The sequence below is a fragment of the Conger conger genome, chromosome 3, assembly GCF_963514075.1.
Source record: "Conger conger chromosome 3, fConCon1.1, whole genome shotgun sequence".
Taxonomy (NCBI): Eukaryota; Metazoa; Chordata; class Actinopteri; order Anguilliformes; family Congridae; genus Conger; species Conger conger.
The window spans coordinates 31,852,228-31,996,406 of NC_083762.1; the positions used below are offsets into that span (position 1 = coordinate 31,852,228).

General features: G+C 38.6%; 1 protein-coding gene across 1 annotated transcript; it reads left to right on the top strand.

Annotated features, from left to right (window-relative positions):
- The first annotated feature begins 30,007 nt into the window (after positions 1 to 30,007).
- Positions 30,008 to 102,712, top strand: LOC133124153 (neuroligin-4, X-linked-like). Its single transcript, XM_061235102.1, has 5 exons — positions 30,008 to 30,482; positions 44,752 to 44,904; positions 84,547 to 84,732; positions 90,262 to 91,051; positions 98,611 to 102,712. Exons 1-5 carry the CDS (start codon positions 30,008 to 30,010, stop codon positions 99,461 to 99,463), a joined length of 2,457 nt encoding a protein of 818 aa, XP_061091086.1. The 3' UTR covers positions 99,464 to 102,712.
- The last annotated feature ends 41,467 nt before the right edge of the window (positions 102,713 to 144,179 follow it).

Genomic DNA, 144,179 nt, shown 5'->3' on the forward strand with positions numbered 1-144,179 from the left:
ATACCAAATTAAAATAAAATATATACTGCAGTTGTCTTGAAAGATTTGTAATGTTGAAAGTGTCATAAATATAGACAACTTTGAAAATCATCCATTGAATACTGTTGTTATTTTAAATATTATACATTTCCAAGGTTGCAGTAATCTTCTAAAAAGAACAGTATGTAATTCTGTGGATTTTATCTCTGGGGTTCTAAGGTTACTGAACCGAAGGCTGTTTTCAGTGCAAATCCAACAGAAAATAGTGTGATTTGTATTTAACAATCACTCAATGTCCAGTTTATATAAATTGGCCAGTATAAATATCCTTCTACAGTTCAGTTTGAGTTTGTTTGGATCAGTAGATTCAACCTCATGTGTAATTGTTTAAAGTTATCAGATAGTGCCTAGACTATGAGTGCAGGGGACTGATTTATTTTATTAAGGAAACTCGTATTTACCATTCTGGAGATATTATCATTTATGCAAAACTTTAAATAAGAACATAGAGTTAGCCACAGGTGAAGCATTAAAGACAGATGTGTTCAATTTAAGATTGTACAGGAGACATTTTAAAATGAAAAATAAGTGTTCAAGGCAACCCAGTTAAACACCAGGAGGATGTAGGACTGAAATGCAGACACACATAAACTTAAAATTTATGGGCATGAAAAATAATAAGTGTTCTGTGTCTCTTTAGCCTTTGGTTAGTGATACTTCCTTCCTAATGGGAATGGCCCTGCCGAGACAATGCCTTGTGCTACGAAGAAACGGTAAAGGACAACAAAACAAGCCTGCAACTGCACTGATCTTAAAAATGAAGTAACGGTTATTTTCTTACATTACTTTTTCTCTCTCTATGTTAAAACCAAACTGCAAAGTGGGAGGATTTAATGGTCCCCTAAATTGAGCTGAATGCCCTTGAGGACATCTGATTATGGAGCGTGTAGATCTAATGTGGGGTGTTAGCTACTGTGTTGAATTTAACCACCTACACATGTCCTCCCTAATGCAACCATGAATCAGCTTCCTCCATGTGGATAATACTGTCAGCATCGCCAACAAACTAGGGCGCTGTAAAACTGCAGCTTCACTGGCACCAACAATGTGATACAAGGACTGCAGTTGACATAAAACAAGTGTGACAGAAATAAAAAATTCTTATTCCTTTCTCACAAGACATGATTGAACCGGGTGTAAGAAGTATGAGTGCAGTGAGTAGGGAGGTCAAACCCGTTTTGGTGATCTTATATTTTGATAGCTTATTTTTGATGTATGATGTCATAGTTATTACAATGTAATCAAATAACAACATATAAATTCCTAGCTTTACAGAAAATAACGATTGTTTGCTTTAATCATTTTTTTTAAATCAGTCCCTTTGAGCTTCCATGTTATGTTATTGGCATTTGGCAGACGCTCTTATCCAGAGCGTTATCACGAGAAGGCATCATCATCCAGAGAGTTTTAGGATGGGGTTATCTTTTTTCTTCAATAACATATTAGTATTTAGTGGTATTTATACAGTAAAACTAATTTACTGTACATTTTTGCTCATATATATTGTTATGGGATGCAACATTTCATGAGAACTGTAGACTCCCTAACTGTTGTGTGTGCCAAATGTTGCAGTTTAAAACCTATGATAAGATACGTTTGCATATACTGTTATTAAACGCGGTTGGGCAATTTGTCCTCTACATTTGACCCATCCTAGTTACCTAGGATCAGTGGGCAGCCACTGTGCAGCACCTGGGGACCAACTCCAGTACTGAGCCCAGGGCAATGGCAGGAGTACACCTAACCTGAAACATATATATTTTTTGAGCATGGAGGAAACCCACACAAACATGGGGAGAACATGCAAACTCCATGCAGAGATGACCTGAGCGGCTTGGATTTGAACCTGTAACATCCTTCTTGCAAGGCAGCAGGGATAACCACTACACCACCATGCCACCCAAACCTCCTGGCCCGGCAGCTTCAGAATTCTAATATTGAGGCTATTGACAATACTGCCATTGACAGGGCTTGTGTCCCCTTTAATTTAAAAAAGCATGTAACAGTAATACAGCTGTGTGGAATGGCACTTAGCAAAGCAAGTAGTTATTGAGCTGTGGTGCTGCTCTTGTAGCAAGCTTCAGTGAGTTACATAAATGTTACTCAATGACAACAAACATTCCCAAATTCAATCAGGGCAAAAGGCCTCATCGGAAAATGCTTTTCAACTGATTAGATTTTTTTTGCTTTTGTGAAATAAAATTCTGTTCGTTTTTTGGCAAATGATCCAAAAACAGAGATGGAGAATGGTCAGTAATCTCTCACGTATTAGGCTAGTGTGCGCATGACATTTTTCATGAACAACAACTTGCCTTACTGTTGCCATCCCTTAAATTTATCTAACCTGGATAACCAAACTGATTTTTAATGGAAAATGTAGTCCTTTTAAATTAAGAATGTACTTTGCCCAGCCCTCCAGTATTTCTTTCCTGCCAATAAAATAATTGTATGTTTAATGTAATGAATCCTGTCTTTTGTAATAAAAAGCCCCAGGCATATGGCGTATAAGCACCTATAATAAACATGAATAGTCCTCCCACAGCGAATCTTCCAACAAGACGCAGCGAGGCAGATCCTGATGGTGTATCCAATTCCTATATAGAAATGTTACCCGAGAGCTGACCTTTAGATACTTTAGATAAAAAGCTAAATGAGAGTAGAATAGACCACATATACACATTGAAATGAAATAAACATATAGTATTCCAATAACACTGTAACCTTTTCTCAATCCCTGTCCTGTTTTGCCAAGAGGTGTAGGTAGATAAGAGGGGCTGGGCCCAGTGCTAGCTGTCCTACAGTATAGTGTTGTCCGGCATAAAGTGTAAGATCACATCTGCAAGTGAATTAATGCACATGCACTCACTGGAGACTTGAGAGCAAGAAGAATGGAATGAAAAAGGAAAAAGCAAGGCACACACACACACACACACACACACACATAAAGAACAATATATGAATGCTTTCTGTAAAGATATCTTTGTCTGGAATAACTTTGTGTTGGCACTGTGAAGGTGGATTTATTTATACAGGAGAGACATGAAGTTGCTGATAAAAAATGTCAGACCAGTATTGTTAGCTTTTCTCAAAAGTAGACATGGTATGTCAATATTCTCATGGAACCTGAGCTGAGAATCTGAAGCTGAGATGATTGAAATGATTATTTCTGGCAGAAAAATGTGACGGGGAGAACAAGAACAAATCTAGGGCGCATATTTCTGGAGTGTTATAACAGGTAAGAAATATATTTGCCCTCATGGTGTGGGAATAACATGAACCGTTAACTGTTAATGAAGTGGAAAGTTCACACATCACATGATTTTTGTCCTCCCATGCAGAGCTTTAATAAAAAGTACCCAATTGGTGTATGTTGGAGTATATTGGGGTACTTTGTGATAAAATAGATGTGTTAATTAAAAAAGCTTGGTCCTGTTTTTATTAAGAAATAGGTAGTTATATTTTGTATAGAGAAAGAACTATCCCCACCCGGCATTCCATGAGAGTTTCATTCTGGCGGGAGGCACCCTAGGTTACCAGAAAACCATACAGGTTGGTAAATGGTTGACATTTATATAGCGCCTTTATCCAAAGCGCTGTACAATTCATGCTTCTCATTCACCCATTCATACAATCATACACCAGCGGTGATTGGCTGCCATGCAAGGCACCAACAAGCTCATCAGGAGCATTTGGGGGTTAAGTGTCTTGCTCAGGGACACTTCGACACACCCAGGGCGGGATCGAACCGGTAGCCCTCCGACATGTTGCAAGGAGGCTTGAGCTTGCCTACTCCTAAATTCCGTGGACGACACAAGTTTACTCTGCAATGAGTAGTATGAAACTACCACATCATTAGCTACACTGAGTATGTTTCTAGACTTGGTTGACCAGTTCTCTTTTTTTAGATAGCCAGTTAGCCAGTTAGCTGATTATTTGTCTAATACTAAGTTACACGTCAGAGACAAGTCAAAATGAGCCCTTGACTGTATGTTCACAGTTTATGGAAAGTAACTGGCAGATGAAATATCAAAGGCAACATTAGTGGCTGTGCAAACTGACGTGGCAGCGTTAGCCAGTGTGCAATTGTGCTTAGGTAGGCTACATTACTGATATTTCAGTTATGGAGATTTCTCTTTAGTGCACCTACTATAGCAAGGCTTTGTTTCATCGTTTTGTTGCTCTAACAGAGTAGAGGCCTATATTGTAGTCATGTAGCTCCACTGGTAGAGCATGGCACAAACACTGCCAAGGTTATGGATTCTATTCCCGCTCACTGATGCCAGCCATACTGAAAATGTGTTCATGGTATTAAAAGGTGCTTTGGAAGAAACCATTAATCAAATGGCATATATTCGAATGGCATATTTTCAAATGCAGTGGTGGAGCATGAGCTATTGATAGGTATTAGGATTTTTTGTTTTTAGCTCTCCCATCCTGTTTCACCACCAGCCGTCACTGGTTATGTGTATGAATTGTTGTCATTTTGAGAGAAGACTTACAGTTTTGAATGGAGTGACAGATATTTCTCAAGTTCTCAAACCAGTTGACTTTTTTGATTAATATTTTGAGAAATTGGATATATTTTCAGGAAATGCATGTAAACACTCAAGAAGAACTGTAAAAGCTGTGTAAGTTTGAAACAGCAGAAGAGCTGTGGAGGATATGTGGAGGAAGAAGATAGACAGGGGGTTAGATAAATCTGTTATATGCAGTTTATTTTTGTGTGGCTTAAATTTACTGCTGTGTGGGGAAAGGACTGATGCAGCACAATATATATTTGAACTGTAGTTATAGTATCCATACATATGTACCTGCCAGTCCTATGGTATATTGCTAAAATATATTGTTGTTTTTTTTCATTCAACTTTGTATTGAAAACTTTCACTGACAACAACTAGTAGCATTTGGATGCCTTTCACAATCCTGGGAGGAGCTAAGCTTTTTTCTCAAAGTATGAATTGAATCTTATTTTATAAAAAATGTCCAAAAGCATATGAACTCATCCTTTTTATTAATTCTGATGCTATGATTTGTGTGTAAATTTCAATGTGAAATCAGTTACCAAGCAATTTCTGCCAAAAAATTGACATGAGAGCCTGAAGGAAGCTGCTTATTTACCACGGTCTGCCAATGATACAGTGATGAGCCAGCGCCGGCGATTCATTAGCCGACTTCAGCCACTGATGGGAGTGGCGAATGACAAACAGTGTGGCTACTGACACTCCTAGGCTGGCAATTCACTCGTCTGGACTAGCACATCAGCATCCTGGTAAATCAGTAGTCAAATTAGTCAATCGCCAACTCATGATAGGGAGCAGCCAGCCAATCACGGCTGTGAGACACTTGTGACGGGCGTCTCTGCAGATACAAGACACCCGTCGAAAGTGTCAGTTTGATGTCAAAACTGTGGAATCTGCTTAATTTTTTGTCCGTGGACTGGTCACACACACTTTGTCACCGAAGCATAAATTAGCCTTTATGAGTCGTCAGCGCCGTTTCATCAGTCACTGTATCATTGGCTTACCACGATGCTTAAGTAGCCTCCCTCGGCCTCTCATTCATGAGATTTTTGGCACAAATCAAGAGTCATACAAATCCACCTGTGGGCATGACATCACTTGTCGGCTCAAACTAAATTTCATCCTCAGATGGGAGGATATGCGCGGCTACACAGTACAAGGCTTCTTGGCTGTTGTCGATCTTGATCCCCTCTCTGGGTTTATACCAATGAATGTGATATAGGATGTGTGTGTGTGTGAGAGAGAGTATGCATGTGTGTGTGTGAGAAAGAGAGAGAGAAAGAGAAAAGATGTATTTTGGAACCATTTATTTGCTCATTGAATACTGTATTAATGGTGTCTTATGTTATTTTTAATATTTTAATTGTGAATTTCTTTGAAAACTTTGTTATATACAGTCATGCCAATAAAGCATTAGTGAACTGAATTGAGAAAGAGAGGGATGAAGGATATGTGTGTATGAGTGAGTGAGAGAGAGTTACCTCTGGATGAACTTGTACATGAAGAATCATACTGATACTGTAAATTGAAATTATAGCAGAAGGAGAACAGGGCTGCTAATCCGGTGATGAATGTAGACTGTGAGCCAACACAGGCCACTTGTCCTTCTACGGTCACCAACCACCTCGCACTGGTCAAAGATTCGGCGGAAACGATCATTCAAATGTGAGTGATAAAACGTATTCACACTTTGTACCATTTGCTTTGTTGTACAAAATCCTGCAAGTATCCATACCCAGAATAATCCTCCCAGGGTTCACAAGCAGGTTGAGCTTTTCAACATCAGCTGCTGTGCCATTTTCTTGGTGCATAAGAAATTCAAAACACACCATTAACAACACACATCCATCGAGCTGTATCGTACAGGGGGCCACTTCACCATCAGCATTCATGGAGAGGACACAGAGGAACCTTTTCATTTGTTTCATTTGTTGGCTTGCTCTTGAAATACTCAATGATAGCTCTGCCGAACTCCTCCATACTCCAAGGCAAAAAATTGGAGTGTGCATTTGTGTGTGAGAGATAGAGTGTTTTTTTTTTTCTGATTTGCTGAGTATGGGACTACTGGCTCTCATAGGCCATATCATGTACAATATTCCTTATGAAATGGTAAAGGAACATTTGAAACAATTTGGAAATGTCTGATGCTTGAATAATGATCTGTAAGTTAAGTGAATTATCTTTGTGTCTATGTGGTATCCCAAATTATTTAATGTGGTGTCCCAAAATACCAAACGTGAAGGAAAACGATTTTGGCTGAGTGATTACAAAATAGTTTGCTACACATTCAGATGTTATTATATCACAATTTCACCGATATATGAATAGCTAAGAGCATTGTAAAAATGTGGAGGGTTTTGGGAATCTTATTATAATTATTATTGAGAAGAGCTTAAAGCTTAAAGTTTAAAATAATGTATTGATGGTGTTGAGATGTGGAATTATAGACTGACAGAGGAACAACATGCATGGTTTATAAAACGTAACTGAGAGCATGAATACTGATTTACATGTAGTTATGTTATTATTGTTTAACACAGAAACAGGGTCGTTCATGCTTGTATCAGGTTTAAGTTGTCAAAAGTGCTCTCTTGACAAGCAGGACATTGCACACATCATGATTTGTGCATTTGTATTATCACTGGTAATTCTATTTATTTATTTAATATATTTTTTCATTTCACACTCACGACAGCAACAGCACAGCAGCTTCTCTCTACACAGCCCTTCTTCCTGTTGGGCACATTCCAGAAAATGGGCAATTGTGCTATCACGTGTTAGTGTTGGTGTGATTCGTCTTAACGGTTTTTTTTTTGGTTTTTTTTCAGCTATAAGATATATTTGGGATTTGATAGTTTGCATAATTAATTTTCTTAAATACTCTCCTAAATCTCTACTTTCTCGGCAACTTTTGCCCAAGTGTTTTATTCCACAACATTTGGCAGCAGTCTCTCTGCATTCCCACCAGCGGGAGTGAAGTAACTGCTGAAGTGTGCAAGTGACACACTTGAGAAGTGCAGGTGCAACTACAGAGCTCTCACTCTGAAAGAGCCTCATACAGGCACAGACACACCATATGATGTTGTCTATTTGACAGCTATAAAGTACATGGACACATACCTGGCCATTTTTACGTGCACATTCTCATATGTTGGACGAAAGGAGATTGTGAGAAATGGTCAAATTGAGTTTCTCTATGCTTCATTAGACCTGAAGATGGACCAGAGCAAGAATTCTTATCCTTTCTTTTGGTTGATTTCTGCTGGCACTGTGGGGGGAAAAAACTTTTGACAACATCGTATTCCTTAATTATGTAATTGGTTTAAGCAGTCTCTGCCAGAAATGGATGGCAACCCCCTCAGCCAACCAAAGTTTGTTTCTATTTCCTCATGGGAATGTTTTGCCACAGTTGCCTTTCAGTAACTCTTAACCCGTGTTCTCACTGTGAGCAACTTGGTTGATGGGTCAATGTAGTGTACTAGGCTTAGGGAGCTTACCATTGTTTCCTCTTAGTGGTCTCCTGCAGCTTTATTTTTAATAGAGAAAAAACAGCATAACACAGTATATCACATGCATATTATTATAGCCTATCCTGCAGTTTCTATAGTTATGTTATGACACTGAAGATTATTTTTTACTGCCATCTCACTAGCTTGCAATATTCTATCTCTCTCTTGATCGCTAGCTGCCTAGCTAGCCTACCGATTTATCTCAATTGCTAGCTTAGTTATAAGTCATGCAAATAAAGCATTTTGTTAGCAATACCCAGCTCCCCAGTGCTGTAAAAAACTCAATGTGTTTTGGTGTTAATGGGACCGTGCCATAGTCTGCTGCCTATACATTTTCAGCTGCTCCTCCATTGCAGTGAATGAAGCCAGTAGAACGATTATTCATGAAATAGGATCAGATAAAAAATACAAAATACTGATATTATTTCTTAATGAGCAAATGCCTTCTGTAATGTGTTTGCATGATGACAGGAAGGCCGAATCTCATACTGATACATCCAACAAACTTTTTCCCAGTATTGCATCCATGCTGAGCAGGAGTGTGGAGAAAGCTGCAGAACCATGGATGACTCTGGCCTCTCTCATAGCAGCGGTTATCTAACAACCCTGGACACTAATCTAGACATTAATGATCCGTACAAATGCACGGCAAGTGTGTGAATATGTGTGTGTAAGGCTTGCACACATGATTGTGTGTGTATACATGCATGTATGCGTGCGTGTATGTCCGTGTGCGTGATCTGCACAAAGAATTTGGCTAAGCAAATGTTCAGTTCTACTGAAGAAGAGACCATCAGTAATACTTTAATACTCTTATTATTACCTGGTATCCTTCCAAAGGGCCAAAATGTTGCTGATTCAGACACTTGGGACACTTGCTGAAATTGGCTCCTTAAAGTAGTGGAATTGCTTTTTTCATACTGTAGATTACTGACTCAAATTCAAAGTTAAATTAAACACACTGAAGACTTATTGTAATTATACAATTATGCATAGCCAACAAAAGCCCATTTTATTATTTTTTTCAACTTTCAATTTTCACTTTCTACTTTTCTTCTTGCAGTATTTGACGCTTTGAGTCTGTATGCAGAACATGCATATTTGACGCTTTGAGTCTGTATGCTGAACATGCATGCCACATACATAGCATCTTATATTAAGGTCAGCATGAACATATTGAATATGATCTCAGTAGCACATGATTGCTTGTGGAACACTGATGAGTCATGTGAAAAAATACGCACGTGTGTTGGCTGATTAGATAACGCATGAATAAGTAGGTGTACAGGTGTTCCTAATAAAGTGCTCAGTGAGTTTATATATACATGCAGTACATTAATTAAGTATGCAAGTATTGTATCATTGACAGAATTGTGAGGCTTGGACAGAAAGCAGAAGAAGCTGTTCCTTAGATGCACCAGTGATTTGTCTAAGTGTGAAGCTGAAATGTCCATTGTCAGTTTACAGAGGCTGCTAAACCATCAGCTTTTATCCTCCTACACTGCTAAACTCCTCAACTATTCAGTATAAAATCATCAACAACTGATAGAGCACTTTGAAGCATATGTTGTGCCAGGAAGGGTGATGGTATACTGTCCCTTCAGTACCCCAGGTATTCAAGCAACCTGGGAGATGTGCACAACCACAGACAGTGCCAGCACAACTCTCAGGCAGGGTAGCAGAGTGCATTGCCAAATTATTTGGATTTACAAACGTGCTGCCCTGGGCTGAAGAGGAGACATTTTGTAAATGTCTACAGTGGGTTTTGTTGGTGTTTATTTGTTGTGGACTGTTTTGGTCTTCGTCATTGGTGGTTCTGTTTCCTGTATCAATGGTGTTTCATTACAAGTGTTTCCATCGTTTTCCATGGCTGGGCATAGTAAAGGGTAGTAAACATTTTTAGTCTATACACCATGTGACACAGTGGCCTCCACAGCACTGTGTCACACCCGATAGATCATTATCTCCACTGGATGAGTACAAACACTGGTACGGTTTATATAACACTTGCAAGTTTTCTGTGTAGGCAGTAGGGTTGTGCAGAGACGACACTGTCATTATCTGCATCTGTTTAACTAGCAATTATCTGTATCTGCATTGAGACAGTGTGGGTGTCACTAAAAGTCAAATAAACAATAGAAAATGACAGTTTTCTCGTAAAATGTAAATGGACCTTGTAATTGTTGTGCTTTCAAAACACCAAACTTGAGATGTAACGCTAACATACACTCAGTGATCACTTTATTAGGTAGACCTATACACCAGCTTGTTAATGCAAATATTTAATCAGCCAATCATGTGGCAGCAACTAAATGCATAAAAGCATGCAGATGTGGTCAAGAGTTTCAGCTGTTTTTCAGACCAAATTTCAGAATGGGGAAGTAATGTGATCTAAGTGACATTGACTCGAATGATTGTTGGCCAGACAGGGTGGCTTGAGTATCTCAGAAACTGTTGATCTCCTGTTCTCACAGAGAACACTCTTGCAGAGAAAGGTGCAAAAGAAAAACAGCCAATGAGCAACAGTTTGGCCGGTAGAGACGGCTTTTTAATGAGAGAGTTCAGAGGAGAAGGGCCGGACTGGTCGAAGCTGACAGGAAGTTGACAGTAACGCAAATAACCACGCTTAACACAGATGTTCTGAACGAATGCCTATTGTATAAACTGTATAATGCCAGTTCAAATAGTCTCTTTCTGAGCAATATTAATGTTATTTCTAGCCACACCAGGCAATGCCGTTGCTATTGTGCAGGTTGCTCTGTCAAATCTCTACCAGTCTCGACTATTTCACAGTTCATTGCCACCAGTCAGAAAAAAAAACCCTATATGGGATGTTGCTTGTTGGGTGGTAGGTCACTACTATATGGTTTGCTAGCCATATCTCCTCACATGTGTTCTTTTCCAAATTATGTTTGTGCTGGATATTGATGGCAAGATGAGGGTCACTGAACATGGACAAAAAAAGTCTCAGTATTTTCATACACAGACACAAAATACAAAAATAAATGCAGAAATATCACCATGTAGCTACAATAAGGACACTCAGTGAATGCTCAAGAGTAAGTGTGTTCATCAAGCCATACAACATACAAGAGTGGAAAAACTGCACTACTGTGAATATATTCTACAGGAATTGTATTACAATGGGGATAAAAGGAAATCTGTGCCTGTTGTTTTTTTTCTCTATGGGATACAAATGTGTTTCCCAGATGGAAGAAGCTGAAATCCCTATAGATAGGGTGATCCACATCCATCAAGATATTTCATGTTTCTTTCTCACAGCTATTTTCTTGTTAAATGCTCTGAGACCAATCTGCCATCCCCTTGTGATTTTACAGCTTATGTTTATTATTACCCCCAAACCTGGTAGTACTCGGTGTCTTTCCAAAGAGGAAATATAAACAGTAACTTGAAACACTCTCGATAAGGCATTTATAAATATGCTGGCCACATTAAAACCAAGCAAAAACAAAACAAAGAGAAAAGAAGAATTCCTGCTGACCTTTTGAAGCAAGTATCTGGAAGTTAAATATTTACAGCTTAGAACTGATCTTTTTAAAATAATAATAAGTCATAACAGCAAACCCAAACATTGGCTGTGCGTGTGTGTGTTTGTGGGCATGGGTTTTAACTCATTCTACATCTGGCACCGTGACACAGGTTGGTAGACTAACTACTGAAAACCTTTGTACAAAATGATGTGGCACAACTTAAAGAATACAGAACAATGCATTCAGATTTTATGAATAAACTTAATTTTCCAATAACTATCTTAATTGTGTACATTTAAACTGGATGTTGCCTACATTTAACTAAGCTAGCATTATACAGCTAGGATGTGTATGATATCCGAAATAAGATGCAATATCAAATAGTCATTATTACTACAGAAATAAATGTATACAAACAGTATAATATGTAGCACATGTAGCACATTACATTAAAAGAAATCTGACATTTACACATTAGTTACAGATTGTTATGTACGGTGCAGGGAACCCAGACGCAGACCACAGGATAATCCAAAAGAGTAGTTTTAATGTCCAGTAGTCACAAGCCAAGAGGTCCAATACACAGCCAAAAACGAAAAGCAAAAGAATGGTCGAAAAAACAAGCGAGAGGTCAAAATCCAGAAAATCACAGGGCGAAGGTACAGCAGGGCAAAAGCAAAGTCGAAGTCAAGGCAAAGGGGTGTCTTTCAAGAATCTCTATAACAAGGCTTACAAACAATCAGCACTTATCAAGATCAACGTTCTGACAACGAAGCATACTGAGACTGAGGTTTAAATACAAGAGGGAAGGTGACAATCTAGGCGGGGCAGAGGAAAAGGTGGGCTAAACAAATGGACAACAGGTGGGGAAACACAATAGGGTAATAACATAATAACGGGAGGGAGACGAAAACGCGGACTGGGTGCACGAAACAAAACATGTAAAACATACGGCTCCGGATTAGGGAGTAGACATTTGCATAGTTAGAAGACGTAGTGATAGTTAGAGACAGGTGCGAACACTTCGCTGAAACTAAACGAGTAATCAGGGATAGCATAGGGAGGCGGAGTTATAGAACAGTGCAGAAATACTAAGAGATAGCGTTAGTGAGTTAGTTACGTGAATATTTCTAAACTACCCAATAAAAGTGATTGTTAGTTAGTTAGTTAGACAGACAGTAAGTGTATTAATCGGATTAGTACTGTACAAAACCTAGATTAGTAGTAGTTAGTAAGAATCGTACTTTACAATATTTAACTATCAAGAAAAAGCAGGAAGTAAGAATCGCGAGTTTAGAAAAAATGTTGAACCCCGAAAACTACCGTAACCACTCAAATAGTGGGGCACGCAGACATGGGAGTGACTAGACTGATAAACATTCAGACGTAGACATAACAGGGGAGGGCAATAGAGAACTGTAATGGGAAAACATAAACCAGGTACTATGAGAACTGAATGATAAACAAGAATAAACATGAAAACATACAGAACAAATACAGAAACATTACACAGATTACAAAAGAACAAGAAGAAACAAATACAACTTTTGTGTTTTATCATATAGGCCTACTTGAATTGTAGCCCTTTTTATACATATTGTCTTCATTTTGGGAGAGAAAATGTAATTGGACAGCTGTGTGTTGTTGCATTGTTCATTCATGCACAAGAAGGTCTATGGTCAATTCTTGGTCAATTTGCATTTGGAGATGGTTGTTGTTCCTTCCCTTGGTTGAAAAATCATGGGGTCGGAAAAGTCTAGATTAAATTGATCAGAGACATAGCCAAGATATTGGCTGTGTCAAAATCAACTGGGGTGGGTTTTCCGATAACGTTGGATCATAGGATTAATGAGTGTGCTTACGAGTTTCCAAAACACAGTTGTAACTGTAAATTGACTTTTAAGAGGAACTTAAGGGCATACTGTGCAGGATTTATTTCCTTGCTTCCCTTCTGGGTTTGCACTCAAAAAAACATTTACACCCCTATTCTTAACCCTGCCTGCACCCCAATGATATTTCTGGCTAGCAACTGTATTGCAGACTACAGCATGTTAACTATAATAGCAATGAGCTAAGAAAACCGCAGTCTAATATGATTAGTAAAACTTCTGTATTTGCCTTCCATACAAGCCATTTAGCTAACTATTTAACTGACTGACGTTTGCCAGAGGTTCGCATTGGTGAAGCAAAAAGGTCAGGTCAGGCATCTGCACAGACCAAGCATATGATGACCTCATTATCATTCAGCAACATGGGCAGATAGTGATAGTGCATCTGCGATGTGAAAAAATAGTGAGAATAGGTATCACATGAATCAGAGTCTCCTCCTGACATCAGCTGGAGTGGTTGCTGGCGGGAGATCAACAAGTTTGGCTGAGTTTGAGGGTTGGGAAAAATCTAGGTATAATATTAACTTGTTTTACATATCACTGTCCAAATATGTAAGGACTGCACAATAAGTGCAATAAGTGGTTCCATCACTTTTCATTTATTTAAAGCAATCTATGGGTCATTTTGTCAAAGCTGAACTTGGTTGGAAGGAAAGTATCAGTATGATGTACAATCTTTCTGTATAAATCTAAAACATTTAGAAAATTACGTTAAAATAAATATAATAATATTAATCATAAGAATCATTTAAAATATGTTTTATCTAAAGCTACAATCATCTGTAACAATATTCAGACCTATATGAAATTTGAGCATCAAAGGGTTTATAAAAACATATAGTCTCTTTCCAAAAACAACAATCTTGCTTGGGTTTTGCTCAAATGCATGGAACTGTTAGCGAAAGACAGTTTTATTCCTCTGGACGGTCTTCAGACAATTTGGAAAGAAACCAGTGTTATTTTGGATGTCATAAAAATGTTCCTCAAACACAAAGACAGCACAAAAAAACACAAAAATGAACATCTCTGACAATGCATTGAGTCAACCTATGACAGCCCGTTTTAACCCTATCCACTTCTGGTTGAGTTTATTATTTTATTATTATGTACGTTTATATTATTGTTGCATTCATATTCATATCATACAAAAAAGTGCAATGGAATAAAACCACAAAATGGCGAATCTAGAATGTCAAAAAGACTCCGCTAGCGAGAACAGCAGTTTAGATGCTTAACAGCCTCTTATTTGCAAAGCAAGGCCATAAAACTCCAGCCTCCCCCTCGCCACGCTCAGAGTTTACAACCCTCACCTCGCCACAGACCCAGACAATAAGGCCTAGTTTAACAATCCTTGATACCATTTCTCTCTGTGAATATAATCAGCCAATATAAGAACAAAAATAAACAATTCAGAAGTTACATGAATAAAAAAATTTTCTTTGCTCACTTTCCGTTTCAGATCAAATGTGAATCCAGATACCGCAACTGCTTTGTTTGAAAAAAGTAAGAAATTTATGATAAGAATACAAAAATTGTATTGCGTGAGGTCCATTAACCGCACTACGACCAGTTAATTTGCCTACAACTGATAAGTCCCACATATTTAAATGCATTTGTATTGTAGGTCTTCATTCAAATTAAATAAGTATGTACAGCGTTGTGCCCCCTTCCTGATTTCCTCTATTATCACATATTTGTCACACTCAATGAGTTCAGATCATTAGACAAAACTATTTGACTTATTATGAATTATTATTTTATTTGCTTTTCACCAGGCACAATGGGACCCACCTATATCATTCAAAAAGTTTTGACTCATCTGTCCATAGAACATTATCCCCTAAAGCAGGTGGAGTCACAGAGCCTTAGCAATGGTTTTGTAACCCTTTCCAGACTGTCAACAACTTTTAAATCATCGCTTCTGGAATTTCCTTCGATCATGAAATATCGAACATATAAATTTGTCTGAATTAGAGTAGTACTGCAAAGAAAAGTTAAAATTCTAATGTCAAAAACTGATATCAAATTATAGGAAGTGTTCGATTGCAGTTATTGCTGCTTAAGGTGGTGCAACAAGTTAAGGGGGCAATTGCTTTTTCACAGGGCTTATATTGGTGTTTGATAACTTCTTTCATTAAATACATTAAATCGTGATTTAAAAATGTGGTTTGTTTACTCAGGTTCTCTTTGTCTAATATGACATTCTATCTAAAGATCTGAAACCATTCAGCGTAACAAATATCTAATAATGTAGGAAATCAGGAAGACAAAAAATACGGAACTGTCGATGAAAAAATGATTCAGGGTACTTACTGGGATTCATTCTTGTGTTTTCTCAAAAGCAGCTTTGTTCGGCCGTTTGGATGGGGATGAGTGAGCGGGTGTCAAGGGAATCGGCCATAACAGCCAGCAACCATACCATCATGCAACCTGCTCCTGCTGAATGGCTGAAGTTAAGCAGGTGTGGGCTTGGTTATTACTTGGTTGGGAGACCTCCTGGGAAAATTCAGTTGCTGCTGGAAGTGGTGTTGGTGGGGCAGTAGGTGTTCCCTCTGTTCAAATAAATCCCAATGCCCCAGTGCCATCTTCCGGATGGGACATTAAAACGAGATCCTGACTTGCTGTGGTTATTAAAGATCCCATGACACTCTTGGCAAAGGGGTTCCCTGGTGTTCTGGCTAAATTCCAAACCTGGCTCTCTCAACCTGCCACCTAATCCTCCCCTCATATAAGTGGCTAAAACATTTTTCTCTCCCTCTCCACCTCAGCTGATGTGTGGTGTGCATTCCGGTACAAAATGGCTACACATTGGTGGTGGTTGCGGTGAGTTTCCCCCTCGTCACTGTGATGTGCTTTCAGCCACTGGCTGGAGAGAAAAGCATATACAGCCTGTAGTGTAGTGGTTAAGGTACATGTCTGGGACCCGCAAGATTGGTGGTTCGATCCCTGGTGTAACCACAATAAGATCCGCACAGCTTTTGGACCCTTGAGCAAGGCCCTTAACCCTGCAGAGGATTGTCTCCTGCTTAGTCTAATCAACTGTAAGTCGCTTTGGATAAAAAACCTCAAAATGACATGTAATGTAAAAAAGCGCTAAATAAATACAAGAGATTATTAATGAATTATGTGCAGAATGCATTTAACCCAAATGTAACTCTTGGTCAGGTGTAAAGTAATGTATATATTTTGTGCAATAACAAAATACATTTTACAATACAACAAAAAAAGTGAGGGTGGGTTGTGTGTCCGTAGTTCCTTAGTATCCAGTATACTACTATCTCAACAACATGCAAGGCACCCATGCTTCTGCTACCAGTTAATGTCTGGAGAGATTAAGTAGGGAATCCTAGTGCTACTAGTGTGCTATGCAGGTAGTAGTGGCATAGCAGTAACTCCTGAGGAACTCCCTACTTCAAAGGAAGAAAAACATTGGAAAGTAAAAAGAATAAATATAGAAATGGGACATTCAAGTAAAAAAGGCTATTACCTTTCAGATTTGAAATTAATAATTTTATTGAGGAAAAATATAGGCCACACCAAATTGAATTACTGAATTGCATTGGTTTCAACCTTGGCAATTTCATTTTGAGGAAGAAGGGTTGACAGTTGCTTTATTGAAAGGGGGGGGGGGGGTTGGCAGAAATACTTGCATTACACTTTCATGTCATGAGAGCATCATCATGCATTATGGAACAAAACATGGTATTACTTCAAATGTGTGTGACTATCAGGCTTGGCTTTGACAGCATTCCCCTGGCTTTAAATGTCTGGGACTTATAGATATAGTATCTGCTATATGTGCATATTTCACTTGTCCAAATACGAATAATAAATACATGCCACTCTTAGAATTAGAAAAGATATCAATGCTTTAACAATTTTCATTGTTTTATGAACCCTGCCTAGTGGTGAGTTGTGTGCAATGGGAGAGGGTCCACTTCTCTCACCCTGAAGAAAGCACCCAGCACTGGCAACCCTGCCCTGCGGCACGCTGAGGGCAGGGGCAGAAAATCTGCTGTCTCTGGTGAGCAAAGCCAAGAAAAGCAGGTGGTGGCAGGAGGAAGAGAAGGAGGGGGAGGCAGGGGTGCATGACAGGAGCAATGGCCATTGCACAGGAACCTGCAGACTAGATTTTAAATACCCTTTGCACAGCTGTTTGGCTTGATTACTGCCATGACAGTATGTGAGGAGGAAAAGGGTTTTTTTCCTGGTCATAAAGCATCACTGCACTCAGTGATACAGTTTCAGATCTAAAAATCTATGGTTCACAGGAGATGGTGATGGGGTGAGGTAATAAAAAAAAAAAAACTTCTTATTCTTATCTAAAGGTATAATGTTTTTTTTTTTTTAAATACATGTCCTAATTTGTCACAACACAGGCGACATGTTGATATTTGAAAAGGTATATGGAATTTTCAGTGTGCAATTCCACTGTAATTACCACTTACCAACGCAGATGTCACCAGAACAACCAAAAACTAGAATCTTACATCTTGCTACTTTAAATGTCTTTGATGGTGTGTGTTGCTCATCAATGCAGTTTGAAGGGTAAATGATGAGATACCGAAAACTGGATTGCTTGTAAGTTTCCTTAGATCTTAGAAAAGAGTTCACTTATTTGCTATGAAGTATAGCCTTGCTGAGCCAATCTCTAGACTTTTCAGCCCTCAGGGCTGATGTAAATCCAGATTCTGACTGAACCAATTTGAGTAGGATTTTCAAGGTAAAATAAGGTTACTGATCAGCATGTTGGCCACTACCTCATGTTATGATCAGGATTCACGTCTCTGTTAAACATTTAGGCACCATTCAATCTAACTTTAATAATATTAAATTATATTATAATAATATATTTGATAATATATTTTTTGAATTACATGTATTTATAGTGATCAATATTCAAAGTTTTAGCCACCACAATTGTGTTTAGTTCATTACTGCCACTGAGGCAGTAAAAGCTGATTTCATTGTGTTTTTACTCAATGTTTTTTTATACCAACAGTCTAAATTTGGGTTATTAAGGACTTGTTGATCTGTTGTTATAGTACTGTAATCACCTGTATCTAATTTAGGAACTACAAAGTCATTGCCGTTCATTGTAAATGATTGTGTATGTCTCTATATGCGGTGTATATAGTAATGTTTATGGGACTTGCCCATATTTACAATAGTTAAGGTGTAGAGTTGGGGGGTGGGTGTTGGGGGGTTATACACAATCCTTCTATATGTTATATATACAAAACATACATATGGGAAAAAAAGAGTCTCTCCAAAATATAAAGCTTTGTAGTAAAACGCCATTGGTTCAAAAGTTAATAAAGATGAAATTGAGATCAGTGTTTTGTATGCTGGAAGTCACTACATTGATTTTGTAAAACATTATATATTGTGGTTTCAAATTTAATGGGATATACAGTATGGGACGTCTGATTTAACATACCCTGTCGTGACTATACTCTGCTGTTGCTGCTCACATCCTACCTCACCTAAATCATCATCGCTATTCATCCTTTTGCAGCCCTCAGGCAATAAGATTCATCTGTGTTTGGAGTTTCAACACATACTGCAAATTTGGTCTTTGATTCGCTCCTCATCTGTTGTATCATAATTTCTAAATGTATCACATGCTGTAGTGATCCCAGCAGTACAAGGTTGATAATGTACATTGTCCCCCAGAATGTCACTAACAGCTCCTCAGGCAAGTTATTCTGAGCCAAGTATATACCCTTCTGAATACTGTACTGAGAATCAACCCTCCTCAGAAGAAAGCCTTACCAGCAACATGTTTATATTTTCCTTAAATATTCGGTTCATAGAAACACATTTCAGACAGTTAACTGGATCTTGACTTTAATTTCTGGCTGAATCATTACTTGAGGTGTGCTACATAGGTCTATTACACCTTGTAGGCCTGTTTGTTTGGCTTGCGCATATAAGTATTGTACAAAAATATACTAAATGTGGAGATTTGAGCATGTATCCAAAGTATGCTGAATGTCTTCATTGCAAATGGTAATCTTATCAATAGAACAGTAGAAAACCAGTGTTCATTCAGTGCTAACAGAGTAAATAGATAGATAGATAGATAGATAGATAGATAGATAGATAGATAGATAGATAGATAGATATATAGATAGATAGATAGATAGATACTAAAGTCGTCAATAATACTCACAGCAAGCTGTGAAACACAGGCCACAAACAATCCAGTACAGACAACACAACAGAGCTTCAGGTGACTGACCAGGACATGAAAAGTTAAGGATTGTGAAAGATTCATCAAATCAATGGCATGAATGGAATGAAAGGGTTCCTAAATATGATTCTTTGAGGGTCTGGGTATTCTATAGCACCCCCTGAGGGGAGTGAAGATTTTTCCTTTGTCTTTTCCTTGTTCCGGACTACATAATGTAGATATCGGACAGTTCTTCCATGTAACTGTAGTTGAAAAAATTCAGTACAGTGTCAAAGTTCAGTACACTTTCAATGTGACTTTTGTATACCAGTTGTAAAATATAAAAAAATAAATTGTTTAACTTTCTCAAAACAAACATTACATGGCCTTTTAAAAATGTATTCTGTATTAGCCAATAAGTAAGTATGTAAAACCTTATTTATATAGCACTTTTCTCCACACAAGGTTTGGTTCACAAAGACACAAATAACTAAAAACATGAAAAAGTGTTAATACTGTGTATAATCAATAATACATACAAACCCAAATACACACAAACATAAACTTGAAGGCAAACAGAATATACAAGCAGACATTTAACAATTAAGAGCTCCAAAAGATTAAAAGGCTTATCTAAAAAAGTGTGTTTTCAAGCGCTGTTTAAAATAATCAACACACACAGATGCTGATCAGACAGACAGGGGGTTGTTTTGGCACCCACACTCTGGAAAAGGAGACCATTCCAGAGTGTAGGTGCCAGAACAACAAAGGCACAGTCACCCTTTGTCTTCAGTCTGGAGCGAGGGATGGCAAGGAGACCCTATCTGAGCAACCTAGCAGGATTGTGGGGAACCAATCATTCAGCATCTTATGAATAGGGATGTGCCTGCTTTAACACTGTGGTAAAAAATATAGATGGATTATAATCACTCTAAACCCACCATTCTAAATTAAGAGACAAAATAGTGAGGTCTGACTTAAAGGTGTACTATGCAGGATTTTCACCTTGAAAATATTATACAACAAACATGCACAGTCATTTCTATGATACACTGGCAATCTGTGTCTGTATTTACCTCTGCCCAATAGCTTGCTTGTCTACTTGTATTTGTTATTCTTAAAAGGGTATGGCCCTTTATTATTTTTGTTAGCTACTAAGTACATACATGAGTGATTTCAGTTAAATAGTTAGATAAATGGCTTGTGTGGAAAGCAACAACTAAATTAAGCAGAAGGGCTACGAATCCAATTAGACCATGGTTGTCTTAGTTCAGTGCTATGGTTATCTGCAATAGCCTACAGTGTTACAAAGCTATCAAAAGAATTTTGAGGGTCATGGCTGGGTTGAGAATGGGGGTATAGATGTTTTTTGTGTGTTAACACAGGAGGAAAGCAAATAAATAAATCCTGCTCAGTATGGTTTTAAATGCAGAGGGAGAATTATGCTGCATAGCATTTATAATTTTGTTGATATGAAGATATTAAAATGTACTTATTGGCTTCATAGGGAAATTTTATCTTGGAGTCCATGTTGCTGAATTGTCTTTAAAACATATCAATTCCATAAATTCCATAGTTTCCATCATACAAACATACATTCAATTCAAAACACCTACTATAAACATAAGCATAAATTAATAGCATATTTCACATCATACACTTAATTACGTAGACCTGTACACCGGCTTGTTAATGGAAATATTTAATCAGCCAATCATGTGACAGCAACTAAATTCATAAAAACATGCAGACGTCGTTCAGCAGTTTTTCAGACCAAATGTCAGAATATGGAAGAAATGTGATCTTTGACCCTGGAATAATTGTGACAGACAGGGTGGTTTGAATATCTCAGGAATGGCTGATCTCCTGGACTTTTCACACACAACAGTCTCTAGAGTTTGCAGAGAATTGAGCAAAAAACAAAAAACATCCAGTGAGAAGCAGTTCTGCAGGCAGAAACGGGTTGTTAATGAGAAAGGCCAGAAGAGAAGGGCCAGACTGTTTGAAGCAATGCAAATAACCATGCATTACAACACAATGCATCAAACCTGTAATTGGATAGGCAGATAGCAGCAGAAGACTTAATAAGTCAAAAAACAAAATTAACAAATACCTAAAAAAGTGTGTGTATATAGTCATGAAATGTACATAAATACAAACATGGTGCCTGCATACGTATCAGTAAGAGAAAACCGTCTACTGTACAACCCCATTGCATTATAGCCTACTATAAGACTATTGCACAACCCCTATAGCCTTATACTGCATTACTTAATTGAGATACAAAATTTGTTTTTTTAAACGATTCAGTTTACTTTAAATGTATTCCGTGGCAAGGGATATGTGCTTCCTAATGTTGCCAATTGAATGCAGTCTTTCATCAAGAACAAGACATATTTTGTGAAATATATAGTGGAAAATACCAACGCAAATCCACTGATGTTGAATAAGGGAACTGCTTCAGGGGGCGACTGCGCTCCACGCATAGGCCTCCGTAAGGGAAAGCCTTTCTGATGTTTGAAGTGGCGTGCACGCGGCTGCTTAACTGTGATGGCGAGAGTGCAGCAATCCATTGGCTGTGGGCTTCGTAAATTTCATTCGGCGTAGTCCAATCGAAGTCAAGAGAGTGAGAGCGAGAGAGAGCGAGAGAGAGAGAGAGAGAGAGAGAGAGAGAGAGAGAGAGAGAGAGAGAGAGAGAGACTGGTACAGCCTTTGGTCCTTCTCTCCTTAATCTTTTTTTAGGTCCACACTCTCTTTTTCTCTCTATGAAGGCAATCAGATTCCCTATAAATTACAGTTCCTCTGCAGTGAACGAATCCCCTTAATGTATGTAGGTCATTTGCAACAACAAAGCAGTTTTTTTCCAAAACAGAACTGGGGATATAATTGCTTTGGTTTGCACTGTGATATTGCGTTTGGGATTTTTTTTAAAGGACATTACGCGGAGTTTTATATTTTTCTTGTGATGCTGATTTTTTTCATCATCCCTTGAAGTCCAGGGCACGGACAACGACACCAGATGGTGCAGATAGAGGAAAGGTAAATCGCATGGTTTGATTTTATTTGTAAATGAATCCTTTCGTCGGACAGTGTCTGCGGTCGGAATGACATTTCTGTTTTTCCCCTTTTTTGATAGTCTGGTGCCTGTCGTTCCTATAAGTATTGCTCGGCACGGCACAGACGTGTGCTGCGGACATTTTGCGGTGAAAATGTAATCTCCACAGGGATTAATTCCGTAATGCGCGGAAAGTGTACGTGCAACCTGTTCTTGCAGAAAGATGGATTGTCAGAACCGGGCTTTAAGGTATTCTCAGTTATGTAAAATAGCTCAATGACACGGACGTCGACTTAACACATTTATCGAATGAAATGCGCATCATAAAACGCTGATTGTTGTGTATACAGTTGGGAATCTTAAAATAACTTTAAGAGGCATTCGGTTAGACATTCGGTTAGTTCTGAAATAGAAAGGAACAATAATGTGCAGAGGAATATGTTTGGTCATTGATGTTGAGCTTGAATAAACACCTTGTGCATTGTGAGGACAGACCTTTAGGATTTAGTATTTTATTTTTTTACATGAACTGCCGGCCACTCATCCTTAGTATTCGTGGGACAACAGTCATACTTTGGAATGGTATCAAATGCTGACGACGTATAATAATAATAATAATAATAATAATAATAATAATAATAATAATAATAATAATCTTGGTAGTAAATAGTTTCTCGTCACCTTAAGCTGATATAGTTTAAATGAAAAAGACTGATTTGTGGTATTTTGGCCTTTCTCCTCTGTAGGCAATATCAAGGGCAACACGTGCCTTTTTAAATATGAAATATTAGTTTTTAAAGTAAGATGTTTTATGTTATTATTTCTCTTTTTTTTCAGTGCAGTTCTATTTATACCATATCATATTTATACCATATGCATGCTTTAATCGTGACTCTGTTCAAGTGACATGGAGACGCTTGTCTGAACATAATTGACTGCCCAGAGGGAAGCAACCACATCACACATAATAGCAACGGTCGAAGGAAGGAAACACAAAGTCTATATTTTAGTGTGAGCAGAGAATATGTCCCTTACTGGCGGCTTATGACCAGAACCTAATGCTAATCTGGAGGCTGTTAAATCAATATTTGAAAATATGTCCCATAAATATGTCCCATTTCTATTTGGGGTTATCTCACAAGCAAGGTATATACAAATATACAGCATTTACTATTCATTTAGCACTAGTTCAACACTGAGCCACAAGGTGGTACTGTGGACAGCTGTTATAGTTTCGGATGGCGTTAACTGGTTAAAATCTATGAGGCTCTCTAGAAAATTCACCTGTACACTGTATATACAGTAGAGAGGAGATTAAGTTCTCATAGGGTGCATTTTATTCATCAATGAATTTGCAATATTAATTGTGTAATACACATTTGAATGTATTACCCATCTATACATCCATGTCCGCATATAAGCTAAATGGTCTGCCCATATGCAGATTAAATGTTCTGTCCATATTGCTTTCTTGTATGTGATGGAAGATCTATGTGGCTCTTTCTGGCTCGTTCCCTATGATTATTCACATTCATTCAGTTCTAACACTGCTCCTGTCAAAATATAATGCAATACCTGCTAAAAATGCAGCAATCAGTGTCAACATGTCTGCATATGTAATAACATAGCAGCAGGACATTGACTTTGTCTATAATATTTTTTTAAACAATTCTGAGAATGTATTGCTTAAAAACACATTTTAACTGAACAAAATCTCATTGGATTGTGATGTGGTTCGAGGATTTATGAGCTTCTGTAACTGAAATAAAATAGTAGTCTGATGTAGTGGTGCTAGTGCCTTGTGGAAGTGGGCAGAGCACTGTGCCGTTGGAAGATGTCCCCGATGTGTCTTATGGGAATGAGTCTTTTAATGAACAGACTCAGACATGGTCGGTGAGAATCGCTGGCATTTTTACATAATTCACAGTAAATATAAGCGCAACTAAAGCAATGACACCTTGTGCACAAAGATATGCTCTACCACTCAGTATCTACCTAATTACTTTTACATGGTGGCAAAGTAGAATATCTCTGATTTATGTCTCTTGTATTTTCTTCTGGAGACAGTTGATACATGTCTATATCTATGCCACTACAGCTTATATAGTGGGCTCCAGAATTATTTTCCTACATTTTCAAATAAGGCAACCAGATTTTCTGGCAAGATTTCTTGGTACAGTACTTTGTTGAATTAATTGTGCGATTGATCTTAAATAGTGCCACTGGATCACTGGCAAGAAAACATCTCCAAAATATCAATGACCCATTGCCATAATTAAAAGTAGGTATGAGGTGCTTCTCCTTGTATGCACTCCATTTTGGGGAATTGCACAAGCATTGGGAATAACCACTTGGTGAATAAAGCAATTCTGATAGCTTGTACAAGAACTTGGAATGTCCTGAAAAAAAAAAGACTACTGGTGTACTGAGCAACAGACATCGAACAGGTTGACCAAGGAAAACAACAGCAGTGACATCACAAACAACCTCCACAGGGGAGGGATGAAAGTATCTCAATCAATTGTTTGAAAAAGACTATAGAGCAATATAGAGGCTCTAACACAAGATACAAACCACTCATCAGTAGTTGGAATCAGAAGGTGAGATTACAATTTGCAAAGAAGTACAGAGAAGAGCCACAAAAGTTCTGGAACAAAGCTTTATGGACTGATGAGACCAATAGTAACCTCTACCAAAGTGATGGAAAGGCCAAAGTGTAGAGAAAGAAGGGATCTGATCCAAAACATATGGGCTCATCTGTGAAGCATGGAGGAGGAAGTGTCATGGCTTGGGTGTGCATGGCTGCTTCTAGAGTGGGCTCACTAATCTTTATTGATAATGTAACTCATGATGATATGAATTCAGAAGTCTACTAAAATTCTGTCTGCCAACTTATGGAGAAATGCGTCCAAACTAATTGGGAGGAACTTCATCATCCAGCAAGACAATGACCCAAAACACACTGCCAACACAACAAAGGACTTCATTAGAAGTGGAAGGTTTTAGACTGGCCATGTCAATCACAAGAACTTAACCCAATTGAGCATGCATTTCACCTCCTGAAGAGGAGATTGAAGGGAAAACCCCCCAAAACAAACAACAACTGAAAGAGGCTGCAGTAAAAGCCTGGAAAAGCATCATGAAGAACAGTGCAACAGTTCATCTTTTTATCTCAACCCCAAATGTATTCAGTGTATTAAAGTTAAATTTTGTTGATTGTATTTACAATAATTGTTAGAGGTGCCCGGTTTTCAGAAAAAATAGATTACTAAAAAAGAATTTACATTAAGGGTGCCAATCATTGTGGAGCCCACTGTATACAGTACCTCTATCATATGAAGAAGAAAAAACAGTTCATTTCTGTTCTCTTCTGTTGAACTATGACAGTATCTTAGATGTCTTAACCCTTTCCACTTAACCCCCCCCCCCCCCCCCCCCCCCCCGAGGGCATTCCAATTTCCTCCTATTTTGTACTAGTCCTATAAAAGTGTCAATATCTCAAAAACTATTTACTTCACACACATGGTTGAAGACTTAAATTAAAGAAGCACCATTCAGACCAGAGCATGTACATACAGTGTACACATAAGTTACACAAAAATACAAAATAAATATTACAAAAAGCCTTGTGTTTTCACAGTTTAGTAATTAACATCTCAATTTCAAGTCAAGGACCAACCCAGGACTATGTTATACTTGATGTCAACTTGTGTACAGGATATGGTAAAGATTATAGTTTTCTACACCTAGATGTCCTCAAGTGGCCCCAAATCTATCTAAATACATAACATCTGCATATATTTTTGTCCAGACATGAATGGTCCAAAAAGCTTCTTTTTCTAGTAAAAAAGGAAATGAACCCTGTGTGTTTTATTCACATATATGAGAGCATGTTTTATAAAGCTCTCCAAAGTGTTCAAAAAGCTCTCCAAAAAGCATTACTCAACCTAACGCTTTCTAACAAATCGGCATCCTATTTAAAATTGAACTTTATTTCCAAATTAGGTTAACCAGAGCCCCGTTAGCCAGTACAATTAGAGGTTTACATACCAAAATCGAAATCCTGTAATTACAGACGTCTGAATATTAATTCTGCCATGCGAACGCAGCGATATTCCTAAACTGTCCATCACCTGAATCACACATTATACCTTGTTGTAAAGGGTATGAACAAGAAGTGTGCCATGTTTTAGATTAGTTCAATATTTAAATGATCTAGAAATGCATTTACGCAACAATAACAAATAATTCAAGACGGCATTTGCTTCGGTATAGTCCTGGCAAAAACATAGTTTTCTCGAAAATGCCTGAATAAACTTCAAGGTTTGTTAGAAAAGGTAGCTTCATAACCAGGTGGGATATTTGGTTCCATTAATGTGTCTGTATCGCATAATTTGCAAAACAAACATGTATCAAACTGGAAATATTCCGCCAAACCGGAAATATGTCGGCCAATATGTTTATTCATGCAACTTCTGAATTTTTTTTTTTGAGGAACAGAAATCGTTTTGATGATTGTTAAAATATGCCTTTTATTGTCTCAGTCTCTGACTCAGTCCATGTTGTAGAGGTAGATATGAATCTAAAGTGCTTTTTGGATGGGGTTTTAAGATTGTTTGGATGAAATATATTTTGTTGATGGAAGGGGTACTTTATTGAATGAAAGACACATTCTTAAAAATAATGTGTTCTTATGAATTTTATTTAATTCTTGCATGTTCTTGCAATACTAAAATTTACTTAAGTGCAATTACCTGTGGAATACTATCATCTTGCAGCAGTCGTGACTGTTTAACTTTCACCATCGTGCTAACATTAGTATTATTCCTAAAAAATGAACCGAAAAGCTGTATGGTCAAGCCAGATAACATATGGGTTGTGCTTAAAAACACTCATGCAAACATGTGTGCCAAGTAGTCAAGCTCCATGTGGTGTTAGGGGCCATGTGCTGTTCTGTTACCTTGTAATAAATCTAATGTTTTCCCATTAATGCCACTGGTCACATTGAGCAAGCATGACTGGTCATTTCATGCAGTCTTTCCATTTCCATACTGTTTTTAAATATAAAAATATTTAAAAAATATATATATATATATATTTTTTTATTATATTATAAGTGGATTCGAAGCATTGTGGGTACTGTGTATATGGAGAAGTGAATAGCACGTACTGCACTCAAGGGGCCAAGGAGGAAACTATTTATATATGTTTTTTTTACTTGAAATTGGACATAAAACTTGTTAGACATAATAATGTATTTTTCCAAGGTCACTGAGGGAAAACAAACACATTGTGTGGATTTGGTGTTTGGGGTTGGTTAAAGAAAGGTCTTTTCTAATCTGTAACTAATTTGCAAGTATCTTTTTCATTTTGAAACAATTAAAATCTGACCACAAATTAAAAAAAACATGAAAATAAAAAATGGGTTTTATATGAACAATTTCATGTTTGCCAAGATTTTCAGTACATTGTAATGACAGCTCCTTGGACCACATCTCTTTTAATAATTAAAATGCAAATTCAGAATCCTATCTTCATTAAAATGCATATGAATTATCACCTGTAATCAAACATCAGAGATAATGTTCTGCAGTGTTCGCTGTCTCTCTCACCCCTGTCCCTTAATGCTAGCCAGCCCTCAATAATCACTGGTCATAAATCTTGTTGGATGCATTCATGCTAAAGATAGCAAAGCACTAGACATTGAACACTCGAGCACATAAAAAAATTAAGAACCAAGCAACATTTTCCTAATATTGTTGATATGCCTTTTGTAAGTTAATGTGGAGTAGACAGACATGGAAATAGTCTAGGTAATGAGCCATTTTATATTTTAAGACAGGTTTCTGAACCTGCATCCATTTGGAAAAAGCATTCACTTTTTATTTGCAATGGACAAAACAGGATGCCATCATTCTCTTCAGGAAAAAAAGTGATATTTTAATGATGGAGCCAACAATAAATATATGAATTAAAACACTAACTGAATAATTCTGGTAATTCTAAAATTCTCGGGAGTTAGTTGGGGTTGGGAAATTCTAGGCCTTCACAGACATTTGAAGATTTTCTTACATGTGAAAGCTGACATGGCCAGTTAGTGGTGAAAATGAATACGAATTTATCAGTTTTCAGAAGTAACAAATGATCCCTGAAGTCCTACTGACACCTACTGATAATTTTTGTGATTTTATACATTATATGTAATTTAGAATAGCACCTGGACCATATGGTGATGCAGAAATGCATTACATTTGAATGAGAACACAGCAAATGTGGTGTCTGAAATAAAAAACACAGAAATTGTTGATTGTCTCCACTATTGTGCTTGTGTACAGCAAAATGCAGGCTGTCAGAAATCAAATCTTCCCCATTTGTTGTTGAAGTTGAAAGTTGAATTGTAAACTCATGAACTTCTAAGCAATGTAACAACACCGCACTGGGGTTTTAATATTTTTCTAGTTACATAATTCACACCATTATCCCTGTGAAATATAGCACAAAGGGCTGGAGTTTTATAAATCAATAGCCACAGATGAGATCCTGCTAACAGCCTCCTTCTCTAGAAGCCTTTGTGACAGCTCTGTTAATGGAAGAGAGCATTAATAAATTACTACTGAACGATTCCCTCTGATTTATAAAGGCCTCTTAAATTAGGAGCACATGTTCCATATAAGCAGATGAAGCCTTTCAGAAATTCAGTCTTTTTAGCATATGAAGAACGATAAGGTCTTGTGTCATAGCCCACTGATATCAAGGACCATGGCAACCTGCCTTACCATCAGGAGTGAAGCCCTATTGGACAAGATAATGTAATTGACTGTGGTTCTGCAGGACAGGAATACTGAGGAAATGGCCAGTTTGTGGGCTACAGGGTCTCCACAAAGGGTAAAACTGCTCCAATAAGGGGCTCTTTAAAAATAAAAAATATCAAATAAATAATACATTTTCAATTTTAAAATTTTCCAGATTTCTCTCAGTGGCCTTATTTCCTGTTCAGAAATGCATACCTAAGTAACAGTAGATTTTTCACAGCCAATGAGGATCATTAATGCAAATGTTCTCCTTTCTATGACCACCAGGCTGAATAATCAACGTCGCGAACAAGGAGGAATAATCGCACCATCCTACATATCTGAGAGCTTGGCTGTCCCCCATCCTACCGGGGGAGCGGGTACCATCAAGACGAGATCCCTGACCTGGGATGGAGAGTGCTGAGAGGTCCTGTCTGATTGGTGGACATTGTGTCTGTCAGACCAACCACACAGCCTGAAACAAGTCACCTGGGCTGTGGAAGAACCCCACCGCGTGCCGCTCATTCCACGGTGAACCATGTCGAGGCCCGGGGGAATCCAATGGCTGCTGGTCGCCTGTGGCCCCAGCTGCGTGAGGTTGAACATGAAGCTGCTCTTCGTGACGGCCTTCCTGGTCGCCAGACTCGCCATCATCAACGCTCAACAAGCACAATACTCCATCGTCACGACAAACTACGGGAAGCTGAGGGGATTAAAAATGCCGTTGCCCAATGAGATCCTTGGACCCGTGGAGCAGTACCTGGGGATTCCGTACGCCTCCCCGCCCACCGGCGAAAGGAGGTTCCAGCCCCCTGAGCCCCCCATTTCTTGGCCCGGAATTCGAAATGCCACCCAGTTTGCGTCGGTGTGCCCGCAATACCTCGAGGACAGGTTTTTGCTCAACGACATGTTGCCTGTCTGGTTTACCGCCAATTTGGATACGGTGGTAACTTATGTACAGGACCAAAAGGAAGACTGCCTGTACTTAAACATCTACGTTCCTACAGAGGACGGTAGGTCACAAGATTAAAATGCAAGCCTCTTTCTCCAAATTCCCTGTGTCTCTTTTCCTGTGCTTGTAGGTTCACTGCTGATTGGACGCAGCTAAGAAAATGCATTCTGTTCAATCTGCAAGAAAGTTTGAGAAATGGCTATGCTGATATCTTGACAGTTAACGGGTTTTGAATGTTTTAGTAGTTGTATTGAGTACGTAACTGTGTCTTTACCCCCTGCATTATTCAGTGAATTTGTCCAGCATGAGTAGGGCATGTGCAGATCTTCCAAGACCTCAGTAGCATAGGAGAAAATCAGCTGAAAAAGTGCAACAAAATAGATCCTGCGCAATTAACATAGTTTACCCTGGCATGTGATGAAGACGGCATGATCTGCAGATATTTGAAATGCTGGATTGCTTATTGATTTTCTGTACTGCAGAATCCCTGTATGATTGATTGAGCAATCTTAGGCCACAGATGAATACTGTTGATTTAGTGAGATGCAGTAAACCAGCAGAATTTGAATACAACCCCAGCATAAACTATGCAGCACAAGGAAGAAAATCTCATGAAATCCTAGATCAAAAACATGTGTGTGAACATTGTGAAATAGAATGCATAGTTTCTTCAGTAAGTAGAGTTTTTCCTGGCATGAAAAGAGTCTTTGGTGCTCTCTGTCATTGGGCCAGGGTTAATTTCGGTACCCACCCCACCCAGTCCACAATAATGTTTTTAGCAGAAAATATTAAAAATGACGTCATTCAGTGAAACATTTTTTTAGCTGGATGACATTTCAAATCAGTGGGATGACAGCTGGATGACTATTGCTGGATGATAGTCTAAAGTTTTTATTGTTATACTATATATATATATATATATATATATATATATATATATATATATATATATATATATATATATATACTACATTATCAGGTGTTTATTACACTTATTTTTTTTAACTTTTTGCTGCTGTATCCCATCTGCTTCAAGGTATCAACATCTTGTGTGTTCAGAGATGCTCTTCAGTATACCACTGTTGTAACGTGGTTATTTGAGTTACAGTCACCTTCCTGTCAGCTTGAACCAGTCTGGCCATTCTCCTCTGACCTCTGTGATTAACAAGGTGTTTGTGCTCCAGAACTGCTGCTCACTGGATGTTTTTTTTTTTTTGCACCATTCTCTATAAACCCTAGAGACTGCTGTGTGTAAAAGTCCTGAGAGAACAGCGGTTTCTGAGATACTCAAACCTCCCCATCTGGCACCAATAATAATTCCATGGTTAAGATATTTCTTCCCTTCTGATGTTTGGTCTGAACAACAACTGAACATATTCACCATGTCTGCATTATTTTATGCATTTATATATGGATGTGAAGAGGAGAATGTCAGCTTTCTTGTGGTTTCACTCATGCCAAATTTCTGCTGATCGATTCGATTCCACTTCTGATCATATTTTTTGACTCAATTTTTCAGCTTGTGACGCAATCACAAAATTTTGTGGCACAATATTTTCACATGGTATCGCATATTTAAGCTATTATTTTAACACATTGTGTAGTGGTTGAGTGGTTCTCAACCTTTTTGTCCCCACCACTGGAGGCATGATAACCTGTCTAACTGCCATCATCACGACTCCATCGGTACCTATTGCAATGCCTTTGTCATCATTTTTATTTTGACTATTTATTATTATTAATTTACAATTATTTCTGCCCTATGTATCGTAATTTCTTTGAATTTGTGTGGATTCTCTAGATTACAGATGGAACCTATAATATGGCTATTAAATATTTCCACCTCACACAGATACATTGCAATTTAATTCATTTTAAATATTTCCACATAACACAGTTAGAGACATTGCAAGTTAATTCATATGATATAAGGTAATAGACTATCAAACAAGGATTGTTGCTCAGCACTGATTGATTAATTCATTAATTCATCTCAGTCAGACAACTCACGATGAATTAAGCAATATTTATCAAGATTTACGGTAAATGCAAACTCTGCCTCTTATCACTCCCTGTGTAAGGCCTGCTGAAACAGGGAGTGGCTACAAACCCTTGTCTGCCCAAACTAGCTCCGCTGGCTTCACATCATTAATCTGTTAGGGAATTCATTTTGTTTCATATGAATTGATAGACACAGGCATCCCACCTCTCCTGGAATTTATCACCTGCTGCCTGATACCTGGTTAGACATCTCCTCCAAATCAGCAGTCTGCACCACACATGGAAGTGAAGGCATTTGCATTATTCAGTTGAAAATTGATGAACTGTAGCAAATTAAGGTAGCAAAAAGTGCGGGGGAATCCCCCAGGTCTGGTCATTCGCGGGGGGAAGGAAAGATGAAAGAGCAAATAATTTAAAAAAAAACTGTAGTGCACCAGTGACCTTAAAACAATGTACACGCACCACCAATACAAATACAACCATTTAGTTAAGTCTGGAGCTGTGTTTCCTTTTCTCCAATTATCAGTAGGCTGCATTTTAATTGTTTTCTTTTTTTCCATTTTGTGTTTGCACATTTTGCATTGGTACATGGCAAAGATTTCTCTATGCAGGAAAAACTCTGAGTAACATTTGACAATTGACATCGTGGTGCATGGTCATTGTTTGTGAAACATGGTGGACAAGCAACGATTTTTCTCTGAGCCTACAAAGAATTCTACACATGCCTTAGACTGCACAAAACATCTGGCATTCCACTAAATGGTTTTGTTATTTGTGATTTTTTTTATCAGTTAAAACAAGATAAAAAAAATAAGAAATATGTATTTGCTGCTTGGAAGAGTAAAAAAAAACTGTTTGAAACAACAGCAATTTTATCCATTTTATACCATGCTGTTTACTCCTGGTTGGTGTGGAACAGGGCTGCCCGACGATGTTCTTGGAGATCCAGAGCTAAAGATAGATTTTTGTTTTTTTGGGGGGGATTTCAAAGGTTTGGGTGATGGAATCAGGGATGAGTGGAGACAGAAGGTGGAGTAAAATACTTTTTTATTTTTTTTTATTTTATTTATGCCATTTCACTTTATGTATAAGAGTAGAAAATGTGTATTTACCTACTAATTATTTGCAAAGAAGTAGCCTGATTTCAGGACACCTATCAGCTGTCAGCTGCCAGGGAATTGTGCTGTTGATAATGCTTTAGAGAACCATGAGAGCTCTGCTGCACATATCCTTTTTTAAAATCTGCGTTAACCTCCTAAGACCTGGCGTACACATGCGTGGACTCCACATTTTGGGCTGTACAACCATAATACTTAATTCTCAAGACAGAGAGTCCACATATGTGGACATCATTTTTCTCAAAAACTACATCATGTCAAAAGATGATGCTTAGTTTTTATACTTATCAGGTCCCAATAAGCCCAAATAGCAAAGAGAAATTAAAAATGCATACCAAAAAAGAGTGCGGGTCTTCGGAGGTTAAAGCATGTGCGACTAGCATGGATGTTTTGAAACACCGACAGTGGCATGTACATCGCATATCAAGTAGCAAATTTCTTTGCCATTGAAAACGAATCACATATAGACTTAGCCATTTTGATTGAAACTTGTTTTTCTTGCTACTTGCATCATTTTCGTTCGGTTAGCTAGTTGCTTTCCGAACCTATGCTTGCCTCTGCTGGCTCCCTGTCAATGTCAAACTTAGTTTTTTTTATGGAAATCATTTGTAACATCGCAAACTTAACAAGATTACCATTTCCAGGAAATGTTTACATTTACTAGCTCCAGGTATTCCACCTGCAGGCTGTTAGAAAACAATCATTACTAGCCTATAATGCCAGCTCTAGCAATTACAGCACAACAGTCCATTGAGACTTGATATGTCAAGACCCAGAGCTATGACAACATGATTTGATTAATTGATTATGACAGAAATACTGCTCTAATTGAATAATCTGTTTTCACCTCAAAGTGCGCCGGATTGATGCATTCAGTTGTTAAATCTGTTCACTTTTTTCCCACAGGGGAGCATGCCCCCCAGACCCACTTAGAGTTCACTAACCATAGTACCGGCAATCATTTCAACTTACTTTCACCACTGGCTACGTGACACAAGCATTTCTGGACAAATGTTCCTTCCCAATAAGTATTCTTTTGAATTTTAATTTTTACCAACGCTTTGGGGGGTATTTCACAAAGGGGGTAAACACCCGGAGGGTATTTCACGAAGCAGGATAACTGAGTTAGCTGGATAACTGCATTGGAACTGTTCCGAAACTGCACTAAAACCTGGAACCCTCCCAAATCTGGAACTCAGCTAAATCAGTAATTCTGCTTTGTGAAATACCCCCCAGGTGTTCAAGGCATTGGTATAACTTAATGTTGACTAAAGAAAATGATACTTACAGGGAAGTGAAATTTGTGTTGAAATCCCCCTGGTTTTCAATAGAAGCTTGACTTACTTTCATCTGAAAATGGTCATATTGGTAATAATGTGTCTGTGTTTGACTTTAGTATGTCCCTGGATATTGGACAATTGTTGTTTTCTTCAAAATAATTTATAGGTTTTTGTAAAGCTGATCACTAACCAACCTGCCAACAATTTTTAGGCCTCATTAAAAACAGTGGATTCATCGTAGTCCCAACTATAGTAACATGTAGTTGGAATGGAATTAAAATGAAGGTCTTTGGTGATATACAGTAGTTTGCACAGATTACCATTAGAGTTACTAACGCAAACTGGTAATGATGCACTCGTCATAAAACCACTGCTATTACAAAAAGATACATTATCATCCATGATGTAGCTAGGTCAATATGCAGTGCAGTGCCAAGAGTAGATCTCTTGTTTGTGAGCCTTGGGATTAAACTCCAGATGGAGCACTAATGTTCAAACCTGAACAATTGCTCAAGCACAAATCCTGCATTATGAAAGGTTTACAGCATGTGTGTCATGTAAAATTAAAAACTATAAGCTGCTGAGCATTCATGGTGTTTTCCATTCAGGCAAGGCATGATTTTCTACAGTCAGTTAATGGGACATATCTTTATTTGTTCATTTCTATGAACTGTGAAAAATATGGTTCCATGGAAACCATATTTTATCTGTGAACGTGGGCAGTGGAGTGAGTGCTGAATTGAAGTGGCTCGTGGTGCCTGATGTTCTTATTTCAATGGAGATGTACCTGGCTCCATGTTTATGTAGGACACATATGTAACATGAATAACAGTCTTATCTCTTCCTCATATTTCCCCCACCCCCTATAACCACAAGCAATTCATTAACTACCACTGCCTGTTTGTCATAGCAGCACCAACCACATATAAAGAATAAAACGTGGTAACAAAGTGAGCTTCAGATGTTGGAATTTATGTACAGATAACTATAATACGATTGTGAAGGTACACAATGTATGCACACATACACCATTATTTCTTCCTCACACATGCAAAGAACAGGCAGTTATTCAGCTCTGCATATTTGCTTTATTATTATTATTATTATTATTATTATTATTATTATTAATATTATTATTATGAGTATAGCCAGAAACACACTGTTTGTTTATATTTTACTTATTTCTTCACAGGGAAATGGGGTGTAATAGGTCCCCAGAGGTTGACACTCTCTGAATTGTTCAGCTTACTGCAGAAATGGCAATTTCCCTTATTATAAATTAATCAGAAAAATGTGTGGCCTAGGGGGATGTTCACAGCAAGAAGAAAATAACACAGCCAGCAGTCTTCTATTTTGAACGGTAAACATAATCCATTACTTTTCTTACATCTAACAAAAAGGAATGATCGAAAACAGACACAATTAATCAAAGCGTGTTACCTCCAATTTACAGCTGATGGTAATAGTCTGGTATTTTTCAACAAACAAATTTAGCCAACATTTTAGTTTCGGTTCGGTCATATAGAGCCTTTTCAAAATTGTGAATCGACGCGGTAAACGGGGTATCATCGCACAGCTAATGAATTATCCATGTTGTTTATTTTGGCACCCTTAATAAAAATGCAAAAAGAGAAAGGGTGCATATAATAAACAACATGAATATCTATATGTTATGTTCAAACATGGGAAATATACTATATGCTCATATTTCAATACTCATGTTTCAATGTTTTTTATTTAGTGATCTCATTTTGTCTGAAAACCAAAGGGGCCAAAATATTGGCAATTATTGCACATACAATAAAATTGGCAGTACAATTTGACTTTAATTTAGTTTATATCAGTCTAAAGGAATTATAGTGTGCCATCACTTCCTGTTTCACTAGAGTACAAAAATTAAGAAACAAGCATGCAAAATACCTTCTACCATAAGCATGGGAAAATCCAAAGAACTGCCAATTCAGGAGACACAAATGGTAATTGACCATCACAAGTCAGGTAATGGGCACGAAAACATACATTACATTAATTGCATTAATGGCATTTGGCAGACGCTCTTATCCAGAGTATCCAGAATGATGTACAGCAAAAATACATAAATGGTAAAACATACCACTTTGCACTGGGCAATAGTAGGGCAATAATAAAAAAAGGCATGACACATATGGAATGGTTGCAAACTTGCCAGGAAGAGGACACAAGTGCACACTATCCCCACAGATGATAAGGAAGATAGTGAGGGAGGCCATGAGTAACCCAAGGATTACAGTTTAAGAATTGCAGAGATCGGTTGTGTCTTCGGGTCACCAAGTCAAAGAATATACATGAAATACCACCCCCAAAACTTGCACAAATTTGCTGTTCTCTTTTGGAGTGTACACTTGGAGTGTATGTGCACACATTGAAATTCAGCCCACGCTCTTGAGAACATGTTTGAGTTCTGGCTCAAACTACCCTGCTTTCTCTCTGATGTTCACTAAAAACACTACCAAAAGTCCTAAACCAATGAGAGTAGGCTGTAGGTTTGACCAATGAAATTGTTAGGCCTACTGCTCCCCAACATTCAGGTTCTGGAAGTATTATTTTTTTTTCCTGTTCAACATTTCCATTGGAAGTTTTACATCTATTTGATTCGTAATCTTACACAATTATTGTATCTAGATCATGAAGAACCATGCAGCACTGCACAATACATCTGATTACCTGTGATACAAAACCTTCCCAAAAAGATTTGTATTGACAATCACAGTCCACAAAAGCACATACATAAAAGTCATTTTCTGCCAATAGCACTTCCACTGAATCCATCCTGTGAGACAGGAGACAAACAAAGGCACGCCAGACTGTTGGTGGACATGTTAGGTCTCACATTGTGTGCAGGACACAGCGGTTTTTCCCAGCGAGCACACCCCCCGCCACACTGCTGTCAGACATTGACAGACTGTTTACATCCCATGGGATTCTCCAGTCCTCAATCTGATGTTATCACTCTGCATGTTGGTAGGATGCGCTAAGATTTTGCAGTTGCAAAAGTGTTACTTTGTAGCACCAAATCGAGAATGGTTTCACAGCTGTCAGCTGTGATGCACTGTGGAAATTCCATCACCCAATGTAGATGTGAGTTACAGCCTTAAGTTACTGCACCTACAGCACCTACCTACAGTTTTTCCTAGCATTTTTCAATAGGCTATTGTTAAAATGTGTATGCCTGTACAAATAACAATGTAGGCTACATTAAGCTTCACAGTTATTTCAGGCCCCTGCGACTACCTATCCTTACTAATCAATATATCCCAATCACATCGTGTTTATTTGGCCTGTTTAGTAATATCTGGGGCAATGTAACCAGGAGTGTAGTGATCATCAGATGATAATTTTCACGATTTTCGATTCCAAGAAGTAAAACATAAATTGGGAAAAAATAAGATTATAGGTAATTGGTCTTTAGATATAAACAACCAGTATATCTCCTCTTAAATTGTTGTGACAATGGTTCTTTATCAGCAACAATACTTTTAATTTGTCTGAGTTCACGGTTTATGGGTGGGGTTAAAAAAAATGTATGGTCTGGTCTAAAGAAGCACATGGCAAGCCAACTGAAGAACTATCTGTCACTTAGAATAATAAGAGTGCTATACTAATACTAGGCTGGTAAAAACTTGCAGGACTGTTTTAGATTTTGTATACATTGTGCTTGCATTTTTTGGCAGTGATGTGTGTGTATCTTGTTGTTTTAAATCAAAAAGGTAGTTTTTTTTAAATCACTGTCCCATTTTAACTGAATGTGTTAGGACAGTAGGACAGTGTATTCAGGTAACTGGGACTTCCATTTAAGTTTGGAAAATTACATTTGAACCTTAATTTTATAAAATTATGTGGCAATTATGATGCATACAAATTATTCTGATCTGGGATTCGGGTTTTAGCTTATTTTGGCTATATATATATAGCTTATATTGTTGCTGCTATTGCAGGGCCTGGTTCCACTAGTCCTGCAGAGAGGAACATGGGATATTTCAGATATGAAGCTTTCATATTCAAGATTGCATGTAGAAGCAGCTCGGACACACACACAGACACACACAATGTGTTGGACTGAAACACATTTTAATTAATAATACTATATACAGTATACAGTATATACAGTGGGCAGTGGCAGCCTTGATAAATTATGGTGCTTGATTCGTGCCAAAAAGACGTATGAGAGATTGAGGGTAGCTACTCAAGTATCGTGGTAAGCCAATGATACAGTGACTGATTAGCCTACCTGCCTAGACTAGCTACCCACCTCCTAGACTAGCAAACCACTCGCCTAGACTAACGACCCACCTAGCCTAGCCTCCTAGGCTGGATACTCCCTATCCTAGGCTAGCAGGCTAGCAATCTAGCCTCCTAGGCTGGCTACTCTCTATCCTAGGCTAGCAATCTAGCCTCCTAGGCTGGCTACTCTCTATCCTAGGCTAGTAATCTAGCCTCCTAGGCTGGCTACTCTCCATCCTAGGCTAGCAATCTAGCCTCCTAGGCTGGCTACTCTCTATCCTAGGCTAGCAACCTAGCCTCCTAGGCTGGCTACTTTCTAACCTAGGCTAGCAATCTAGCCTCCTAGGCTGGCTACTCTCTATCCTAGGCTAGGTGGGTCGTTAGTCTAGGCGAGTGGTTTGCTAGTCTAGGCAGGTGGGTTGCCAGCCTTGTAGTGCCAGTAGCCAGGTGCTTGCACAGTCTCTTATTGGCTACTGTCGGCTCATCAGTTGCCGATGCTGGCTAATCACTCGCCGCAGTCGCTATATCATTGGTTTACCCCTGGCCTCTGGTTTGATCTGAGCACAGCGCTCTCTTCCAGTCATAACTCCAATGACGTTTGGCAGATTGCTTGGTTGCACCATCAGTGATTTCATATAAACTCAATGACACATCTCAGGCTTAAATGTGTGGCCAGATCTTTCTCTCAAATTTTAATAGGATCTGTGATTTATAAATGCAATTAATTAAATGAATATTGTTATGTTTTTCAAAGGAGAAAAGTTGGACACTTGATCACTTGCAAATACTGTGTAAAATTACTGATGAGAGCATTTTCTTCTGGCATTTGAAGAGCCACAGGGGCTGCCGGTTTCTGGTGTCACCTCAATTAAAGCAACTAATTGCACAGTGAATGCACCCTACCTGGGTATGCTAGTTATCCGTGGGCTGATGGTATTAAGGTGAAAATATACCCTGCAATCCTACAGCTGTTTAAGTTTAAGAGTCAATAATGCTGGACAAGATGGTAAAAGTCCCTAAGAATAACATGGCAGATAAGGGCCCTGTAAAATAGTCTAATGTAATGACAATCTTGTACTGGATTAGTAATGAGCACACTTGCAGTGTCACGTTGCCCTTCGGGCATGAAAGCAGCACTTTTATTGTTTATCCTGGAAAAACAATTGTACTGCAAAACAATGTTGTTTGAATCCTGATTCTTCAGCAAGATTATATTTTCTGAACATATTTACCACACATAGTGTAATGTTTTGTGTACCTCAGATATACTCCCCCCCATATGTACAAAATATGTATTCTATATATGTGATGACTTTTTTTATGAAACCCAACGATTTTTCATGTTTTAAAAAAAAAACATTTTTGACAAGCTGCTGTTTTTGAAATCTGTACCTCCCTCTACCTTTCTCCTGTTGACCATAGGGGCCAATTCAAAGAATCAAGGCGCAGATATAACCAGTAATGATGATGACGAAGATGAAGGTATTTTTTTTGTTTTTGTTTTTTTAAGAAAACAAAAAGCTTGAACCGCGTGCATGAGAAACCTTGACTTTTTTTGTGAATTGATTTCCCCTTTCCTCCCCTTGAAGTGCACAGTTGCATGCACCTCTTGGGCTCATTATTTTTCCAAATTACTTTCTCCTGGAGATTAGCTTATAGATTAAAAAATAAACTTCTCCAGGCAGGTTTTTTAAGGCTTGAAAACTAAAATATGTATATCATATACAATTTATTTGTCTCTTTCCTTCACTGTAAAGGGAAAATATACACTGAAACTGCATGTGATCTGTTCATCTCCACTTGCTGATGGGAACATTTTGAATTAATGGTGCCTTAATTATTTTTACATTGCTTGGTGAAGCATGAACACTAACCCTTCCTCCCACGTCTAAATATTTTGATCTGTTCAACATTTGGAACGTACACATATGTTATACTTTTGACTTATATGATTAGCTTGCCTCTTAAATGAGGGCTCTTTTATTGATTACCTGTGCCAGGATTGTCAAATTATTTCATTAAACTAAGCACTGACTCTAAGACTCGGTCAGTTGTACATTGAAAATGTACTGTCGATGTCCAAGTTAACATTTAGATATGTATTTAAAAGCGCAAAGTCCCATGAAAGACAATAACTACTGTGTGAAGCTATACTTGTTTTTTTCCACTGTAGGTTGTTTTACAGCGACTTCCAAAATATTTGTTGCACTTATTTTATAACTGATCACGTAATAACTAAGGCACATAAACAATCTGTTGTGTTAAAAAATGCTGTGATATCAGCCCACATTCAGTGAAACCGCTATGCAAATTGTCTTAAAATGCATTAAGTTTTACTGTTGTCCCGGTGAGAATGCTGTTGTCACTGAAAATAGATAACGTGCCATTTGAGAAGTGCCATTGTAACAGTCTGCTTGCTCGGATGGAAATCAGAGGTACATGTTTAGTTTACATTAGCATTGCTGGGCTTTATCCAGGCATTTTCTACTTCTGAATTACAGTAAAAAAACTGATTGCCTTTTTTGTCCAATAAGAGTATCTGGTATTGACTTGTCTGATCATGCATTTCTGTCAAAAAAAAGGCAATGTACGAGTGCTTTTTTTATTACTGTATGTAATTTTGCGATCTCTGAACTTGAAACTGAAATGGTAAAATACATGTTTTATGATATTGGGACTTGGTGAAACAAAACTGAAGTTGCCATTTTTAGCAGTCTTTCTACCATTGCTTGGATGACCCTTGTAGTCAACCTATAGGGAAATACTGAAACATTCCCTCTGGATGTGTTATAATATAGCAATGCTATGATATGGGACTTTCGAAAGCAAAACTGAAGCGACCATTTTTTGTCTTTCCACATGTTGAACTGCACTCATCTGTATACAACCATTCTTCTTAAGTTGTTGCTCTATAACATTGCAGTATGTTCTTATGATGTGGAAATGTCATTTAACCGATCACTGAGGAACAAATACATCACTTTTTATTTTATTTTTTTAAAAGCTCATATTATATCACTACAATTATTTATCCTTGGTATATACTATGATCATGTGCAATCATTTCACACTCAGTACTATGGTGTTTTAAAATTCCTGGATGAAGCCCATGTTTTCAGGATTTGAAACCATTAACATACAAACAGTAGCACATATAGTAGTACACGGGCGTAGCAGCATAGAAAATCCATAGTGCGTTAGATGAGTCTCACTATGATAAATGCTTATTTTATGGAATCCGAGCACTGTGCACACAATGATTGCCTGATTGTCCACAGGGCTGAATAATTATCAAATGTCCCACAATTTATACATAAGCAATAGAAAGCAATATTTCCTGCATCACCGCCACACTACTTTTCCCAAAATAATCTTTTGTTAACACTCCAGAGCAGACATTTTCTGTATGTGTGTGTGTGACTCTCCATTAACCTGTTATCCCGGCAGCATGGTTTGTTCCAGAATAATGTTGCAGCAACTTCATCCACACTGCAGCAGAGCGTTCCTGTGAACAGAACGCGAAATGAGTTTGGCGTATGGGGCATCGTGTACTGCATGTACATTAACTTTCATCTGCATCTCTGAAACTAATATCTAACCCTGAAACAAATCGAGCTGCTGGTCCCCCTACACAGTGCTAGCATGTATGCTGCTGAGTTCAGTGTGCCAATGATTAATGTCTGCTACTGCCAATATATTGACCAAAAGAAAACCTAGTGTATTTAGCCTATGTACTACAGGACCAAAACAAGCTGGGAAAATGTATACATTTTTCCTACACAGTTCAATTTCTGCAGGGAAAGCCAGATTAAGTTATCAATGCTATTTCATGTTACTTTGATGTTTCATTTGACAATAAATTGCCTGAACTCAGTGCAGTCATACTATTACATGTATGACATGCAGCTCATTTCAGCAAAGCTCTGTTCTGTTAGGGGATCCAGCAGTTCCACACTTGCACAGTGTTTCTGACGCATTCTCTGAACTTTCAACGTAATTCAGCTGTTAAATTAAAACGGGAATCTTAGCATGGAGAGAGCAATTGGCGCTAATGTGTAAATGTGATTGAACCACGAGTTTGTGTAACCGCAATCTTTCAGAGAAGGCTAAGCTAACGAGGTGTTCTGCGGAACCGAGAGTGGTGCATTCTGAGGTGCCTTTGTGCCACGGGGAGTCTGATTCAAGAGAAGAAAGGCTGCCTTTCTCAGAGTCGCACAAACCCCCGTAATGACTCGGGGCACCGAGGGACAGCTGTGAAATATATGTATTTACGTCCAGACGCGCGCTCGCTAACAGTGGCAGAGATTGATAACCTCTCTCAGCGGTTTTCTCAGGAAAAGTTAACGGCTGGTCTTGATGGGAGCGAACGCCCTGCCGTAAGGGCTGTCCGTTTGCTGCAGGGATTACCGTCATGTGACTAAAATGCACCGAGGGCCGGCTTCCTCGAAACAGCCACTAGCAGATGCAAGAGAAACCAATAATCAGAGTGCAGTGGGGGCGTCCGCTGAATCACAATTTCACAGGGCCCCGAGCGAGCTACGCCACTAACCTGCTGCAGTACAGCAGCTACAGAAGCAGTCTTACGCTGTCGAAAAACACACCGTCAGAGCATTTCCTATAGTAAACACTACTGCATCACAAATGCAGCTGATTACCAAGATGATGTTCGATGGTAGATGACATTGTAATCATTTACCATGCTGTATTAATGAAGCAATCAAAGTAGCAGGTACAACAGTACAATAATTCTGGATTAGAACACGTTGAGTCATATCGTATATACTTACCCTGCATTATATTAATATCATATAATAGTATAATCATTTTTTCATGATTTCTAATTTAGATATCTGCCTCAAGCAATGATGTTTTGACTTATTCTGTGTACTTCTGTGTATATTAGTTCACAGATTGGCTTTTGTTGAGTACAGTTTAGCAGAATATTGATTTAGCGAAAATGCAAGTTGCACATCTTTATTGCTCTTTCATGCTAATTTGCCCGTCTTAATTTATGATCACCTTGTACACATGAAGTAATCAGCAAAACTATTCAGAGCAAGAGTGGCCCACCATACTAAGTGTTTGGAAAGCAGTCTCTGTTCAATTTTATTGCATTGTAAATTGTGCTTTCGCCACGTGCTTATAGAGATGTATTAGTGGTTGTCAGTGTATGCATATGCCTCTCTACCACTCTAGCTTTGAAAGGTTTTGATAATTACTGCTGATCATCATAAGCTACGTTGGTTTCAATCTTAGCAACCTGTATACAAGGTCCAGACAAAAAAAAAAAAAATGAATGCACTTTTGTTTCTTGCCATGAAAATGTATGCTGTTACAATATGCTGCTGAATTGAGTTTTGTTGTTTGAAAAATTGTTGTTTAGAAAATGTTGTTTGTGAAATTCTGGTATCAACAAGCATAAATCATATTTGACATTAACTGACTTGGGCTTGAATTCAATCAAAATTGACTTAATGAATTCAAGGCTTGGTCTACCAGCCAATTTCTCTGGTTCAAACTATAACAACCCTTTGTGTGGAACAAAATATGAGAAAAATGTGTCACTGATAAAAGGGGTAAGTGGTAAATATATTAGTGTGATCTAAAATGTTTAAATGTTTGTGTTGACTTTCAGGGTGTTGTTGTATTTATATTGTGTGTTTCTTTCCAGACATCCATGATGAGAATGGCTTGAAGCCAGTCATGGTGTACATTCATGGTGGATCGTACATGGAAGGCACAGGGAATATGATTGATGGCAGCATCCTGGCCAGCTACGGGAACGTCATCGTGGTGACCATCAACTACAGATTAGGAATTCTGGGTGAGTTGACTCTCTTTTCTCTAAAAATGGCAAGTGGACACGACACCTAAGTAAATAGCTTGGGGGGAAAAATGCAGTAAATAGCTTGGGAAACAAATGCAGAAAGAACAAACAAAACACAGATTGCATTTACCAAAACAACTAATTACAGAATCAGCAAATAGTTGAATTATTAACATTGGTTGGAGTGATCAAGGGGCTATTGAATAATTAGCTAGTTTAAACCAAAGAATTCTGCATCAGACAGTCCCAATCCCAAAGGGGCTCTGGGAGAGCAGGAATATGCTCACACATATACTGGGACATGGGCTCAATAGCCAACAGGATTGCTATTGTGTGTGAATAATACTTGAATGAACACACTGTTAATTTCCTTTGTGTGGCAAATATGGATCTGCACTTGCTCTATAGATTGTATAACATCCAATCTATAATAGTATTATTGGCCTACATCATGTACCTTTATTACAGGATCAAGAATATGAAAGGATATGCAATATTAACAAATTGATTATCCTAACCCCTAACCTGACCAGACCGGAGGATACAATTCTGAGGTTAAGCTAGACTCTGAATGTGGAGTAAAATATGACTCAGATGAATGCAAGCTCATTTGCCTTTTACCTTATCATAATGGGAAAGAACAATCATTTCTATCCAAAATGGTAGGGGCTCAATCCCACTGTCTCTGCGTAAAATGTGGCATATAAAATGTAGAAATTATGACATGATATTGATACCATATCTGATGAAACTGGGAATTAGCAAAGGAGAGAGTACAGGAGTTAGTTTTGTATGATATTTCAAATAGACATAAAACCTCTCTATTGAGACCAAAATCAAGAGCAGAATGCAGTTGCTCAGAGCATGTATGCTTTGGGAGCAATAAGACAGCTAATAGAACGTGTGAACATAGCACCGGGTCCAAAGCCATGGAAAGAACAATAAACAGGCGATGGTCCTCCTGAGAACCGACAGTTTCTGCGGACAGAGCAATACATTTAAGAGGATGGCATAGGATGGGCTTAGCTGATGCATAATTTACATTTCACTTATTTAGAAACGAGAACTGAAATGTTCACATCCTGGCCTCCAAATTCACACATCTGCTGTGATCCAGTTATTACTGCACTGGTCAAAGGTATGAGTCCACTTTGCATTGACTGTGCATAGGCCACCTTAAAGCTACAGGTTGAATTAACTTGATTTTTTGTTTCTAATTTCACACTCAGTTCCACTAAAATAGCACAGGCTTTTTTGAATTAGAGTACTTGATTAATCTAATTCACACAATCTCATTATTTTCTGTGAAGATTCCAAAAATGCTTGTGCATATGAAATTACTGAATCAATTGTCTGAATCAATATGAGAGGTACACAACTATTTAATTAACTATAAATCCATTTTTTGGGTGAATTGTACAAAATATTTTGAGCTTTTGAACTTATTTTATGGATTAAAGCTGAGTCTATCCCTCATGATAATGGGATGTTTTCGCTGTACAGTTACATGTAATCGAACTCTCATAGCGAGATTACATGTAGTGAAGGCAGAAAAAACCTACATAAGATTTACTGACTGGTTTTAATGGTTGAAATCTACAATTAGAAATCTGTTAATTTTACTGAGATATGTGAAATTTGTACAAAAAGCAGGAATAAAATATTATTATCATGTTTGAGTCAGTATTATTTGCATGCAGCATGTTGTGCTAACTGTGACAACATGGTAGTTCAGTAAGCTTGTCACTTTTTGTGTGACCATGTTGATCTAAAATATTTATGATTTAATTTCTGCCTCTCATCTTAGTAATACTGGCTCCCTGTGAACCTTTTATGAGTCTTTTGTTTTGTTATAGTCATGCACCTAAAAGCTAATTAAATTAATTTATCAGCACTAAACATAAAGGTTGCATTCAGACAAGGTAAATGTTCTCCTGCTGGCCATTTATTGTGTGTTGGAGCTGCCAAAGAGGAATGTGTTCAAAGATCTGTACACCAGCTCATTAATGCAAATATCTAATCTTCCAATTATGTGGCAGCAACTCAATCTATGAATGGATGCAGATAAGACGTACAGTCGTTTTTCAGATCAAACATCAGAATGCAGAATAAATTATCTTAGTGATGGGTTGATTGTTGGTGGTAGATGAGGTGGTTGGAGTATCTGAGAAACTGCTGATCTCCTGGTATCTTCATGCACAACAGTATAGAGTTTACAGAGAATGGTGCAAAAAAAGCAGGAAGACATCCACTGTCCAGTGACCAGTGAGTGGCGAAACACAGTGAGTTCTGTTCCTACATGTTACAACAGTGGTATGCAGAAGAGCATCTCTGAACATATACAGTATTACATTGAACCTTAAAGTGGATGCGTACAGCAGCAGAAGAACAAGAAATGTAAAAAAATAAGTAATAAGTACCTGTCTAAGTAATACTTTAATGAATATACAGTACACTCAGTGAGCTTTATTAGGTATTTATTAGACTGTAGCCTATCCACTTAGAGGTTTGACGTGTTGTGTGTTCAGGATGCTCTTCTGCATACCACTGTTGTAATGTGCGGCTATTTGCATTACTGTGACCTTCCTGTTTGCTTCAACCAGTCTGGCCCTTCTCCACTGACCTCATTAACAGTGCGTTTTTGCCTGCAGTACTGCTGCTCGCTGGATGTTTTTTTGTTTTTCGCACCATTCTCCGCAAAAACTCTAGAGACTATTCTGCATGCCAGGAGATCAGCAGTTTCTGAGATATTCAAACCACCCTGTTTGGCAACAACAATCATTCCAAGTCACATTTGATCACATTTCTTCCCCATTCTGACATTTGGTCTGAAAAACCATAACCATGTCTGCATGCTTTTGGCTGATTATATATTTGCATTAACAACTTGGTGTAAAGGTCTATCTAATAAAGTGCTCAGTGAGTTTATATTTCAATGTATTTAATGAGTATGTCCATTCAGATTTCCTACCAAATGTATTCTTCACCACAGAACATTAAAGGAATGTAAGTGCAAGCACACAAGAAGGATTATGACATTTAATCTTATGCCTCAGCAAAAATAAACACTGAACATTTTTTTCAACATTCAAAATTGCATTTATTATTTTTGGATCAGTGCTAAGATGACACACAAGCTGCTGCTACACTGACAAAGGCTGTTGCCTTGAGCTTCATTAATTTCTGTTATACGTCAGCAGCACATGGTGCTCATCTGCGGCTTTAGCTCTAACAGCACATGAGATGCTTACCAATAGGCTTCAAATCCAATAAAATATGCTTTCTAAATGGTCCTCTGTTTCTAGTGCTTGCTGCCTTTCTACATAATTACTGACAGCAAAGTTTTTTTAGCTGCACATGACAAATATAGTAACTTTTTGCTGTTATCAACTTCATAATTAAGTTAAGTGACTGAACCTGAATCTTTCCGAATATTAAAATGGATTTAGTTTTTGTTTAAATACGAATGGTTATTTTTCTCCTCAAAAGATAAGTGTGAAACAGTATTCAGGCAAATAATGATGGCTGCAATACTAGGGAATCTGGGACTGCTTTAGAGTGGACAGCTTGCTTGGAAGCTAAATTATGTTCCAAGCTATGTATGTTCCAAATGCATTGATACCAATTACCAGTTACAACTTGTGAAACAAATGGTCCTATTGCGAACATGGATTTTTCAAGAATTACTGTGTGGGCTTTGGTTTTAGGACTGCAGCTTTGTTCCTTGCCATTTTTCTCTGAAGATAGTAAACTAATATACATGAAAACATTTAAAACAGGAATCTGACCCAATGCTCATTTTATTCAACATGACAAGAATGCTTTCATTACATGTTTTCATGAACCCCAAACCAAGAACTGGGACAAAAACTAGGCTGGTTATTTTGTCACAACCTGTGAATTATTAGGATAAGAATGACCCTCTTCTGATAGCGCTCCTTTTGATAAATGTGGAAAATCAGAAATTACTTCCAAAAGTGTCTCATACTGGCAATAAAGTCACTTAATGTGTATATTTGTGAAAAATAGTATGTGAAATGATGTGTAATGAAATTTAAAGTAATATTAGCTGCATTCACCGAATGTAAATTTAAATATCGATGATTACCTTTATGCTCAGGGCAATTTCAAAACAACTTCTGGTCTATATTAGAAAAAGAAATGGAATAACAACTAGTCCATACAGTAGGTTGGCGTGGCGATTAAGGAACACTTGCTGTGACGATGTTGGTGGTTAGTTTGAATCCTGCTTGCATCGCTACAGTTGCACCCTTGAGCAAGGAACCAGAAAATATATGGTGACATTAAGCAAATTGATACTTAAAATCTAATGTGTCCTGCAGAAGGACGTCTTTGCTAACGGAATAAATAATGCAGTGATATAATCTTAATGGCATGCTCAGCCTGGCCTGAGCCGTGAGCTGGTACAGTGCCCCTCAGCTTTCCTGGCTTTAAATCAGTGCTGGGCCTGGAGCTCTCAGCTCCAGAAGGATAGACAGTGCTGAAAGGAAGTTGGCAAAGGGCATTGATTTCCAGATTTCCTGAGGAAAGTTCATAAAGTCAGCTGTGGCAGCTGAGTCACCATCCCTGATTGATGCGTGAGCTACGTTAGGCAGTTTGGTCAAGGGATACAGAATACACAGAATATCTTTGCTCCATAATATGTAGCATTCTTTTTTTAACAAAAATGTTGATATATCTGTTGTGCATTTCTTCTTGTTTTCCCATAAAGAAAGAAAGAGTCAATCAAATACAGACACCTGTGTACAAATATTGAACACATGACGCATGCCTCATTGAGGTAATTCCAGTTTACAGAATTTTAACATTTTCATCTCTGGGTTTTAGCACAAATGGTTTCCTCGTATCATAGATGATTTGCCAGAGATCATTGGTGTGCCAATTGCATGCAGTCAGAGAACAACACACACTGAATTCACACAATGTATAATGATCTACCCAGTTTGACCTGACTTTTATTGACACTCCCAACAGGCATTAATGTTTTTTTTCTTTTTTTTAACACAGACTACAATTTGTTCATAACCATGGCAACATGATATTCTTGAAGGTGATAACCTAATTTCTCAGGCTTTGCATTCTGATTCTTGGCTTTGTTTAACTGATCACCTTCGGATTAAAATTACTCCATTCAACGGAGCACTGTCAGGCTTGTTTCAGTTGAGCTTATTTGGATTAAATGCTTAAATTATGTGTGGAGGCATTTTTAAAATCACCATCAGTGTAGCCATTTCATCAATATGGGGCAAAACTTCTAAGGTAAAACACGTTCAGTGACATCACTAGCGTGTTTGACTTGAATCTGTGTTTCCCAGAAGGTAACGGGGGCTCAAACTCCACGCTTGAACGCAGACACTGGTTTATGGACGGCGACCCATCCAGGCAATCACATGACATTCCCAAGAAAATACGGTAACGTTAGCATACAGATATCACAGAACCGAACTTTGGTAGCCTGAGCAAAATTACAGACAGCTCTGATGGACAGCTTTTTAATTTTGATGAAGAAATACACCCTTACAGTTTTGAATCGGAATTTACAGAGGAAGAATTGCGTGAGCGAGACAGACAGACAGCGGAGGACGAGATAGCCGAAGAGAACCGAGAGGATTCATTGGAAGAAGTATCCACAACCAACGTTTCAGCTTGTTAACTAGACATTTACTTACTTGTCACTTAGTTGGCTTCCTGGACCCCTTGGTTGTGGATACTTCTTCCAATTAATCCTTCTATTGCTACAAAAGAAGTTGGTACTGCTGGATGTAGCAAGGGTTTGGAGTTATTATTGGCAGTGATGCAAACTCCATGTTCGGTTTCTGCCAACAGCTGTTGACCTCGATCCCATTCACCGCAGCAAAGTCTCAGTAACATTAGGCTTGGGTTCCCCACACTGACACCAATTTATGTTCCTACTTCTCTAAAATTATCAAAAACATCCAGTGAGCAGCAGTTCTGCGGGCAAAGATTTGATGTTAATGAGAGAGGTCAGAGGAGAAGGACCAGACTGATCCAAGGTGGTATGCAGAAGAGCATCTCTGAACACGCAACATGTCAAACCTCTAAGTGGAAAGGCTACAGCAGCAGAAGACCGATAAGTCTAAAAAATAAGTCTAATAAATACCTACTAAAGTACAAAACACAGCATAATTGATAGTATAAGTATTCACCCCCTTTGATACAGTATTTTGTAAGGGCACTTTTCGGTTCATCACTTTTTTCAGAGATTACAGTCTATTCACATAAGTCTCTCTCAGCTTTGCACATCACTTTTTTTACTATTATTCTTCGCAAAATTTCTCAATCTCTGTTATGTTGGATAGGGACTGTGAGTGAAAGACTGCAACAAATGTACTGCCACAAATGTTCAATTAGACTGAGGTCCGGGCTCTGACTTGGCCTCTTCAGGATATTGACCTTTGGTTTCCAAGCAATTTCTGTGTGAATTAAGCTTTGTGTTTTGGGCCATTGTCCTGCTGGAAGTGCAATCTTCTCCCTCAGTCATAGTTCTCCTGCAGGCTTACTGCAGCAGGTTTCCCTCCTGGATCTCTCTGTACTTTGCTGCATTCAGTTTTCCCTTTAGCTTCACAAGCCTTCCAGGCCCTATTGTTGCCCAGATCATGCTGTGGGCACCAACTTTTCTGGCAGGACTTGACAGAAAACACAAAATTACACCAATATGTATCAATAAAGTGATATATTAAATAAATAAATTTTCGTTTTATAAAATACTCTTCACATCAGTATGTTCCAGGAGCCTGAACAGTTGTGTGTGTTAGAAATATTTTCCTAGTACATACAACACACAGTCCAAGTATGTACATGTAAATTGCATGAAAACACATGGAAAGATATATGTTTTCAACTGTTTCTTGAAAGGCTCTGGCCTATGTGTTTAACAACTTTCCATTTAACTTTCAAATTAAAATGATAGACTATATTGGACTGTGTACCTGTGAATGTGGATTGCAGTCTGTCAGAATTTGACAGTGGTACAATTTATTTTCTCTTGGCTCTGTACTCCCGCACATTGGATTTGAAATGCAACACCGAGAGGTTACAGTAGAGACTGCGGATTTCAGGGTATTTACATCCTTATTGGGTGATTCGCATAGGAATTACAAGGCTGAGGAATAATATTTTTTAAAAGGCAGTCATAGCCAAACAGTGTGCTTACCAAAACAAACTGTTATATCATGGCAAATACGTACAACATCTGAGCACTTTTTAGCAGAAGGAATATTATGTTCTCACAGGTACATTTTGATGCAGTTTTTATATCAAATGTCTACTGGGGGTACTAAAGAGAAGTTTAGCCCTTAAATTACTGGACAAGAGGCATGGATGATCATGAGACAGGCATGACTATTCTGCTGGTTTAGAGTAGTGGTTCCATCTAGTAGTTAGCATTTCAGTTTCTCCCGTTTGCGATCTGTGTTCAAAAACCACGTTTATACAATAATATTTTGGATTCTTTGCCGTAAATACAACAAACTATATTATTATTATATCGAAAATAAGAGGTGGATTTGGGGAAAAGCAATCTTAATTTAACGTTCTGTTGTTCAATTCACAGTCACCAGTCACATGATGCTAGTCTACCTAATATGTAAAAATGAGAAATTACGCAGGATTTCAAATGCTTGTAATGTTACAGTCCTTAACTTACCACCCCTAGTGGACATTTTGTTTTATGCCATCGGGCTGAACGTGGGCTATAATAGATTAAATAGGCAGCTACAAGAATTAATTGTAAAAATGAATATATTGACTATAAGGTGCTGGAAGTTAATGGATATCACATCCCACTGAATGATGAGAAGGAATGCGAAGAAAATATATATCTCAAGATATACAAATCATTTAGAAAAATAATGCCAAACCCAAAGATACAAACCCATCATAAATGACTGATGGGGACTGTTACAACAATGCTTTGCATTGCACTGCTGTCACACGATTGGCTGATTAGATAATTGCATGAATAAGTAGGTTTACCTAATAAAGTGCTCAGTGAGTGTATTTGCACCAAACTAGATTCCAGTCAACTGGTTATTCTGAATGGATGCTGGTGGATAAATCAATACATTTCAAACTCTTAGGATGATGCACTGTGAATTAGTCAGTAGAGAACAACAATTGCTTAGACCCATTTTAATGATCTGCAAAAGTTGTCATACATTAAATACTGTAGATCTATGAGGGACTGACCTTGTAATCTGTGTTAAATGAACGTAATCTGTCAAACAGTCTCAATAAATCTATGTTTCTGGCACAGTTAATTGGGCAATTTGATCTTTAAAAATAGGAAATTGCAATGCATCTGTCAGATAGAGGTATGTTAAATGTAGGATTCATTATGCTGGAAAATTAAATGTGTCCATTATGCTTTTATGCATGGTATGAAATGTATCTATCTGATGGGACATTTTTCTTAGCATATATTCTCACTAGGTTATGCTGCTTGGACACTTCTGCCTTGGTACACCTGCCGATCAATAGCCCATGTTCTAGGAACATTTCTCTACTAAACTGCAGTGGTCCACAACAGTTATGCTGCAGTCTAGTTTTTACTAGAATATTTTATTTCCCTTCTCATAATTTCTTTTGGGGGGGATAGAACTGCTTTTGCTTTTTCCTTCTTTGAAACAGAGCCCTAAATGCACATGCAATATTGGATATACAGTAGGTTCGTTCAGCTCAGAAATTATGTTCAGAAACAAAATGAAAACAAAACAGTCTTTTAAGAGTGCAAGCAAATAACATTCAGTTTGGCGTGACTTCAAAGACCCATGGTGGCCACCACTGTGTAGCTTTCAATGTGGGATTTGTAAAATGTATTTTATTGTACCTGAAACTAGGTGGGTAAACTGAGATCAGAATTGTCATTTACATTGAAGAACTGGGGCCTATATCACAGAAGTATCTCAATTTAGCCAAGCAAGATTCAAGACAGCCAGGTGAACAAATCCTAAACACATAATCACATAATCACAAATAACAGGTATCCGAGCTAGTTATAAACTTGCTCCGCCAATCTGGGAGTTACCATGGTGACTTAGTCCGATCAAAAGAGAGAGACTTTCGTAATACTAGAAACTGTGGACAAAGCACAAAGTTCTATCTGGCTACCCTTCTTAGTTTGCTTCATGATATAGGCCCCTGGTGAACAAATGTAGGAAATAAAACAGATTGCTATGGCTTATCAGATATAGGACATGATTAGGTTATGCTAATACCAAACGGCTCATACGAATCAATATCCATGGTGAAAATACCATTTTGCCAGTCCACCATCTCACAACATGCTTACGCTGGCCGGAAAATAGAGCCCCATGCCACGATCAAAGGAAATTTGAGATGGGAAAAAAGACTCAAGGTGACTGAGACTGCACTGTATTTCTGTAGTTTGTTGGGGGCTAACATTGCGGAGGACATATAAGCCGTTCTCGGATATTGTTTCCCATGTGGAAATGATGCCAATTCTCAGCTTATTATTTATCTTATTATTCAAACTGGTTTCACATGTGTTTGTTTTTGTAATTTGATCTTAAATGTAGGCGAATGTAACCATCTTAGTTCTCACATTGCAAGATAAATATTACATTGCTATGAAAATTTTAAACATGTTTACATTTCCTTCTCAAAGACCAAAATCTCCTAAAAAAAAAAAGGTGAGAAATGATTTTCCATGCCTGTAGCAATGGTTTATATTTAACTTGACTAAATTAAAATTATGTTTTAAACTTAATTTTAATCCATAGACATGGAAAATAAATAAACTTCAGCTTGGATTTGTGATTTATTGAATATTATTAAGGTTTAGCAGTATGAGATCTTCTGATCCTGAATCTATTAAATTCTCAGTGCATCCCTTGGATAGCATAGCCAGTAAGTGAAGACATTCAAGGATATGGTGACAGTCCATATTGCACTTATGACTGTTCCAGGTAGAGTGCATTGCAGTAATATCGCTCTGCTATTACATCACAGTGCCATTAGGCCTTAAGAGAAGCAGTACATTTCTGGTGTTTGCTTTTATTACAAAATGGTACATCAATGGTACATCATGGGACATGGTATTGAACTGCTTGCCCAAGGAAAGGCCCTGCAATACTTTAGCCATACTGGTAAAACATGAATAAAAAGGTGCTCTCTCATGTTTTCAATGGAACAGATGGTAGGAGACGCTTTGAACGATACAATGTCTTTATCAGGTCTCTATTTTTTGCTGAGATTAGAGAGGATATTTCATGGTGTAAAACAATACACGGTCTGGATAAGGTTAAGAAAAGGGCAGTTTAAAAGCAAGATTTTAAGATTGGGTTCTGGAGCTTGGGTAGTACTAAATGTAATATGTTCATTTTGCTAAATATGGGCATGTTACAGGGCCTATTAGTAAAATATAGTAGCAAATAATTAGAAAAATGTGGCAGAAATAGCCTTCAGCCATGTCTGATTGAAATTTGAATTATTTTTTTAATCTGAGTAATTTCTTTAAGGCAGAATACTTCAGAAATCAAATATATGTGTTCTTCCATCTGCAGGGAAGAGAGATGCCAAAGTCTAAAATATCAAAGCACATGCTGAACAAACATTACATTACATTACATTACAAAGCAATTAGCAGATGCTCTTATCCGGAGCGACGTACAATGAAGTGCAGATCGAACACAGGAAGTGCGAAGAGGACCCTAGAGGACAGTATGGTTCCGAGTCCGAGCGTGACAATTCAGATACAATTGGAATCCTTACATCAACTTACGACTAGCATACTACGGTTGGCAGCTTGAATACCCCGAGTATAACAATACAATAACATACAAAAACACAACCAGTAAACAAAAAGAAGCTTTGATCTTTATGACATAACATTGACAGGATTGTATATATTAACTTAATTTGATCTAAAAAAAAATATATATACTCTCATCTGTATATTCATTCTCCTCTGCGAATGCAGTGATATTTCTATCATCTGTCCATCATCTGAATATGACAAATTATACCTCATACAAGAAGCTTAGCATGTTTTACATTAGTTTGGTATTGAAATGACCTAGCAATGCATTTAATCAACAATACGAAGACAAGATTTGCTTAGGTATAGTGCCAGCAAATTGATATTTTTTTTCTAAAGTGGCTGAACAGATTACGAAATAAACTGGTAGTAAGAAATTAGTCATAGCTTCATAACCAGGTGGGATATTTGGTTCCATAAATATTCATTCATTCATTCAGTATCCTAACCCGCTTATCCTGAACAGGGTCGCAGGGGGGCTGGAGCCTATCCCAGCATACATTGGGCGAAAGGCAGGAATACACCCTGGACAGGTTGCCAGTCCATCGCAGGACACACACACCATTCACTCACACACTCATACCTATGGGCAATTTAGACTCTCCAATCAGCCTAACCTGCATGTCTTTGGACTGTGGGACGAAACCGGAGTACCCGGAGGAAACCCACGCAAACACAGGGAGAACATGCAAACTCCACACAGAGAGGCCCCGGCCGATGAACCCAGGACCTCCTTGCTGTGAGGTGGCAGTGCTACCCACTGCACCATCCGTGCCGCCTTCCATAAATATATCTGTATGAAATAATTTGCCAAAAAAACTTTCTACCAAACTGGAATTATGTTGGCCAAACGTGCAATAAAAGTGAGCTAAGGAAAAAAGCAAACAATGTATTTATTCATGCAACTTCAGAATTTTATATTTTTGTTCTTATGTTGGAACATGATGTTTTGACATAGATAAATGGTATCAAGGATTGTTACCATTTCTTTTATTGCCCGGCTTTTCAAACAAGAGGCTGATAAGCATCTAAACTGCTGTTCTTGCTAGCGGTTAATTTTTTATAATCTGCATCTGCGGTTTTGCTACATTGGAGTTTTTTTAGTATTCTAGGAATGACCAAACAGCAGAATTGGGAATAAATGCAATCTAAGTGACTTTTACCGTGGGATGATGGTGCCAGATGCGTTGGTTTGAGTATCTCAGAAACAGCTGATTTTCATGCACAAGTATACAGAGAATGATGCGAAAACAAAAAACATCCAGTGGGCGGCAGTTCACTGTGGGAAAAAAACTCCTTGTTAATGAGAGATATCGGAGGAGAATTGCCAGACTGGTTCAAGCTGACAGGAAGGTGACATTAACTCAAATGGTCATGCAATGGTATGCAGAAGAGCATCTCTGAACACACAACACGTCAAACCTTTGGGATGGGTTAGAGCAGCAGACTAATAAGTCAAAAGAATACATCTCATAAATACCTAATAACTGAGTGTAGTTCCTATAACAAGATAGCATTGTTTTTAGATAAAAAGGAAAGTTTTTCCTTCTTAACAGGTTTCTATAACTTCTAAATCAATAGCGCGTTTGTAGGTTTAGTATACTAATGCAAAACAGAAAACAGATTGACACATTAATAGTAAACAAAACAATTGTGTATTGTTATAATTTCGTTTTAATTATATTGATATTTAATATTTTCTTTCAAAATGTCTAATACTCTGTCATTCAACTGAAAGGAAGAGCACGATCTACAGAGTGATGTGTTTAATATTCAAAATCCCATGAAGCTGACTTTAGGGAACATTAAGTCAGTTCAAGGTGTGATGGATGACAGTGCCGTTTTCACTTTCCTCAGAAGCCAAACAGAAGGTGTTACATCTTCCAGCTAGTCACATTCCATTTGTCAAGGCCATTGTCTGTATGGGTCAATGCCTCATTAAAGAAAAGCAAAAGTATGTTTATGTCTGTCTGGAATAAATTGCATCGTGACAGTCCTGTATCACGGGAGCTGATTTCAATTAACCTTTATCACAGGCCAGGTTGCGGTGATGTGATTCACTCCGTGTGGTTGAAGGTCACTGAGACCTCATTTTTTTCTGGGTGCTCGACGGTGATGCTTTCATTTATCAATGGGTTGTGGGATGGAGCTCTTATTGACATGATTGCCGCCATTTCAAATATGAGTTCCCTGCTTTGCGTTGTTGGAGCCTCGGCTTGTGCATCTGGTGTTACCAGTCTCACAAAATGGATTTCAACAGAGAGGAACGTGAAAGACATGCTTAAGTGTAAAGTGATGATTCCTGTGAGCTTGATCTACTTGGGTTAATGAAAAAGTTCTGTTACATCCAGAAAATGAATACACAGCACTGAGATAAATAAGCCTTTGCAAAACGTTCAACTTTATTAACAGATGTATCCATAGAAATCCATGGCTGGTGGTAGCACCAGTATCTTATTTAAAGACCCACTTTGGCAGGAAATGTGCCCTGTTTCTGTTTCTTGCTTTTTTCATTCAAAAAATAAATACTTGCATCTGTATTCAATTTTAGTCTCCAGTGCTAAAATTCAGATAAAACATCTGAATTTAACCCCTTAAGCAAAGCCCCTTGACACATGCTTATAAATGAGGTATGCAAAATGAAATGTTTAAAGGTACAATGGTAATATTTTTGTGTTAAAACATTGTTACCGGACCATTGTAAATCCCTTCCTATCATTGAAAAAGGCTCACTCACATGTTGACTCACCCTCTGCCTGCATTTATAGTCCTTAAATTTGGGTTTAAAAATATACAGTTGACGGACCGACGCTCTGTAACAAAACATTGTATAGCTGTGCAATAATTAAAACTCATTGGTTGAAAATTGGTTGTAATTGCCACAGCTAATGGTACTGATAATTAGTTCAACATCAGCGCGTTCACAGAGAAGGGGGAGGAATAAACAGTGTTGTGGTTTGAGGGTATTTGTTGCTGCATTTTGTCTCTTGACCATTCAAAGTCCAAAATTACCTATTGTACCTTTAATATGCTTGAACCCATTGGCTACAGGCACTGTTGTGCATTTGGTCTACTGGACCCTTGTCATGAAAAGGACACTGGCATTACCTTGTATATTGTAGTATGTGGATTTCCACAAGGCAAATTTAATTGCTTTCAAACGGTATATCCTGTTACCATAGTGATGGAAAATTGCACCGTGAAAAAGGAATGAATTAAAAAAAACCCACACTGGCCCAGGTGAGACTTAAGGTGTTAAAGACACATTTAAAGGCCATTAGCTGGTATCTAAATGTAGGAAATTCTCGGCTGGAGGCAGATTGCGCAGCCCACTGGAAGTTGCTACCCAGGTATGGACAGGGCACTGGCACATCATCTCGTTTACCTTTTTGTTGTCTGTGTATTGTGGTTTTCATTGAGGTTTTCCTGCTTCACAATTCAGCTAAAAATATATTTACTATGCTCGGCCTTGTAGATCCAAGCTATGGTCTATGGTATGGTTATGACAAACAGTTAAATATAATAGGATGCATCCAAAATATTTTGGCAACCTCTCAAACAGAAGGACTAAATAATGTAAGGCCAGATATTGTTTAATGTTATGCAGTCATTACATTACATTATGGGCATTTGGCAGACGCTCTTATCCAGAGCGACGTACAGTTGATTAGATTAAGCAGGAGACAATCCTCCCCTGGAGCAATGCAGGGTTAAGAGCCTTGCTCAAGGGTCCAACAGCTGTGTAGATCTTATTGTGGCTACACCGGGATTAGAACCACCGACCTTCCGTGTCCCAGTTATTTACCTTAACCACCTCGCTACAGGCCGTCATCTTTGAAAAAGATTGTGAGAAGGTGGTGGTGCAGCCAGGCAGTGACTATTCTGAGAGGAAATTGCAGGATGTTGGGTCGTTTGCAATTTACAAAAAAAAAATAGGAAAGAGGAACACACATTGTGACTCATGTCAGGGGATACGGTTTAAGTATTTGTTTTTTATTTTGTGCTTGACCTGCCATTACTCGGTTGTCTTAAGTGGATACAACCTAACAAAAACTTTAATTTCCTGTTGTTCAACTCTGTATGCCTTTAGCGCCTGCACGGTAAATGTCACAGGCTCACATTATTTCAACAGTTGGCTACCATAAATGGCAGAAAGGCTATCTTAACCCTCCTATTATGTTAAGAGTTTATGACCACTTTTATGTTTGTGGCCAAATTGACCCCAACAGTTATAAACGCAAAATTATTGCAAAAGAAACATCTTGTTAATTTTGTGTGTTATACAGTTACAGAGGGTTAAAATAAGCCCATACAACACATACAAATTTGGTACAGGACTTCTGAAAACTAAAGCATTATGTTTATTTATGTTATTAGTATTTACTATTTAATCCCACCAAAATAGAAAATCTAAAAAATCATGCAGTATCATGATAAAAAAAAAGGTTGAACTGATTTTTAAGAGATGAACACTAAATGGGGATGAACATTGAATGGGGTCAAATTCACCCCAAACATAATAGGAAGTTAATTTAGGTAAACCAAACAGAGATTAATAACTGCCACTATTTACTTGCATTAATTCCCCTGTTAGCTACAAAAATAGATACAAACAATCAAAAGGAAAATGGCAATTTACGACAAAGGTTTACTAATGACTACTTGCTGGACAATGTGAAAATCCTTTACAATGTAACTAAATTTCAGGCACAAACAAAGAAAGAAATAGGTGGGAAGGAGTTGTCAGTTGAAATAATAATTTAACTTCAACTAAAACTGTACAGTAAATGTGTCATAACCTTTTATGTACAGTTTAATGTCATGATGGTTGTTCTAACAGTTGGGCTTCAACTAGCACAGTGCTAGATATGGCAAGCAACATAAGCTGTCATGTCAAAACATGTTAAGACATGTTATGGCTTCTGCAGCTTTATGGATAATAGCATTGTAACACTGTTTGAAATGCACTGTCAAGACTTTTTATGTGTGGCATTTTCTTATGCTTAAGACAGCTATCATAACACTTTGGTTACAGCAAGCACAAGTATCTAAATTTGGCTTTTAATGACATCTAGACAGAACAGGGTCGAACCCGTGTTTGATATCTCATGTATATCCAAGGTATTGTGTGAGAAAGGGGTATTTGTTCTAATTTCTAATTTCATACATGATTTATTGTAAACCTCCGTCAGTAAGAAGAGACAAGACATTTCCTAGTGCCTGCTATTCCCATCTCCCACCTAAACAAATAAAATTTTTCAAACATTGTGTTCTGTGTCAATTTGAGGGTTGTACAACATTGTTATTATCATAGCCATATACCGCAGCCTTGTAAAATGTAGCAGTAATGGTTTGTGCTTTCTGGGCTGTTATAACCTTCCAGTGTGGGCATTAAAACCACAGAGTGGCTGTGTAGTACTCTATCATTTGCTCAGGGTATAGTATAAAATTGGGAGGGGGAGAAATGAGACTGGGCAAATTAGAAATATTCACCATTAAATATAACAAGGGTGCAGCACAGCATGTACTTCACTTACTAAATTGGACTTGGTCATGAAAACCTTGTTCTCTGCCACAGCAGAAATATCACAGAAACACAATTGTTATAGCTATTAGTAGCTAAGACTGTAATTTTCTCTTTTGGCCAGCTACTAGAAGGTCCTTTGAGAAACCTTTGAGCTTTTGAAACATGCTGAATTGGCATTGACATTGGTCAAATAACTGCCTAAACTTATACATTGCTTTTTTGCCTGCTGTCTGGTTAAGTGCTTTCCGGAGAATGGAACCGCATGAATCTGGTGGAGTGGACACAAGAAAAGAATAATATGTTTGTAACACCTCGCGGGCAAAGTTAGTGTTTTACCAAGGTGGTGCTAATTACCATTGACTTCTGCATAAAATCCTGTTATGTAATTAAATTCATTAAAATCATAGCCATCCAAAATTAATATATATACATTTAATCTACACACAGAAAGCAGGTCCTGGTCAAGTACACACAAGGTCTTTATCTTTAGAGATATCTGTAGAATTCACCTTTTGAGAGAGAGGATGCTAATGTATTGTTCTTTAATGCAAACTGTATGTACTATCTCCTGTCATTGTCATCACCTTGACCAGTGCCCCCTTCCTGAATTAATCTATTCTTAGATATTTGTCACACTGAATGGTTTAAGATGTAATATTAGACAGATGGAAAATGAGTATACACAAGATACATTTTTGAGAATATTATTTAATTTATTCAATGAAAATGGTTATCATTTGTTGGTCAGTCAAATGACCCATGTGAATATGTCATTTCCCCGGTCATTATTCAACCAAATAACTGATAATTAAATTCAGCTGATCAAGCCAGGCTTGATTGCAGCCAGCCCTGTTGAATGTAAACCTCACTCACACACATATTGAACCTTTCCATCAGAGTGGTACCATGAAAAAATTTGAAAATCACATGTGAACGCCTAACATATTGAGACAACATATGTCAACTGAAAAAACATGTTTCTTCAGATGTGCTTTTTATGTTTTTATGTTATGTTTTCCACTTGAACAGCCAAATGTGAAAAATGCATTCGATAAATGCATGAAGTGCTTTGGTGTCGCATGCATCTTCCACATAAGATTCCCAAAAATGGGGACATGAACCTTCAAGTACTCGGATGTGCCGTGGTGGTCTGCATCTTCGCATCGCATTGGTAATTTAAAAACTGTGTTGGACAGCTGAATGTGAATGTGATATTTTCAGTTGAAAAAGTGTTGCACAATACTTTTTCCAATATTGCACACCTGTGGAGGACATAACAAAAGTATAGAGGTTTCGCTTTTTTTTGTTTTTACTGGTGTTGACAAACATGGATGGGACAGAGGAAATAATATCAGAAGAAATAAAAAAGTATTGTTTGTACAATTTAGGGACATATGAATTTAATAAATAGAACATACTCTCCCTGTTTTTCCCTCATTTGGTTTATGCGATGGATGGACAACGTTCATTTGTTCCTTTTCACAAATGTCAGAAGTTCAGGAGTTTGGTGTCTCCTTCCCATTAAAACAACAGAACCCCTCCCACAGGCCTTTGCTGAAGGAACCACACTACTAAGGATAAGGCTAAGGATATGGTGTGCCAAATTGGCAAAACATCACCAGGTACCCTAAAGGACCTATTTCTCCCACGTTACCTTCTCTAGAATGAACGATGACTGTCCAAGATTGGGAAGTAAGCAGAATTCTTTGCTACAACAACATAAATTTGTGGAAGGTTATTTTTGGAAAGATTGCGCTGAATCTACAGAAGATTGGACTTATACCGGATCATGATATACTGTATATATAGATTATTCAATAAATAAAAAATAAGCTTATTTGATTTTATTACACAGTAGACATATGCTTTTCATTTTCATCACACTGAAATGGTACACTTAAATATTTGTCTCATCCATTGCAATATTCAACATGTTAGTATTACATTGCACATTTTGCTACACAGTGCGGCCGTACTTAATATTAAAACTATTCCTTAAAAATAAAATGTGATCCTTTTCATGTGGAGACAGTTGCCTTGGCACAGTTGCTGTGGCACCCAGTCAGAGCACATTGCTTCTGCTGACAGTTGCTGGTGTCAGTGTTGCCTGATCATCACTGTCACACCTCTGTCTCCTTCTGGACTACCTGTCACCCTGACAACATCTAAACCTCCACCCACAGCTGCACACTTCAGTATGACAGAGGTTTAGTTCAAATGTCAGTTCTGTAATTCACAGTTTCTTTTGCTAGACTGGTATCTATAGGTTGAAGTGACATATAGACATGTGTGATAATGGCTGAACAGTTGAGTTTATTGCCATGGGATTGTAGGACACTATCTGAAGGTTGTCCTTGTCAATGTAGGTTCCAGAAAATGTAATACTAAATTGGCTTATTGCTGAGAATAAAAAGTTCCAGTAATGAAAATTATGAGATGTTTTTCCAAAAGATGAAATGGGTTATCAATCATTTGTATGTGCTGTCATTTCAGAAGGTGTCATAGACTATTCCATGGTTGCACCACAAGGGCTGATCCATTGCGGGATTTCACACTAACTTCTAGTCGTAATTATTCAACTAACAGTTACCATTTATTTGCTCTGACGTTTTAAAAGGCATGAGCTATACTTACAGACTGCACGTCATGTTTTTTTCCTTTTTTTCTATACAGGAAAGAATAAGCATTAGTCTATAAAGCTTCTTAGAAAATGAAGCCTGAAAAATTGGTTAAAAAAACTGCATACACAAACCATTCCTCCAGGAAAAGAGCTGTGCACTCCTGGCTTTTATCAGCAACATCATCAAATACCCTGCATCATGTTCAGCATTAGTATTACTGAAGGAAATTTCAATGTGACTTGTGCTTGTTATATTCTTAGCCTGCGCCTCTGTGGTATTCTCAGTGTCCTTGAAAAATTTGCAGAAAAAAATGATCTCGGGGCTGTGCATCTGCTTCTGTGACTAACGGCTCTCCGCCGTAACAATGAGTGAGAGGCTGTCCCGGAGAATCCCATCTCCTGGCGTGTCTGAAACTGGGCCTTTTGCTGTAGACCGCGGGGGCATTTCTCCCAAGCCGGTATAATGGATGCTTTATATCACAGGCTCTACATAAGAAGAGCCTCTGTCTGGCGTAGTCGCAGAGCCGAGGCACCATCTGGAGAAGTTAGTGTCAGGTGCAATGGATCATATACTTTCGTGCATCTTTCAGTTCCAAGGTCACTGCGGGGGAAACAAAAAACCCATGGGATCTCTGTCCAAAAAAGGACAAGATCCATCAAAATCAAAACAAATACCCACCAGAACCGGGAAATGGAACAAAAACGGGGGCATGGTGCCTCTTTGGTGTTCCCAGCTTTGACCTTTTCTGACACGGATAAAAGCTGAATTGCCATTGGTTGTTCACTTTGCAATCTGTGACTATAACTCAAAGTGGTGTTTTGGCATTTTATTAAAATCATTTCAGCTTTATAAAAACATAAATTCTGATGAAATCTGACTGGTGAAGTATCAAGATCTGTGTTCATGCACCATATCTGTCGTGCTGGAATGACACGTGTAAAAAAAGCAAGTTGGCTGTTGACCTTTTGAAATAAAAAAAAAAAAAAGCTTTTTGAAGGCTTTTTATTTTAGACGCATATAATGACTTTTAGAGACAGATTCTGTTTGTATTGAATCAACATTCATTTTGACAAAATAAAAGCATAGTTTTCTCCCTTCAGAGAGTTGGTGCCCAACAATAACCACAATTAACTTGCCAAAGTGTGTTTGTGAAAAAGAAATGCAGCGCAGTAACTGTGAATCAGAGTTAAGGACTGATTGATATTTGATTGAATTGTTAATTGAACCTGGGCCTTTGTCAGCTTGGCATGGGATTTTGGGCTCATGTCAGAGTCCTGCTGTGGCAAGTGTACGCATGATGTGTCTGTTATGCCCCCCATGTGCGGCCATTTTGTATATTATGCACCACACTGCTGCTGTAAACCTGTGACAATTTTGCTCATTTAAAAGTGTTATACATGTTGTCCTGGTTACTGGATTACTACTGGTTTTCCCCATTTTGTTCACCTGACTGTACATTCTATGACGGGGTTTGCAGCCATTTTGGAGAGTCACAGGTTGTGCTATTTTTCCACTCGTGATATCCAGACTGCCAGTTGCAACTATGGCCTGCAGCATTGCAGGGTCAGTCATAATTGGCACTAGCAGTGCCCGGGGAAAGTTTCAGTGCTTCTCCCCCTGGTTGCATGGGTGCCTGACTTGAAGACTGCTCCTGTGTGAAAACAAGCAATTGGCGTCACATGCTACAGAGGAGAGCACAAGCTTCTCATTGGGCTCTTGGACCGACAGGAGAGATTGCAGAACTAGCTGATAGGGAAAACTAGAATTGGGCTTTCATTCCAAAGTGGGGTGAAAATAGGGGGAAAAGTGTAAAAACTGCTTTAATTGACTAAGTGCTGAGTAATAATGCAATGTGGTATATCCCGTGGCTTTCCGGGACCAGGTTTCGGGGGCCAATTTTCTACAGTGTTTTGCTGAAGTATGATTTCAGTATGCTAATGCTGAATTCATTTACACTAATACAGCCAAACTATGTGGGAGAATTATCGTAAGTCAGCACATATATTGGTATTTGGAAGGAGTGCAAGTTTGAAAAAAATGGTTGTGCCGAGATTGCAAAATTGCTTGTGCTGAATGCGAGGCGGAATTTGGGCAGGGTCATTTTAGGTGTATGTGTTTGTGATAGTGCACAATGATTTACATTCAAACATGTATGCTTAATAATTAGAATAACTGATGGTCATAACCACTACTAAAAGTAAATATTTACAGTTTAAGGGCATACACCATCTGACCAGACTTTTGTTGCTTTGGATTTAATAAAACAATCTTTTTTTAACCCTACGAGGATGGAAGTATCTTCAAGTAGCAAGAGTCTGTTTTACCATTTTGCCATGGGTTGATGTCTTCCTGTGTGTGGAGAACACTGAACAGAATTAGCATGCTTGAATATGTGTGACTCAAACAGAGATTTTAGCATGAAATGGTGGCCATTATAAAGATTGACATATAAATTGCATCCACGAGAGTCAATCTCTCCATGAAAACTAATTTTCATTAGTATGAACCTCCTTCACTCTTTTGCCTTATTGAGTTAGTGTGAGCAAAGTAGTCATTATTGAAATACGCCACAGCATTAATGCAGTGGGTATTGATTGAATTGCACATGCCCATAAACAGTCTTAAGTATATTTGATTGAACCCTCTTGATAAATAATATCTGGCTTTTTCTTTTCATTCACAGACTTTTTTATAAAACAAAAATATAAAAATATGTACCTGTTGTGTCATTAGGTAAGTAATAAATCCCCCCTCCCTCAGAAATGAAAGATGCAATCATGTAGTCCTGTAATCATATGATTAAATGTATACATTCACTGAGCACTTTATTAACAACACCTGCACACCTACATATTCATGCGATTATCTAATCAGCCAATCCTGTGGCAGCAGTGCAATGCATAAAATCATGCAGAAACAGGTCAGGAGCTTCAGTTAATTTTCACAACAACCATCATAATTGGGAAAAATGTGATCTCAATAATTTTGACCGTGGCATGATTGTTGGTGGCAGACGGGCTGGTTTGAGTATTTCTGTAACTGCTGATCTCTTGGGATTTTCATGCACAACAGTTTAGAGTTTACTTAGCATGGTGGAAAAAGTGCCTTGTTAATGAGAAAGGTCAGAGTAATGTAAATGTGGTATGCAGAAGAGCATCTCTGAATGCGTCAAACCTCGATGTAGATAGGCTACAGCAGCAGAAGACGTAATAAGTCTTTAAAAAAAAGTCTAATATATACCTAATAAAGTGCTCACTCAGTGAATTATATACTGACTGTATATATATACACAATAAGGTCCAGAATTATTGGCATCCTTGACAAATATGTACAAAAAGTACTGTAAACTAAAACCAACAATACATAAACTTTCTTTTCCAAGTAGTGCTTTATTAATGACTCAGAGGAATCAATCAAAAATAAAAATGTATTTCCCAAAAAAAACAGGTTTCACAACCGGGACCCCAAGTTTAAAACTTTCTGCATCCACCACTGCAAACCTGGAGTTTTTTCCTATAATTTGTTATAATGTTAGAGAACACATTTGGACAGATTCCTAGCAGCAGATCAATTTTCTGCCAACATTTCCTGGTACTTTGTTGAATTAATTATGCCACTGATCTTAAATAGCACCCCTGGACGACTAGCAGCAAAACATTTCCAAAACATCAATGACCCACTGCCATATTTGACAGCAGGTATGAGGTGCTTCTCTTTGTTTGCTGCCAAACAGGTTAATGCTGTGTATGGCCAAAAAGTCTCATCTGACCATAGCACTCTCTTCCAGTTATAATTACAGAGGCATTTGGCAAACTCCAGATGTTTGGTTTTGTTTATTGTGCTCAGTAAGGGCTTTCTTTGTGCTACTCCTCCACAGAGGAAGCATTTTACGGTTCTTTTTGAGACCCAGGTGACCCCAAGATGCAACCAATCTCTGCAATTCTTAAACCACGATCTTTGGGATCTTTATGGCCTCCCTCACCATCTTCTCTTTTGAACTGTTATTTCGCTTTGTTTTGTTGATGGATGAGAAAGGGATTTTGCATGCTTGTTACCTCATGTCTATATGCTTAACTGAAACAGGAAATGATGGAATGACTAATATAGCTCCTTTAGACTGGGATTAGAGTGGGAAATTCACAATTAAAAAATTGCGAATTTCACTTTGTTTTATTTTATTTTCAATATTTTTTTGGGGTGCATATAATTTTCAGAAAAAAAAGATTACTTACAAACATTGAAACATGGGAGTGAATTGAAACAAAAGTATTTACTGTAGTTTTCCCATATTTTTAAAAATAACTTACATTAGAACTGGAGAGCCATGGGATAGATTATTATCCATGTTGTTTATTGCATGCAGCCTTTTTTTTTCTGCAATACTATCAAGGGTGCCAATAATTCTGGAGCTGACTGTATGCATAGGTTGTGTACATTAAGCCTTAATACAGGTATTAAACAAAAAAGTGTAAATGAACCAGATTGAACGAGGCACAACATGCATGTCAAAGCAGAGGTATAATGTGACCTGATTGATTATAACTATGGCTAGCATGGCTGCAAGAGGTGACTTTTAAAAAGTTGTTGGGGAACATTTTGGTGGAGCTTCGATGACAAGTACTGTTTGACTATATGACATTCAAACAGAAATTCTATCTAAGGTGATGTCAGCATGGCACTCTGAAATAAAGACCAGACAAGGGTATTGGTGGGAAGAAGCTTATACTCCAGGATTGTGATGCATGCTTACAAATCAAATCATCTCTCATCAGTTGGCATGAGTAGACCTGCAGTTCTGTTAAAAATGGTGGTGGATCTTCTTAAGTAAGAACAGCCACATACACAGTTGTTAATCCTCAACAAGAGCTCTTTGATAATGATAGACTTGAACAATTAAAAAATATTTAATATAATGCAATGTTTAAAACAATATGGCACCATTTTTGTTCTAAGATCTACAATACAAGGGGTTTAGGGGGGTAAGCGAAAGGCTTTTATACAGTACAATGGACAACATATCTGTGTTGGCCACACAGATTATCAACATCTATTCAAATGCAAAGCATTCAGTTACAATATTCACTGTTTGTGATTTCATTATTTTGTTGTTAAACAAAGAAAAAAGATAAATTGAATTTCAGCCATGCATATTTCCATAAAATACTGGCTGTCCCACCTAACAAAATAATGTTTTGTATCCAGTTTTATTGAGTACATTCCTGCATAATTGCATCCCACATAAGCAATTTAACATATTATCTGACACCCTCATTTAACTGTTAATGTCATTTTCTAACCAAGATTGACAACCTGATAAAGTACCAGTAAAGTAAGTTTATGCAACTTTAGTTATATTAACGATATAACGACACCGTACCTTGGTGCAAGTTAGGACAACTGGACAACTCTTGTATGTGATGACTTATAAACCTTTTAAAAATGGTTTGTTGAATGAATTCATTTTTCTCTTTCTCACATTTTGAAATAGCATGACCTGTCAGGCATTTCGGGCGTTTTCACACTTGTGGTTTGGTTGCTTTATTCTGAATCATGGACTATTATGTTACAATGTTACACTTTCCCTTTGGTTCGTGTTGTGTTCAAACGGCATTATTTAACAGTAGACCATAACTTGTAAACAGAATCTGAATCTTGGTTTGGGAAAATGGTCGTTTTAAAAAAGCAAAATATTGAAAATGGAGCAGCTGCGTGTATGGATAATTGTATGAGTTTCGATTCTCTGGATGGTATACCAGTGTAATATTCAGTTTGAATGTGAATCAAGGCTATGTCTCAAAACAACGTTTTGATGCATTTGATAAGACTACGGGCTGCCTCCAGACACCTCCGTAGGATGTGTTGTCTTTCTCACTGTTTACAGCTACCTAGGTACCTAATGCAAATGCTACAAGCAGAATGTCCTGCCCCACAATTCAATGTGAAAGCATCCCATCATGCATAGAGTTTTGCGCTGTGGTTGAGTTGTTTTTGGTTTGTTGAGTTGATTGCTAAGGAACCGCTCCAGAGTTTGATTGGAAGCACTCTGAGACCACCCTCTCTAGGCAGTCTGGATCCAGTGTGATTACTGTGTTAACATCTACCCAAACAAACCTATAAACTAATATATATATATATATATATATATATATATATATATATATATATATATATATATATATATATATATATATATATTTATTTCCCTCGATTTTTAATGTCTGGTCCCATGAAGGTCATTAAATGAGGGAATTTACTGTACTTGTTTTGTGAGCCTTGATATTTCATAATCTTCCATGTCAAGTTTTAATTTATAATAATTTTAAGAATTATGTATAAAGCAGCAACTGAAAGTACACTGCACTGCTTTCATTTGCTGTTCTCCAACATGTGAACAGAAGTCAAAAGAAATGTCACTTTTTTACATGCAATTACACTTCCATTTTCAGTATGAGTAATCACTTCACTCATTTGAAATCCTCCAAAGTAATACATTCAAATGTTTCACAAATATGAGATGCACTTTGGCAGTTATGCATCTCTTTCAATCAAGTAGCAGCCCTTCAATGAGTAATATCTTTGCAAGCTTGATTTGAGTAATATAATGGAAAGAAGGATTGCAGTGGTAAAATATGGAATCATGGAAAATATATACAGTAAATAGTGCATTGATATGCAGTGATGTAATTACATAATATGATTTATGTAAGTGCGTCTGCATATTTGGATGCATTTCCATATCATATCATGGACTTCAAAACCCTGACAAATGAGTGTCAGTAATAGAGAATTTTCAGTGATACCCAGGCCAGGCATAAACCCACTCAACTGATAGAAAGGTAAAACTGACTGTGTATCTCACGTCCGACAGAGCAGTTACCTCACCTCGTTCATCTCATCAAAATTCCACTGATAATTTTCCTCTGGAAATGCTGTGGCTTATCTTTCTGCCGTTATGAATATAAAATGCAACATGTTAACGATCTATACAGAACATATTCTCCATATGTAGGTGTTATGATGATAAAGTTAAGTTTAAACAAAAACTTACTGTATCTTAAACTTATTATTTATTATTGATAAGCAAATGATTATAATCTGTTTTTATGCATTATAAAATACAGTGATATATTGTGTGGTTGACTGTTGGGCATCTAGTTTTAGATTATGGCATACAACAGAGCAGAAATATGCCTTGATACGGGTAACTTTGTTACAGACATTTTTGCAAAGTGGCCCTGTCCCCAAGCATCTCTGGCAATTAAGACACGCTGAGGTCTTTGTGGATAAACAAATGGGCTGGTTGTCCTGGCAATCACAACGACTGAGAGGAAGCTATGATACACAACCTAATCCGATAAGGAGGGCCCAGCATCACCATAGAGCACCACAGAATCCTGACAATTATTTGGAGTTAGATTTGTATGCCCTGGCATTAAATAAAATCAGAATAATGTGTTGCATTGAATTGAAATATCAACTGAAAATTTTATTTTCCCTGTGTGTAATAGATATTGACATCAGACAAGTTTGAATCTTTGAGAAGAGGTGTTGCATGTTTATTCCATATTAACTATATTAACTCTCTATTGTTTTTTTGTTCATTATTCACTAAAGCTGGACGAAGGTTCTATTCTGGCTGTTGTTATCAAAATGTCATCAAACACCCATATCACCCCTGTGAAAAAGTAATTGGCCCTTAAATTTAATTACTGGTTTCACCACCTTTAGCAGCAATAACTGCAATCAAACACTTCCTATAATTTGATATCAGTCTTTCACACTGCTGTTGAGGAATTTTAATGCACTCTACTTTAATGATAATAATGGTAGGTAGGTTTCTGAGCATGAACTGCTCTTTTCACATCCTGCCAAAACATCCCTATTGGACTCAAGTCAAGAATAGACCTCTCCAAAACTTAAAAAAAATAAAAAATCAGTATTGGATGTGGAATTTTGAGTTTTGTATTATTGTCTTGCTACATAACCCAATTACGCTTCAACTTCAGCTTGTAGAACCTGCACAGCTAGACCAATGAGGGAATAGCTGGAGGTGAAGGGACGACGTGTTCTTTCCTGGCTGTTGAATGAAAGATTTTAATTAACAAACTCCGCACACGAACAGAGCACAATTATGTTTAGGAATATACTGGGTCTGTTGCCACGGGTCGGATATGGATTGACCTGCCCCATATCCCGCTTACAACTGGCCTGAAACAGATCAGTAATATTCCTAATATTCTCCGTTCGTAAACGGGGCCGTTTTGAAAGCTTAGTGGTTACTCTCGTTCCACTCGTTGATCTGACTCCATTTAAGATATATAATTTAGAAATTTGGGTGTGCAACTTACGCGAACCTCGGGAGTGATTACACTCGACTCGTACCTGCGCCACTATTACTCAATATATGTTCTCGCGATTTAACATTATTGCTGAATATTTCAGTTCGGTGTAGAACTCAGAGGCTGAGGGTCCAGTCAACACAATACATGCAACACTGTCATGATAGTTGCGAGCCCAGGTCGGCGCAGCATTAACTGGGCTCCTTAGAGCTAATTAGACAGAAACCGGCGTATTAACGCCCATGGGTTCCCTTCGCGTCCAATCACAAGAGCCATGCCTAACCGACCCTTTACGTTGGCCGAAACTTGCTGGCCTCACAGCTTAGAACTATCACAGGGGTACCAAGCTCTCAGTTCGGTGTAGAACTCAGAGGCTGAGGGTCCAGTCAACACAATACATGCAACACAGTCATGATAGTTGTGAGCCCAGGTCGGCGTAGCATTAACTGGGCTCCTTAGAGATAGTTCGACAGAAACCGGCGCATTAACGCCCATGGGTTCCCTTCACATCAAACCACAAAAGCCTTGCATAGCCGACCCTTTACGGTGGCAGAAACTTGCTGGCCTCACAGCTTAGAACTATCACCTGTACCACGGGACTGCCGATCGGTCAGTCCTTGGTCCCCATTGTCCCCCTCAATATTCAGTTGTAATTTAGGCTGAAAAGGTACAAGATGAATTAGAGTCATGGAGATCACGCAAGTTACAAACAAAATAATTTATTTCCAGACGGGTAGGCAGTTAGCGTAGAATAAAACAGTCAATTACAGTCAATAGACAAATTAAAGATAAATAGAATAGAGTGAAATCTTACCCAGCCTGCTTTCGCTACACACATATACAAAGTATGCACAGTGTGGGAAATCGAGTGCGATCTTCCCGATACTTACATACACGCATACCTACATAAGACATGTTGTGTGGGAAGTCGAATACGATCTTCCCCGATTGGTCTGTCTCCCTTGCTTTTATGCCAAATCACACGTTTGAAACCAGGCGGCAGTGCCATAAATCAACCTGGAGGGGTGGTCAAATCTGGAATTTAGACCCCCACCGTTGGGGGTTGTTGAGTAGGGAAAATGAGATGATTACCAGGAGAGGACGTGTAGGTTTTCCCTTGAGTTATTGAAACTATGGTTAATTAAAATCCATTTGGTATGAAATGTATCTCATCTGATTCGTTGACTTTACTGGATCACATCCATACCAAACAGATTATCCTAATGTTTTGTTATGGTGCAGTTATCATGAAACTTCCCTCCTGATTATCCATTTTACATGCAATTCCTGTTACCATTACATAAGACTTAATGCAATAATACAAGGATCACATGGGCAATGTTTTCAAGGTGTTACCGGGTCTATTTACCATCTAAACAACAGTTTTGAGGTTTTCATTCAAGAGAGTAGTCCCTGGGGTAATGACAGCAGTGCCCAAAGGAGGGCACTGTGGTACTGCCCGGAGTCTTTCCCCCTGGAAGTGACCAGGTGTGGGGCCATAAGATGTTAGGCACATTCCTTTCCCGGGAGTTTTAATGGCCCACATGGCCTAATTGCCCGGGAACCGCTCATCCACCCACCATATATCTCTCCTTTATCATCTTGGTGTCACTGGTCTGGAACTCCTCAAAAGGTACTACAAACAGTATTGTCCTTTGTCCCTTTTGACACGCCCCAGAACCCCCACCTCACAAATGGCAGAGTCAACCCCCAGCTCACAGGCTCTTCACAGATGGCAGCCCCATCATATCTATGAATGCTGTAGTTGGGAGTTTTCATGATAACTGCATTATGCTGTAAATATGTCTTTGTGCCTCTCATGGTAATATACCTTTTGGATAAACCTGATTTGGGTGAATGAAAGGAAAGGAGACATCCCAGACTGTTTGGTTTCTTCTCCTTATCTCCGAAATCCAGTTCTAAACAGTGAGTCACCCATCTATAATTTACAGCCAGGCCCACCCGGCAGGGGGCTAAAACACCTGGCTTCTACAGAGACTTTTTGTCCAGTTTCCCCTCGGCTCCTGAATGGTTGTGATATCAAAAGGTAGACTGTTACAAAAACTAGACCATTACACCAGTCGCACTGAACCAATCAGAATAACACCAAACATCACTATATTCTGACCTGGGATTATCATGAAACATCTTTATACCATCTCCAATATTCCTGTTCTGGAATGTGAGAAAATCCTTCTCTAGCTCTCCCCCACAGGCATGTGTGCCAATGGTGGGGGCTAACAATGTAGGAGGGGGGGGAAGTCAGCAAGCTGACCAGCGCATGAGACCAAATGTTCCTTATGACCGGCTTACAAGCTCATGGACAGATGACTAGACATTCCTCTTGAGGATTTTCTGGGAGAGAGCACAATTCACGGTTCCTGCAATAATGGCAAGTTGTAGAGGTCTCGAGGCAGCAAAGCATCCCCAGACCTCCACATTGCCACCACCATGTTTGACATTTGGTATGATGTTCTAACTGCAAATTGCTGTATTTGTTTTACATCATACATAATGGGACCCTTATCGTTCAAAATGTTCCACTTTTGACTCAGCTGTCCATAGAATATTATTCCTAAAGGCTTGTGGATCATCCAAGTGCTTTTTTGCAATCGTGAGAGAAGCATTGATGTTTCTCTTGGTTACAGTGGTTTTCACCTTGCTACTCTTTCATGAATCCATTCTTTGCCCAGCCCAGTCTCTTTCTTATTGGAGTCATGACCACTGACATTAGCAGAGGCTAGAGAGGCCTGCAGGTCTTTGGATGTTCTTCTGTGATCATTTGTGAATTCCTGGATGAGTTGTCACTGTGCCCTTGGAGGAATTTGGCAGACTAGCCACTCCTGGCAAGATTCACTACTGTTCCAAACATTCCATTTGGAGATAATGACTCTCGCTGTGGTTTGGTGGAGTTCCAGAGGCTCAGGAATGGCTTTGCAACCCTTTCCTACAACTTTTTTCTCATGTCTTCTAGAATTTCCTTTGATCATGTCATACCAAAATACACATTTGTCTGAATTAAAGCAGTTAAGCAAATAACTGTGCTTTTGTACAGAACACATTCAACTGCTGTCAGAGGATATATCAATTATTTCTTTGCTGCTGCATGAAACTGTGTACTTACAATACTTTGACATTCCCATTCCAATTTGGCACAGCAAGGGTTTGCCATTTGTATGTGCAAATGAGAAATTTAATGAAAATAAAAGATGTTGATTTTCTTGGCACTAATATTAACTCATGATGTCTGAGTTTGATTAAATATAACAGGCCTTTTGGCCTTCGATAATTACTGAGGACCTGGCTGAAAACCCAATGAAGCATTCAATCTCTGTAATTTCACTGATCAAAACTTGGACCTGCTGATATCAGCCTGACGCTTGTCATAATAATTATCTATTATGTGGGGAGCTTTGTTCTCAGGCAACCAAGCCAAGGTGCTATTGTAAGTAATAATACTGCATGAAAAATAACTCATGGAAACTGTATGTTTACTTACAATTCATTGTCACGACTGCAATTTAATGTACAGGAAGAGTAATACCTCACACAAGGATTGTGCGGAAAGCAGTCTTATAATTCAGATAGTTTTTCTGTCAGTTAGAATAGTGGATGTTTAGAAGGCATTCCGATTATGTTACTGTCCAACACAATAGCAGTAACAGCTTTATAAGGTAGCAAGGAGCCACGGTCGGTGGCTGAGACCGGGGAACCGCTGTACGGGAAGCAGATCAGTGTGCGCTAAAGACCGGAGAATCTACAGAGCTGAAACAGCTAGAGTTTTGTTTGGTTTGCCTTTATTATTTTAGTTTGTTGTTTTGGACCCCGATCCCGTGAGGGTGAAGGGAGAATAATTATAATTAATTTTTAGTAAAGTCTCACTCCTGCTTCCTTCCTCGCTCCAGCATTGTGAATAAAACAGCGATGAAAACCGACTTTTTGCACAACCAAGAAGATATCCGTGTTACATTTAAACATTCTGAACTGGTACCGTCTCTTCAAGCACTCATTTTCAGCGCAACTAAAACAGTCAAAAATTAAAATAGTTTTATGCAGAGGAGTACTTTAAAAGGGCAGCAATATAGCATAATAGTTAGTGAACTGATCTTGTTTCTTGTTTCAATTCCTCTGTAAGACACTGTCCTTGAGCAGTTCCTTATCCTAAGCTGCTTCATCAACCATCCAGCTGTATTAATGGATTGTCAGTATACTGTGTATGTTGCTCTGGATAAGAGTATCTGCTATATGCCTGTAACCTAATGAGGTTTCTGTTGGAAACACTTTTTCTGAAAAGCAGTGGGAATTATACTGGTGAAGGGGAAGATGTAATGATGTAATTAAATTGCACCATGAAAAGGAAATGTCCTTGATCAGCAGTGTACATCTCTGGAACTTCACATGCATAATGGTTTCCATTAAACCCCTTAAGTCACACCGGCCCATATTCAGGCCAGAGTGGGATTTTTTGCATTCATTTTGCATTAATTTATCCTTTCTTAAAAAACTCACGGTTATATCTGTATTAGCTTTTTTACAATGCCATTGTGTTAGGGACAACAGTTGTTTTGTAATGTGGGATGGACCTCACTTTCTCTGCATTTTTGGAACCCACAAGCTACACAAATCTGGGTAATGTCAGTGTTCTTTTCACAGATCCAGTGAACGAAATCCACGATAGTTTATCATTCCAAAAACATGCTAACTCGGAATACCATCGATAGAATATGTCAGGCACCAGAACACTGAACCCAAGAGTGAGAACACAGAAGTTAATATTAAAGTCTTTAATAACTTCAAACCAGTTGAGACAGACAGGGGTCGATAACCAGCAAACAGTAATGGTAGAGATTAGGCAGTTCATAAACGAGAGTTCAGGCAAAGGTTTGTTTCCAGACAAATGGGTACAACAAGGATAATCCAGAAAATGGTCAAGGTCACAGGCAAAGGTTTGAAAACAGACAATCCAAACAGAAACTAAGTCCAAAATCTAAATCCGAAAAGCCGAAGGGAGTCCAAACACAGTGGGTCAAATCGGAACAAAAAGGAAATCCAAAAAACAGAAGTCAAAAACAAAACAGGTTGCACAGGAGCTCAGACAGAAAGCTGGAGAATACGACGATAGCACATGCCTATCTGGCAAAGAGTGAGATAAATAGAGGGGTTTAAATACACAGGTAACAAGTGGGAATGACAATCAATGCAATTATCTACATTTTGTATTGGCTCTCTGGAACAGGGTCCGCGCAACTACAAGGTTCTCTGACCAGTCCCAGTAACGTAGTCATATGGAATAGCCAATGTCCCTCTGCGTAAGCAATCACCAACAGTATAAATTTTGCTAATCGTACAGTCAATTAGGATTATGGTATTAGAGTGATGACTGAGTAGCATTTTAGCTAATTAAATTATGGTTCCAGTGGTGTACTGTTTGTTTGGCTTGCAAAAAATAACTAAGATTTTATTGCCATCAATTTCCTTTCATTTTCAGTATGCATACTGAGACAGTTACATGCTGGAAAACAAATGCCTAAAAATGTTGATGTTTTACAACAAAAAATATGTTTTGTGATGACTAAGTCTAAATGGAAGACATACGCAATCTATAGTATTTTACACCTCATACACGACCCATAACAGCATTTAGTCTATACTTGTCCTTTTGGAGTCTCCAGAAACCTGCCTAGACAAAGTTTAGAAAAAAAACTATGCAGAATGCTCATTTTTGGTGATATTGTCATTAAATTTGAAAGGGATATTGTTCTATTGTGTTTCAAAGCCCACCAGACACAGCCATGAGCATCTGTATCCACTGAAATACAAAATAAATTTTCAGTAAGAAAAAAAGTTTCCACTTCCACTGTGTTTGCGCACCTGTAACTTAGTTTTTCTAATATGTAGAATAATTCTGGCTTTTGGAAAGCAAACCCCCAAGGGTTACTGTAATAAACATGTTATTTTGTGTATGTCATTTTCAAGCTTGTATTAAGGAAATGGGTGATCCTTAAGGGGTTAAAAGGTCCTATATTTAATTTTTCTTGTGAATTTGCACAGTTCCAGTGTATTTAAAAAAAGTGTTACTATGCTGTAATGACTAAACCCTTAAATTTTCTGTAAATAATCCATACACATCTAAAGTATTTTACATTGGACCTTGAGATATTTTTGGAAAGGCAGTACATTACCTATATTATTCCCCTCTCAATTAATCAAATTCCTCTGCTAAAACAGTAGACCATGTTCAAGTGCAAACTTGGTCGTCATTCATTAACTTCTCCAGTTGATTTATTGTTCTGTTTTTATCTCTCAATTTCCTAACCCAGGAAAGAGTGTACAATTACAACACTATTCTTTAAAGGAGCTGTTATTATACTGATCCATCACTAGCTGCTTAAACTAATGGAGACTGTCCTGTAATCTTTTAAACAGATGAGTAGCAATGCTCTAGAACCTTCAGAGAAGCATCATTTCAATCAGTGCAAATGGCCACCATGCCACGTATAGTTCATATGTTATTGTCTCTCTAACAGCAGAGCTGTCTTTTCCATAACTAATAGGTGACCTACATTTTGCCAGAAGCTACCGCAGATCCTCTATTAATATTGTGCTCAGCAAGATAAGTCCTTCTTAGTACCATGTGAATGCACTGCAGATGGTCCTCTTTGACTGATTCATTAGGAACATAGACATTTTGCAGTGCAAAGAGGAAATGACATGAGCTTTAATACAATTGCGTAACAGAAATGATACAGTTATTATGCTATGGGTTATTTGAATCTATACAGATGTCAGGTTTCGATACAGATTACCATCAAATAGTTTCAGGAGGAATCAAAAGATTGGAAGGTATCTCTGTGCATTAATGCAGGTGAAAATGTACCAAATTTACTGCACAAAATGTCTCACTACATGATCAGACTGCTCACCTTAGTTGAACCTTTCTTCTTATCATTAATAGATGAAAAATATAAACAGATTGAACACCTTCAGCATATTCCCTAGGTAAATCCGTCATTTTTATATCATTAGAAATTAATTCTGACATGCCGCTTTTTGATCAGTGCCAGCATTTGCTGACAACATCTGCGCCGTCAAAATAGGTCACCTCATTTTTGTCTTTCTTTTTGGTTTTTAATTTATTTTTTAAGTCTTGACTCATTGATGATGACATGGTTTTTGATCAAATTCATAGAACATTCACACAAAACTGACCATCTAATCTGCCCACATAATCATCTCCCACATCTGAGCTGGTTTTAACAAAGGTAGAAAATAAACAGATACTAATTACCATAGTGTCTGTTCGAAAGGGTCCCGAGTCATTTTCTCCTTGCAGACACCTGACGTGCCTGGGGTTTGTCTCTCATTCTCCACTGTGCCCATGTGAGCTGGCCGTGTGCTGCAAAGGGTCTGTAATCTCCTAGCCAGCTGCCTCCTCTAGCCCTCCATGACAAAATGGATCTGTTAAATATAAGTACCAAGGGCCACGCTCCTCTTCATCCACTTTGCCCTCACAAGCTCATCCCGGGAAGAGGCAGCTGAGGTGCCAGGGGCAAGACAAGGCTGTCTTCTGATCTCTTGTGCTGTCTGGGTTCCAAGGAAACCCGCATGCCTACAGGTTTGCATTTGTCCTTACTGAGAGAGCCACCTCTCCTCCGATTGGCCCAAGCTCTCCTATGGTACACTGCGTGGCATTCAGTGCATTAAAAAGTGACTCACAGGCTCACTTACTGTATATTGGGGTTCTCATGCTGAGCTGCTTTGATCTGCATGGGTGTAGCTGACGTAATCGGGACACAAGAACACGGTGCAGTTACTGCGTCATAATTTATTTTACCCCAGTTTGGAATGCTGAGTGGTGTTCACCAGCCGTACTCATTGCCGCAACCTCTGCTATCAATTAAGGGAAGCATAGACAAGCACCATGCTTCATGTGCAGCTTCAGCAAGCAGACAGTGGGCACCGGCTGAGGTCACTGATGAGCGATTACACAGCCATCCAACTGAATCCTTCCCTCCCTGGCTGACACCATGGCCAATTATGCACAGCCCCATGAGACACCCAGCAGGCCCCCAGTCTCAAGACTCTCCCGCCTTACTCTCTGGATAGCGACAGATTCTCAGTGGGTGCTTACCAGAAGCATGATGCATTTCACACTCTCGTGTCTCGTATCTTTTGCTACCCAGTCTCATGGCAAATACGTACCTCTGAGCACTTTTTTGCAGAACACAGATTACGTTTTTACTGGTGGGCTTCGCTGCAGTTTTTTTAACATATTCAGACTAGTTTGTTAACAAATTCTTGATGCATGCACAGGTTGACTTGAGTCCTAGATTATCAGAGGGCTGTGGAAAGTGTCCACTTTTTTTTTTCCAGAATTGAACTGGCCTTGTGTGCTGCAGCCAGATTAATCTCTGAATACACTAACATAAATAAATAAATACCAGTGACTGATCCTTCCAAAAGAGCAATGGCCTAGTTCAGTATGTAAATGGGTGGAGAGCAATGGAAATCACAAAATTATGCAAAGTGTAATATCACCATATTAACATAATGCTTTGGAAATGCATTTTGTTTTTGAAAGAAATGTAGTTGCAGAACTATGTCAGACACTAATCTATGAAGATAAAATGGTCAGTATGCTTCAGATTTGGGAGTTTATTTTGGCAATTGCTGAAATATTGCACTATTTGTGATGAAATAGACAAGTTATTGTGTTTAATTGTGAGTTTGTGAGGGCCAAATGTTGATTGAATTCAGGCCCTGTGTGAATAACACCATCAATATACCCAGTTTGTTTTAACTTGGTTGAGATTCAACTGTCAGAAGGAAAATGGAAGGTGATGACAGCAGACTGGTTTCTGCGCAAGTTATTAGAAGTGCATCAGCACTTCAGCACTAATGCTAGTTCATATACAATTTACTAATATATTTTATGTTTGATTAAATATTCCCCTCAAGTATTCCTATGACCAATAAAGATCAAAATCAAATATATCCAACAGAGTTGACCAAAGTTCTATTGCTGGGTTTGATTCGTCTTCCCTTTAGCAAGGCGATGGCAACATTTTCTTCTGCAAGGCTAATTTACTTAAACTCCCTGGAATACAGATTGTCTATCTATACATAATTCTTGGAAAAAGTTTCGTTGAACAATTCTATTTAACAAGCTTTGAAATACAAACTGAAAAAGGTCTCATCTCATAGGTAATTGCAAATGAGAGAGGTTGAGTAGTACTGTGGGTGAGTTGTTACAATGTTTTTTCATGCATTTGTAGATACATAGAGGTCATGGGCTTACAGGGGAATTGGGAAGCTCAGCAATGTGTATTTATGGATCCTATTTACAGCACAATAAATACTGTAAATACTGGGGGTTAAATTGTGTGTTAACAAAGCCTTACAATAAAACAGCAGGTGGTGCTCCTTTTAGCCAGCTTATACACGCAGATGAATTTATTGAGCTACTTCTGGAGTATTTTGGTTTATACTTAATGCAGATATGCGAAGGTCAGGATTTATTTCTATTTGTGGTTTTCCTTCCAAGGCATTGGAAAATGCATAATTCTTTTTTTTTTTTTCATTCTTAATAAGCTTTAATGTTATAGAACTGGTAAACTACTGTGTGAATTGTTCAGTCACACAATTTTGAATCTCATTGCATATACGGAACAGAGCCTGGATTAATTTAAGACTTGAAAACACTGAGGGACAAGGACGCTAAGGAAATAGTTTCAGCACAAAAACATTCAATATATTGCAGCTCTGTTGCAGTTGCAGAGAATGACAAATTACCAATTCACTAGACCAGGTCCTACTTACACAATAAAAGCAACAAAACAACCTCATTTGTAATTATGTGGAGGGAGACACCCAGAACAATATGGTATGCTTACAGATCCAGAATACAAGGTGCCAAGAAATGGATATGAAGCAAACAGACACAAGTAGCGAAGAAACATTCATTTACGGATTCGTAAAAATAGTTAATAGTCTGCAAGGTACAGCATCACAATGACATTACAGCATAGGAAAACACCAGAGATGAGAATTAGTTGTAGCCAAGCAACACCACCGTAGATTATGAAATGAAAAGACACGCAATGCACAAATTATTTCACACAACATAATGCTGGTAAAAGACGAAGGGAGTGGTCCGACCAAGGAAATAATATTCATCCCGATAGAAAAATCCATGTATGACAGCAAATTGTGAGAATAGATATGGCTGAACTTGTGGCAGGAAGAGTGCAGATTGCAGAGTGTTAGGACTTGCAGATAAGGACCCAGGTGCAGACCAAATGCAGTTGGCAAAAAAAAGAATTTATTATTTCTCTCCAGAGCAGACAGGTCAAAAAAGGCCAAACTTAGGAATCAAAAATGTAAGCACAAAAAATCCAAACACAGAAAGTCACTTTAAACAGAGAAATAAAAATATTCTCAAATCCAAACTCAGAAAATTACTTTAAATAGAGAACCAAAAATATTCAGGCAGAGCACAAGAGGGCAGAGCAAAAACAGGCAGCGCAAAAACAGGCATAATATCTCACCAGACTCTTGGGTACGATCTGACAAGATCTGAACTTAAGGGATGAACTTAAATAGCAGAGGGGAACAACTCATTGGCAGGGAGAAAACAAGGGACAGGGAGCAATCAATCAGAACAACGAGCAGGCTAATGAACAGAGCAGGTGTGGCAGACAGAGGCAGGTGAGGGCGGGGTTCAGGACAAAAGAAACAAAAGCACATGGCAAATGCAAACAAAAACACAGACAATACTACAACAGTCCAGTAGGGCGGCCAGAGTCCATACAGAATACTAACAGCAGAGTATGCAAAGCCAAAACTGCATCGAAACGTCATTTCATAACTTTTTCCATTCAGAAGAGTGTAAAATAAGGATATATTTCAAAATGAATGAAAAATGGCGAGTATTAAAAAAACTATATACAGTCTATGTAAAACACTGGGATAAAGCAATCAGCACCTTAAACAACGTTAAGGGTTCGAATCCTGACAGGGGGTCTTTCTGTGTGAATTTTTCATCTCTTATCCCCTCTACTGACCTCCCAGTCTCTCACCTTCTCCAATACAATTCACTTGTAGGTGGTACATTTTGGGAGGAGTTTAAGAGGGAGGTGGGGTGGTGAGGCAGTTCAGACCACACCCATATAATCCTGACATCCAGAATTTATGTCTGACTTGAAATGAGTGTTATTAGAGTCAATTACAATACTTTGAATGGATATTTAAGAGTCAGCTTAATTACCTTATTGCTTACCTGTTTAGTGATGTGCAAATCACATCCAAGTTGTAACTTTGACTCATTGTGACTGTGTAGTTAATCGGATGTAGATATTTACTACCTAGCACAGACAGAATTTCAAGTGCAATTCTATAGTAAATCTGGCCCTGAATGTCAAAATTTACAGTTTACAATTTGAATTACAAGGTTTGGTCCTTGGTACACTGCAGTAATAAAAAGCTAATTTCTAGACTATATACTGTACAATTCATATAAATTAACCAAAGGGCTTCTAGCATTTGCAATAACATGTAGTAATAGCATAAGTATGCAAAATTTTGTTAAACATACATTGGGGTCCAAGAGACCACGAGTGAAATGCTTCTATTTTTGCATTCTTTTGTAATTGAATACAAATGTTTCCATCACTAATTATATTATCAGTATGAAAGTTTGAGTGATAAGTTGAATCTTTGAAAAAATTATATTAATTTGGTATGTCGACCTTGTGCTTTAATGGCAACGTGCAAAGCCTGATGAGTCATGTTATGCCAACATTATTTGACAATGTTCCAAAGAGCATCTTATGATGTTACTGAATGCTTGGCTTTTGTCAGTCTTGAAGTGCCCCCATGAATGTTCAGTGGGGATGAGGTCAGGTGATTTTGGATTGTCCAGCATGCTTTTCTTTGGTCTTCGAGTAGTTCTTGCAAAGCTTTGAAGTGATTTTCATTTGAAAGTTACATGAAAAATAACCCCAGATTTTCTATGTGGTCTCAGACCTTTTGGACCTCTGAATATGTTATATAAGGGCCATGTAAAATATATTTGGTAGAATGTACTTTATTAAAAGGGAAGTTCACTCATAAAAAAATAACAAAAAATGTGAATGTTCTTGTTTTTAATTTGTACATTTACTACAGGCATACAGTATTTAAAAAAATGCATGATGAGGCAGGATTATGACACATATCATTAATCAGTAAGCCAATCATTTTTAAAGAGCTGCGCTTGTCCTTGATTAGTGGCTCAGCTATGTTTATTCACTGTCGCAGAACATCTAATTAAATGTATTTTTTCCTTTTTATCAGGTTTTCTGAGCACAGGGGACCAGGCTGCAAAAGGCAACTACGGGCTGCTTGACCAAATTCAAGCACTGCGATGGATCAAAGAAAACATCCAGGCTTTCAAAGGGGATCCCAAGAGGGTCACCATATTTGGGTCTGGTGCTGGAGCCTCCTGTGTGAGCTTATTGACACTCTCCCACTACTCAGAAGGTATGCATGAAGAATTTAGCATTAAAGAGCTTCTGGAGCCAGTAATAGCACCCACTGTAATGTATTACCTCCTTGTAGTAACCAGTAACTATGTAGTAATCCTTCCAGACAATCTGTGCATCTTGACTGTCATTGGCACAACGTTGGGCCTCATGTTGACAAACGCCAATAACAGACTCCAAAGGCAATCAAAAGCCTAGAATCAAGACTAGATACTGAAAGCTTTATTAAACCTGCACCAAGGAAACTATTGAATCATGCCTGACTACTCAGAAGCATGTGAGACGCCAACTGTCCAATTACTTTTGGTCCCCTTAGTAGGTTCCAGAATTATTAGAATCCTTAATGAAAATGGAGAAATAAGACTTCACTCCACCTCGCATCGTGCCGAACCACCCTGCTAGCAGTGGCGATATCCACAATACACCACTGGTGTTCTCCATCAAGGTATCAGCACAGATCGTTGACTACATGCTACAGCCCTGTAGTTTATATTCAGTTTGCAATTGCTCATTCAATTATTTGCATAGCATTAACATGGTACCATATTATTATTAACAGATACAAAATGAATTGTATATATTACATACAGCATTATAAAATGTATTCCTATCATTGAGTGACTGTGAATCCACAGTAGTTAGCCATAACTTTGTTTAATTTGTCAATTACTTTTGGGCAAATGTTAATAATTATCTATAGGCCCATATACGTACATGCTGGAGGCTATATATCTGTTGCTACACCAGAAGGACATGCAGTAGGCCTATATGAATGACATCACAGCAATATACACTATACTCTACAACATACATTTTATTGCACAATCTATCAATTAATCACACTAGTTAATCATAAAAATTGTATGTTATGTACTGACAGTTTGTGGGGAAGCTATGTTGAAACAGTGATACAAGATACGTGGTCCCAAAGAGGACACATTGGACTTGTTGGTAATAAATCATGCTTTAGAAAAGTGTAAAATAAGTTTATATGCAAAATTTCCAATACATGTTACAGTGCGCTACTATAAGATTTGAATTGATTGAGATGTTTGAATCTTGAACAATCTGCCCAGTGGTCAGCACATGTTGTTTGAAGTAGAAATTGTACATGGCTGTGGCATATTGTCAGAGATCTGTGCTGATGGAGAGCAGGCCGATGTTAGCGTTAGGGGTGATTCATTTCATTTCCTGTCTTTTGAGGCTTTCATCAAATGCAAACATTTAATTTAAAACATAGTTTTTGTGATTAATAATCTGTATGTTATGTTCAAACATATAGGGAAACAATTTTGAATGGCACTCACCAAGCACTTGGTTAGATTTATTTAGACTTCTACTACTGTAGCCTATCCACTTAGTTACTGTCACCTTCCAGTCAGCTTTGACTAGTCTGGTCATCTCTCATTAGCAAGGCGTTTCTGTCTGCAGAACTGCTGCTCACTGGATTTTTTTTTATTTTTGTTTAATAGAGAGGGAGAGAAAGAGAGAGAGAAAGAGAGAAAGAGAGAGAGAGAATGATTTCAGGAGGCAATGTCTCCCTTTCAGTGTTGAGTGAGTCAACTTCAGTGTGCCGATTGGAAGTCCGATGGAAGTCCAATGTAACAATTCATGACAAAGTACATGACACAAATTTGATTCTAAGAGATAATAACAACATGTGTATACAATTTCACTGAAGCATGAAATACTGTTACAGTCACTGGATTTTGATATGATTTGGTGGGTGGAGCGTGCATGTGCAGATAGCAGTAAGTGCCTGGCATTATATGACCCATTTTTATAAAAATGTCCTAAAGCTTTCTGGAATCTGTGTATCATTGGTTATGGTGTTATGTTTGAGTGATTTGCTGCCCTTCAGTTCAATAAACAGGGCAATGTTCTGATAACAGCAACAGTATCTCTAAAGTGATGAAAGAATGTTTGCTCGCTAGCTACTTTTGAAATAGAAAAGAAAAAAAACATTGCATATTGCTCACTAAAATTAACAGACCTTCTTTGTTGCTTTAGTAATCTTATCCCCATGAATGTATGCACACACTATGATTCAGCTTTAACTAGGTGTCAACAATATTGTGAATGTGATATATTTTCTTAAAAATGACTGAACTGTGCATTTCTGTAATCATAATGTGCATGAATGGGGCGACATGGCTCAGGCAGTAAGAGCAGTCATCTGGCAGTCGGAGGGTTGTCCGTTCGATCCCCCGCCCGGGCTGTGTCAAAGCGTCCCTGAGCAAGACACCTAACCCCTAAATGCTCCTGACGAGCTGGTTGGGTCCTTGCATGGCAGCCAATCGCCGTTGGTGTGTGAGTGTGTGTATGAATGGGTGAATGAGAAGCATCAATTGTACAGTGCTTTGGATAAAGGCGCTATATAAATGCCAACCATTTACCATTTACCATGAAAGACTGTATAGTGTAGCTAGCCTAATCGCTGGCTTACGGAGTAGCTGGTCTACAGAATCATTCCCCTCATTTAAAAGTAAAAGATGCCTTTAGTAACATAGCCTATTTAATTCACACTGGCACGGTTGGTTCTGTAGCTAGTTTGTGAGATTGATTTGCTAGTTTAGCCCCTGTTTTGAATATGATTCAGTAGTTGGCTAGATAGCTTTCGATGATAACAGATCTGCTATGTAGGACTAGATGTTAATATCCCTTACTTGCACATGTGAGACATACTGCTGCCTAAACCCTGCAGGGTGGTCAAGTGAGAGAAGGCATCTTCTGGGTCATCAAGTGCCCTCTTTCCTCGATGTTTCGCCCACGACACCTCCAGAGGGTCCAGCAGTGAATCCCGGGCTCACCCCCTAGATGTCATCTACTCACTTGAGGGCCCAGGTGGAGTCTCTTCATCCAGAGCCACTGACTACTCTTTTCAGCAGTTCTGGAGAGGTCTTTGACTGCTTGCTGGTGGGCCTTCCCTCGCAAGGTCTGGTCTGAGTTTGGTTGACACAATCTCAGCTGAGAAGCAGAGCCTCTGGCCTAAGTCTACCACCATCTTCCAATCGTGTGCCCCGCCTAGCCGCCTGGTGTCTGGTCTTGATGCAGCGAGTCTGGCTTGCCCCTCACCTTCCCGGACAAATGCTGTTGCCAGCCAGCAGGATGAAGGGGGAGGAAGGGCATTGACACCGCCCTGCTGCGGGACAGCGTAGCACCTGGTTGTACCACCAGGTATATCGGCCTTGAGTGAGGCTGGTCTTGCAGCCCACCAGGATGTGTTTTAGTGTTGCTGGAGTTGGGCAAAGGGAGCATGTGGTGTTTCCTCCATACAACTGGCTGATATTCTTGGTGCAGCCTTGCTGGTGAAGCTTGCTCTGAATGTGTCCATTTCTCACAGCTCTTTCCAGGAGGTCTTCATCTTCTCCACTTCCTCCCATCTTAACCATTGCCCTTGCCTTGCCTGAGTGATGGCCTTTTCGCACCTTGCTGCCTCCTCCAGCTGGTGTATAGTAGCCTTGTTCCAGGCCTTGTTCCAGGCTGGTGTGCTGGTCCCAAGGCCAAGACCACTCCTCCTTGCTGCACTCGGCCCATGATGTCCTTGTGCTTGAGCGCTGCCTTTGCCTCCTTGGTTGCTTCTGATGGGGTCCATTTCCTCCAAGTAGCCAGGATGGGGGCAGCTTGGGCAACAAATGGATCACTCGACTCATTAGCATTATCTCCAGTCTTACTTTGGTGCACTTGTACTCCTCTGAGAGACTGGAAATGGGTAGCTCTAGGACTCCTTTGCCATAGAGTGCTGCTGAGGCATCTGGGAAGACCAAGCCGCTTCCTTGTGTATGAGCTGATCATTCTCTCCAGCTTTTCCATCTTCAAGATTGGAGCTTCATATAGGGTTAGTGGCCACATGAGGCGTGGAAGGAGCCAAAATTGCATACAACAGAGCTTCAACTTGCCAGGAAGTGTGGTTCTAACAAACATGCTATGAGCCCATTTGACCTAAAATCAAACTGAATCTTAATGCTAACTAGGTAACTTGAGTGACAGGGAATCATAGTTACACCCTTGTCTTAATCAGGTAGTCACAGTAACATCTGAAACAAATGTTTATATAAGAATTGTCCTTTTTGTTGGTAAGCCGTTGTATAAGTGGCATAATGACCTTGGGTCTGGCTGTAATGTAAAACTTGCGGGACATTTCTGCCAACTCATAGGTGTCAGGGAGCAGGTAACAAATTCCGGGAGACTACCAGACCTTCCGGGTGAGATGGGATGCCTGAAGTAGGCTTGTGGCAGTATTCGGTTTAACCGGTGGCATACGGTGCTATTGACCCACCGCCAATACTGGTATTTTGGAATTGCGATTTAAAAATAAAATAAAAATACAATTAAATCAACATTGAAGTTATTATAAGAATTATGTGAATATGTGAATTATATTCACAAAATGCCCAATACCATATGAATAAAATATTTTTTGCATCACAAAATTGTGCATTTTTTATCATCATTATTTAAAATTGTGGATGTAGTTTACTCTTAGTTCTCAGCACTGACACTTGGAGAATATTCCTGGAAAAGGATGCGGCAATTGTGTCATTTAAACAATGCTGAAGCACATGTTTTGATAAAGGTAGGTTGTGCTAAAAGCGCACATGGTAGTTAAGAATGGTGCATACTTTTCTTTGTTATTTGAAGCAACTAGGGGTTAAAACCGCAAGATTTTGCCACTCTATCTCTCTCTCTCTCACCCACACGCAGACACACTTTATTCAGGTTAGTTAGCTGAGCAGTTGCAGTACATGCAATGGCATTGTCCAATCACCTCTTTTTTTGGGAGGGGGGGTGGGGTATTGACCAAGAAATTTATGTCAAGCCCTGTATTTCGCCTGAGCTATTCCCTCTGTAATTTGGACTGTCCAATTCAATTTGTATTTACAGCTGTAGCAATCTCTGCAACCGATTTCAGTCCAGCAGGGAGAGTTTCAGATTTCACGTGTGTAGACATCCATCCACACCGCAGCCCACAGGCACAGCTTGAATTGACCTGGGAAGTTAATGGGCAGCTTTGACAAGCAAACTCTCAGCACCCAAAAGACCAGCGGGGACTGCTGGCGGATTGAACTCTCCTGTCCATGGATGACACTATCTCCAATTGTGCACCACCCCTGCAGGGCTGCCAGCCACGGTTGGCACTGGCACAGTCCAGATTAAATCCATGACAATTGAATACACGGAATACATCGATGTATACCTTAATAAGGACATTAATCATTGTATTGAATTATTTCAACAGAATAATAATTTTGGACCCATGCTTTATATGTCATTTCTACTGTTTAAAGTAGCTTTTGAATTTGAATGTTTCATAATTGTATTTGTGTACAGGTGATTAAGAATATAATTTATCGCTCCAACAATATGCAGAACCCAGAGATGATTCAGGCGGTAATGCTCAGTGTAATATCACGTGTGTCACAAATCACTAAAGTGTATGTCTGTTTATGGGTGTGGATGAGTGAATACAAATGATGTTAAACTTGTGTCATCTGCTTGTTAATTAATTACCGCTTGTTTTTCTCAGATCTTTTCCAGAAAGCCATCATTCAGAGTGGAACAGCACTTTCCAGTTGGGCAGTTAACTACCAGCCCGCCAAATACACGCGGATGCTGGCGGAGAAGGTTGGCTGCAACATGCTGGACACCAGCGACTTGGTTGAATGCCTTCAGAACAAGAACTACAAGGAGCTCATCGAACAGAATATCACACCTGCCAAGTACCACATTGCTTTTGGGCCTGTCATCGATGGAGACGTAATACCGGACGACCCGCAGATCCTGATGGAGCAGGGGGAGTTTCTGAATTACGATATCATGCTTGGCGTCAACCAGGGGGAGGGATTTAAATTTGTGGATGGCATTGTTGACAGCGAAGATGGTGTTTCAGCCAACGATTTTGATTTTGCTGTGTCTGATTTTGTCGATCACTTGTACGGGTACCCAGAGGGGAAGGACACCCTTCGAGAGACCATCAAGTTCATGTATACAGACTGGGCCGACAAGGAGAACCCCGAGACTCGCAGGAAGACACTGGTGGCGCTTTTCACTGACCACCAGTGGGTGGCACCAGCGGTAGCCACCGCAGACCTTCATGCTCAGTATGGCTCACCCACTTACTTCTATGCCTTTTACCATCACTGCCAAAGTGACATGAAGCCCAGCTGGGCAGACTCGGCCCATGGAGATGAGGTCCCTTATGTGTTTGGCATCCCAATGATTGGGCCCACAGATCTCTTCAACTGCAATTTCTCCAAGAATGATGTTATGCTGAGTGCTGTAGTCATGACGTATTGGACTAACTTTGCCAAAACTGGGTAAGTGCAATTATATTTTACTTACTGTGAATTCTGATGTGAGAACATACCAGGTACAAGGAAAAAAATAAAATAAAATCGAGTAAATAAATTTGTTTCAAGTTATGGCATGACATTGTATATAAAGAACGATGAGTCATCATCATAATATTCCACGTCTATATTGAACACACCTATTAAACATTCACAGTGCTGGTTGAAAAAGTAAGTGATTTACCAACTGGTCAAACCACCTTTGGCAGCAGTAACCTCAAACAAGGATCTGCGGCTCAGACCTGCAGAACTTTCAGGAGGAATTGTGGACAATTCTGCCTTACAGAACTGTTTCAGCTCAGCTATATTCTTAGGATTTCTGGTATGAACGGCACTCTTCAGTAGTAGATTTACTTCAGGTTAGGGTCATTGTCCTGCTGCATCACCCAACTTCTACTGAGCTTCAACTGGCAGACCGCCACCCTTCCCGAACAATTCAACCTTAGTTGCATCAGTCCACAAAACATTTTCCTAGTAGCACTGTGGAGTGTCAAGGTGCGCATCGCTGTTATTTTTTCAGTGTCTTCCTCTGTGGTGTCTTGCCATGGACACCATGCATGTTCAATATTTTTCATATGGTAGACTCATGAACATGAGATGTTAACCAGTTCAAATGATTCCTTCAATCCTTTAGCTGTTACTCTAGGGTTCTTTTTTACCTGATTGAACATTCTGCATTGTGCCTTTGGAGTCATCTTGGCTGGGTGCCCACTTCAAGGGAGTAGCTATAGTACTGAATCATCTCCATTTATAGTCAATTTGTCTAACTGTGGACTGATGAATATTTAAACACTTTGAGATAACTTTGCAACCAAAACAACAATTCTTGATTGTAGGTCTGAGATTTTTTGTTGTTTGTTTGTGCTAAGTCATTAGCCTAGGGGTTCACATACTTTGTCCAACCTACACTGTGAATGTTTGAATTATGTATTTAATATGGACAAGAACAATATGATCATTTGTGTTGTAAACATATTGTTCATTATTGTAACTTAGATGAATATCACACTATATTTTTTCTTGCCACTGTATTTACTGTGCATATGAGTGAATGAGTCCATAACAAAATATATAGAAACCCTACCCCTGTCCCCTACCCCTTGGTTGCAATGAGGGCTGGTTGAAATGCCTCTATGAACTGTGCACAATTCTGATCATGATGCAGTAGGGAAGATATGGAAGGAGCCAAGCAGCTGCCCAGAAAATGGGAGAAACTCTATAAAATTAACCAATTAGCTGCACAAGTAGCGGGGTGCAGATCAACACAGGAAACCTCATGATGTGTACCGTATGACAAAATAAGTGTAAAAGTCTGAAAACATCCAAAAATTTGAGGGGGCACATGCCCCTTCAGCTTGAATGGGCACAATGCTTTTGTATCTCAAACAAGTGGCACATGTCCAATTGATTCAAGCACAGCAGACAATGTATTGACAGCTTGCATTGGTGTGCAGACTGGTAGTAACATTTGTAGTGCTTCTTCTGCCAAGATATTTGACAGACGTGCAGCCAAAATGATTTCACCTCTTGAAGTCGGTGCTTTTTTTGAAAACCATCCAGAGCTCAAAATTCCAATGTGATCCACACCATTGAACACTACAAAACAGATTAGAAAGTCAAGAACCGTTTAACTGCCAATGTCTGCAGTGTTTAGAAGGAAGCAGACATGTTAATAAGCAGGATGTTAAAGCAGTGTCCATCAAATTATGATAATTCCTAAGACTTGTTGTACATGCAAAATACATCTGTTTTAAATATGGCTTTTTTCATTATCTTACAAATTACATAACATCTCTGAATGTTTAGAATTTATGTTCCTTTATGTCACATTCTTTACATCATTCTTAGTGGAAAACAGCATCTGAGTTCTGGGACACAGAGGTAACAGTCATATGTATTGTCAATAGAAACAAGAAAAGCAATCACAAATGAATGGTGCAAAACAGCTCAGAAATCTGTTCATTGTGAATGTACATTCAAATTAGACTGTTTGCATAGCTTGATGCCATTCTGATAACTGCAATGTTCTCTGTTGTGGCTGAGTATCATCCTAGGCTATATGTTTGGTATAGTACAGTGAAGCATTCTCGTGGTCTGGAATGAAATCCTGATTGAGTCTGTGATAATTTGCTGGGATAATGCACAATTGGCCGTAGCATACCCGGGGGAGGGGCTGATTTCAGCCAGCAGTGTTGGACGCCACATTGTGCAAGTCTGTCTGCACCAGCTGTGCATTAAATGTAGTCCACCACCAATTAAATGGCTTCATATCTCAGCTGAAGGAGCTTGTATGTCTTCATTAGATTCTCAACTATTGATTTGTGATTTGAAATTTTACATTAACATGGAATACATACACATGGCTATTTACTGAGATGAAGGTGTATGTAATTTTGCTGAAAATTCAAGAAGGTGTACTGAGCAGCAGTATTAAATATTAACATTTCTCAGACATTTTAGACATTCAGACAGCCTTGTTACTTGTAACTTGCTGATGATCTCTTACAATAACTAGAATTGTAACTGATTTGGTTGGCCAGCTTTATGGTATTAAAGGTACAATAGGTCATTTCGGACTTCGTTCAAGAGAAGAATTGCAGCAACAAACACCCTCAAACCAAAACACTGTTCCATCCACCCCCCCTTCTCTGCAAACATGCTGATGTTGAAACCCCATTGGCTGTGGCAAATGGAACCAATTTTCAGCCAATGAGCTTGAATTATTGTACAGCGGTACAATGTTATGGAACAGTGTTGGTGCGTCGACTGTATATTTTGAAACCCAAATTTAAACATATATATTATTATATATTATATACATATATATAAACACAGGACAGGCAGAGGGCGAGTCAACAACTTTTTCAATGATGGGAAGGGATTTACAATGGTCTTGTAACAATGTATTAACACAAGAATATATCCATCAAAAAAGATATAGTTTGATTAAATATATTTCACTATAACTTTATTCAAGAAGGTTGATGTATGTATCTTCCATCCCAAATTATCTCAATACATGCTGTGCATACTGTATATCGGCTATTGCATAAATACAGTTTTCCCCATCATGCTGACAAAGCAATCACAATGGTTCCCTTTACCATTCTCTGTACATTTAGCCATTGACAAATCTTCTGATGTGACTTGATGTCTGTTGTTAGAGAAACAGAAGGACTCTCCTGCTGTGTGGGAGAATGTTCTCAGCTGATGTCTGTTTTGCGCACAGGCTAATGGTAAAAATGGTTAAAGACGTCACAGTGGACATGGTGAAGTAGAAGCCACTGCCTTCAGCGTGAGAACAAAGAACGGCGTGAGACAGGCACTGGTGTCTCTGAGCGACACGGTGATGATGCCTATTAGAGCATTCACTGGGACCATTTATATTGTATTTCTGATGTCAAGAACAGAACTCCAGTTCAAGCTAGTACTGTGTGGCTCAATCAGATTCTTTCGGGAGGTTTTTCTTTGGTACACCCTGCATGCAGACACAATCATGGAAAGATGAAAATATCATTTTGGAAAGATAATAAGAGGCAGCATCATAATAATCAGTATGTGACTAAAAATTGTATGATAAAATGCTACACATCATCTGCTTTTGAAAATTAAAGCATCTCAAACTAAGTAAATGGCATAAAAGATAAAGTTTTTGTGTTTCAATTACAGAGAAAGCAAAAGCTATTTACCATGAAAAAAGCTAAAAGGATACACAAACTGAACTGTGAGGTTAAAGTTTGGTAGGGATGTTTCTTGTTGTGACACAAAAGACACGAGAGGCTTTGAATTGGAGCAGCTGTCTGAGATGCATAGACAGCTTCTGAATACCCAGATCAACAGACTCCACTGCTTGTTTATGAAGAAATTATCTGTCAGTGTTTTTGAAATGCATGTTTGTGAGTGAGTCTCATTATGCTACTCCCTCATAAACTTTCTCCAAAGTCATTCAATATTAGATCAACCCAACTTAGATAGAGGGAGACGTGTGAGTTTATTAATTTATACATGGAGAAAATGACTTATTTTTGTTTAATTCCCACCCTTTGTGCGAGTGGTAATAATAAAGGGAATCTATGTATCGTACAATAAAGAAGAGCGTATCAGAAGCTACTTTTGGGTTCATACCTGTTTGGTTGACCAGTCAGTCCATAATTTTGTATCTCTGCGGTTCTATTGTAGATTCTTTTTCATAAATTATACCTGTTGACCATCGTACCCAAATCACCTCACCTGTTGGGAAAAAGAATAACGACTCTCAATAAAAAAGGCTGTGTGTAATAATGCAGTCTAAAAGTATAAATCCACCCTCTCACATTGGCAAGTGTAACACTGCTTATCAGCTTTACCCAATGTGGCCTGTCACAAAAAAACAGCAGTGTCCATTGCAAATGTTCAATTATTGTTGGTGGGGATAGTGGCGTCTTTGGTTTAATTAACATTAGTTAGCTGGCCAGCAGAATTTGTCAGCAGCATTAATACCCATTACTAGCAATGTATGTAAAATATTACAGTAAGTAACATTTGGAGATTACATTTTCTTTACTATACCTTTGTCCTCCCTCCTGATTTCAAAACATTAATCAATAAATAAATAAATAAAATAAATTGCACCTACGATGACTGTATTGTTGTTTAGAACAGCCCTTCATGTGTATTTTACTAGTTATGGATGTGATGCTTTAACTTGTGGAAGAACCTATGCACTTGTCGCTTTGGATTAAAAGTGTCTGCCAAATGACTAAAATGTAAATATAAATGACATTTACTTTAATATTGTCTGTAGAGTTCTCAGGCACAGAGAATGCCCTCCTTATGGAAGATTCTCAATTACGTCAGAAGTGGACTGTTGCTTGAGTGTGCCTGGAAGTGTGAAATAGGCTAATTGCTATCTTTTGTCTCAGTGATAATTGGAAAAACACTTGTCACTGTTAACAGGAAATGATTAATTACAAATGTTCTTAAGACAACAGTATACATTTTATACGCACAATTTCAATACATATTTACGAGATATGGTTATGCAGTTATGCATTTTTTAGAATATTATTTAGAATATATCAACAATATCACATTCACGATTCTCTTGTACATTTATTAAAATCTCCCTCTTCACCTAAAATAAATCTGAAGGTTGGAGTTTACCCACCAAGAAAGCATTGTGTTTGTTTTTTGTCCCCTGTTAGCCTATTATATAATAATAATAATAATAATAATAATAATAATAATAATAATAATAATAATAATAGTAATAATAATAATAATAATAATAATGTACTTTAAACTCGATAGCATCATAGGTCAAGCCATTAAAATGATTTGTGACTCTTTGCGTGATGGTCAAGTGACTTAGCTGTAGATCCTCTTGAAGTCCAGTTCCAGGTTTGTGATGCTACACTATGGCTTTTTTTTCTTTTTCTTTTTTTTATATCTGAGCTGCTCTTGTCATATATTAAAACCTTCACAGGCATCATCTGCTCATTGGGAATTAACATTCCTGTCAGAGCAGAGCTTGACTGTAGAAAAGGTTTGATTAAGAATACAGGAAAAGGAGTGGAGCACTGCAATGTAAGCATTATGATAAAGCAGCTGAATATGTTAAATTAATGTAGAACCAAACCAAATGCATTACAAGCAGCGAATATATACTTTTATGTGCAATCTATGTGCTCTATCTAAGGACTTCTCCTCATCTAAATAATTACACTATATCAGAAATGGAGGAAGCTATTAAATCTAAGAAGAACAATATTGGACTTATCTGGAACACAGTATGTTTGCGCAGTGTACATCCCCGAATACTATATGTTTGGCAAAGATTTTTCCTGGGACATGTAATCTGAACATAAAAGGCTAGTCTGTTGTTTTACATACATCTCCTTTCTTGAGCAGCATGTCAGAACCGTCCAGTAACAGCGTAGGGATAGTCGTGCTTTACTTGAAAACTCTGAGTCTAGAAGGTAATTTGAGACAGCCCGGCAGTCCCCTGTCATGTTCCTGTGTTAAGCCCATGAAGAGCTTCAGACAGCTACTGCAGGGTGAGCTTTTCATTCAGTAGCTTCTTTACTACTTCTTCAAGCGGATGAAGCTGATGAAGCCACGGAAGGAAATCTGGCGTCTCCACCAGCTCCTCCACAGCTGCTCTCTATAGATAGCAAAGGAGTCTGCTTTATGCAGATCATTTTTTGCGTAGCCAAAACTTCTGCAGGCATTTACTTTTTTCCGGTTCAGGTCTTCATACAACCGATCACTGTATTGATATTTGAATTGATTAAATTATTATATACAGAGGTAGACACACAGATACAGAGGTTTTCCCCATGGATAAGCTTGTTTCACAGCAGAAGTGTAATATATAGTAAAATAAATGTTAGACTATGCAGAAAATTATGTAAATCAGAGTTAGGAAAAATAAAAAAATTGGAAAAATACATTATTGGTTTGTAACCATGCGGTAGATATGGTAGGCAAATGAAAAGTATTTTTAGCATGAGAAAAGATCGTCTCTGGATTCATCCGTACTCAGCAGTCTTCCTGTCACTGACACACAAACTCCAGCACGGGCCCCTCCCCACGATCGCACTGCCAGTGCCGCCCCAGGAGTGAACAATATCAATCCACACATTATTGACATTCTGCTTCTATCTACAGGGCAGGGCTCCAGTCCAGCATGTGTGTTATGTTACAGCAGGTTGCTTCCACCTTCAGTAATGGTTTAAAGGATGTTTTTGTCATGCACTTGTCTCTCTGATGGTCAATGAAATTGCATCATAAAAATCAAGTGACTGCAATTTTGTTTTCACAGTGATACTTACAATATCATTGCCGGTATTGAGTGATGATATGTGGCAGAATTTATCCATCATTTCAATTTGAAATGGTTTTCATTATATGGAGTATTATCTTGTGTATTTCTTTTCCATTTTATTTTTAACAGCCTAATTTTAGCCTGAATAGGGTAGGCACAACCTTCCTTGAATCAATGATCAACCTTTGTTTGATGTCCTGTTATTTTTCTTGTTGCAAAACTAAAGTCTGATGTAACTACAGTACAGTTTCTCACTGAATTATTATACTGTAAATTATGCTTCTTATACTGTATGCCTTTTAATGTTAACCTTGGGGATTTAAACTCTTTAAAAATGAATATTTGTCCAAGCAGTGAAATGTTTCTCATTAAAATATTATTCAACATTTACATTAATGGTAATGTTAATTAATCAATTCATTCATTTATAAAAATAAGTTTCATTAAAGGGCTCTGGAGGCAATTGTGCTCATGGTGTGTGAAGGAAAATGCGCTGCACATGCACATTTTGCATGTATTTTGTTTCGGTTACTGGATTTCAGAACATTTATTATTTTGTATAAAGTAAAAAAAAAAAAAGTATAAATGAAAAAAAAAGTTCTAAATACTTAATACAAAACAACAAGGGCTATATTGATGTCATATTGGTTGCATACTGTTTGTCTAAAACATATTCTGCATCTGTATCTATTACTAAATATATATTTATTTTTCATTTTAGAGACCCAAACCAGCCAGTACCCCAGGACACAAAATTCATCCACACAAAACCAAACCGTTTTGAAGAGGTGGCCTGGTCCAAGTACAACCCGAAGGACCAGCTTTACCTGCACATCGGCCTGAAGCCAAGGGTCCGAGATCATTACAGGGCTACCAAGGTGGCCTTCTGGCTGGAGCTGGTGCCACACTTGCACAATATAAACGAACTGTTCCAGTACGTATCGACCACCACCAAGATCCCTCCTCAGGATACCACTCCCTTCTCATACACCAAGCGTTTCCAGGGGAAGACATGGCCGTCTACCACCCGTCACCCCGTGGTCCCTCCGGCTAATACCAAGCAGGTGACCGACCAGCAGAAGACGGTGGACCCAGCCGACTCTGCGGTCGTCATTGAGAACAAGCGCGACTACTCCACCGAGCTGAGCGTCACCATCGCGGTGGGGGCCTCCCTGCTTTTCCTCAACATCCTGGCCTTCGCTGCCCTCTACTACAAGAAGGACAAGCGTCGGCACGAGTCCAACCGCCGGCCCAGCCCGCAGAGGAACGCCACTGCCAACGACATCGCCCACATCCAGAACGACGAGATCATGTCCATGCAGATGAAGCAGCTGGAGCACGATCACGAGTGTGAGTCCCTGCAGGTGCACGACACGCTCCGCCTGACGTGCCCGCCAGACTACGCCCTCACGCTGCGACGCTCCCCTGACGACATCCCGCTCATGACGCCCAACACCATCACCATGATCCCCAACTCTCTCGCCACCATGCAGCCCCTACACTCCTTCAACACCTTTAGCGGCAGCCAGAACAGCACCAACCTCCCCCACGGACACTCCACTACACGTGTATAGCTTTGCACAGAGCTACTGCTAAGGCCACAATAAAAAAAGTATAAAAAATCAACAATTTACAATAACAAAATCGTTTGAAGAAGAGAAGAAAAACTTTCCAGTGGAGACTGATTACAGAAGATATTATTTTGTTACCAAGCATTCTTAAAAATTAAATACTGGCATCTGAACTTGACTAAACCTGTCAAATGTGAAAAGTGAATGTCACAATAGTAATACCACATAACTTTCTAGAAGGGTCAAACAAGCAGAACAACAACCACAATACAAATATTTGACTTTAAAGTGTTTTGTTCCACAACACTGATGTACTGAGAATACATATGATGTGTATTTTTCTTTGGAGCAAGTGACCATTAGGTCATGCTCAAGGCTGAAAAGAAAGGTTTTCCAAATAAAAGCAAGGGAGCCTTGGGCTAATTAGTGAAATGTTGGTGATCAGAGTCAAATATCCCAGCCTGAATTGTAAATAAAAAAACTTTGTAAAAAAAAAAAGATAATTAAAAAAATGTAAATAGTTGTGAGTACAACAAATACAAAAAAATGCTTTTACTGGTGTTTCAGTTGAAATATGGCTTTTAAGGAACTTGTGCTTTTCCCTTAAAATTAAATATTGATTTTTATTTTAAATATAAAAATAGCATAATTCATTGTTTTGAAAGAAAATAAGCTAATTATTTAAATTTGTTTAAAAGCATATATCCTACAAAACATTTTTTATTTCATTTTATTGTTTTTACATCCATAGCTTTATAAGCTGCATTTCCAGAAATACAGTGGGCTCCAGATTTATTGGCACCCTTACTAAAAATGGAGAAAAAAGGCTGCATATAATAAACAACATAGATTTAAAATACAAGAACTATATAATTTTATTTCACTACATTTACATATTACTAATTTTAGTACTATACCTTTTTCTGAAAACCACAGGTGCCATCATTTTTGGCACCCCTAACAATTATTGCAAATAAAATCAAAACCAAGTGAAATTGGAAATACAATTGTACTTAATTTAGATAAACTCTTTATAATTTATACCTTTAGAATTTAGTATAAAGGAACTATATTGTGTCATCCCATCACTTCCTGTTTCAAATGAGGATAAGAAGCATGCAAACTCCCTGTCAGCCATTAGCATGGGAAAAGCAAGAGAACTGTCAATTCAGGTGGTAATTGACAGTCACTTGTTGGGTTTGGATTACAAAAAACATACCATTTAGCACTGTAAGGGCAATAATAAAAAGGTGTAAAACATAAGAAATGGCTGCAAACTTGCCATGGAGAGGATGCAAATGCACACTGTCCTCACGGACGGGAGAGATTGTTGAGGTTGTGTCTTGGGTCACTAAGTCTAAGAAAATCTAAATGGCACCTCTGTACCAAAAAAATATTTGGAAGAGTGGCATGAAGACAGCCCTTACTGAGCACAATAAACAAAACCAAGCATCTTGAAACCTCCTTGGAATTATGACTGGAAGAAAGTGTTATGGTCAGATGAATGTTTTGGCCATACACACATGTTGACATGTTTGGCGCCAAAATGGAATGCATTCAAAGAAAAGCATAGGGCGCCCTGTAGCATAGTGGTTAGGGTAAATGACTGGGACACGCAAGGTTGGTGGTTCTAATCCCGGTGTAGCCACAATAAGATCTGCACAGCTGTTGGCTCCTTGAGCAAGGCCCTTAACCCTGCAATGCTCCAGGGGAGGATTGTCTCCTGCTTAGTCTAATCAACTGTACGTCGCTCTGGATAAGAGCGTCTGCCAAATGCCAATAATGTAATGTAATCTCATATCTACTGTCAAATATGGAGGTGGGTCATTGATGTTTTGCTGCCAGTGGTCCAGGAGCATTATTTAAGATCAATGGCACAATTAATTCAACAAAGTACCAGAAAATCTAGGCAGAAAATCTGAGACTTGGTCATACTGTAGGTAGATTGTCCAGCAGAACAATGACTCCAAACATTCATCAAAAATGGTTAAGTAAAAACAATAACCATGCAATGGCCAGTCTCCAGACTTAAATATCCATGAAAATCCTGTGGCCTGAACTAAAGAGTGAGTCTCCAAAAGATAGCAATGATTCTGAAATGTTCTGCATGGAGGAATGGTCAAAAATCCCTCCAAATGTGTCTCTAACCTTATCACAACTTATCTTTGCCAGGGGTATTTGCACAAAGTATTAAACCAGTGGTGCCAATAATAATGGAACCGGTTTTTTGGAAATGTTTTTTGTTTTGTTTTTATTTGAAAATTGTAAGACTTTGGCTGATTCCATTGAATCATTAATAAAGCACACTGCTTTACACATGTTGGAAAATAAAGCTTATGTCAATAACTATTATTTTTTTTGTTTACATAATTTTTTGTGCATATTTATCAAGGGTGCCAATAATTCTGGAGCCCACTGTTGTGTTCACCTTCTTTTCAGATTCTTCATACAGTATTTTTATAGTTCTTTTTTCTTTAGCAACCAAAACACTGCCTCAGCTTCAAAAGTGACCAGCATTGTATCATTTAGAAAGAGGCAGTGGTTATTGTTATCAATATTAGATTGATATATTCGTAAATGAATATGTGTTTGATATTTCAAATCATCATATGCTAGCAATATGTATTGTGCCAAGCTTGTGATATTTTGGGGTTAAAAGCAAGTAAATTGCTTTGAATGAGGTGAAATATTATTGGAAATGACCATTAATCGTAATTATTTCATGTATGCATCTACTTCAAAATTAAATGAAAAAAATCCCAGTGGAGGATTATACTGCTAGATATGTACATTTCAGCAAAGGAACCCCTCCTGATTACTGACCCTTCAACACACCCAGGGTCTTAATGTAGGATTTTAGATTTTACTGTTTGTCTCATATTTTTTGCAGTTTTTGCCTTAAGTGATAGATGATATTTCTGGCTGGACACATGTATAAAGTTTTTTCTGCTGCATTTTTAATAAAATATTAAAATATTTTCTAACATGGTGCTTATGTATATATACTGCATAAATATGAGGACTGCCGAGATAGTTTTTGCATGGACATTTCTTTCAGATGTCACAGGAAGAGATGGGAGAACTGCAATAAGTGATGGAAGACTGGTCCAATATGTTCTGTGTATATATCTGTATATAACCCTTCATATGTAAATTATTGTTTATTATAGTGTAAATTTGTCTTTGCTTAAACTGTCATAGCTTTCCCCTTCCTTGGAATAGCACCTTGAACAATAAAATCCTACAAACTGATGATATTCAACTGATAACATATATCTGAGATTTGCCTAGAATATAATTTATTCCACACAAATTTCCTAGTTTTCAGGGTATCCATGAATTCCACATTACTGTAAAATTTTAGAATATTCTAGGACTTAAGGGCTGGTAACAATTTGGTTTCAATGCAGTCCATTTGAGGAATTTATTTAAATTCAGCTCATTCATTGTAGATGCCTTGAAGAACAGTATGGGCTGTGAATAAGTTATGAGTCACTCAGAGTGACCCAAGTACAGATTCAAATGGCTGAATGATCTATTTAGCAATCAATTTTATGGGATTTTATGGAAGTTTTGAAAAAGAGGCGAGAGGCCCAGGTATAAGGGCAATAGTCTGGGGAAAGTCTCTTGTGCAAATATTGTATGCACACCAGTGTTCATCACAGCATATCACAGTATAAACTTCATTAAATATTATACACAAAAATGTTCAGTAAACCCTGTCCTTGTAAGCATATTTCAAGGTAATGTATTATGTGAACCTATTTTCTTTCCATTTTTGGTTGTCTCATCCTGTTAAAACATTGGGTTTCAGTGCAGTCATAAGCCAGATGATCCAGTGTCACTATTGACTCTGGTTGTAAGCCCTAAACAGAGGCACATAGCCACAGTATTGAACGTTTGGGAGGGTTTTGTGTGGAACATTATTGTGAAAAGAGCAATACCACGAGGGAGGCCTATCTGTCAGTTTTCTGCTCGTAGTAGCAAATTCCGCTTCCTCAAAGTCCTGTAAGAACACTGAATATGTTAAATGATGGTCTTTTCTAGTACATGTCAAGTTATCTCTGTTAGCATGTCTGTAAACTTTAGAAACACTGGTAAAGTTTGCTAGAAATTCACCAGAGAGGGAAGGGTTTTGTTGATAGGTATTCCTTTCTGGGCCAAATCATTCCACCTGAGCCAGCTATATATCATTGGCATCATAACACGCCATTTTACCTTTTTTTTCCTAGAACACCATGAGAGTAAATGCAATATAATAAAACAGAACACCTCATTACCTGAAAAACAGCATTTCTGGAGACAAAATTACTGCAGCTCAGCTGGAGGGCCACAAAAACATGATGACAGGCAGCTGGTAGTGTGCTTCAGAGATATTTGTGGGGCAAGATGCAGTGAAGATCAGGGGCTCCTTTCACAAAAGCGATTTGCGAAGATTTGAACGTCTGTATACTTTAATAATTTGAAAATAATTTACTTCTGGGAAGTAAAAAAGAACTTACTCTCTGCTCTCTACTAGCATCTACTTTCTGGGATTTAGTTCAGAGCTTCATGGCACTGTCAGCTTTCTTGGGTCTGTCAGGCAATGGAATAAGCAAAACTTCTGTCCACATGAAGTGAAGACAAATAAATAAAATTTAATTTAGTTTTTCTAGCCCTAACAAAGTGAAACTTATACATACTATTGGTCGCCCAAAAGTACTTGGTGCAAGTTTACAAATTCACATCATCAAGGCTGAGAACGAACACACTTTTGTGTAGAATGGGTAGGCTTCCACTCTGTAAACATCAGCCAACAAGTTGTTGTGATGGCAGTTACGAAGTAGGCTCGGCTTATTATCTACATTTGGAGTAACTGTGATTTGTGTCACTGCTTCATCACTGGCGACATTATGGATGGCTGATGGATGGCTTCTAGGTGGCAGGTAGGTTACATTTGAATATTTCAAAGAGCAAAATACCAAGTGTAGGTTAGGCTGCTAGATGTACCAGGGAGATATAATAGGATTCTTAATTTTGAATTTCATTTTGCATCTAAATACCATCAACAGAACAGCATGTTTGAGAACTCATGAGGAAACTACAGATATCTAGAAATATTTATTTTAAGACAGAATATGTAGTCGCAGCATTTCAAGACATGACTGGATATTAATGAAATAAAAATAAATATATCACTGCCGTCAACATTCAGACATCCATGGCTTTTTAAGCAGTCACTAATTTGCTATATTGATTGCTGCACTGGCAAAAGACTAGCCAGGGATGGAAATAATACAGAAATAATGCATAAAACCTTTTATTTAGTGTCCTTTAGTGTCCTTTAGAGCAGTGACTGATACAAATCTTCACTTAAGAGCAGAGAAACTCAGGTTCCCTATTTATAAACCTGAATGTAAGTAAATACCACCACAGTTTATTAAATCCCCTTCTCTGACACCAATCAATGAATATTAAATTATGAAAATTAATACAGTATATGTAATTAGACTACAGAACATATTTTAGGCAACAGTAAAGTGTCCATGCTTGGAATGAACGTTAACTATTTACAGCCTACTGCTGCCATAGGCAAGGGCCATGCTTATAAAGAATGTAATTGCTGAATAGAAATGTGCATTTTAATATGTTAGGCCTGAAGTCTTCACTCATCAAACCTGTAATGCTTAAATGTGATAAGCTTCTTCACCCATTCAAATTTAACAAGTACAACAGCCTCTTTAATATGCGCACTCATTTATACATTACCTTTTGCAGACCAGTCAGAAGATAATTATATATGTTTGTCATAGAAACATATTGAAGAGTCACAAACACTTGAAAACACTTTAAAAGGACCATGTTAGACACATACAGTTCCCTCCAATAGGTGAATTCCTTTGTTTTTGCTCTACACTGAAGACAATTGACCTTGAGGTCAAAATATGTACATGAATGGAATTTCAGCTTTCATTTCCTGGAATTTTTATAGAGATTTGTTAAACAACTTAGAACATATCACCTTTTGTATCAGACCACCCAATTTTTAGGTGAGCAAAAGTATTGGAACATGTGACTGACAGGTGTTTCTTGTTGCCCAGATGTGGCCTGTTAGATTTATTGGCTAAACAATAAATATTTCTGAATGTATATTTTTGGTTTTAGCCTTTGGTTTTGCCTGTGAAGACTGCGTTTGACCAACATGAAGACCAGAGATCAGTCTTTGGGAGAAAAGCAAGCCATTTTGAGGCTTAGAAAAGAGGGGAAACCATTACATAAGCATTGGGGAGAGCTTGAAAAACAACTTGGAATGTTCTGGAAAAGAAAGAAACTGCTGGCATACTGAGCCACAGACATCAAACAGGTCGACCAAGGAAAACAAAAGCAGTTGATGACAGAAACGTTGTGAGACCAGTGAAGAAAAACCCAAAACATCAGTGATTCAGAAATCACAAACAATCTCCACTGGGCAGGTATCTCAATCAACTGAAGACGACTTGAGAGCAACAATATAGAGGCTATACCACAAGATGCAAACCAATCATGAGTAGTAAGAATCAGAACAAATGCCAAAGTGTGGAGAAAGAAGGGATCTACTCATGATCGAGAACATATGAGCTCATCTGTGAAGCACAGTGGAGGAAGTGTCATGGCTTGGGCTTGCATGGCTGCTTCTGGAGTGGGCTCACTAGTCTTTATTGATGATGCAACTGATGATGGTAGCAGCAGCACATCTAGGTGTAAATACCAGGAAATACAAGCTGAAATTTTGAATTGGCCTTGCTGTTCCAGTACTTTTGGAGGGGATTTTATTCAGCAAATTAGTTTAGGTTTTATTCATATTTTTTTCACATTAATGTGATCAGCAAAGTAATTCAGGAGATAGAGAGTGACATCTTGATGGATTCATCAAGTGTATTTTATGTGGGGGTGTTGTTGGTAATGACGTTCTGCCATTAAAATACTTCAGCAATACAAATGATCTAGTCTTGGAAATAAAGTCTGTTAGAGAGAGAGAGAGAGAGAGAGAGAGAGAGAGAGAGAGAGAGAGAGAGAGAGAGAGAGAGAGAGAGAGAGAGAGAGAGAGAGAGAGAGAGAGAGAGAGAGAGAGAGAGAGAGAGAGAGAGAGAGATAATATATGTTATATAATAACACGGTGATTGTGCAGTGCATTTGCACAGAATAATTGTAATGATAAATGCAGTTGTGCTTTAGGCCCTGGTAAATTACTGAAGATGTATGTGTCTGACTTTCTGAATCTTCAAGGCAAACATAGATTAGTGCCATGAGACCAGAGTTATGACAGAATATAAAACAGCTATTGATGTGAAGGGCTGACATATTTCAAGTGGTAAGGTCCATTTTACAATTCTAAACATGAATTGACCTCCAGTGGACCTTGTCATTTTTAATGGATTAGACCATTATTCAATCTTGGTATTGTTAGTATTTCTAATATTCCCCAAATTTTAAATAATGAGTATAACATTTACAGCTAATTTTGTTTAGTAGATTGAGTTTCTTCTTGATGTATTTTTTATGCAAAAAGCCACATAAGAACAGAAGAAATGAAATACGAGCTTTTAAACATTAAATGGATCCCAGTGAGCAATGTATTAGGTAGTCCTGTACAACAGCTTGTTAATGCAAATATTTAATCAGCCAACCACGTGGCAGCAACTAAATGCATAAAAGCAAGCAGGTGTTTTTTTTTTTTTTTGGGGGGGGGGGTTCCAGGAAGAAATGTGATCTAAGTGACTTTGACTGTTGGTGCCAGACAGGGTGGTTTGAGTATCTCAGAAACTGCTGATCTCCTGGGATTTTCATGAGTAATAGTCTCTAGAGTTTGCAGAGGATGGTGTGGAAATTAAAGAAACATTCAGTGAGTAGCAGTTTTGTGGGCAGAAATGCATTGTTAATGACATATATCAGAGGAGGTCAGAGGAGAAGGGCCAGACTGGTCGAAGCTGACAGGAAGGTCACAGTAACGCAAATATCCACACAACCAGCAGTGGTATGCAGAAGAGCATTTCTGAACATACAACGCATCAAAGTGGATAGGCTACAGCAGCAGAAGGCTTAAGCCTAAAATTAAGTCTAATATATACCTAATAAAGTGCTCAATGCATTACATTACATTATTGGAATTTAGCAGACACTCTTATCCAGAGCATCATACAATGCAGGGTTAAGTTCCTTGCTCAAGGGCCCAACGGCTGTGCAGATCTTATTGTGGCTACACCGGGATTCGAACGACCAACCTTGCGTGTCCCAGTCATTTACATCACCCACTAGGCTACAGGCCACCCCAACTAGTATACAGAGTGCATTTTAGGCCTAAACAAGTGTAACTCAGTGTTCTATGGATTCATGATCAATTGTGAAATGGTATTTCCCACCAGATATTATAATTTTTGTTTTCTTAATTACTTGCCGTCAAGGGCCAGACCTGATAGAATTTCTGCAGCTGATCCAGGCTCTGCTGCAGCTCTTATGCTGTGGATGACAGCAGGACCAGGTCATCAGCACAGGGAGGGTTTCAGTCACCGTAATGACTCCACTCCTCAAAACAAGCCTATAACTCTGATCAAGTGACCATCTGAAATCTTGAGTTCCTTGAGTCCACAGCCTAATGTCAGGTACCATTGGTCTGTGAGATGAGCATGGGGCCTCAGCGATAGATCTCAGATGAAAAGAACATGCCATGGTTGTTTTAAGGAGAATGATACAGAGTATGTGGTAGGAATGTATTCTGGCAGTGACTGAATGAATCCCTCCACACGGAAAAGCTTACAGTGGATCATATGGACATTTCAAATAGCAATGTGTCAGGACTGAATTTGCCCAATTGGTGTTGGTCCCATGAGTTTTACAAGCTTTCTGCAATCAGAAAGAATCAATTGTAACAACATAGTAGAAACAATATCCCTGACTTCTCATTTTGCAAGAATCAATTTAAGATTGATCGCAAGGTTGAGAGCAATAAAGTTAAGCATTTGCTACATTTAGAGTTAAAAAATAACAATATAGTTGGACTGCTGAAAACAAGACGACATCCAAAGCTGAGGTTTTCATTGTGTATTTACTTATATTTTAAATTGATTTGCGGTATCAATTTAGTATTATACTTGGATTTAGTATTATGCATGGAAATATGGTAAACAAATTTGACATTTATCCAATTATTAATGATTGACATTACAAATGCAAAGACAAAGAAAAAGGCATCATGGGTGACAGTATTACTCCTCAGCATCTACCATCTTCTCTTGAGTATATTCCTCTCTTAAATGGAACCTTGCAGGATGCACATCCCTGCAAGAAGCTGTTAAACCTGCCAGAAACTACTGGAGTGCTTTTTAAAAGTGAAAATCCCCAGAATTTTTCTTCTTTTGCAGCAGTTCAATTAAATTCTGCTTTGCTAATTTCTTCATGTCAATTTCCAATTTTACAAATGAGAAATTCTTCCGAGTCCAATGTCTTATTTTTCACACACTCAGCTCAAATAATTGCCTTGTGGAAATAGACAGAAGACCATCGACTATATTTAACACAAATACATATTTTAAAGGGTGGCTGTGAAACGTGGTGGTCAGTAGAGCAGCCAACTCTCAAGCCAACAAATATGTGCCAACTCTTCCCTTGATTAGGCAAGGGTTTGATCCTTTTTCAGCTGGGGTTCTTTCTCTTTCTGTTACCTACTCTACGTTCTACCTGTCTGAATTAAGTCAAAATACAATATGATAATATTTTAAAAAGGTGACCAGGACTGTCTATAATGCTCATTATAAATAACCAATTATCCCACATACAAGCTTAGACAATGTTTTTTTACTTTTTGTTTTGTTTGTTAATATTTGTTTTGAATCTTTAGTAATATTTGGTGTGACTACCAGAATTTTGTGGGGTGTACAGTAACTGTCCAAATTAGCATCACATCTGGATTCATTTGTTAATGAAAGGACACAAGTATGATAACCACTAATATAATCTAGGGTTCTCCTCAGTATAATCTAAGGAAACCACTAGAGGAAAAAGGGGAAAACAGAAAACAGAAAACTCCCCAGCGTAACGGCAACTAAAATAGTACCGAAAACCTGGTATTTTGATTTAATAGGTGAAAGAAAATACGAAAGAAAAACTGATACGGTTACTAAATACGGGGTAACATGCCTTCAGATATCTCATGAGAAAACCAGCCTTGCAGGCTACCTCTACCTGGCTCAGTGACTGAAACACAATGTAACACTCAAGCACAGAGCGGAGGGACAATGAGTCTTAAATAGCGTATAGCCCGCCAACCAATAACAGATAATTAGTTAGTAATTAGACTGCACCTGGATACCAATTAACTAAGGCAGCAATATGCTTGCATGACCCCGAAAAACGATACTGCCCGGAAAATGAGTAGGAAACCCTGACAAGAAGACAATATATTGGACCTGAATCTTTTTGTGACAATTCTCCACCACTCATATTAGACACTGTGCGTCTGTTCCTATTACTATCGAATATTTGAAGGATAATAGACGGAATTTGCTCTTGCGTGTGTTTGACGAGCCTGCATAAGACAGCGGGGCAGGTATTTGAATGTATTTTCATTAATACAAGATGACAACAACAGAGGAGGTGTTGGGGACAAATGATCTGTGTCCAACATTGGGTGGCTCGTTAATCAGTCTGCCTCGGAACCAAACCTTGGCCTTCCTCTGTGCGTGGCTCATCCATTGATGTCTGCCTTTTAAAATGAGCCGGGGGCACAGGAGTGAATGTGGGACACCGGCCACAATACAAAATGCAGCACTAAAGTATAAGCCACTGTGCCTGGCAAGCACAAATTCATCTTAGTACCAATGGGTATGAAGGTCACGTGTTTCATGTGACAGACCAAAAGTTTGTTTACACCATGGTACCTATTAAATATGTATGACATAGTGTAAGGAAAACAACGTTTTACAGAAGGTTTGCCCTATGAGCTGTGATAGAAGAGAAGTAGCATAAGGCAGGAAGGTTCATTCTGGCTTGATTGAATTGCACTGAAATGTATTTCCTGATTTATTCTATTATTGCATATTTTTCACACTGAATGGTTTTAGATCTTTAGACAAAATGTTATATTTGAAAAAAGGGAACCTGAGTAAACACACATCATAGTTTATAAATGACTATTTCATTTTTTATGAAAAGTCGTTAACAAAGTTCTCAAACCCTGAAATCACCCATGTGAAAAAGTAATTTCCCCCTTAAACTTAATAACAGGTACAATAATTGCAACTAAACACTTCCTACAATGATTTAAGTCCGTCACACTGATGTGGAAGAATTTTAGCCCACTCTTCTTTGTAGAACAAATTTATAATTCATAATTTATTATTTAGCCTGGCCCATTAGAGTTTCATGAAGCTTTATTCTCCCTTTCCTACTGGACTGAAACAGGAAGCCATTTTTCACTGTAGTTATGACATTAAAATGTTATATTTGTTAAGACAAATATAAGCAAGCTCAGTGACATGACCCTGAGCCCATACACTTCCTGACAAACAGCCAAAAAACAGTATTGGTGAGGGAACAGTTGAATTGCCTGAGTGAGAAGAAGCAAATCAAGAGGAATTTTGTTCAATCCATTGAAGTGAAATAATGTATCATTTGTATAAGAGCATCAGAAATAATATATACATATATATGTAATTTATTTATTACTGTACAGTATATACAGCATGTTCTCAAACATTTATCTTTGTTAATTGAATGAAATAGCAGTATATTGTCCTATGCTAGCGTGTTTGCTATTGTAAATCTTATTAGCCAAAGCAATGGTAAGAGAACAAAGTGAACATGAAGGTTGACCTGAAAGTTGGTCAATATATTATTCTCAGGAAATACTAAAGCCAATATAATTTGTTGCATGTTTACTATGTACAATTTCTGGGATCTATATTATGTACAGTGCAGTCTTTGTATTTGGGCAGAAGATTTGTTCTCTTGACTCTGTATTCCAGCACATTGGATGTGAAATGAAACAAGGAATGAGGTCAAAATGCAGACCTTTCAACCTTTAAGTTGAAGGTATTTACTTCCATATTCGGTGATCTTCATCAGAATTACTTGCTTCCTTAGTAAAGGTATAAGAAAGCTTTCAGTATCTAGTCTTTTTCTTTTACTTATAATATTACAAAAATAACCATGTTCTTACATAACATGCATAAACAAATGGTAAGTCGTTTACAGTTTGTTCTTCTGTCAACTTTTTTTCAGTGAGATTGAGAAAAAGATGACTTCTGACTTAAACTCGTCATATAAATTACCCATGTATTTTTTAAAGAAAAAAAAAAGATAAGATTTCTGACTTTTACCAAGTTGTTCTATTTAGATGGCACATCCGCCTTTGACATTTTAAAGCTTGTTACAGTGGGCTACAATTCTACATTCCGCAAGTGTTTATAAAATGTGAACTTTTTTGTGACACTATTTGGAAGGGATTCACAGATAAAAAGCAGCACCTTTTATGAGCTGGCCAAGTGCCCTCTTGTCACATCTCTGTGAAGTGCTTGACAGGCCTGTTGTTTTGGTGGCTGCCCTGACTGGACGCAGAGACCCTCAGAGGTGAATTAAAGGAAAGGAGAGCCACACTCTGTAATCTTTTCTGCCCCCAGTGTCATTTTCACATTTTAAACAGGCTTTGATTTTACCTGTCAAATTCTTGTGGGTAACAACATGTGGATGCTAGTTTCTCTTTAAATTTGCATATTCAATTAAATGATAAAATAAAGTTGTAAGAGTGTATGAGTTTGCATTTAGGTCAAAACAGATGACTTTAACAATGTGCTTGTGTAGAAGAAAGGTCAGCTAATATTATATGCTTTTTGCCCAATCAGTTCCACCATCGGATGGAACAGAATGCGTTTATGATTTATGGAAGGCCGTAAGTTGACAGTATGCAGCGAGCAACATTCCCAAGGTGGAGCAGATGCAGTGGAAAGTGGGTTAGTCACAAAATGCAAGGTTCTGTCCCCTGCATACAAATTTAAACAGTCATCCATTCCCTGGAGGTCATACTAATAACACAGGTTTTATTGACACTAATTCTACATGTAAATTTAGCATATAACTTCCATCCATCCATCCATTATCTGAACCCGCTTATCCTGATCAGGGTCGCAGGGGGGCTGGAGCCTATCCCAGCATACATTGGGCGAAAGGCAGGAATACACCCTGGATAGGTCGCCAGTCTATCTCAGGGCACACACACCATTCACTCACACACTCATACCTACGGGCAATTTAGACTCTCCAATCAGCCTAACGTGCATGTCTTTGGACTGTGGAAGGAAACCGGAGTACCTGGAGGAAACCCACGCAGACACGGGGAGAACATGCAAACTCACAGAGAGGCCCCGGCCGACGGGGATTCGAACCCAGGACCTCCTTGCTGTGAGGCGGCAGTGCTACCCACTGCACCATCCGTGCCGCCAGCATATAACTTATTTCTAATATTTTGTTGAAAATGCAAGGAATTACATAAAACAAGGCCAGTGTTTATCTGCTGAAAGAGGAAAAATAACGTTTTTAAAATATATGACCATGTATATACAGTAACTGTGACTTCATTCTGGATGATTATTTCAGATCACACTTCATTTCAGCAACAAAAAAAAGCAAGAAAAAAAAAAGCTGAACCTCACTTTCCTTATGTAAAAAACTAGGCTTTTAAAGATAAGTATACCTCCTCATGCAGAATAGTATTATTATTATTATTATTATTATTATTATTATGATTATTATTATTATAACAACAAGCAACACCCGTAATTCCCTGCTGAAGGACTGCATTGCAAATAAAGTCTAAATATAACAGCACATAACTCAACATTGTGTTAGCCAATTGACAGTTACTATTATTTAAAAATGACCACTAGGCACACTTTTTAGGAAGTCTAATTCAAGTAAAAAGTACAGTGGAACATAACCCCTAAAAAAATATATTGCTTTAGCTGAAATGTCAGAATGTATATATGTCTCATCTAGCCAAGCAAGGGAAATAAGTGATGGGATTTAAAGACATTAATCTTGAATCTTAAAGGGTATGACCATGCATCATGTTCGAACAAGGCTGAAGGGAGTGCTGACAGATGGAGACTGCAATGATTTTCAGTTCACTGCCCCCATTATGCGTTTAATGTACACAAGGCTCTGCATTAGACATCATAAATAATGTGTCTGATCATGGAAAGAATTAATCAGGCAATAAGGTAAAAACAAACTGCTGAACCAACAGGAAGTCTGACTCAACTACAAAGTTTGTGAGACACACATACACACTCCTCCTCAAAAACTAGCTTCTGCCATTACAATGTAGTAAGTAGCTTGGTGAAAATGCTTATCCTTTTCAAATTAACTATTTTGCACTGTGATTTTTTTAATGGAAGGCAATATCAGTATATATGGAATAAAGATGACAATGCTGATGAATTGAAATTAATAATTTAAGATTCATTCGGTAGACGCATCACTAGGCAGGTGAACTTTATCTGATCATGCGCTGCAAAAATATATCCCGTAATGAAATGGTGGTTTTTAATGTTGCCATTGAAGAAACCTGTTATTTTATCGGATGGCTGTTAAATAATGAGTTAGGCCTGTTGCCGTATTTTACATGACTTTGGTTGTGCTTTGAAGATGAGGTTGAGCTTTTAGGAGACAGAATAACAAATGAAGCACTCCCCCCACCCGTGTGGAATCATAGCTTACAAACACAGGTCCGCCAGCTCATTGTCTATTTCGCCAACTGCCACCATGCAGTTCCCCGGGTGATCACGCTGTGTGGCCTACATAACCCAGTGTTATATTTCATATCGGTCAACACGGCACCATATGGATCAACTGAAGTTACAGATTAGTCAGGAGGGGAACATAGCGGGGGGGCCCCCAAGGGAGTCTCGGTCTACCATTTCTCAGGAAACAAATAACAAATATGTCATACGCCGATCTGAGGGAAAAATCCCAGAAATGAAGGGTAAAATACCAAACACAGCCACCAGGCGAGAACACCCTGACGCGCACCAAAAAATAAGTGCTCTGAGGAATAATCAAAGGGGCTCTGCTCTTACAGAGCAGAGACTGCCACAGATGATGCCATGTTGAAGATGAAGCCCAACCAGCCACTGCAAACTTCCAAGGAAGCATCTCTGAACACTGCCCAAGAGGCTGCTGCTCTGGTTGAGTGGCCCCCCACTCCTGTGGGTGGAGGCAACAAGGCCCTGCTGTAGGCCAACGCTACTGCCCTGATCACCAAGTGAGCCAGTTGTTTCTTAGAAACAGCCTGGCCTCGCACTGAATTCTCAAAACAGAAAAGAAACTGATCCATCCGTCTAATCACGCAGGTGCGAGCAATGCAACTCAGGGTGATCTCAGTGCCCGGCTTGGGCAGAGAACTGGCAGAGAACTGGATGGTCCCTGTCCAGGGGCCAACACTCGTCTGAGTAACCCCGGGTTTGGGTGCCAGAGCAGCCCCCGCACCCAAGAAGGAATGGTCTGGCTGGGGGATCCCCTCAGAATCCAACCAGCTCAGCTATACAGGAATGATAAGGCCAGTCTGGGCTACATGCAGCACCCTGCCCATTCTTCACTTTGGCCTGAACAACTGGCAAAAAAGGGAAGGGGCAAAAGACATACAGAAGGGCCTGAGCCTCCGAAAGAGGTGCCGTTCGACAGCCGTAGCTGAGATGCTCGGGGGAAGCTCTACCTGAGTCCAAATCACTTATAGTCACTTATATATAACCAAAAACGAAGGGAGCTAACTTTCCAAACAATCCAACAATGCTACCGAAGAGCACACACTGTCTCACAAGCCACATCAGGAGGATAAAAGAGAATGAGCCGGCGGACTCACACTCGTATTTGTAAGGTATGATTCCACGCAGGTGGGGGGGGGGTTATTCTGTCTCACAACCTCAGCAAGGCTTGACCCATATGGTGGCTTGTTGACCAATATGAAATAGAACTGATTCACTATAACACGTCTCAGTAGCCAGGCTTATGCTAACATGTATAGTGAATATAGTAATATTTTTGAATTACAAATTATATTAGCGGCATAACAATTTGAGTGAAAAGTTTAATCTGGAAATAAAGCATCTCCAGTAGAGAATAAGAGGTTCCCAGCACATGGCCAAAAGATCTGCAGGAACGAGTCAGCATGGACTGAAATTAATGAATGGACCCCAGTTCCTTGTGTAGCGGGCAGAACTGTACATGCGTGGTAGAGTTAGTGAGTCCAGGCTTCTCCAGATGGCTGGAAAGTCAAGGATCTGGGTCCTGACCCCCAAACACAATTTGTTTCTAACTGTTTCTAAGCTGCACTAAACAGGGGTAGAGGAATGGGGCTTTAGGATTTTGCAATGTCGCAGCCCTAACCTGAAGTGTTACTTTAAGGAAATGTGTAGCCTAGTGGGGGTGTGTGTGTGTCAGTGTGCATATATATAACCCACCTAGCGGCCGCCCGCACTCCCTCCCCCGGCAGTCAAGAAAGAAGACATGCAGACATATCAAGTGAATCAAAAACAAAATGATTAAGAGATGAAATAGGAACACATTTATTGACAGAGACTGGCTTAGCTGGCTAACTTAAATCAGGAGCGCTCGAATAACTGACTACTTATACAAGTCATTAACTGACTTTGACCCACTGTCACACAAACAGAATTATTATTATTTTTTCTTTTTAATCGAACCTTACTTCCACATCTCAGTGGATGTTCCCTTTAATGTGAAATATTATAGCAATGCTCAAACCGGAAGTTCACCTTGGTTTCTGTATTGGAAAATGATCCCTTTAGTTTCCCCATTCAATGGCTAGTATTTTTACTACCGTGAACCACGGTAACTGCGTCACAGATTAGAACACGATACAACTGTTTTCGCCAGGAATCGAACCGATTACTTGGCTAATAAATTGCTAAAATTAGCACATCAACATTCAATGTTTGCACGTCGCTAAACGTCCATTCACAAGGGTTCATGTAAGTACTGGTTCCTCTGTACAGTTCGCAAGTTTAAAAGGCACGACTGCATTGCAGTTTCAAAATCGGAGGGTCCATTTCACTCGGCTGAAGTTAATCAGTGCATATGTTAGGTTGCGATGCTATTATCGTACCCCAGCACTTCTCATTAAAACTATTACAATAACGTTTCTCCAGCGAACAGCATAAGTTCTTCTCAGAGCCCAGTGCTAGCTGCGGAGGAAGTCTTGTGGCAGGGAATACTCACAAGGGGAGGGGGAGATACGAATCGAGGCGTTTGTACACTCGCTAACAAAATTAATGAGAAAAAGGATATTAAAACTTGATCTCAGCCAAACTGTTCCCCCCTGATCCCTTTAGAGCTCTCATAGCAGCTCCCAACATGCAGCCTCTTCAAAAATTGATCCAGGCAAACGGCTGAAATATACCCTGCGATAAGTCTCACTTTGTTGTTAGCTAGCTAGTGAGATTCTTCTTACTTGTCTAATAGCGTAACACTGTTTTCCGGTGATACTTCAGCGAAATAGGCAGGTTCGTAGTTCAAACAATATGAGTGTTCCAATATTCTTCAGTCATCGAGAATAACCCGACACCGTCACGTAACTACGACGACTGCCTACACTTCTTCCATCACCCTAGAAACGTGCCGCCATACATTCTTCCATTTTACTTGTCTTCCCGCTTCTTCTTCCTCTGTCTCCTGATTGGCTGACTCGCCACAGACTGGCTAAAGACATGGTCAGGCTGCCCATGCATGGACTCTAAAGCTCCAAAATATAAATACAAAACATCTTTAGCTGTCTTAACGTCCATATGGCTTGTTCAATCCATGCTGTGAAGAATTCAGGTTACTCTGGACGCAGGACTCTGGGGTCGACCTGGTCTTAGGTAGGTTTACCTAATCAAGTCGCCACTTAGCCTATATATTCAGTGTTCTGTTTTCAAACATCAATCTCAGACCTAGTCAGACCTCCTGCAATACATTTGCTTAATAATTCAAGGATATTAACATCAGATCTAGCATTACACTCCAAACAATATAACATTGGATTCTCCGTTTGCTCCGCACCAAGTTAAGATGGACAGATTCACATTGGCAGATGAAACCATCCACATGCTCCCTTGACCCAATTCCATCTACCATTTTCAAAAGTCTCTCTCTCTAAATACATTACATATTATAAATTCTTCTTTAGAGTCTTGGGTTTTCTCAAATGCTTTCAAGACATTTTATCTTTTGTATTCTTATCTTATTATGCATTTTATTTGCTTTACTTTTATTATTTTATTGCTGCATCCATCATGATATTTATACTTATCTTATATTTATCTTCTATTTTGTGTTCCATTACACTGATGGCTTTTGTATGTTTTTTTTTTTTTTTTTGTAAAGCACTTTGAGCTGCCCTTTGCATGAAAGGTGCTATAGCTAAATAGGTGCTATATATAAAGCTTGTTATTATGAACACTGTTATGTTTTATTTACAGGTAGCCCTACACAGTATGTCTGTTTGAACTGCAAAATTTCCCCAAAAGTATACATTTAGCTATTCCTACCAGAAGGGACAGTTTATCATTTTCATCTTAGATTAAAGCAGCGGTTCTCAACTTTGGTCCTGGGGGACCACTGGGTATGTGGGTTTTTGTTCTAAGCACAATCACAACCCCAGTTGTGTTAATTTTTCTAAATTAGGTCATGTTTAGAGGGATTATTTACACTCTTAAGCCCCATTATGTCTGAAATGGTTATTTGTGCCATGAGGAATAAAATACCTGTGTAGCCTACATATTGTGCTTATTCTGCTATATTCCAAACAATTGCATAAAATGATGTAATACATCTTTTAACTAATCAAATTAAAGAATCAATAGGACCTTGCTTTGGTTGCTGTTATTTCAAGTTCAGTTCAGTTATTTCATAATGCAATACTTCATTATACATTAGTTTTCAAAGAAATTCATCACATGACTGTGCTTTATGCACACATCCAGATAATCACCACTCCCACCTCTGTAAAACCAGGGAGAAACTACAAGGATTCCAATCGGTACATGACACGACAGATGTCCTTATATGTAATAATTATAAGATGGCATTCGGGAAACAAACCCATATGGCTTAAGTGTTCACACTTAGGTACCTCTTGATTCACTTCAGTCCTTATTTTAGTCTGTTACCTGTTTTTAAACCAACAGTTATGTAATTGTTTGCAGAATAGCACAATGTTAATATGGGACCTTTATTCTTCATGCCAGACAAGGCAATTTCTGACATAATGTGATCTAAGAGGGTAAAGCACCATATTAGGAAAAATCAACAGCTCAAAATGTTGGGATTGCAATTGTGGTTGAAATGTAAATCAGCATACAGTGGTCCCCCAGGAGCGATATTGAGATGCACTGATTTAAAGGCATGCTGTTCCCTCCGTAGAGTGCACTGATCATACTGATAACTTGGATATATGATTTGTAATACAGTCTCATACTATGCCTTTGGTCTGAGTTCCAAATGCTGGAGGACACACTTGGGTCATTCCAGTGGGAAAATACCACTCCTTTCATCATTGTCTGCCCCGACGGAGTTGACTGTGGAGATGCTAGCAGTCTTGCGATTGAATTGTTCATTATGACTCACTGTAACCCCGGCTTCACTGATTATGATGAGAACTTGGATCAGTGAACTTCACAAATGTCACTCTGAAAAATGAAATAATGAAGTGGTGAAAAAGGCCTTTCAGGATCACAAAAGCAGACAGAGCCCAATGAGATTCAAGCATATTTCTGATTACATTTGATAGTTTGAATAGCAACCACACAAAGAACAAAATAAGGCTCTATTTATGATTAGAGGCTCAAGCAAAATAATCTGTATGCTAATTGATCAAAATCTCCTAGGCATATCTAAAATATTTGAAAAACTATTTTGTCAGTCTACATTGTCCTTTGAAGTGTTATGGACGTACTAGATGTACATAGTTTAGTACATAATTTGGCTTCCTTGAAATATTAAATTACTTTTAAAGGTCCTATATTGTAGAAGATGATATTTCCCTTGCTATGTGGATTATAAAGGATATAAGGTGCTATAAAACACTGAAAGTATCAAAAATCCGCACAATCCCAATTAAAGTCCAGTTCCATTGGAAAACAAGATTAGTTTGTTTTTATGATTATGTGGCATTTAGGCTGTGAAGTGACACTGTGGAATATAAAAAATGGGGGTTGGCTATTTATCACACAAACTTCATATGACCAAACTACCAAGCTGTAGCTCACTGTTTCCTAAACAGTTAAGAATGGGGTGAAATTGTTGATGTATTTTATGTAAGGAATTGCAATAAAAATGACTGTTTGATATATTTTGTCCCGCCCTTCCTTGTCCCACCCTCACACATGCAGGTGTTCAGTTACAGTGATTGTACGTTCACTGGCTGGCTGTTATTGGCCTTACATTTTTCAATCAAAGCATGGTTTGAATGTCAATAACACACATTACATTACATTACATTACATTATTGGCATTTGGCAGACGCTCTTATCCAGAGCGACGTACAACAAAGTACATACCAAATTATCTAGACAGGCGCTTAGTGTAGCACAGAGGTGGCTGATAAAACAAGTATTTTCTTTGTAAATATTAAGCTAAAGATGCTTTCAGCAGACTTATTGCACTGATAAGGTGATTTGCCAACAATGCAAATTGGATTTTAAGCCACCAATATGGCCTTTAAGAAACTGTGCCAACTGTGCTTTAAGTTTAAACAAGCCGTTTGGACTTCCGTGACTGTGTGGCCTCCCTACGATACATTCATTTGATTCTGCATGGTCCCACCATTGGAACAAATCCAAGCCTCTGCACAGACAGTGCTTAGCTTGGTGTAGTGAGCCAGCCAATCAGAACATGATATCAATTAGGCTAGCCTTAAAGACACAGTCACTAAAACAGCCTGTTCTTGGTAAATCTCATGAGAGTTGCTGGAGAATGGGCATGTAAAACCGGATTGAGATGAATAAGAAATGGATATCAGGATCTAAAATAAAACACTGGAAAGGTGTACAATATGGGACCTTTAAAGATCTCATGATCTTAGTGCAGAGGGGATGAGGAGGGCACGCAAATAGGCCTACATTTTGTGTAAGGTTTTGTTTATTTTATTAATCCTGGCGAGGCCTGTCACCAGGGGAGGCCCTGGGCTGCAGCCCATGTTGCTCATTGGTTTAACATAGCCGTGCGTTCACCCAATGCTCGCAGGGATTGGCTCCAGTATCCCCCAATAATGGATGTATAGATGGATTTCTTAAAAGCAAATCCCCACTCGCTGTGTTTCAGTAGAGAGATGAAGCAATGTAATGAAGGTTTTGCTTTTCATTTTGGCACGTTTTCCCCACATCAGTACTGAAAACTAGTGTCTTGTGTTCATTCCACTGTAATGATTGCATTGTATGTGGCACAATTTCCTTGCCATATAAAACATGCTACTGAATACCAATGTGCCATGAAAGACACAGGGCCCACCAATGTAATTTAATAAAATGGTTGCACAATTGTAAGAAAGAAAATAATAGATACTTTATTTCACTGGAATGTTAATTGCATATTGATTTTGCAACTGGAGGTATTCAGAGTACTGCACACATATTACTATAGCAACAACATCTCATATCTACGTTTCCTCATTACAGCACACATAATGACACAATTTACCTTCCACAACAGTGACGCAAAAAGTGTAATACAAAGAAATGGCTATTGATTGCATATGCACATCCTCATAAAAGCAGCTATTGTGCATTATCATGGCATGCTTTGGGTCAAATATAATTCAGCACAGATGAAGGACAAAAGGAAATAATAATACTCAAAGACTGTAATTTGCAAACCATATTAGATGTTAATTGGACTATTGCAGACTTGCCTGGTGCTTTAATCAACACTTATCAGACATGTTACACAATAATTGCAAGAGATTATTTGCATTGCTTTCAGAGCTATAGTTGTTTATTCCCAGCTCTCTACTTTAACATAATTTCCCTTGTGGATCCCTTTTGTAGACATGCAACAAAGTAGGTATTGTATATTTGTGTTAATTTCTTACACTTTCATTTCAGAGTGGTCTCATTCCATGTATTATCCAACTAAACACGATTTACTCGTTTCCTTTCTTGCTCCCGTTTCTGAGAATCGGGATCTACATTCTTCACATAAACCAACAACAGCAAGAAATGTGTTGAGTGTTAATTGACATGGTAACAAAGAGATTGTACTCCCAACAATGCAGGATTATTATTATTTTCTACTGCTTTTTAATTCGGATTAAAATGAATATAAACTGCATAAAGCGTTTGCACTGTTCAACTGTATAATAAGAGATCACATTGATATTCAGCATTAAGCCTATGCCAGCAACCAATAAATTGATAGGTTTCTTAACCTTAATAGTTTCTTAAGCTACAGTATGTGATTTCCATTAAGGAATTATGTTATTGATAATTTTATTGACATTATATGGGTGTTGATTTCAGATACAGCAATTTTGTAGACCAGTATGAATGACAAGGAAAAGGTGCAGGGCTTTGTGGATTTAGTTCACCTCACATACAGTCATACACTCACCGAGCACTTCATTAGGAACATTTTTACTTTATTACACATACTTATTCATGTGAGGCAATTGTGTGCCAGCAGTGTAATGCATACAATCATGTAGATACGGGTCAGGAGCTTCAGTTAATGTTCACATCAACCATTGGAATAATTGTTGGTGGCAGACAGGGTGGTTTGAGTATCTCAGAAACTGCTGATCTCCTGAGATTTTCACGCACATTAGCCTCTTGCGTTTGCAAAGAATGGTGCAAAAAACAAAAACAAATCCAGTGAGCAGCAGCAATCTATTCCACCAACCATTTCTAGAGACATTTTTCATTTTGTAAAACTTTTATTGCATTCCTCCCTCCCCCTATTCTCCCACCCAGCAACAGTGGCAGAAGCAAAACTGGCGATTACAAATGGGTAGGAAGGATTAGCATTTAGAGCTTAATGAGAATTGATAAACTTGTTTATTCACTTACAAGATATGTATTCCTTGCATAGTTCAGTGCATTTACATTTAATCACAATTATTGGAACCATATTGAGCAGCCAGTCTCATCCCATGATGAAGGAAATAGAGATATTGTTTCCAACTTATTTCTGATACACATGAATTTATACGAATCAATACTACAAATACCATTAAATTAAAGTAACCAGTACATTTAAAATTGATGATTTAGGACCTACAACAATGGACTGAAAAAAGGGGTTAAATGTTCATACAGATAAATGTTACACATTGATTTAAGTATTAATGCAAAGGCAGGTCCAACAGATTCCCTTTCACAATGGATTTACAAAAGATTATCTCTCAAGAAACATTAAACATGGGTCAGTATTCAGTTAACAGTTCAATCAAGCCTTTGTAATTAAAAGAAGTTCAAACACAAATCAGCATGCACAACGTGGGCCCAGAATCAGAGGTGAAAATCTGTAAAGCTTTTTCTGAAAATCACCATGCATCACATCACCTAGGTAGAGCTGGGAAGTACGCATAAATGCATGCAGCATTGTCTTTGAATACCCTGGTATTTAAAGGTGCGCATTTCAGTGCGCAATATATTGACATCTAACCGTATGACCAGAGCCGGGTGGCCCTATACACTCATTACACAAGTTGCGTAGGTCCCCTCAAAAACACAAAAAAACACCACAAGAGTGAATTGTGGGAATAGCAAAAGGTAAACTTGTGTTCTCTCCTCTCCAAGTTTGATGTCAGCAAATAACAGTAACATTAAGTAGATGTGCTAGCTTCCACTGCATCTCTCGCTAGTCTGTCTTGCTAACCTAGCTGAGCAGAGCATCTCTTGGTCTGTCGGCATTTTGATTGCTTACCAGCCACTTCCAGGGCTGTGTTCTGTGTTTCTACAGGCTTATATTTACATTGTCTAGCCAGGCAGCAGAGCCAAAGCTCAGTGTTATATTTTATTATTTTCTACATTTTATATTTTCTACAATTTGTTATTTATGTTAATGTTACTATTAGCTTATATTGAGATTCTGTAGAAAATACTAACTGTTTTAACCCTCTATGGCATTAATTTTTATCTTGGGGGGGGGGGGGGGGGTATTTCACCCCATTTTTTGGGAGTTTGGGTGTCCCTGATAATATATCCATCATAGAATTTGTGCCCCCCCATCTTTCGCTTGCGATCCCGCCTGTCACCCCCGGTGATTGGGTGGGCTCCAGCGTAATCACTCAGAGTGGTTATCGTACCACTTCACAACGTGCAAGGTGGTTTCTCCAACCATGGCCATCTTGTGTTCAAAACATCCACATCCTGCTCTCTTCAGCTCAGCATCACGAACAGTACCAGGGCAGTGAATTCTCTGCTGAGCCAGTGTGAGCGCAAGAGGGACACTCATAAACCAGTTGTTGAAGAGCTTGTAGTTCTCTTGCTTGGGTATAGGCTGGGCCAGGCGCAGGACAACGTTACCCCTGCTAGCTCAGGAGGTAGCACAGCTCTTCCTGTGTAGATTTCTAAGTTGTGTGGAAGACCATCAGAGCCAGTGTAGATGAGTATCTTGTAGCCTCTTTTCTTTGGTTTGGATGGCAGGTATTGCTTCAATCTATTACTTGTCTTGAATCCGCTCATCAACAGCCAGCTTCTCACCCAATGTGTCAGGGTTGGGAGGTAGTACCGGTTGTGGCCACCAGGGGTTTATTATTTTCACCTGGTGCTCATTAATGCCAACTCTACCTCCTACCTCCAGAAGGTATTTAAAGCCCTCTTTGACCATCGGTCGACGCTTTGGTGTCACTGTTCGCTCTGCCACCAAGCTGGTAAGCACACGGTAGACTCACTGTCAAAGGAGTCAGGTATTGTGCTGGTTGTGGGTTTTGAATTTAAAAGAAAAAATAAAAGAATAAGGTAAGGAAGGTGTTCTGCTCGTTGTGTGTACACTGCGAACACCTTCCTGTAGGTTCTTTAGTTTTTTTTCTCTTTTGTTTTCGGCTCGTGTGAGTCTGTGGGTGAGGGACGTTGTCCCCGGTATGTTTTTTGGTTTGTGCATTTTCTGGAGCTGCGACTCACGGTTGTTTATTTTGTTTACCCAGTTTTATGCTAGGTTGTACTTTTATTTTGGGGATCCCCGGTCCGGGGTTACAGGGCTCGCTTTTTAGTCCTCATTATGGTTGTGTTATTCGCCCTGGTTTTTAAGGGTTGCTTTATTTTCATTAGCCGTTTTTTGGGGCTATTTTCTTTATTTGATCGGAGCTGTCTCCGAGTTGTTTTTTGTTTCCTCAACCTCCCGGGGTTCAGTGGCGGACACGTTCGCGTGCCCGCTTACTAGGGATTACCCATAGTCGCGCCTGGCTCTCCACCATTCCTCAACCTCATACAATGAGGATTGACGTCAGTTTTGAGGTTAGATGAGAGACCGGCGGTCGGATGTTGCGGAGTGGATCGTCTCTCTTTATTGTTCATCCGTTCACTTTTTAAGGGCCTCTGATCTATTCAGTGTCATGGTGTAAGCTACTTGGGACACTCTGCAGGCTTTGTTCCAAAACATACGGATGCCTGGCAAACCAAACAATGACATGTGCACCACAGTACCCAGGAACTGCTCCAATTCTTTTGAAATGAGGTTAAGGGGCTTGTTTGTGTTACATTGTATCGCATATAGATTTGACTGCCCTACAATAACTCCCAGAATGTCTTCAGAGAAAAATAGCTTGAAGTCCTGGAGGTGGGGGGGACACAATATAATCAGATCTTGAAAGCAGGCCATTCTGGGTAAGTATGGAAGTATGCATTGGGGGCTGTTCTCCACATCCTCTGCTACATCTTCATCTTCATCCTCAGACTCAGCTTCAAATTTGAATGTGTCATATACCCTTCTGCATCCACTGACACGCATGCAAACAAACACACACACACACACACGTTACTTTTCTGACTGGCCCATAACTGACCCCTGACCTCCTGTCGGGGATCCACTCTTCCTGACTCTATTCAAGCTCGCTGTAGTCATTGTCACTCACCTCAAGTTCACTGTCCTCACTGTCAGAGGGAATAACCCTAACCGCTCCATCATGTTCCTTCTGCCCATAAACTGTCCTTGTGTCCATTTCCAGTAAGTATCAGTAGATAGGAAAGTAAAAACATTGACTATGGTCATAATTATGCACCCGTTAGCATGATATTCTCTGAACAAAAGTGGTCTAACTGCACAATGTTGCCCTGAAGCAACACACCAGAAAACACTGTTTTAGTATATAAATAAAAACAAAGGAAGTCTTTAAACAGTCAAACATACTTCTTTCTGACTCAAATAGCAGGTGTACAGTCAAAGGCCTGTTCAAGTATTTACAGGCAAAGAACTGTTCACTGAATCTATAGCATGTGTACTGAGGTTATTGTGAAGGTCATGTCAAGCTGGCAGGTAAGACATTGGAAGTCCAGGAAGTAAATTCCAGATAAAACTGCTGCTTCTTTCAGATTCTGGAACTTTATGCATGAAATGACGCCAGCAAAACAAAAAATGTTCCAAAATGACTAAATTTAATGAATACCAGAATCGCTTTTCTGAATATCAAATTTACCATTTACCTAAATTTCGAAAATGTTACATTTTGACCATGCGGACCAAGCGCAACCCTAAAGGGGAGCTGGCACTCCCTAGTAAATAAAGTGCTAACTAAATAGTAGTAACTAAATAGGGAAAAGGTTCCCCGGCAAACTGCCAACATAAAGCTACCCTGAAGGAAGGGAGTGAGAATAAAAAAACTGAAATAAAGACTTCCGATACACGACCAAGGTCACCAAAGTAACCCTCTGCCTTGTGCTCTTCTAGTAATCCCAGGAGCTCACATCCGAGGCAAGGAACAACAGGTAGGTAACGCGACTGCCTAACTCAAGAGCGGCCTATCCTGGAGCGGAAACCACACCTCCGGCTAAGATCTGCCTACCTTGGTGATGTGACAGGTCATGACAAAAGCTGTACACCCAGCAAACTTCTCCTCTAGCCCTATTAGCAGTGAGAGAGCTACAGGCTGTTCCTACATTGCTAACAGTATGGCACACAGCATTAGACAGTGCAACGCTGTGTGGCTTAAAATCCTACACACAGCACAGAGTTAAGTAGGATGGTCTAACTGATAGTGCTACCATAGCTTTGTAACTAACAGAAAAGGGGAACAGTAATTGCATAAAACCAACTGTATATGTGGCTTTGTGAACAACAGAAAAGTGATACAACAAACTCAGACCAACTAAAGCTCTTGCCTCCAGCGCTCTTTATAATGACAGAGCAACCCAACAAGGCAAGCACAGAAAGCACACCATGTCACTGCAGTAATAAGAGCAGGGACCATCACAGAGAAATAACCCCAGCCTAGGGTGAAAACTCTAGCCAAAATTAAAGTGTCTCGGAGTCTCTATTTGAATAAGAGGAAAACAGCTCTCCAGCTAACATGTACTTTATTTGGGTAAATGAAATTGAAAGCAAAAAGATAACCTAAAAGGTACATAGCTGAGGTGAGTGAGAATTTCAGGTAGAGAGACCAAGTGGCCGAAATGTCAGGCGGTGAATCTCCAGTCTAGTAACTTGACCAAATGTGCCAAGGGAAGCCACTCCATAAACTTGGTTCCCTAGCTACAGGAAGATCCGGGATTCGTTTTACTTTGAAAACATTCCTGTCTTTCCACTACCGTATACCTTGCATATTGCTTAACTACAGAGTGTGACGGACAACATTCACAAGCTGCCTCCAGCTATACTAACACTGAACAAGCTGATAACGAGATTTCAGGTAGAGATATCAAACTGCCAAAATGTCAGGCAGCTAGACGCTAAACTAGGAGCCCAACCAGAGTGTCAACAGGTTCCCCACAACCTACGCTAGCCTGAAAGCCAAGTACTGTAAGTTTTTGGAGCCCAAAACGAACTTTTGCATGTTCATACAAGTTTGTCATTGATATGGTTTGAAAAATGGATATCACCCAATTGACTTCAATTCTACAGTGGGACTATTGCTTAATTTCTGAAATTTAATGAAAATACTAAGAAACATAAACCATATGTTATTGACAATTGAATACCTTTCAATTGTCAATAACCAGACTTATTGGTCTTCTGCTGCTGTAGCCTTAAGAGATTTGATGTGTTGGTATGTTCAATCTTCTGCATAACAGTCGGAATGTTCCTGTTAGAGTGTGGCCCTTCTCCACTGGCCTCTCTTATTAACAAGGTGTTATTACCTGCAGAACTGCTGCTCACTGGATGTTTTTTGTTTTTTGCTCCATTCTCTGCAAACTCTAGAGACTGTTGTCCATGAACATCCCAGGAGATCAGCAGTTTCTGAGAACAGTCTTACCATGGTCAGTCACGTAGGTCACATTTCTTCCCCATTCTGATATTTGGTTTGAAAAACAGCTGAACCTTTGACTATGTCTGCATTTATCTATTTAGTTGCTGTCACATGATTGGCTGATTAAATATTTGCATTACCAAGCTGGTGTACAGTTCTACCTAATAAAAGTGCTCAGTGACTTTATTAGATTTAGAAAATCTTCTGCTGCTGTAGCCTGTCCACTTAGAGGTTTTCTCTTATGCATACCACAGTTGTAATGCGTGGTTATTTGCATTACTGTCACCTTCCTGTCAGCTTCGACCAGTCAGGCCCTTCTCCTCTGACCTCTGTCATTAACAACGCGTTTCTGCCAGCAGAACTGCGGCTCACTTGATGCTTTTAGTTTTTCACAAAGACTGTTGTGCGTAAACATTTGTTACGTTTGACATTCATTTGTAGTAAAAAAAATCAGGATTTCTCGTACTAATATTGCCATAAGTACAAAATAAATAAGCTCAGTTTTGTGATTAAGTTGCCTTTTGTTTGCGATGAGAGGTGGAGAATTATGGTAATAGATTATGCACCAGTGGCTCTTGTCTGCGGTTTTGCTTACAAATATGTTCGTAGTGGGAGTGCTGCAGGATCAGCTTAAACTGTTGGATGTATTCCACCAAAACTCTAACAATCCTTTAATCAATTCAACTTTGTAAAACACTCAAACAGTGTGCCTTGAATGCAGTTATTTTGTCTTTGTGCTCATTACTGAATATGAGAATATTAAGCATCCATACTTTTCTTGCATCACTGCTAGGGCAGGAATTTCACCGGTGGCCCTATTCGTTGTTCTTAATGCCCTTTTAAAAATGTGATGCCCTGTGGCCATGGTGGCCTTGCTGACCCGCCCTCACCTCCTTCACTGTTTTTGCAGATCCTCCATATCTGCCTTCTAAAGTCCCTCACCATCTAGGGTAATTTGAATTAATTGATCTTTGTCCAAGAAACTTCATACTCCCAAGACTGAAACTTATTAAATGTTTCAAGGGGAGATGATGTCATATGAAGTAAAAAATTTTTTTTGTGGAATCATTTGTATTACGTACTACCAATATCGGGCATCAAGTAGGCTAATTAGAAGAACGTTTACCATTTTCATTGTTCTATTAACCCTATATACTGTATTAAGATTGTCAACTACATACCAAAACATTTTTTTTTACAATATTGGCATTTATTTGTGTTTCCTTTGTAATTATAGAGTTTGAAGGTGAGTACTGGTGTGTGTGTGTGTGTGTGTGTGTGTGTGTATGGCACCCAACCCAGGTACATGGCCACCAGCCACCATTGTTAGTTATCATGCCCCATTGTTCTGGAACCAGCTCCAGAAGGAGATAAAACTGGACTATTTCATGCCTCTGGATGATTTTAAAAGATTACGGCTAACCTTAAAACATAATGTCTGTAATTGGTTTACTTGAATTTAATAATCTGTGGGTTTCATAGATTTTTCGGTATATGTTTTATGTACTGCTCGCATTTCTTGGCCAGCTCCCTAGAAAAAGGGATTGAAATCTCAATGGGACTCAACTGGTAAAATAGAGGATAATAAATAGAAAATAAATAAGTAAAATCATGTGAGAGAATCCTAGCATTCAGAACCATGTCTTCATTGAGTGGCAGCTGTAGGTTTTAAAATAAAATCATTTATTCAGCAGTGGCACAGTGGGGAGTATCTCCTGGTTGGTACACTCGGAAGATGCAGCTGTCAATACTATGCAATTAAATTTAATGGAGAAACATACCTCTTACTCAATATTAAAAGATTAGGTATAAGAAATGTCAGAGCATTTTCATATCTTGCGAGTGTCTCTTTTAAACATACTGCAGATTGTAGTATCCCCATTTTGAAATGTGGTTTAGTGTAATGCACGGATTAAATGCACATTTCAGACATATACTGTGAATAATGAAATATGAACTGAAATATTTAATTAATATAAATATTCAGACATTTTAGTTCAGTACTTTATAGGAGCCCCTAATTACAGCTTCAAGTCTTCTTGAGTAACTAACTGTACAAGCTTTGCTCACCTGGATTTTGGCAGCTTATCCCATTCTCCCTGGCGAATCCTCTCAAGCGCCATCAGATTGGATGGAAAGTGTTGGTGAACTGCCATCTTCAGGTCTCTCCACAGTCTAGGTTTTGGCTGGGCCAGTCAGACTGGAGCAGGTTTTCTTCAAAGATCTCTCTGTATTTAGCTGCATTCAGCCTTCCCTCAATTCTAACCAGTCTCCCTGTCCCTGCTGCTGAGAACCCCCCCATAGCATGTTGCTGCCATCACCATGCTTCACTGTCAGGATGGTATTAGCCAGGTAATGAGCAGTGCCTGGAGTGTTTGCCTAAAGAGTTACATTTTTGCCTCATCAGACCAAATAATCTTTTTTTGCCTTCTTGGCAAACTCCATGCCTTTTAAAGGACTTCCCAAGCTCTGAGTGACCATTGGGTTCTTAGTCACCTCTCTGAACAAGCCCCTTTTTTCGCGATTACTGAGTTTGGCCGGACGACCAACTCTTGGAAAAGTCCTGGGGGTTCCAAATTTCATCCATTTCACAATTATTTAGGCCACTGTGCTCCTGGGCTAAGCTTTCCAAACTAATTTATAGCCTTGCCTTGGTCTGTCTCGTCACATACGTACTGGACTTCATGGCTTGGTTTTTATCCTGACATGCAGTGTGAATTCTGAGACCTTATATAGACAGATATGTACCTTTTTAATCTACGTACAATCTGCAAACTATGTCCAATTTGCCACAGGTAGACTCCAATCAAGTTCTAGACAAGCAAGCATCTCAAGCAAACTGGATGCACGTCATTTGCTATTGTAAATCCAATACAAAATGTTTTCATTGAGGCTTAAGCTTAAGATATTGGTCACAAAACCACAAATGGCTACACCATTTTAAAAACAGTCCTCCGCAGAACCTGTGTGACAAATCTGTTAATATGCACAGTTGAATTACCCCAGTCTCCAAGTCACTGTTATCATGCTTATTATTTTTTACATCATTCCTGCTTGAACCATTAATTTTTAAAGAACCTACATGATATCATCATCATGGCAGGTAGATGGGCAAATAGAGGAGTTTATTTGATAGCTTTTGGTTATACATTATAGTTACATTAAGTGTAATGCTTTCTGACATAACACAGAATGTAATGCTGTAATTGTAAATGTAAAAGCTGTAGGGTGTACCATTCATTCTGACAACGCATTTGTTACACACGAGTATAGTACCAGGAGGCACAACAGCTTGGAATTAACTAACACAATCAGAGTGAGAGTAAATCCACACATCGTCTGACAAAATCGCCTGGCATTGCTCTCACCCATATTTGCATATTCAACAAGAGAGGAAGGCATACCTTCAACTGAAATAAGTGTTTGAAGCCCCAGAAGCAAGCCTATATCATGAGTGCAAAACGCTGGAACTCCCATTAATGTCAATGGGGAATATCAGACTTTAAGGCAATATAAAACTTCCCCCAATTGCATATGCAAACACATATGAAAAGCAGATTGTGAAAATATGTCATATACAGGCTTAATTGTATATGTATTTTTTGATGTGAACATTTCCCAAAATGTCTGGACCAAAATAACCATTGTTTCACAAACTGATAGACATAATTAAATGTATGATCATGGTTGTTAAATCCCACTGGTTTTCTATATTGAATTGAATGGCTAACACATTTTTTTGCACTGAACATACGCAAGTTGAGGCTAGTTTCCCATTACTTCCTAGGCTTTGCCCCCTGGCACCTCCTGTCCTCTCCAGGTCTTTACCACTGCAAAGAGCCACATCATAGGCTATGTATACATGCAGGCAGACATGCTCACACACAAACGTCCAATAACCATGCATGTGACCGCTTTTTTTTGCTGGGATGCCAAAAGCAACTCGTTCACGCGTGTGCCAGGGAGAACAGATCGAAGATTTGATTTCATGTTTCACAGTAGAAAAGATTCACAGACATAAATTGACCCAAACATTGACAGTAGTTTTGGTGCAGCCTGGTGTAACATTGGCATATTTCTCGATTGGCACAGTTTTCCAAAACTCCAGGCTTTCTTACTTCAGAACAGATTTGAGATTGTCATCAACAGAAAGTTCAATCATCTATTGCCTCGTCTGTAAATACTGCCTTTCAGACAGTCTGATTCAACATTGAAAGGGTCGATCAGGCCTTTTCAGCTATAGAAGAGTGGAATCTGTCTTCAAAACCCTCCTGGATATTTTTGAGGAGTGTTGCATACCATGCTGTGTTATGTCTCAGGGCTTCAGCAGCTTATTTGACAGAGGGAAAATGTGTTAGTTCTCCATTTTGCAGACGTGCGTTGAACAGCCCCAGTTTATTGATGAAGGCGAATAATCAGTCAGGCAGTATCTTTAGCTTCCCTTGTGGGACCAGGTTAACCCTCTGGGGTCAGAGGGCAAAATGAGGAAAACTGTTGACTGCCATGCTCTGACATTTAACTGACATTAATTTTAATCAACTTCATACACAGTAATTCCAAAGTGTTTCATATCTTTGTTTTCAGCCCAAACTCACCTACATTAATATGGCAACAGTCAGTAGTTCATAATCATGTTGGTTGTAAAGTACTCTATGATCGTAAGATCGCTATGATCGCTCTTGGAGTTGGTGTGTTTAGCTAAGTTTTTTTCCTCGAACATAGATACAGTATGCTAATATCGATTGTGTGAGGACACCCAGTTTTAGAATTCTGGCTACGCCAATACACATCACGTATGTGTTATTTTGAGATGCAGTGGTTAGAGTGTGGGAATTTACAAACGCGCATATTGCGGAATATTGAAACAAAGCTGGAGAAGTTGCAGTACACAGGGAAGAAATGCCCTTACTCATGACGTCCAGTCATCCGTGCCATTTTCCGTAATGAAACGTGTTCCGTGATGAAAAATGTTTACCTCAAAAGAAGTGAATAGCCTATGCTTCTGTATGTCACTGTATCGTGCTTTACAGTTGCCATTCTTGCACATGGCATCGCTCCTCCCCTGCCAGAGAAGAATTATCACCACGTTTCAATTTGAATGAGATGGGCTGGAATTCACGCCGAGTGAAACTCACATATTAATGAGTAAAGATTAAGAAATCGCAATGGTCTTATTCATCTAATTTAAAACGTTTTAAAACTATTTTATGTGTCAATAGGTGCATTGCGAAGTCAAGATTCTAAGGTTTCTGTCAATATGTTTGTTGCATCTGTATGACAAAATCTCACAAAGTGAACCATCCAAATAATAGGAAAGATGATCTGATCTTGTCGGTGTCGCCAACGACAACACCAACCCCAGAGGGCTAAATCTGTGTAAATGATGCAGCGTGTCCACCAAAAATGGCAAATCTAAAATCCACCAGGGAGCTCATGGAACTCAGGATAGTCTCTTTGCTTCTCTTTCAAGAATGGCTTCACAACATCCAACAAAAAAAAGAAACATGAAAATACTTTACCTTTTGAAAGCCACCTCACAGTGCAATGGGGCAGCAGATCACAGGGAACCAGGCTGGGCATGGCCACTGGTCACGAGGCGGACAGACAAAACAAAACCAAAAAGAGCAGTTTGCATACTGCCTTTTATCAGAAAAAATGCAACAGAATACTTTCTTCAACAAAAACAAAGCCAATCTGGCAACCGAAAACAAGGGGAAAAGAAAGAAAAAATATAAATTACAGGTACTCTTAAGGTACCCTTACCGCTTCCAAAACCCAACTGTCACCCAACTGAACAACCAAGGACTCTTTTGAACCCCTGATAACGAGGTAATTGGCCACAGCTACCGTGATTGCAATGAATCAGAGCTGTGGCCATACCTGCATGAAGGGCTGGTGCTGCCACCTGGTGGACAACACCCTATTTTCCCTTCCCAGCGCCACACTATCTGTCTATCATCAGTGTCTCTGTCAAAGCAATGCCACAGGTTCTGTCTTTTAATGGTACAATATCAAGTATTTATTTTTTCATTGTACAATCGTTTGACACCGACTATAAAAATACTGCCAACTGAGGCTTTTCTTATACATCAGAGACCTGCTGAAATGCAGGCATTTCTGAATATACAAATATAATTGTGATGCAACAACCTCAGAGGTACTTTTTAACATGCATTAATTTAATGGATGGATGGTGCAGTGGGTAGCACTGCCGCTTCACAGCAAGGAGGTCCTGGGTACGAATCTCCGTCGGCCGGGGCCTCTCTGTGCGGAGTTTGCATGTTCTCCCCGTGTTTGCGTGGGTTTCCTCCGGGTACTCCGGTTTCCTCCCACAGTCCAAAGACATGCATGTTAGGCTGATTGGAGAGTCTAAATTGCCCGTAGGTATGAGTGAGTGAGTGAATGGTATGTGTGCCCTGCGATGGACTGGTGACCTGTCCAGGGTGTATTCCTGCCTTTCGCCCAATGTATGCTGGGATAGGCTCCAGCCCCCCTGCGACCCTGTTCAGGATAAGCGGGTTCAGATAATGGATGGATGGATGAATGCATTCATTTAAGCACAGGCAATGTTCCATTCCAGTTGATATGATTCAAGTTTTACAGTCCAAATGTTTGGCAAATTTTCAGAATAACTGGGTCTGTTTCTCTTACTGTCTTTTCAGCGTGTTTTGCTTGTGCTTCTGAAGTTCAGTGCCCTTTGTGAATTTGTGATCCGCATTAGCATGGACTGAGGTTAAATTCATTTTTAGATTTGATGTCTTGAAATGCAATGAAATCTGGCGTATCAAGCGGAATTGTTTCCCATTGTGCTCAACAACAACAAAAAAAAGCGTTCTGATAAAAAAAACATTTGCTCATTTTCGGGAGCTGCAGATTTGCCACCTTTGCTCTATGCCCTTGCCTCTCACAATCGGGCATTTGTGGCCATAATAATCTGGAATGGGAGACAATTTACATATCAGATTAGTAATCTGATTGCCTATCACACCATGTTTCCCGCCCTTCCGACTTCACCAACTTGCCTCGGGGGAGGGTCTCTGCCCTCGTGTCACCTGCTATCCTAATATGCCTAGTGGACGTAAAAAAAAATTTTTTTAAATGAAAGAGGCTTTACCCTGAAGCACTAAATTAAACACATGGTTTCCAATCAGTCAAAATTACACTGTCCATGCTAAATAGATGAATTGTTTTCAACAATAAAACAATTTCAATTTGTTTCCATCTTGAATGCTGGTAGTCAGCTCAGAAGAGTTGTAGAGCAATACTGTTGTTTATACAGACAAAGGTTTATACATAGAGACCTCTGGGGATATTTGGCAGGAAAGCTGTGAAATTAATTATTCAAAGTCAATACTGCCAAGTATCTGCTTCCGCTTCGGAAGGTGAATATATTTGACATTTAAAATCTGCTATTAAATAGGATTACAAAAAATTATATGACAAATATGCTTAATCAAATTAATTTCTGAATAACTGTGGCTTCTTTGAGCTCAGCTCTTAACTACCAGTTACAAAATGCAAAGGCTATTGATGCACCAGGCTGGTTCACACCAGGCTCAGTCAATCTAAGGTTCTGAGAGGATTTCCCGAGTAGATAGACCCAATCTGAATGTATGGAACCTTAAGCATTGTACTGTTCAAGAAAACACAACTGCCTGTGTGTTTTCTTGAACAATACAATCAAACAAAACCAGAGTAACCTGCCATGGCTCACTTCCTGCTGAGTCTATGTAATAATTCCCATAGTCCTAGAATGAAATTCAAGTGCGCTAAACCATCATGAGCCACCCTCAATATGCAGATACTTCTCAACATGGATATACGAATACTTAATTGACTGGAAGATACACAAATTGTATCTGTTATACAGTATTATAGTGGCCCCTAACCCCAAGAGCCATGACATTGTATAGTCTGCTACAGCAACAACAAAAGAACAGACCAATGGTCAACATAAGATCAAACTGAGTTCAAATTCATATATATTAAAAGTGGCAATTGTATAAGAAAAATCCAGTCAACTGAGAGTTACGTTCATGCCTCCAGAACAGATCTTCACAGATAAATCCAGCAGTGCATGAGGTACATTCATTCATTCATTCATTCATTCATTATCCTAACCCGCTTATCCTGAACAGGGTCGCGGGGGGGGCTGGAGCCTATCCCAGCATACATTGGGCGAAAGGCAGGAATACACCCTGGACAGTTCGCCAGTCTATCGCAGGGCACACACACCATTCACTCACACATTCATACCTACGGGCAATTTAGACTCTCCAATCAGCCTAACATGCATGTCTTTGGACTGTGGGAGGAAACCGGAGTACCCGGAGGAAACCCACGCAGATACGGGGAGAACATGCAAACTCCGCACAGAGGGGCCCCAGATTTGATCCCAGGTCCTCCTTGCTGTGAGGCGGCAGTGCTACCCACTGCACCATCCGTGCTGCCGCATGAGGTACAGTGCCATGAAAAAGTATTTGATCCCTTTCCTCTATTGCTTATTTGACACTGAATAGGTATTTATCTAAAATATTAGACAAAGGGAACCCGAGTAAATGAAAAACAGTATTATTTTAATAATAATAATTTGGGGAAAAAAATAAATAAATAAATAAAAAATAAAAAATCCCAAAGGAAGTCTTCTATTTAGATGGAGGCATTGCAAATTTGTTGTAAAATTAGTTTTTTGGCCATTAAATCTCTATAACAGTCTTTACTGAAGCGTAATAGTCTCAGCGTGCTTGAAAATGCTACGGCTTCGTTACACAGGCAAAAAAAGGCTGTGTTTTTATATGAAAGTCTAACAAACTATGCACCGTTGGAAACATAATGTCATTAGCAAAAATGCTTCTCAGTCATTACTTCAATACCACCAGCTGGTATCGACGGTTCTCAGAGTTAACACGTTTTTATAATTGTATTATTATGCATTTGGTTTGCTGGCATAAAAAGGACATTGCATGCATGTGGTCTTTGCATTTCCAATGGCTATGCTTCTCCTTAATTGTTTAAGTAAAATCCAAATTAATTCAAATAACATTAGCCTAGAAATATGGGGAAACTTATATTCAAACCAGCCTGTTCGTCCAAAGTGGAAATCAAGCACTCAAATTGCAAAAACATGTTGGATACAGTAAAGGAAGGGTGGCCAAAAAGAGACCTGTTTGTTCAGCATCTATAAACAGAAAACCTACAGCTAAATTGGCGGCTATTCTAGCCAGTTTATTAGGCTATTTTGAAATTCACCAACAAAATGAATTTACTAGGCTAGCCAACAAGCTCTAGCTACACAGAAGAATGGCAGTGACAATGTTAAGGCCAGCTAGTTTTCTAGGTAGCTAGCCTATAGTTAGGCTTTTAAAAGTAGATATACCTTGCTAGCTAGCTAACTGGCCAACTGGGGATATGGGATATTCTCAGTACATGAGAGAACTTGCAATCTAACAAGCAAGATGGAACTTAATAAGCAACTGTTCACCCAATATGGATATAAGAACCCTCAATAATGCTAAGCCTGCATTTTAACTTCATAGTTATTTCAAATTTAATGTACTAGAGTCCAGAGCCAAAACAACAACAAAAAATGTGTCACTGTCCAAATACTTACGGACTGCACAGTAAATATGTCCACTGTCTTGTCATACTCCCAGATAAGAGGAATTTAACTTGACTTGACAGTGTTTTTATAAAAAACTGTTTATTTTACCAGAATGTTTCTACCTTAACTTTCTGCATGACCTTAGTTCAGTAATTGAAGCAGCGGTTTCGAAGAGGCTATCTCTCATGTAAAAGACAAGTAGAGGGCCTGTCAGACTCCTTCGGGTGATTTAGCAGGCAATTTGTCCCTCTGCCTCCACTGAAATCAGACAGGCTGGCTTAGTTTGGAATTGGATTTCAGGACAGTTTAGTGCCTTTTATTTTGTGCTGTTGCTGAAGGCAAGCTCTGTGTCCTGTTTTAGATGGTTGTTATGGTATGTGGCCTTCCTTTGTTTTTTTGGAAACCAGTTTAAAGAAAAAGCCTTTTTTGTACATCTGCATCAATTAATTAATATGCATATACTTTCACCATAATCAACTTAATGTTGTCACTGAGAACTCCCAAAATGTGTTCCACCATCTGCCCAGAGACACTTCTGACTCTATTTATAATTTTATAGATTACTTAATTTGCATGTATCATGGAGTAGCTTGTTAATCACTATGAAGATGCTACATTTTGATTTTTTATAATCTGTTCTTCTCCAATGTACATGTTCATTTCCAGCTAGTTCTGTGGATAATACAAGAAAGTTCCTTAAAGGCAGCTATTGGTGATCCTGTAATGGATTGAGAGAAGATTATTATATGTTTACACATAGAAGGAAGAATAATTTTTTGTAGGGGGGTGCTGAAAATGAGAGAGACATTTATGATCAAATCGTGTCATTCTGCGGGACAACATTCTGTGACAAAAAAGAAGCAGTCCCTCATATTTGTAAATGTATGTTCCTTAAACTGAATGGAGGTATGAGCAAATTTCTAATTGCTCCAGTTCATACAACTGGCTGTTCTATGAAGGCTTGCTATTGGCTGATTCCTGGGCACCATCATTGTAGTTACTCTTTAAGGCACCTGAGTGTGCTGTGAATTAAACTGAGATCAGCACCAAAGAATGCCGCTTAAATTCTTAGCGTTGTTATTCATAGCAGTTTGGTCCTACTTTTTGTTTCCTAAGTCAAAGTTTGAGACCATTTTTAGGAGTAATTCTGAGTGGCTTTATACATACAGCCGAGCGTCTCTAAATTTCTTCCTTTACCTGGCTCTCTTTTAGGCAATATTTTTAAGGTCAGCTGAGCTGTACCCAAGTAAAAACCACCACATGATCTTCAGACCCAACTTTCCATATCTGTTATAATTATTTTCATTCTTGTCCATTGCTGGCATAATCAATAAGGACTGGGATAGTACCACTACATGTTAAGCTAGCCAGCATTACCACTTCCCTGAGAAAACTACAATGATCAAAAGATTTCCCTCAGCACGAATCTCTCTCACCTTTTTTGAACAGTTCATTCTCCAATCCTGTCTATTGTAACCATCTATGCTATTTTAATGCAGTCAACTGAGTCTCAAATGGTTTCCCTTCACCATTACATCCTTCAGGAGATAAAACATCAAAAACTAAATAAAAACATAGTGGCTGCATACAACTAATTTTAAACAAAATGTTTTGATAGAAATAGTATCAAGGATTTTGTTATATTAGTCTGTGGCAAGGTGAGGGTTGTAAACCGTGAGTGTGGTGAGGGGGAGGCTGGAGTTGCATTGTTGTTCTTGCTAGTGGATAGTCTTTTTTAAAATCTGGCATCACTGTTTTATTATGTCACAGTTTTTTGTATTATATAAATATGAACACAACAATAATTTGGGACATCGGCGACTCAACCACAATGGGCCAGAGTTGACAGGGTTAAGCATTTCAATCATACTTTTACTATGAAATCATTTCATTATCCATGTACGTTTCACAAACACACAGCAGGAAAATATTTATTGTCTATGATGGGAAGAATTCTTCAATTGTATTTTGGCATTAGTAGCATTTGTTAAAACTGAATATATTGGGTAAATTAGTAAAGAGAGTGGTCAAAGTGAAACAAAAACAAAAACAACACACCTGGCATGGGATATCACATAATATTGTAGAATTGAAATGCAGGTTCACAGTCCACCAGGTTGCCACTGGACTGTGCCTCGCCTGCCACAAATTCTGGAATTTCTCTGAAGAACAAGGGAAATGGCTTGGATTATTCAGGCCTGTTTTGGAATGAAATGCGCTTAACTGGTGATGAAGTCAGCATGTCTGATAATTGATTCACTGTGTCAGCAAAAAAGCGGTGACAGGTAAGTACACCCCGGAATTCGGTTGTTTTGTCATGACACCCTTTAACACTGCTTATTTAATACTGAGAATCTCACCTTGTCAGTGTTCAGTTTGAGGTCCAGAATGTTATGGTATGAGCAAAATATTTATATATTTTTGTCATTTAAAAATAATTATATACATTATTCTTTAATTAGATTATTAGTTCCTTATATGTACAGAAAAACAAAAAGTGCCAGGACATTGAGGAGTTTTTTTTTTCATTACAAACACATCACAACATTAAATACCACAAGCCTATGTGTAACTGATCTATTGCACTGATGTATACATCTTTATTTGCTTTATTTATCTAAAAGGGAGCGCTCTTCCTTATTTCCTGATCATAGTATTTTCAAAGCTTATGATTAACTAATGTATTTGAAAGTTTCACTGATTAAACTCTTCAGGGCCCTGTGTATGCGCTTAAGCTTAATGTAATGTGTTTTAGGTCTTTAACATCAGGGGTCAGTAGCCATTTTCAAAATGATAGAAGCTTGAGGTCCCATATGATGTGTTTGCTTAATTCTGAACACTCCGGTCTCGAAGATGCCACTTCTTGTTCTACCCGTCAGTGACATCAGCACTAACCCCATCCTTATCTCACCATGAGAGAGAAAGGTTCTTAAAACATCAGCATTTGATCTCATTAGACTCTGACTTCCTTCATTCCTTGGCAATAGCTCCTTGTTCCGTGACTGGAATGACATGAATTAATGATGGGCCTTCGTTTTTTTTCTTTTCTTTTTCAGTAATTACCATGCAAAGAGGCAGTCTTTGAATCAGCTTCAGTGAGAATGCCTATACTGTTTGAACATTTATTTTTGAGTGCTTAATTTATGGAGGCTGAGTATTATCTCGTGTATGCATTTGTAATTGTTCTTTTTACATAAATGATGTATCAACATTTCAGTATATAATACATTCACTATACTCTTTTGGCTCTTTGCATTGCTTTTTACAACCATTGTAATTTAATGTTTAATATAGCATACAGTTAAATATGCATTCAATTATTATTTTTTTATCATAAAAAGTTATTTATTCAATATTTCTCTGCCCATCTCTGCAGTCTTGCATACAAACAGAATACCAAGTGTAATTGACTTATATAGAAATAAACAGCTGGAAGGCAGTTCTTGGACATTTGAATCTGTTTTTAGGAATTGGTAAAGAAGAAAGGTTTGATTAGCTTGTCAAATGTATGACAACACGCAGGCATCTTATTTATAGCATGTTCATAGCTTACACAACAGCTATTTGTTTTAGCTCAAAGGGGAGGGATTATACTGTGCCTGGAGGCATGTTAAAAAAACAGTAGCTGTGTTGGCTATAGATCATGAAACAAAGCTGCGTATAGCTGATGTCACTGCTCTGTGCCTGGGGCTTGGGTGGGAGATGGAATTCAGATTTCATATCATACAAATGAAATATATGGGATTCTGTCCAATGTCAAATATTAATTCCAGAAAATTTCACAAAGGGTCCTGTTGAAGGATGCATGTCCTGTTGCTAATACTGCAACATAATTATTGAGCAGTCGTTTAATTGGAACAGATGCATGTTAACTTGTTTGCTTTGGGCAAAGCAATAACCACTGCATTTCACCATATTATGTGTTGTTAACTTCTATAACCATGCTAATTTTCTACTATAAACCTATTTGTTTATAAACAATATTATGAAAGGACCAATTGCCATAGTGGATAGATCGAATGCTACTAGTATGTTCAATAATTATAATCACCTTTTGTGGATTTCACAAAGTTGGCATCTGTTATGCACAAATATTAATTATGTAAGATTAACTGCATTTTGGGATAATAAATATAATTAGTGTGAAAAGATAAACCCTAAGACTGTGCAGATATGTTATCTTCTTGCCATATCTTTGTGCATGAAGACAATACTGTGACACAGCATCATGTGCGCCTGATTAAGAAACCCCTCCCCATTTGTTTAGACCACTTTGCTTTTCTCCTAAAAATACCTCCAGGACTCCTTACATTCCCTAGTCTCCCTGATAAGGTCCATAAATAAACCAGAACATGCAAAGATAAGTATTTACAGTTCACACGGGACACTTTAGATTCAAACATATTGCCCTTAAAGCAGAAGCATGCTTTGGGTATGTTGCTCAAGGCAAAATTGATAAGACATTTTGCAAGACATTACAGTGTGTCATGGCTTTTCCTTTTCAAGCTAGATTTATAATTTGTTTAATTGACTATTAAATCAAATGTTAGATACTGTACATCAGCGTGTGGCATTTTTTTCTGACAAGGGGAACATTTCTTATCAATTGCTGTGAAGGTTCAGCTTCTTTAGATATGTTTGTTTTTGTGTTCTCATGAGCTTCAGCTTGACTTGGCAATAATTACATTTAGGTTTAACATTTATTTTTTCCTACTTTGAGAACAGGATTGACTCAATAGTATTTGGTAAGTTCTATGAACAAAAAAACATTGGTTTGTGATTATGTCACAGGGATTACTTTGTACATTAGTTGTAGTTACAAAACAAGAGTTAGTAGTTATTTGCTTAGTTGTTTGCAGGTGGAATACAATTCTGTCTCAGGACAAAAAAATAAAAAAACAGACACAAAAGCCCTGGCTGCTGATACAGTAAGAGCAGTATCTAGAGAGCAGGCTCAGCATGTTATGATGGCTTGACTCATAACATCATATCCACACTTCAAGTCAGTTCCTCATGCAATAATAACATAACATTAGCATATTAGCATAATAGTTAAAATCATGAAACTTCTTTTTAACACCTTCTGTAGCAGCCCCGTTTCTTAAAACATGCTTGAAAATGACATGCCCAAAATAACATGGTTATAATTGAACCATTTTGAGTACAGGCATAATCCTGGTCTTACCTGAAAGGTAACCATTGTGTTTGTTTTCCAGACAGTACTACTGAAACAAAGTAATAGGGGCTCAAACACAGTGGAAGTAGAAGCTTTTTTTCCTACCTCAAAGATTAGTCTTTTTATGTTGAGTGGATACCAAGCCTAATGGGCTTAGAAATGCATAATACACCATGCTGGGCACATTTTGTGGCAATAAAAAAAAAAAAAACTAAAATAATAACATTGAGTATACAAAGTGATTGAGGTCCATTGATGGATGTTTTTGTAAAATAGCCAACCAACCCACATCAACCCATCCACATGTCAAATGCACCCTACAATTATGCATTCTATTTATTTCTCAAAAGCAGGCATACTCCTTATTTATAAGCATACTGAATAACAATAGATTATTTTGAGAATGTATTTACATACTCATCAACATAAAATGGGGTCAAGTCACTGAAAATGCCCTTTGTGGTGGAGTCAAAGCAGTTTTCACTGTGTTTTGTTCTAAAACCTCCACATGCAGAATCTTCTATTTAGACTTACCATGGGCATCGCAAAATTTATACATTTTGAGTTATAACATTTCAGGAACAGCTTTTGCCAGTGTGTAACTTTCTCAGCGTGCAGGGTTACACATGCAAAAAAATGTGTGTTGTCATATAAAGGCCTAACAAACTAAACCATTAAAAACTACCTACCTCACAGGATGAAGTACAGGACCTAGCAAAAAAACTATTTCCCATCATCCCAGCCCTGCATCATTATTTTTAGAGCATTGCGCATATTCCTCAAACTCTGACTGGAAGTAGGGAGGGATTATTTTGCGGCTGTTACACACTATCTTTGAAGCAGTGTTATCAGTGACAGAGTTCATCAATGTGTTTTGCAGATAAAAAGAAAAAGAAGAGAAAAATGAATATTTACAACAATAAAATAACAAAACAATCTGAAATATACTTGATTTTGCTCTTGGCTCATAGTAAAATAAATATAAAATGTATGAAAATGAAACAATAAAAATCTAATCCACATTCTCCCAGTATATCCAGGACAATCAAGTAGCACAGAACAAAAATACACTGAAAAAGATAAGCAGGTGACAAGTTCTACAATAGTGTAGTGTTTCAAAATGTCTGACATGCATTTATTGATATGGAAATGGTAATTATTGTACATTGTTTTGTCTTTCCTTTGTAATTATAGAGGTTGGAGGTGAGTACTGGTGTGTGTGCGCGTGTGCATGCGTGTGTGTATGTTGCCCCACCCAGGTAAATGGCCACCAGCTGCCACTGGTAAGAGTCCATTAACTTTAAAACCCAAGTGCACATTTCACACTTACTGATTTAATAGTAATGTCCCTTCCTCAAATCAAATGGCACTGAGTTGATAAAGTGCAAAAAATTTAAAGCCCTGGAGTTACTGAAACATGCTAGGACCATTTTTTTTTTTTTAAACACTCACAGCCCTGTAAGGCTCATGTCCAGGCAGAAGATTGGCTCTTAGTTCAGTATTGCATGGAAATGTACTAAAAGGTACAATCTAGGTAAAC

Bases quoted from the DNA above. Each gene is read 5' to 3' on its own strand.
- LOC133124153 (XM_061235102.1), top strand. From the start codon at position 30,008: ATGTCGAGGCCCGGGGGAATCCAATGGCTGCTGGTCGCCTGTGGCCCC. The intron at 44,905-84,546 runs GTGAGTTGACTC...CCTTTTTATCAG, and splicing joins CTACAGATTAGGAATTCTGG to GTTTTCTGAGCACAGGGGAC. The intron at 91,052-98,610 runs GTAAGTGCAATT...TTTTCATTTTAG, and splicing joins ACTAACTTTGCCAAAACTGG to AGACCCAAACCAGCCAGTAC.